General features: G+C 36.5%; 6 protein-coding genes and 2 long non-coding RNA genes across 10 annotated transcripts; 2 read left to right on the top strand and 6 right to left on the bottom strand.

Moving 5' to 3' along the window:
• Nucleotides 1-1022: 1022 nt before the first annotated feature.
• LOC129253786 (uncharacterized) lies at nt 1023-5430 on the bottom strand. Its single transcript, XR_010293877.1, has 3 exons — nt 5201-5430; nt 2273-2376; nt 1023-1697 (listed from the first exon to the last, which is right to left on the bottom strand). It is a non-coding gene; the product is annotated as an uncharacterized LOC129253786 (long non-coding RNA).
• Nucleotides 5431-8404: 2974 nt separating this feature from the next.
• Nucleotides 8405-12732, top strand: LOC135154410 (uncharacterized). Its single transcript, XR_010293805.1, has 2 exons — nt 8405-8481; nt 9971-12732. It is a non-coding gene; the product is annotated as an uncharacterized LOC135154410 (long non-coding RNA).
• Nucleotides 12733-26005: 13273 nt separating this feature from the next.
• LOC135154505 (uncharacterized) lies at nt 26006-26713 on the top strand. The gene has a single exon (XM_064100755.1). It carries the CDS (start codon nt 26006-26008, stop codon nt 26711-26713), a length of 708 nt encoding a protein of 235 aa, XP_063956825.1.
• Nucleotides 26714-31495: 4782 nt separating this feature from the next.
• On the bottom strand, nt 31496-39180 carry LOC129262948 (uncharacterized). The gene is made up of 6 exons (XM_054900915.2): nt 39011-39180; nt 35968-37238; nt 35300-35575; nt 34823-34924; nt 33026-33241; nt 31496-32573 (listed from the first exon to the last, which is right to left on the bottom strand). Exons 2-6 carry the CDS (start codon nt 37226-37228, stop codon nt 32302-32304), a joined length of 2127 nt encoding a protein of 708 aa, XP_054756890.2. The 5' UTR covers nt 37229-37238; nt 39011-39180; the 3' UTR covers nt 31496-32301.
• An 8504-nt stretch (nt 39181-47684) lies between these two features.
• On the bottom strand, nt 47685-56002 carry LOC129262947 (uncharacterized). The gene is made up of 6 exons (XM_054900914.2): nt 55903-56002; nt 53899-55132; nt 53265-53540; nt 52722-52823; nt 48910-49125; nt 47685-48381 (listed from the first exon to the last, which is right to left on the bottom strand). The coding sequence occupies exons 2-6, from the start codon at nt 55118-55120 to the stop codon at nt 48110-48112; spliced, it is 2088 nt and encodes a 695-aa protein (XP_054756889.2). The 5' UTR covers nt 55121-55132; nt 55903-56002; the 3' UTR covers nt 47685-48109.
• Nucleotides 56003-61118: 5116 nt separating this feature from the next.
• LOC129262950 (uncharacterized) lies at nt 61119-68984 on the bottom strand. The gene is made up of 6 exons (XM_054900917.2): nt 68861-68984; nt 66236-67469; nt 65601-65876; nt 65055-65156; nt 63713-63928; nt 61119-63059 (listed from the first exon to the last, which is right to left on the bottom strand). The coding sequence occupies exons 2-6, from the start codon at nt 67455-67457 to the stop codon at nt 62788-62790; spliced, it is 2088 nt and encodes a 695-aa protein (XP_054756892.2). The 5' UTR covers nt 67458-67469; nt 68861-68984; the 3' UTR covers nt 61119-62787.
• A 2797-nt stretch (nt 68985-71781) lies between these two features.
• Nucleotides 71782-78928, bottom strand: LOC129263364 (uncharacterized). Its single transcript, XM_054901275.2, has 6 exons — nt 78762-78928; nt 76870-78106; nt 76257-76532; nt 75720-75821; nt 74435-74650; nt 71782-73761 (listed from the first exon to the last, which is right to left on the bottom strand). The coding sequence occupies exons 2-6, from the start codon at nt 78083-78085 to the stop codon at nt 73490-73492; spliced, it is 2082 nt and encodes a 693-aa protein (XP_054757250.2). The 5' UTR covers nt 78086-78106; nt 78762-78928; the 3' UTR covers nt 71782-73489.
• Nucleotides 78929-81124: 2196 nt separating this feature from the next.
• LOC129262952 (uncharacterized) lies at nt 81125-94665 on the bottom strand. 3 transcript variants are annotated; one of them, XR_010293876.1, is made up of 7 exons: nt 94203-94479; nt 88756-90038; nt 87665-87937; nt 86389-86490; nt 84732-84938; nt 82444-83950; nt 82219-82309 (listed from the first exon to the last, which is right to left on the bottom strand). XR_010293876.1 is itself a non-coding variant. In XM_064100901.1 (6 exons), exons 2-6 carry the CDS (start codon nt 89861-89863, stop codon nt 83694-83696), a joined length of 1947 nt encoding a protein of 648 aa, XP_063956971.1. In that variant the 5' UTR covers nt 89864-90038; nt 94203-94665; the 3' UTR covers nt 81125-83693. The 3 variants fall into 3 exon arrangements, 1 of the variants encoding a protein (XP_063956971.1); XR_010293875.1 differs by having other exon boundaries at nt 82484-83950; XM_064100901.1 differs by having other exon boundaries at nt 81125-83950; nt 94203-94665.
• Nucleotides 94666-121896: the final 27231 nt, after the last annotated feature.

The raw sequence follows: 121896 nt of genomic DNA, 5'->3' as shown, positions 1-121896 counted from the left end.
TAAGACGTTTCTTGACTAACATTGTCTTTGAAATGATGCTTGAAAAGATGCGATATAGACTTCGAAAAAAGAAAGTTTTGCCATTTTTGTTAAAAAGAAATCTCTGTAAAGACGCGCAAGCGTATTTGAAGTCAATAAATTGTCGCAATATCACTCCTTCACCACACCTCCTAGCGGAATGGATTTCCATTGGTTGAGTGATATGAGAGAGCTATAAAAGCGCGTTTCTAATGGATATTGATTAAAAAATTGATGTGTCTTATGGGGTGTTGCAAGAAACTTGCGATTGAACGCAAATCGAACGCAACTCCCAAAATTGAGCGTAAGTCCTCCGATTAAACGCAAATCTGCAATTGAACGCAAGTTACGTTCAATCCTGTTGCAAGAAGAAGTTGCGTTTGATCAATTGAACGTAGATCAAGCGCAAGCTTTGCGATCGATTGCAAATCGAACGTAACTTATGTGAGATTTTGGAGGACGCGCAAAATTTGCGTTCGATTTACGTTCAATTGATTGTCCATAGGCTTGTGTACTAAAAATTCTGCAAAAATTTTTTTTTTTTGTATTTTGTTTTGAAAACTTGTGTAAATTATGCCATTTTCCATGGGTTTTTTTCAAGAAAAACTTGAAATAATGTTATTTTCAATCTTTATAGGCCTCTTCAGCAATTATGCCATTATTTTCACACAATTTCAGTACATTCTCTCCTAATATCATTTTAAAGTGTGTCAATTACCAAAAATATTCTGCTCTTGTTATCAGAGGTCATGGAATATTCAAATTGTGATTTCTGAAATAATTTGTATGAAGAAATGTTGAAGAAATAATAACTCTCCATAGGCACAAAAGCCACTCTTTATTAAAACACTTCATGCACTGGCAAATGCTTATAAATATATCTGAGGGTTTGAAGTAAATACAACTCAGAATTTATTTTGCAAGAGCACTAAATTGCTTAAATGCTTTCATTCATACATATCATAATGAATAACATGCCCAATTAAGTTATTTTAGTTCGATTTTCAAATAAAACATACATTTCAGGAGATTGCTACACTTCAAAATCTGAAGCTCTCTTTAATCATAAGATTGCATCGTAGATATATATCACACTTGCATACAGGGATGAGGTCGAGGCTGATTCTTCCGAGTCATGAGGCAGCTTGAGAGAACTTCCCATAGATTCTGTACAGTGACTCGGACCAAGGCCAGCAAAATGTTGCCTCGAGGTCAGCATTGACTACATCCCTGCTTGGACTTGAAAAGATCCATTGATCTGTGCACAAAAAAAGAACACTGCTCAAGACATTCATTATTGATGGACCTTTTATTTTTATTTTTCAATGTTTCTTGCTCCCGAGGAATTACTTCTGAGATTCAGTTATATAAAATAAAATTTCATATCATCTACATCAAGTGTTTCACCACAGAATGTCTTGTTTGAAATTGATGTATCATGCAGAAGACCACAGTCCTTAAGGTTGGCATGAAGAATCCATAGAAGTCCAGTCAGGAAAGCCACAAGCGTCTCTGCTTGAAGGAACAAATCTGGTTTCCAGAAGCAGTCTAATTTGAGATGAATTTGGAGAGCTTCATGGAGTGAAGATTTTAAACAAGCAACGCCCTCATTCTGAAGTCCACTCTAAATGATCTTACTACAGACAGGAGCAGCTCTGAATTCATTTCTGATAATCAACCTGTCCATAAAAAATAATAATATAGGAAATAATGCAAGCCCATAACTATACATACATGTAGCTTGGGTTAGTTCAAATTTTGTCCTTTCAGTGCAAAAACGCCCTTAGCAAAACATTTTTGTGCACCCCATTGGTGCAGAAATGCCCCTATGCCTGCTGGTAAGGGCGTTGTTTGCACCGACATGATGATATGATAGAGGGAAAGTGGCTTACTCCTGAGACCATAGTAATTGGCAATTTGCCATGATGTAATATAAAAAAGTGTGAACTGATTGTTTTTCCCCAAATAAATGAATCATGGAAATTAAAATATGCAATAAATTAAATCAATGAAAGCAAAATACACACTTTCATACAGTACACCTTGGATGAGCACAACAACCGCCCCCTCCCCCCCCCCCCCCCCCCCATCAATGGGATGTCTTCATTGCTGAGAAGTCCAGTCAAGATAGAGATTTGTGTTTGCCTTTTTTTCATTTTGCATTATCCTTTGGTCAATGTGTACAGATTTCACCCCCATCCGCATTACAATCATGGTGAATTATTAATAATAATACAGTTTACATGTAACCTACCATTCAAGAGTTGATAAAATGAATCAATCAGCTGGTTGCAAGAACACACATGGTAGCAGACACAGTTATGGTGGTTCGGTTTATTCCAGACTTCCTTGTCATAACTGTAGTAAGCAATTAAAAGCAAAAAGCAAAGAGATAAAACATGTTCATGAAATTAATATACAAGTTAAGCTCAGTTGCCAGTGTGTTAATCATTATAGTAGTCCCAGGGTGTTTTGATTAAAGTCACTTCTGTCCTGGGGAGGGGTACTATGGTTCCTCAGCTATGGGCGGCGCAATAAAAAAATTATGAATCATACCTTTGGCTTTTGCTTTAATTTACTAAAAAAAGCTTGTAATAGAATGCTAAACTTTGGTGTACATATTCCTTTCTAGAGCATTCCTAACAACTTTACTTTAAAAAATCTGGTATAAAAAATATTTTTTCTTAACTTCTTAAATGTATTTTTTTTTTTGTTATTTTCAAGACAAAGTTCATCAGTGACATTAAATTACTATTGTCAATAAAAAAAATTACCCAATTAACTTTTTACATGTAATCATGTTTTTGTCTGACATGTACTTAAACAAACACAATGTTGCAAAATTTCCTGACCCTGTACCTGGGAATTGCAAATTTGGTCTCAAAGGTTGCGCGAGACTTGAAAGTAAAACGCCAGTCAGTGGTGCGGTAATAAAATTTTGAGTGGCAGATTTATTCTGAAAAATGTGAAGGGGGACCATATGCCCCCCCCCCCGAGTATTGTGCTTGATGTAAAAGGATGTAAAAAAAAAATCATGATTATGCATTCAATATTAATAAAATGATAATGATGCACCATATGAGACACCCTTTTACTGTAAGCACCTGGAAAAGCATTGTAATCATCCATTAAACAATTTAAAGTGAAAAAAAATCTGTCATCTATATAGCACCTCATGTGCTTGCATAAAAATCAAGTTAAGACTAGAGACAGTTAAATAGTAGCCCGGGGGGGGGGGACTCACAAAATAATGCATATGGGGATGTGCCGCTGGAATGGGTCGCCTTTTTGGAAGAAATCCCTAAACATGGGGTATGATTTTATGCTGGAAAATCCCTAAACATGGCCCAATTTTTAGATACTGGCCTTAAACATGGGTCCATATTCTACTCTTGTCTTTGGTGCAAATACAAAATTACCTTACATTTTGGGCGATAACTTTTTTCTTTTTTTTTTGCTTGTCAAGTTTTCCAGGCGAAAATGTGCCCCCCCCCCCTTGTGGAAATCCTGGATCCGCCCCTGTAATGAATCCCTAATAATGGGTACCTTTTTAGCCGAAATGACCTGTAAATATGGGTACGGGTTTCAAACCTTCAGCCGCACACCTTTGTCCAAACCAAATCTAAGTACCTTCCCCCCGGCATAGTAGACCTACATATTGAATCTAAAAAATAGATTTATTTAGGCTTACATGTAGGCCCTATATCTTTTTATATTTATATGTGATGGATATTAAAAATGTGACTCATACGGCACATCATTACAAATCAACCACACAAATAGACTGTCCTTGCAAAGAACCTCTTGTGCAATCTGCCCGTAAGAAATTTTAAAAAGAGCCCCGGGCGGGCAACTCCCTGTTCAATGTTAAAACTTCCCAAAGAATGTGGCAGATGTGGCCAATAGGTTTAATAGCCCAATAACATCTTTAAAAATAATTAATAATATAGGCCTACATGTAGACCCCCTATACCTTTTTTTTTTTTTTTGGCCTGGCGAAAAATGTGGAGAACCCCCCCCCCCTCCAAAAAATTAAAAATAAAGGAATAAATAAATAAAATAATATTAAATAAATATAAACAATTCCTCCAAAGTCAAGAGCAAAATTTTCATTCTATCCCAGGCCAGGCAAAGGAAAGTCATAAAAAGGGAGGTTAGACAGACTCTTAAAAAAGAGAGACTAATGGAGAGGATCTAATTAATGGAAGTCTTTGATTTAAAGCCTAACGTTAGATTAAAAATCCTTTAAGTTAAAAACAAAAAATTGCTTTCTGTCGAGTGTTTCTCAAAAGTTGTGGCCATTCGTAGCCAGGCGGCTTCTAGAGAGTAAAAATCATTTACTAACGTAAGGTCACTCTCATGAAGCCAGGGCTTCCGTCATATACTTTTGTGTGTACCACCAAAAAACCTGAAACTTTCGCCCCCGAGATTTCTACTTTCTTTCTAAAAGATCTAGCCCTAAATCATGTACATGGGATAAAACTTCATTTCCGACATTTCTACGCTCTCGTTGTTATTTTTGAACAAGAATTCATCAAAAAAATGAGAGAAATATTGTGTAAAGACGGAAGAGACTTGCCTGATGTTTACGCCGCCATCTTGTTTCCTATTGTTCTTCGCCAACGTTACAGACGCGTGCGTCGGCGAAAGTTTCAGGTTTTTTGGTGGTACACACAAAAGTATATGACGGAAGCCCTGGCTTCATGAGAGTGACCTTACGTTAGTAAATGATTTTTACTCTCTAGAAGCCGCCTGGCTAGCCATTCGACTGCATTGAATCCATTTACTGGATGGTTATTAGCCGTTGAAACTTATATAACTTAAAAATCATTTCAAATATGAACAATAATAATCTTTTAAGGTCATTTTCGATGTTTCATACATAATTAGAGCCTACAAATTTACTTGCTTCAGGGTGATTTTTAACAGCACTGCACCGGGAATGTCCTGCCGTGTTGTTGGTACAACAGTGCATTACCGACACAAAAAGTCAAGTGTGGGACTGGGTTTAAACTGTGTGGTAAAAAAAAAATTGAAGGTGAAATTTCGACTGGCGATAAAGATACATTTTCACATTTTACAAAATAATTTTTTCCCTGGCATAGGTCTAAAACATATAAATTCTCTGAAAACATACATAATGGAGAAAGAAAGCAGTGAAAAATGAATATTTTCTACTTACTCTCTTCCACAATCACGATTATTGCAAGGATTATTTTGCTTCATCAGCTAGTCTTGTGCTGCAGACCCTGTTTACAGCTGCAAATCGTCTGCAAATCAGCTGCAACTTGCGTTCAATCGCAAGCCTTTTTCTTGCAACGCAAATTGGCGATTGATTGCTAGTTGCAGTCGATCGGGATCGGCTGCAAAGTTGCAGTCGATTTGCAATCAATTGCAACGTAACTTTCTTGCAACACCCCATTACAAAGATAAAATGAAGATAAAATTGTTCTCAGAATACCAATTTGGAGATATTTTAATGGTATTTTATCTCACTGATTTTAACGGATATAGAATATTTTATTTTATCTGAGATAAAATGGATCTCAGAATACCACCCCTGGTACTAATCTCTGATTAATCATACGGTGCTCGTGCGATAGCCAGACGATGAACCACACATCGTACAACTATTAGTAGAGTATCAGTCGGACATCGCACGGTGCCTGGGCGATTGTCGGCCGGTTTACTCTTCTTTTTTGGCATCTTGTATTGTGATGTGTAGTGTACAACCGCACTGAAAGTTGTACATGCAAAATCACGTGGCTTACAAAGGGCCCCGATGCATCTGTGATCACCACCCGATGTTCGGACGATGTCTGACCGATGTCAATTACATTGGCATGGCATCGATGCATGCCGGTATTGCATCGGTCGGTTAGTGACCAATGTCCGGACAGACATCGATCGATAATCGGCCGATGTCTGCTCTAAGAAACTTGAGCTCTGATGCTGGGGACACCGGTCGATTCGCGGCCGGACATAACAATAATGTGTCTAGGATGGGTGGGCTATTAAAAAGATCGGTAGAGACATCGGAAAATGATAACTCCCAGTTATCTTTCTCCGATCACTCCTCCAAGGTTACCATGAAAGAAATCTCTCGCTTATGGTAGTTCGTTGAATGCCGAATTAAACTTAAAAACATGTTAATAATAGTCATACTTGCTTGTGGAGCGCTTTTAGCACTTACTTTATCAGAAGTTTCTACTTAAGCGCATTACAGTAATGCAACAAATACCGTGTTTACACTTAATCGGCATTTGAATCGGCTCGCGGTTCTGAACCGCGAGCCGATTCAGCATCGGCTTTTTCATAGCGTGTAAACGCGAGCAACTTGAATCGGCTTTTTTACTACGTGTATAAAACGGAAAGCCTATTCTGCACCGGCAATTTGTGCGCATTTCAATTACTTTACCATTGTGACGTAATTGTAAGCGCACTGATCCAGCGTTGTCTTTATTATGACGTATATTGTTGGTATGCGTATCATTTCAGGTTTTTGCATCGGCTCGCGGTTCTGAACCGCGAGCTGTAACAACGTGTAAACGCAATCCAAATGCCGATTCTGCATCGGCATTTGGTTCAGAACCAAATGCCGATTAAGTGTAAACACGGTATAAGTGTAAACACGGTATAGTTACCATGCCTTTGGCACAGCAATTGTTACGCGCACTGCGTTTTAAGGAATAAATTCCTACAAGGTACTCATCCACCTCTCCTGGGCTGATTGCAGCACAATGTGGCTAAATTTCATGCTAAAGAAAAAATACGCAATGGCTTGGACTCGAACCCACGTCCATGGGCGGAAATCCAAGGGGGACGAGTCCCCCCTACCCAAAATAGTAGGGGGAAACGATATTAAATGTCCCCCTACTATATTTGGTCTTTTATGTTGGAAAAAATAAATCATTCAAAATCGAAATAAAACATGTATTTTGGTCGAAAAGACCTTACCCTTTTGGTGATAACGTTTTTTATTTTTTTTTCTTTTTTTTTTGCTTGTCACACTTTCCAGCCCCTGGTCCCCCGACATGTACCTTAAGGGAGATATTTCCGCCCTTGCCCACGTCCCTCAGAATAGCAGACGAGATTCATAACCACCAGATTAAAATAATAATTACTGTTTTTTCTGTTTGTTTGTTTTTTCATTCGTTTTTGCACCATTGACAAAGTGAGTCATGTGTCATGTAGACATTATTTTGCAAGCACTTATCCTTAAAAAATATAAGCAAGATGTGGTACCGACCGTTTTTTCCGTCCATCTGATATAAGCATCTTACCATTAAAGCTTGATTTTTTTTTTTTTTTTTTAATCTCCACTTTCGTGCGCTGAGTAAGATCGCAGTTTTTCAGAAACGTTATCCAGCACATCGTGCTCTCGCCCAACGCCATCGAATTTTTAGATAGCGAAACCGTCAACTTGATAGCTATGATTTGAGTTGGTGTTTTATAAAATTTGATAATTTTGTCGATGTATTTTATCCTGATGAATATTTGTGAAATGTGCTCGCCCCATCATACAATTTTGAATGTAATTGTATTGCAATAATGAATCATTTGCCTGTGAAGGTTGAGTACTCTAGGCCCATATTATGCCAAATTTTGTATCCCATCAATAGGTTCGTTTTACATCTGGTTATCGAGAACAGATACCACGGGAGGTGCCGTTGCCGAGTGGTCTAAGGCGCCCATATACAATACGCATGTGCGGGGTTTGATCCCCGGCCGCGGCATGTATGCCCGTGAGCAAGCCATTTAATTGGCAATGCTTTTTTATCTTGCATTCAATTAAATGAAAATCCTATATTAGGGCGATTCCATACGTATCGTACGGGACATTTCGATTTTATTTTTTACTCTCTAAACTGAATGCTTGAGCAATGATTTTTTTTGTCAATGATAAATATATAGTGGGTAGTTTTGTGAATAAACTGATAACCAACAAAAAATGTTGATTTTACCTGTAATTCGCAATTGAACAGGATATTTATTTCAGTTGCCATTTTTTTTTACATGACAACCCAGTAGTACTTTATTATTACTACAAAAAAGAATTGAAGTTCCTCGTTTGTTTGGACAGCAGGTTGAAAAATGTTGTGAAAATGGCTGATTTTTCTAGCATGGAATCGCCCTATACGCATTTTTGGTAACCAGGGGAGTGTTTCATCAACATTTTCATCCGACAAGTTGTCAGATCTGACATCTTTCTCTGATGTTGATTGGCTGAGAGGTACTGTTACTATGGTAACTGTCGGATAAAATGGGACTTGTCGGATAAAACGTCCGACAAGTCTTTTCATGAAACGCCCCCCAGGTGTGCACTTGTTGAAAATCAATGTTATGATAATATACCCGAACTAGGAACTCCATTTTGTTTTTTAAAACAGCTCCCGAACCAGAACCGGTACCGGAAATCGAACCAGAACCGGAAGAGCCACTACCCCCTACAGAACCAATCAGGTGATGACATGTTGCACTTTGAATTTAGAATTGCATACTTTTATTTGTTATGGTATGAATACTAATGTAATATTTCGCTAAAATAGTTTCGTTACAAAAAACATAATAATTCATGATAAATACTATGTATAGGAAGATTTTTATTTAGGCACTGTATATAACGGTAACAGGATGTTGTCAAAGATGATAACGATCTAATTTTGAGGCGTTTCCTATTGTAATCCTTTTCGAGAAAAAAAAACGTTGATTTTGATTTTGAAGCATTATTAAGAGGTGCGAAGAGGAATGACACAAATGCAAAACAAATAATGAGGAGGGGTAGAACAACAAAAAAGGGCAAAGTAGAAGTGGAAGGAAGGAAAGGAGGAGGAGGAGAAGAAGAAGAAGAGGAATCAAAATTGGAGTATGAATTCTACTATTAAAGCAAGCAAGAGTCAGTTATCAAAATCATTTCAATCTGCACTTGGGGAAACATACATTGTTTCCCAGAAAAAAAGAGAAGCCATAATTTAGTGTAATGTTTTGCCATCATAATCATAAATTTTCTTCATGAGATGTACATCATTGAAAAAATACTTCTCCTTTATCATTTGAAGCCCATCCCAACGTTCATAATGCACGCATAACTGAGATATGTCAATGGAAAATTGGGCTACCAAATTTTCATTTGCACGAGCAAATTATTATTTGTTTTCTGGCTTTTACAGCTATTTATTTGTCAAACTAAGTTCGTAACTTGAATATCAATTTTTTTCCTATTCCATATGAGACATTATGCGTAAAAATGTGAATGCCGTATGGTCGAGAAAAAGTTACTTGAAAAGACGCTTGATTTTTACCTATTCGACGGAACCTTAAAAAAAGAAGGATTTCGTTTTCCTAACAAAGCATATATGTATATGAGATTTTGTGATCCGATAGCAAGCTTTCCTTTTAGATTCAAGATTTATTAAAAACATGTGACCGCACAGCTTAAAAGCTGAATTGACAGATGTTTTACAATTTAAACAACATGAAATTAACAAATAATCAATATAACAAAGGAATCAAGAAATATACAGAAATTACAATATAAATTAAAAATATTACGGTATTCTTAAGGTAACAGTGGCAATGTATGATATTAAAAAATCTACGAGAAGATACATTTTACTAAAGGTTTGAAAGACCGTCTGAGAATGTTAAGCAGAACCTAAAAAGAAATTATAATGATGCCATATGTATTTAAAAAAACAATGAATAAAATAAATATTATTTTATTAATATTTTTCTATTATTCTAAGTATGGTGATATATCTCAAAATATAAGACTCGCTCGGTTAGATTTTAGCCAGATTTGACTGAAATAAATAATAACCAGCAAATTTTTAAACTTCTGCCCAGGTAAAAGGCTTGTGAATGATTAGTGCAATGGGACTCTAAATTTTGAGTGAGATAAATTTTACACTGTTCAATTTCATAAAAAATCTATAACGCTTTCAAATTTCAGAGTTCCACACAGGGTTTCCGACAAGATGATAGCTGAAGTTGCAAAATACAAGATTCCGTCCGACCGGTTTTCTGTGCTGGTAAATGCTCTGGGCTTCACAACAAAGGATTTTGGAAAAGCAGTGTCGGACAACATAAGCTCTCATGGAAGTAGAAAAGGGTATATAGGGACCAAAAACATTCTTACCCGATGGCGGAACAAAACAGAAGTTGCAAAACAGCGTCCGGAGTTAAGAGAGGCATTTACAAGATCAAACTTGCCGCACTTGATAAAGAGGTACCTTAAACTGGAACACGATTTCCTTGATTGAAACCTGGGCCTATGGATTTTCTAGACCATCCCTTAAAGACCGACGCAAACTACACAATCCGATCAGATTTAAATGTATATACATGCATAAATATGTATATATATATATATATATATATATTGGTATTGATATTGGTGGTGATTTTGTACCTGATTGCTAAGAAAGTATGAATGCTTGTAAGCAAGCAACCAGAGGACCGACGGCTTAAGGTCCTCTCCGAAGGACCTGGTACTGAGGATTAATGCCTTACCAAAGGGCACTAGCGCACCAAGTGGGACTCGAACCCGGGTCACCGGAATACGAATCCCCCGCTCTACCGACTGAGCTATCGTGTGTGTGTGAGGGTGTGTGTATATGTGTGAGGGTGAGTGTGTGTGTATATATATATATATATATATATATATATATATACATACATATGCATGTAAGTTCCGATTAGTTGTATTAATATTAAAATCGAATTATCCAGATTTTTTTTCTCCAGAATCGAGATTCTCTTTCGGAAGAGAAGCAAATCCAAAACCAAAACATATTGACACCATCATCGGCTGCGATTTGAAATCGATTTGAAGCTTAGATCGACCACAAGGTTTGCAGCAAAATAGAAACCTGATTCAAGTTTTTCGACTAGTTTACATACTTTTCATCGTGTTCATGTTAAATGAAAAATACGATTTGTTCAAAAATCTTGTAGTCGGATCGTGCAGTCTGCCCTGGGCTTTAGTATGTGCGCGAGTGTGCTTTTGCACGTGTGTGTGTGTATGTTGGCCTTTTTACAAAATCTTGGTATTTAATACTGAAAATCAACTTCTCCAAATAAAAGATATCGTTCACGCTATACCAACAAGTTACACCAACACGCTATACCATTTTTTTTTTTTTGTTCAATAAAGTTTAAAAAGATTGATTTCGTAGACTTTTGGATAAGTATGAATACACTCTAAAAATATTGGGTAAAAATGCTTCATAAGGGTAATTATGTGTCAAACCAACATTGGGCATTTTTATCTATCCTGTGTGATGAAAATTTTGCCCATTCTAAAGTAATTGCTGCTTACTTTTCAACCTTACTGGGCAATATGCTTCCCGCATTGGGTAAAATACTGCCCCAAATTGGTAGGACACAACTCGTGCTGGTTAAAATTTACCCAATATTTCTTTACAGTATATTGGAAGGCAGGAAACAGTCTTTGAGGTAATTAAACAACAACAATTTATTACCTATTTATTGTCAATCTGCAAGAATAAATTAACACTCATGGATGGTTACAGTGATTGTAATGTTACTGATGTAGAAATTTGTAAATTGTTTGGATATATTCAATAAATTGACCTACCATCTCTGTCTCTAATTTGATAAAAGACTAATTCCTGATTTGACCCAATCTACCTTGTACCTTGTAGTTCTATTCCCTGAAGTCCTCCACCAGGAAGGGTAACTCAGGGCTGACGAGAGTGGGAGTATTGTTACTCTGTTTTGTTTTGTTGCAGGTTTTACATAAAATCTGCATTTTTTCTTAAAGTATTAATTCGATAACTTTTTTTTTGTTTCTCTCTTCATATTATACGATGAAGGTTAATTTATATAGAAGTATTGGAATTACATGTTTGAATTTATTGCTATTTTGTGTTATTCCATGTAGGCACCAGCCAATGTGGAGAACCTCTCGACAGAATTTTCCATTCTTTTAGGTGATCCCCAGGCATTGGCTGGTGCTCAATATTACATTTCTTTTGTAATGTTTCTATTGCTGTCATGTTTTCTTGCATGGAAATAAAATGAATAAGTAAATAAATAAATATAACAAGCAGAACTCTTATAAGAAAACAAAGAGAATTCAGTTTTTAAAAGCTTAAAAACTTTTACATGGGGCAATATACAAAAGAACATTTGAAGAGATTTTGTTTTGTTGGGATAATTACTGCTCATTTTGTCGTACACAAACTGAATTATACTTTCATATATTGATGCATTGTATGAAAGTTAAACCTCTGTGGCAATTTTGTATTGATCATTTCTGTTTAATTGAATTAAGAACTATAAATTGGAAGGATATTTTCTTAGGACTACCTGGACATTCTAATAGTGTTAATTCTGTTTTTTTTTTTAATAAAATATGCCATTTTTAATTCTAGAGCTGGAGGCCGGGTACCTTCTTTCACCAAAATACATTTATTACGGGTTGCATAGAGGAAGAAAGTCGCTTGGCATCAAAGCCAAGCAAGATTAGTTTACTTACTAAAACAGAAATGGGATACATTGAAGGTGAATAGATATTTAAATGTGAACAGGTAGGATGTGTCTAGTGTGGTGTGAGTTTTATTTTTGGTGTGACTCTTCATGATTGATTTCGTACTATTTCTTTTCGATATCCCCTTCTCTTGTGTCAATCTGATTTGCAGATTTCATTCTTTCTGTACCTTATGTCAAAATTAAATGTCCATGAACATATTTGTATGTGTTTGTTAATATTTGTGTAAGTGGGTGGGTATTTTGGCTGCGTGTGTGTGTATGGGTGTATATGTCAATGTACGTGTTTTTTGTGGCAGCTGAAAATAAAATAGGGAACAATGATTATACTTATTTTTTTCTGCAAATCATTCAATATTGATTTCATGTATTATTAGGTTAACTATATAGAGGATCGGGGCTAAGCTCATTTTCTTTATTTACAAAATATATATTTTTAAGGTTTTTTCATTCCGTCCCTATAAAATTCAATTTTTTGTAAACATATTTGTATTTTCTTGTTGATGTAAAATGAAGATTTCTCAATTTTCTTGCATTTATCCTGAATTTATTTTAATAAAATCCTTAATAAAAACATGTTGAAAAAAAAAGTTGAGAAATGAGGGGTAGTGAAATGTTATAAATTTGTTGGATCTTGTTCCGTATTTTTCATGATAGATTGTTTCATAATTATTTGGAACATTTTCTTTTGACGATAGTTTTCAGTGATTCAGTTTTGAAACGACGAATCTTACCACAAGGTATTGTAGTGGGGCACACATACATGTGTCCCCATAATTCGGGCACTCATCTCCTTGGATATTTCAAGTGTGTGTATTTTAGTTTTGTCAGACGTGTATCAATCAGATATGATTATTTACGTCTGGGACCGATCTTTAATGTTACCATCCGAAAGACGTGACTAGGGCTCGAACCTCTGCATCAATTTGTAACTTCCCCACATAGCTTGGATTACAGGCGCACGCCACAACGCCCAATTTGAAGTCATGTAAGAAAAACAGAGAAGAAGAAAATAAAGGAGATATTACAGTTAAAGCAAAATAAAGAAAAAGGCCTACATCGCCAAGTGTGTGAATGACCATAATCTATACAGGGTTTCAAAAAGCACGTATACAAATTATATATTTTTCTATGTTTTTATAGTTATCATGTTATATTATGTGGAATGGTTGTCCACGTTGTTATATTGGGTTGCGTTGAAATGAAATAAATCTTCCACAGTGTTTGTAAGAAGGTGGTTATGAAGGTATGATGAAAGTGAATTCATGTTATTTACGAGATATTTTTTTATTCTTCCTTAATTTTATTTCATCCTTTTTTTAGGATAGGCAATAACCGGCATTTTCAATGCACTTTTCTACAATAATAGGTTATTCATATCATGGCTCTCAAAACTACAATGAATTCGTCACTTAACTATGTCAATTTTTTTTTTTTAAGTATTTAGTAACGATTTATGATATTTTGAACTATGTTTATGCTCATCAATTGTTCATATAGAGATGTATATTTGATATTTTTCAGATAGATACGTTTTGTGAAATATTATGCATGTATATATATATATATATATATATATATATATATGTATATACATTGAAATAAATTAGATAAATGTAAATAATAAACAGTAAAAGGAATTAAATGAGAGAATTATAGATTAGTATATAGCTTCACTCGAGGTCCCTCAGAGCTGTCATTCACTCTGAATCAAAAGTTGAAAAAAGTAGAATATATATATATATATATATATATATAAAATAGAAATAATCTGCTTCGGTATATGGAATAAAATAATCATAAATGGTTTGGTAAATGTCGTAGAAATAAAATCGTAGATTTTAAAAGGAGCATAGCTATCAAAAATGAAAGATAAAGTCACACTCTTCGTCAGTGCCCATGATGTGACAAAAAAAGAGAATTAAAAAAAAAATCCGAATTCAAAATCCGAATCTGACGAAGAGTGTGACTTTACCTTTCATTTTTTAGAGCTATGCTCCTTTTAAAATCTACGATTTTATTTCTACGGCATTTACCAAACCATTTATGATTATTACATATATATATATATATATATATATATATGTATATATAATCAATGATTCAGGCGATAGGTCAAAACGCAAAAGACTTTGCACTACGACGCAACATTTAATATATGGATGTCTGGCCTAAGATTTTTAGTCAAAAACTTAATTTCAAGGTTCAAGGTTTATTCATATCAACATTTCACATTTTCAACAAAATCAACAACTCATACAGACAATAATATTATAATCGCTAGAGGGTATTCATTTGTTTCGCAATCTACTATGGTCAACAAGGAAATTCGTGATCACTCTCGCAAAAAGTGCTCACTAGCTTACAAGTTCACAATTATACAATTATACAACACAAATTATCATTGATAGGCATCAATAAATATCGTAAAATATGAAATGTATACCTAATATAACAATGTAAAAAAAGGACTATAATGTATTCTGTAATTTCAAGGTTCAAGGTTTATACATATCAACATTTCACATTTTCAACAAAATCAACAACTCAATACAAACAATAATATTATACAATACAAATTATCATTGATAGGCATAAATAAATATCGTAAAATATGAAATGTATACCTAATATAACAATAGAAAAAAAAGAAATATAATGTATTCTGTAATTTCAAGGTTCAAAGTTTATTCATATCAACATTCCACATTTTCAACAAAATCAACAACTCAATACAAACAGTAATATTATACAATACAAATTATCATTGATAGGCATAAATGAATATCGTAGAATATGAAATGTATACCTGATATAACAATAGAAAAAAAGGACTATAATGTATTCTTGTAATTGGTTGTTAAATAATGACAAAGAAAGAAAGACAATGAGAGATGTGGATATGAGAAGCCAAAAGTAAAAGCAGAGCTTGTTGGTTAAAGGCCCCATAGTGGAGCGGTTATGTGACAAAAAATGGCCAAGATGCTCGGATCTGGCAGAAAGTGTGAAATTTGGCATACAGGGGTATTTTTGGGCGCTGATTTCAAAAATTGCCGGCCCCAAGCGATTTGACCATCGGGTCGGCCGCCATTTTGAAATCCAAGATGGCCGCCATGATAAATCATTAAATGTCAATTTCTTGAGTTTTACATGGCATGTGACACTGAAATTTGGCATATAGGGGTATTTGAGGCACTGATTTTAAATATTGCCGCCCATCAGCAATTTGACCATTTGGTCGGCGGCAAAATGGCCGCCATCTTGAAATCCAAGATGGCCGCCATGATATATTATTGCAATCATTTTCTCGAGTTTTATATGAACTGCAGTATTGAAATTTTGCGTATAGGCTTAATTTGGGGTGCTGATTTTAAATATTGCCGGCCCCAAATGATTTGACCATCGGGTCGGCCGCCATTTTGAAATCCAAGATGGCCGCCATTTTGAAATCATTAATGTAATTTTCATGAGTTTTTACATGACGTTTGACACTGAAATTTGGTATGTTGGGGTATATTTAGGCACTGATTTCAAATATAGCCGGCCCCCAGCAATTTGACCACTTGGTCAGTGGCTAAATGGCCGCCATTTTGAAATCCAAGATGGCCGCCATGAAAAATCATTGAAATGTCATTTTCTTCAGTTTTACATGATATGTGACACTGAAATTTGGCATATAGGCTTAATTCGGGGTGCTGAATTCAAATATTGCCGGCCTCAAGCGATTTGACCATCGGGTCAGCCGCCATTTGCAATATCGATAACAATGATAACAGTAATAAGAATGATGACAACAATGATCATAATAATCATAATAATAATCATTATGATAATTATAAGAAGAATGATGATAACAATGATATCGATAATAACTTTCTCTGAATTGCAAGATTCATTTTCCATAATTCGTCAAATGATCTGACTTGAAATAAAGTCATTATTTATTGGACCAGTAACACCAGTTTGATGAAAAACAATTTAACTGGTATTACTACTTTGCTTCAACTGGAATGCAATTGTTTGAACTAGTCTCCAGTTGATTTTTACTGGTCCAGTTAAAAATCAACTGGTCCAGTAAACATATATTGGAAACCAGTAAAAATCTACTGGAAACCATTTATTGGACCAGAAACACCAGTTTGATGAAAAACAAGTGATGAATTTGATCCTGTCAGGTGTAGTCTTCATAAATGCCGATTTATTTTTAAAATGAGCAGGTCGAGGTACCCTTTTCTAGTCAGATATGGAATGTCAGACATATATCCTATCCACTGGACAGGTAGTAAACATTCAATTCTCGAATTTCATCCTTTTTTTTTTTTAGAGCGTCTCTTTAACACACGAGTCTTTGGGAAATATTTTAGGCCCGTGATACCTCAGTTGCAAAATGGCAGCTATCTTGAGATCCAAGATGGCTGCCATAAAAAAAATCATAAAAAAAATCAAGTATCAAAATTATAACGTAGGTATTATTTTGAAATTTGGCATCTTGGGGTATTGAAATTTTCCCCCAGTAATCTGTCCAATAGATATGCTGCAAAATGGCCACCATCTTGAAATCTAGAGAGGATCGACTGTCATGAAAATTCATTAAAATAATTTTCTTGAGTTTTAAATAATTTGAGGCACTGCATTTTAGACATACAGGCAGGTTTTGGCCTGCTGGTTTAGAGTATTGCTGCCCCAGTGATTGATCCACCGGGTCAGCTGAAAATGACCGCCACTTTGACATTTAAGATGGCTACTACGAAATATCTTTCAAAAATGTTTTCCTGAATTCTACATTACCTGTGACACTGTAAATTGGTATTATGAAGCAAAAACTTGTATTGTATGTTAATTTCAAATATGGATAGATAATGAACATATAACACATAACACACTTTATCTGCCATTTTGAATTCCCATATGACCCATCATGACACAAAGGACATGATTACCTAGCTTAGTTCTAAATATTGATTATTGTGGGGGAAAATAAGTACAATATGATAGCAAGAATCAAAATTCATGTATGGTATAACTGATGGTAAACCATTCATTATTGCTATCAATCATTTATATGCTAGGCGGTTGACAGTGAATCTTACAGATCTCCAGGAATTACTTTGGAACGATTTAATTGATAACCATCGTGTGTTCGACAATCTGACAATGGGAGCATGTTCGCCTCACAATTTGGGAGATCAAGCTCCGACAGCATCAGACCAAAATATGTTAAAAGAGGGGAGTTGCTTCTACCCTGTTTGGCGGTCAACGAATTAAAGGGGAAGTTCACCCTGACAAAAAGTTTATTGAAACAATAACAGAATAAATAATGAAAAAAATATTGAAGGTTTGAGGAAATTCCATCTAATATTTAAAAAGCTATGGGAATTTCATTTTGTGTATTTGTGACGCCAGATGAAAGCAGTTCCCCCATGTTTCTTAAAGTACAAAAATCAATGAAATGTAGCCTCTTAAAAAAATGAAAATGTTTTTTATTGAACCCTCAGTATATCAACAAACAAATGATTCACACCCGCTCCTGAAAGAAAAAAATTACCCATGATGAACCATTTATGCATTTTATATCACACAACATAATGGGGCAGCTGCTCGTACAGTATATGACTTCACAAATCAAAAACTTAAAATTCTAATATCTTAGATTGATTTACCAATATCTTTTTTATATCATATTTTCTTGTGTTTTTACAACAAACTTTTCTCCGGGATGAACTTCCCTTTTTAAGGGATAGAGCAACGTCCGACGTGGCGCTGCTAAGTTGCTGCCGGGCTCACGATTTACAGGGTATGGGCAAAATACATTTTCGGAGCATTTCTGTTACTGAATTCTATTTAGAACAATAAAATATGTATTATTATCATCCATCATTAATATTAATTCATCATCATCATCATCATACCACTATATAACCATCAGTACTTCAAGTCTGGAGCAGTTATCTTCATGTCGATTTGTAATAAAATATCACAATTATTGGAGCAATATTCTGAAACCAGCAGGCCAAAAACCTGCCTGTATGTCTAAAATGCAGTGCCTCAAATTATTTAAACCAAGAAAATGATTTTAATGAATTTTCATGACAGTCGATCCTCTCTAGATTTCAAGATGGTGGCCATTTTGCAGCATATCTATTGGACAGATTACTGGGGGCAATTTCAATATCCCTAGATGCCAAATTTTAAAATAATACATTACGTGATACTAGATAAAGTGATTTTTTTAATGATCTTTTTTAATGGCAGCCATCTTGGATTTCAAGATGGCTGACATTTTGCTTCTGACTCAGGGGATCAGATCGCTGAGGGCCAGCAATATTTGAAATAAGCACCCCGCACTCCGTCGATATGTCAAAGTGCGATACTGCAGATCATATAAAACTCAAAGAAATAATTTACAGCCTCTCAACCGAAAATGATTATTCCGGATGGTTATTATTCAACCAAAGCCACTTCAAATGTGGAACTGCAGAAGAAGCTAGCTGGTTTTTGTATTCACGGTGCTTCATACTTACGTAACATCTATATCAGCAACGGGGTGCCAAAGTATTATAATCCTTGCAACGGACAAAGATGTGGTTGTGTTGGATTTGTTTTCAGTGCCAATACAATGGGTTTTACTCACCATTATAATGTTGTACATCATTCAAACTTGGTAACCATATTAGAATTCAAAATAGCATCTACTTAATGTTTTTTTTCATTGATCAAGGATGCAAAGATCAAGTTTTTCTCCAAATTCAAAGTGTTAAAGGCCATACGTAAGACTTGAGCAAATTATCTTTCATGGCGGCCATCTTGTATTTCAAAATGGCAACCAAACAGGGGTCTGACAATAATCAGTGCCTAAATATATGCCTATATGACAACTTTCAGGGCCAGAGTTCATGTAAAACTCAAGACAATTATCATTGCTTTTAATTCATGGCGGTCATTTTGCCGAAACCCGGTGTGCCACGTACTTCTGTATGCCAAAGTTTGGTGTCATATATAATGTAAAATCCAAGAAAATTATTTTGATATGGTTTTTCATGGCAGCCATCTTGCCGCTGAACTGATGGTCAGAGCACTTGTGGCTGGCAATATTTGAAATCGGCACCCCAAAATAAGTACTCTATTTGCCAAAGTTCAGAGCACATGTAAAATTGAAGAAAATGATTTTTAGTGATTTTCATGGCGGCCATCTTAGATTTCAAGGTGGCGGCTGACCTGGTGGTAAGACTATTTGAAATAAGTGCCCTAAACTACACCTACACTGTATATGCTAAATTTCAATACCATAGCTCATACAAAACTAAAGAAAATTATTGCAATGGTATTTCATGGCGGCCATCTTGGATTTTATGATGGCGGCCGTTTTGCCGCTGACCTGGAGGTCAAATTGCTGAGGGCCGGCAATATTTGAAATCAGTGCCTCAAAATACCCCTATTTGCCAAATTTCAGTGTCACATATCATGTAAAACTCAAGAAAATGACATTTAATGATTTTTCATGGCGGCCATCTTGGATTTCAAAATGGCGGCCATTTAGCCACCGACCAAATGGTCAAATTGCTGGGGGGAGGCAATATTTAAAATCAGTGCCTAAAAATATCCCAACATACCGAATTTCAGTGTCACACGTCATGTAAAACTCAAGAAAGTGACATTAATGATTTCTCAGGGCGGCCATCTTGGATTTCAAAATGGCGGCCGACCCGATGGTCAAAATACTTGGGGCCGGCAATATTTGAAATCAGCACCCCTAATTAAGCCTATATGCAAAATTTTAATACCGCAGTTCATATAAAACTCGAGAAAATGATTGCAATGATATATCAAGGCGGCCATCTTGGATTTCAAGATGGCGGCCATTTTGCCGCCGACCAAATGGTCAAATTGCTGATGGGCGGCAATATTTGAAATCAGTGCCTCAAAATACCCCTATATGCAAAATTTCAGTGTCACATGCCATGTAAAACTCAAGAAATTGACATTTAATGATTTATCATGGCGGCCATCTTGGATTTCAAAATGGCGGCCGACCCGATGGTCAAATCGCTTGGGGCCGGCAATTTTTTAAATCAGCGCCCAAAAATACCCCTGTATGCCAAATTTCACACTTTCTGCCAGATTCGAGCATCTTTTTCACATATCTACTGGACTACCAAAGAATATGCAGTGAGAGTCCCATAAAAATATCAATACCACAAGAAAAATAGAGGAATAAATAAAAGAGCAAACAAAAAAGTTAAAAAAACGGGGGATACACAAATACATAAATAATGAGTAAAAATAATAAGTGAAAAAGCAACAAATTGAATTAGAGCCTGTAGTAGCATGGAAATAATTATTGCTAAGAGAGGCAAAAAAGGATATATATATATATATACAGTATATTGAGGGTGAATGTAATAGTTCATTATGGAGGGCATTCCAGTATTGTGGACCTGTAAAAGTGATATTCGTTTTGGCAAACGAAGTTCTTACACGAGGAAGATTAAAAATATTATTTTGCCGAGTAGGATATCCATGGACACTGCTATTTTTTTTAAAGGGAGGCAATAACAGAAGGTATATCATTGGCATTTAACTAATACATAAAGATTTCTAAGTTATAGATATAAATATAAAACATACGAAGGAGTTTATTTTTTAAAAATAATGGATATGTATGAGATAGGTAACCAACATTGTTAATATTTCTAATTGCTAGTTTATGGAGTAATAAAATCCTATCAAGCAGGAAGTTCACGACTAATATGTGTGTGAGGGTGTTTGAAGTGTGTGTGGAAAGTCGATTCAATTAAAAATATTATGCACAGACTCATCAAAAAACGAACAAAATAAGCAAACGTTTCATGACCCTTAGATAACACGATAGATATGTCCTGTCCAAACAGAATTTCCATTGGCTCGTTCATTTTTTCTCCCACATGTTAAAGAGAATTCCAATAGATTGGGCTATTTCAACGCCTAAGAAGACTGGGGGGGGGCTGATTCAGCCCCCCTTATGATCTCGGCCGTCGATTGCGCGATCGCGACGAAAATTGGCACGCGCGTTACCCATGGCATTATCTGCAAAACATTAATATCAAATTGCGAAAAATCTCATTGCTCATTAATTATGCTAATTTATGCGTAAAATCATACGTTTGCTCTAATTAATAAAATAATGCCCTTAAAATGCTATTTTTGTTTCACGTACTCTAGATAGACATCTGATCATATTTATTTTTCAAAAATTTCAACATCACATTTATTTTCGTATGTATTCTATTGTTTTCTAAATTTCTTATGTATTTCTTTTTTTCGACTTTTTGTTTTTATTGTTTTTTCAATTGAAATTGTCGGGGACTTTATTTTGACCATAACAAAAATAAAATTTATTGATTTTAAGCAGTAAAAGGAAAATAATGATACATTTATGAATTTTGGCTAAAAACACTATTTGCATTGGATTTGTACACAAATTTACGTTTTTGAGTAATTTTGGGTCTGCATGCACTTACGAAATGTTGCGTAATTTTGAACCGCGTACCCGGGTTCACAATTTTGGTCTCAAAAGTTGAGCGAGACGTGAAAGTAAAAAGTCAGCGAGCGACGTGGTCACAAAATTCAAGCGGCGGATTTATCGCGAAAAATGTCGAGGGGGGGGGGGCTGAATCAGCCCCCTCCCCCAGTCTTCTTAGGGTTAAAAATACTAAACTGTAAGTTGTATGAACCGAAGTCATATCCCCCGTTATGTTCTTTAATTGTTTCGAATAGTACAATTACAGGTGATTTTTTGAATCAGCTTGGAAAAGAGTTTACTTTGAGTTCCATCTATTTACCGAAAGGGTGAATACCTGGGTCCCGTCTTACAAAGAGTTGCGATTGATCAGATCAACAACAACTATTGATGGCTAGCAACGTCAATATCGAACATTCAAATTTGTTCAAAATATTTTCTAGTTATGAAGTATATTCACACATTTTTTTTTTCTTCAAACATTGCCTGTTTATTTTTTAAGTTGAACAAAATAAGCAAACGTTTCATGACCCTTAGATTACACGATAGATATGTCTTGTCCAAACAGAATTTCCATTGGCTCGTTCATTTTTTCTCCCACATGTTAAAGAGAATTCCAATATATTGGGCTATTTCAACGCCTACGAAGACTGGGGGGGGGGGCTGATTCAGCCCCCCTTATGATCTCGGCCGTCGATTGCGCGATCGCGACGAAAATTGGCACGCGCGTTACCCATGGCATTATCTGCAAAACATTAATATCAAATTGCGAAAAATCTCATTGCTCATTAATTATGCTAATTTATGCGTAAAATCATACGTTTGCTCTAATTAATAAAATAATGCCCTTAAAATGCTATTTTTGTTTCACATACTCTAGATAGACATCTGATCATATTTATTTTTCAAAAATTTCAACATCACATTTATTTTCTTATGTATTCTATTGTTTTCTAAATTTCTTATGTATTTCTTTTTTTCGACTTTTTGTTTTTATTGTTTTTTCAATTGAAATTGTCGGGGACTTTATTTTGACCATAACAAAAATAAAATTTATTGATTTTAAGCAGTAAAAGGAAAAATAATGATACATTTATGAATTTTGGCTAAAAACACTATTTGCATTGGATTTGTACACAAATTTACGTTTTTGAGTAATTTTGGGTTTGCATGCACTTACGAAATGTTGCGTAATTTTGAACCGCGTACCCGGGTTCACAATTTTGGTCTCAAAAGTTGAGCGAGACGTGAAAGTAAAAAGTCAGCGAGCGACGTGGTCACAAAATTCAAGCGGCGGATTTATCGCGAAAAATGTCGAGGGGGGGGGGGCTGAATCAGCCCCCTCCCCCAGTCTTCTTAGGGTTAAAAATACTAAACTGTAAGTTGTATGAACCGAAGTCATATCCCCCGTTATGTTCTTTAATTGTTTCGAATAGTACAATTACAGGTGATTTTTTGAATCAGCTGGGAAAAGAGTTTACTTTGAGTTCCATCTATTTACCGAAAGGGTGAATACCTGGGTCCCGTCTTACAAAGAGTTGCGATTGATCAGATCAACAACAACTATTGATGGCTAGCAACGTCAATATCGAAAATGCAAATTTGTTCAAAATATTTTCTAGTTATGAAGTATATTCACACATACCCCGTTTGCTTGGAGATTCAGTAAGATTATTTTTGTTTACTAAGGAGATTGTGCAAATTTCCTGAAAAAAAGATTGTGGTGTTGATGGATTTCCATACAGTTCAGGGGCCTATTTCATAAAGGTACAGCGTCAGCGTCAAGTCCCAAAACAGCGTCAAATTTTCACCTGCAGCGTCAAATTAAATATTTGACGCTGCAGCGCATTTCATAAAAAGTTGACGCTCCAGTAGGAGCGTCAACTTTTTACTGGAGCGACAAGTATGGTTACTGGAGCGTCAAATAGGGTTAAATATTTGACGCTGGTCATGGGGGAGCGTCAAGTTGACACTGTAAAGGGTTTTTCATTGTTAAGAATGGTGTACGTTGTGCTCAGGCATGCCCAAATGGCTCTTACAAGAGAACGGATATCTAGAGCAATGTCTATGATAATGCTAATAAAAAAATATTAATGTAATGCTTTCTAGTAGAAATGCTGTTTCTTTTTTTTGTTCTACCTACCCCCCCTCCGAAACAGCAAATTTTTCAGTCTTTCCCAGGGCAGGCAAAGGGAAAAAAAGGGAGGTTATAGACATTTAAAAAAAAAAAAAAATTGAGAGGATTTTTTTTCTTGTGAGAAAAAATAGAGGAAGGTAGATCTATTATGTGGAAGTGTTTAATTCAAGGCCTAAATTAAAAAAGCCCTAGGCCATAAAAAAGGTTACACTTCGTAATTCCGAAACACGTAAATTGCCTATACCTCGATGTTCGTTAATCTGAAAACGTAAAAGGGTTCGTTAATCCGAACATTTGTGGCGTTATTCCGAAGGTTCGACAATCCGATAACGAAATAAGGTTTGATGTTCCGAAGGTTCGTTAATCCAAGAACGAAATAAGGTTCGTTGTTCCGAAGGTTCGTTAATCCGAAAACGAAATAAGGTTCGTTAGTCCGAAAACGAAATAACGTTCGTTAACCGTTTCGTTTTCGGATTAACGAACTTTCGGAATTACGAACCTCACTTCGTTTTCGGACTAACGAACCTTCGGAATAATGAAGCTTCGGAATTACGAATGTATGCGATAAAAAATGATTGCTTTTCTTTCCGTTTCTGACTTTCTCCAAAAAAAAAAGTTGTGGCCATGGCATTGTTGAATCCATTTACTAAATGGTTATTCACCGTTGAAACCGATAACTTAAAAATAATTTCCATTTTTAACTAAAATAATCTTTTAAGGTCATTTTCGATGTTTCATGCATAATTAGAGTCTACAAATTTACTTGCTTCAGGGTGATCATACAGCACTGCACGGTGCACCAGCAGTGGGCCGCCGCCTGCCTTGTTGTTGATACAACCTTGCATTACCGACACAAATAGTCAAGTGTGGGACTGGGATTAAACTTGTACGGTAGAAAATTTGTTGAAGGTGAAATTTCGACCGGCAATAATAATAAATTTTCCCCCTTTTTAAAATATTTTTTTCCCTGGCATAGGGCTAAATGAAATCAATTCTCTGAAAACTTACACAATGGAGAAACAATGCTATGCCATCCTGTGACAAATAGATATTTTCTTCTTACTCTCTTCTAGAATTGCAAACTATCGCCATAGAGCCATCACTCTGCTTCAACTGCTAGTCTTATGCTGCAGACCCTGTTTGCAGATGCTAAATAATTATTTCGCTCCCGAAAAAATTAATAAGCAAAAAAATAATAATATTCTCTTTCAATTTTTCTTCTTCTAATTTTGCTTCTCAAAGGTGGGGGGGGGCACGGGCCGGCTGTGCCCCCCCCCCCCCTGGATCCGCCAGTGCTTTCTACCAAAACTTATGACTTGAATTGAAAACTGAGCTCACTCTGCCATGTGCTCGTAAAGTGTCTACAAAAAATCTTTTTTTCCAGTTTAAGTCTTCATACTTCACACTTCATATGTTGTGCAGCTAATAGATGCCATCATTGTGACATCTGTGTTGATATAAGCTACTATCAGAATGTAGAAACTTTATGTGTATTTTTGTTGGATTTCTCATGGGTCTTGCAAGGAACTTCTTACTACAGTCCCACACCTTGGACTTTTTGTGATACCTGGAGCTAGAAATGTTCGTGAAAGTGAAAGTGGATCAACGTGTAGAAATGTCCTTGTGTAGCTATTAGTTAACATTCCATTCCTGTAGACATAGTCTTCGCTTCAAAACAGAGTACTACCCTATCAATGCTCTTGCTGTTCAAATAAACCTGTCCTTTCACTTGGGTCTTTTCCTCCGCTGCAGCCTTCACTCGCATTAATTTTCAACAATCTGTTTTTTTGTTGTTGATTATTTCCCACTTTTCATCTCATTATAAACCCATATTTTTTAATATGCCAACAAAAAGGGAATCTGACGACATTGCCCAGCTTGTCATCGACAAGCTCGAGAAAAGCAGTCAATTAAAAAAGTTTGTACAAGATGCGGTTACGGAGGCAATGTCTGCAATCATCACCCGGCTAGAGATGCAGGAGGGCCAGATCATGGAGCTTGAGGGGAGGATAAAGGCCCAGGAGTCAGAGATACAGCTACATAAGGAGGCGGAAAAGAAATCTGTGGAAAAGGTGGCAGTCTTAGAGCAAAGAATTGATGACCTGGAGCAAAAATCCAGGTCACGCAACATCAGGATCCAAGGAGTTCCAGAGGTGAAAGATGAAGATCCAGAGGAGGCTGTCATTGACATTGGCAGGAGGATGGGGGTCAACGTGACTTCATCCGACTTTGTCCGATGTCATCGACTGGGTCCTCTAGTAGACAAGGGAGCAAGAAGAAGTTCTCCTCGTCAACTGCTAGTGGAGTTTTCCAGCCTCCGCACCCGAGCTCGTATTATGGGAGCCAGATCAAAGTTGAAGGGTTCAAAAATCTTTGTTAATGATGATCTGACTCCCACAAGACAGAAGCTTCTTTTCAATGTTCGTCACTCACCGAAAGTTGAGCGGTCTTGGAGCAACGATGGAAAAATTTTCGCTGGACTTAAGAACACCGGAGGCGGACTTACGAAAAAACTCATCACATGTGATGATGATATTTTGAAGCTTTGAATTGTAATTAATGTCTATTGTAGAATATCATGCTGACCTATTTTCCCACTTTGAAAAAAAAAGGGTTATTTCCTTGCAAGCCAAATCCCATGACTACCCAAAGTTACTTCTTTTTTTTTCCATTCAACTTTCCTTTTAATTTTCATTTGTGTTTTTTTTCTTTCATTGTTATTTCTATTGCAATCTCTAATCATCTTTTTCTTTTTTTCATTTGCATTTGTAATTTATATAATATGTTCATCTTATTTGATATACATTATTGTATGTTTTTCTCTTATATAGTATGTGTGTATCTTGACAATCTTCCTTTTCATGCTGACATGTTCTTTATGGCGCAAACAGTTAGATTTCACTTGAAATTGTATACTCAACATCCAAATGATTAGTATAGAAGAAGCCATTTGTAGCTCCTTAGAAAATAATTCAAGAATACTAGAGCTTAGTGATACTGATGATTTAGGACATGCTTCTGCAATTAACTGTCAATACTATTCAGAAAATCAGTTTATTAATAGTTTTCGAGACAATCTTGAAATTGCTACTGTCTTGCATTTAAATATGAGAAGTATGCCTAGGAACTTTGATGCATTTAGTACACTAATTGAAAAATTTGAAGATAGTAAAGCAGTGATTGGAGTCACTGAGACCTGGTTCTCGAGTGAGAATGACTTAAATCTTTATCATATTCCTGGTCATAATCTTGTGTCTAATCATAGATATGCTAAAAAAGGAGGTGGAGTTGCTTTATATATTCCAGATTCAGTGGACTTTCAATTAAGGGATGAGCTAAATATGATGGCTGAGCATATGGAATCAATATTCGCAGAGTGCTTCATTCCAGGAAAAAGAAATGTTTTATTTGGAGTTGTGTATAGACCCCCTCAGAGTAACTTAGAGAGTTTTGTGAACGAAATGCATAATATTCTTTCAAACCCACTTTTCGTAAACAAAACAATGTTCATAATGGGTGATTATAACATAAACCTCCTTCAGTGTGATGAAAACTATCATTATGATGCGTTTCTTAATATGATGCTGTCCTTTTCCTTAATGCCATTAATTATTAAACCAACAAGGGTAACTGAAACTTCATCTACGCTCATAGATAACATTTTCTGTAATAAACAACCTTTTCCATCCTCAGGGATTATTGTATCAGATATTTCAGATCATTTCCCAATCTTCGCTCGTCTAAGCTTGGGTAAAGTCTGTAAACAAGAATCCAAATCAATTCGGAAAAACACTTCCGCTAATATTGCAAAGCTGCGGGCAGCCTTGATAGAAACGGACTGGAGTGAAGTTCTTAAAGAAAATGATGTGAACATATCGTTTAAAAGGTTCTTACAAAAATTCATGTCTCTGTATAATAAAAATGTACCAGTTGTAAAGCAAAGTAGAAGAAATCGTAAAAATGTTCCTATTATGCCATGGGTTAGTGCTTCTTTGTTGAGATCCATTAACAAGAAAAACAAGCTGTATTATTCGTATAAAGTGCGTGGTACCGAATCTTCACGTAAACGTTATGTAAATTATAAAAATACGCTTACTTCAGTCCTTCGTACTGCAAAGAAATCATATTATCGCACTCAATTTCAGGCAACAAGAAACGATATCAAGGGAACTTGGAAAGTGATTAAGAAAGTATTCAAGTCAAAGGAAAAGATATCTCATGTAAAGAGTATTGAAATTAACGGTCATGTGGTGGAAGAAAGGAATATTATAGCAGACAACTTTAACGATTACTTTTGCAGCATTGGGCCAAAACTTTCACGGGTAGTGCCACTTTCTCAGCAGACTTACAGAGATTTTATGAAAGAGCAAAATAGTAAAAGTTTATTTTTCTTACCAGTAGTTCGGGAAGAACTGCTTACCATTGTGAAATCTCTTAAAAACGGGAAAAGTCCTGGTTATGATGGGGTTTCTAACAACTTAATTAAAGAAATTATCTTAGGAATTATTCAACCCCTACTTCATGTCTTTAATCTATCAATGTCATGTGGGAAAGTTCCTACTGACATGAAAATTGCGAAGGTCGTACCCATTTTTAAGAAAGGAGACCCTCAATGTCTGAATAATTACAGACCTATTTCTCTATTGACTGCATTCTCAAAGATTCTTGAGAAAGTGATCTATGTTAGAACTTTGAAATTTTTCAACAAGAGTAATATTTTTTCTAAATTTCAGTTTGGCTTTCGCGAGAAACATACCACCACCCATGCCTTGCTACATTTTATTGATAAAGTATCACAATCCATAGACAAAAAGATGCATACAATTGGTATATTTCTTGATTATTCGAAAGCTTTTGACACAGTAGATCATGATATTTTGACTGGCAAGTTATCACATTATGGTATCAGGGGTACATCATTGGACTGGTTCAAGAGTTACTTAGCTGACAGGAAACAATTTGTCTCAATAAAGGATGCCGAGTCAGGTTTACAGAATGTCACTTGTGGTGTTCCCCAGGGATCCCTCCTTGGTCCGTTATTATTTATTGTGTATATTAATGATTTTCACTATTCCTCTGATATTTTATCGTTCATTTTATTTGCAGATGATTCAAGTTTGTATCATTCCCACAGAAATCCTGAGACCCTTTTAAAAACAGTTAATAGTGAACTGAGGAAAGTCACTTTGTGGATTCAAGCAAATAAATTATCTCTAAATATGCAGAAAACAAATTATATGCTCTTTAGCAACACGATAAGAGAAGTTCCAGGTGATGTTATATTTAATGATGTGTTAATAGATAGAGTAAAGACGACCAAATTTCTGGGGTTGCATATAGATGAAAAACTGATTTGGAAAACCCATATAAATCATCTATGTAAGACATTATCAAAAAATAGTGGTGTAATATACAAATTAAAATCCTTTTTCTCTACTGATATTCTTTGTATGATGTATTCAACACTAATTCTCCCGTATCTCAATTACGGTGTTCTTGCATGGGGTAATTCTCTTAAAACCAATCTAGAAAGGGTGTACTTGATTCAGAAAAGAGTTTTAAGAATTGTTTGTAATGTTAACTATCGCTCGCATACTACCCCACTTTTTTATGAGCAGAGAATTCTAAAATTACAAGATATCTATGATTTTCAACTTGGTACTCTAATGTATGCATACAATGCAGGCATCATGCCACCAGCTCTGGTCACAATGTTCATGAAAAATAGTGACATACATAACTATTATACACGAAATGCTTCTGCATTCCACTTACCCAAGTTACATACAAGTTCTGCTTTTAGGACAGTTGTAAATACAGGACCCAGGTTCTGGAACTCTCTCAATTCAAATATAAAAAAATCGGTAAGCATTTATACTTTTCAGCGTGTACTTAAAGGTTATCTTCTTAATTGTTATTTGTGAATTGCTCTAGGTTAAGATATGCTTTTATATACTATGTTATTTTTAATTTTGAAGCCTAAAAAACTGTATATAAGACTGGAGAATGTTATGATATATCAATATATATTTATCTTGTATCTTGTCTAACTGGATTATTCTGCAGAGGGTCAGCCCATGTTTTTTTCCTTTTGTATTATTTTCTTGTGTTTCTTTTACCTTTGTCATGTTTAGTTTTTTTACTTTACTATTATTATTTATACATACGATTGTCCTCTTTTTTCATGCCATGTTATCCATACTTATTTCCTCTTCCATCATATATCACTTAATTATATCATATTGTTGTTAGTTTATTAGACTTCATAACTGTACATTCAAACAATGTATTCTATTAGTGTGTGTTTTTTGTCATTGATTAGTTTTAGTTTGTCTTTTTTGTTTTATTGTTGCATTTTTTTTTTCTTTTGTATTTTTAAAGATATTACATGTCAACACTGAATACTATTCAGTCATGTACTTGAAGCAAAGGAGACCCTAGCCTTACAAGCCTTGCTTTTTCAGGGGTTCTCCTTGTCTTTCTCTCAATACGTTTAGTTATTTGCTATGTTTCTTTTTTTCTACTGTAACAATGATTTATGGTTAATTGATTTTTTTCATTTGTAGAATGTGAAATCATACTTGTAAGATAAAATGTATGTGCAGAAAGAAAGACGAATAAATATCTTATCTTATCTTATCTATCTTAAAACAAAAAACTGGAGAGAAAGGGGATTTCCCCCTAATCAGCCTCGTACATGACTATTCAAATAAATAGCTGGAAAGTCAAGCTGACTTTCCAGCGAATGTGCTTTTATGAAATGCAAAGTTGCTAGCATAGCAAGTTGCTAGCATAGCAAGTAAAAGCTGCTATTCTACCAGAGTTGCTATGATAGCAACTTGCTATGATAGCAACTCTTTATGAAATGGGCCCCTGATGATTGGATCAATCGTAACTCTTTGTCAGACGGCGCCCTGGTGAAATTCAAGCATTTAATAGCTTGTCCTCTCTAATCACACATTGGCCATTGCACATAACTCAGTTGGTATTAGTGAACGTAAAGCATGGATATGCACAATAATATCGTACAATTTAATTAGTAGATCTTACGCAGTGACGTCATCGGAACACAATCTTCGAGACTAAAAGCATTGCCTTGCAAAGTTGCAGTGGCGTAATGAGCCACGAACATGGGGAGGGGGGCTATTAAAATATGGAGTATCATGACAAAAATTGCGAGCCAGCAAGCAAACAAAATCGATATTTTTATTTAAAAAAATCAATTTTGTGATCGATTTTGACATAATATTCGGAAAATATTATTATATTATTAAATATTATTATATTTTACCCTTCTCTATTTCTTTTTCTTTCCCTTTCCCTTTTTTCTTGGTCTTGATAAAGCCCCATCTTTACCCAATTCCGTTTACGCGTATTCCTTTATCGCCAAAGGGATGCCGCCATGAGATTGTGATGCCATTATGAAATGGAAGGGTATATTGCCATTCATAATGGTGTCTGCGTGTACCCCATATTCACCAGGTCACATGCGCTCCCCTCCGCCCTCTTGGATCCGCCAGCGCCTTCTTTCCCGTAACATAGGGAAGCCGAAACTCTATTTTTTAAGGCTTTGAATAAGACCTCAAATCGTGCACTTTATACTTTTTCAGAGTCTTGCCTCAATTTATGTGTTTGAACAAAAATCGTTCAAGGCGAGACTGTAACCTTCGTCAATGGTTTGACTGCAGTGATCGCACCACACCAATCGCTGCGTCGGAAATTACGCTATAGAAAACGGAAGTGTCACGTCAGTTGCCATGGTGTCATGGCGGGCTGGTTCTAAACAGAGTCGCAGCTGACGGTCGTCTGTACACTTTGGCTCGTCTGAAAAATAGGTTGCAAGTGATCAAATTCTGATAGCAGCCCTTTTCTCCAATGAGAAACACACGCTTTCATTCGGGGGAATTCATTTGTTTAGAACCTGGTCGCCATGACACCATGGTAGCTGACGTCATCGCTTCGATAGTCTATATCTTTACATTTCGTGTCTATGAATATTCGTGAGGCGTAGTCTGACAAAATAAAACCTATTATAACAGTATTTCCATGTCTGTTTGGGCTCGCCAGGTTATTACTAAAATAAGACGCGATTCGCCATGCTCTTATCAGGTGACCCTTCACGGCAAATACCACGTGACTAATCAAGATTCTCCAGTGCAGCTGCAAGCGAAAGGACATCGGGGTATGGAACCTTAAGATCATCTTTCATACACTGATAGAAAGTTGGGGGCGCTGTAGACAGTTGTTTCTTAAGCTGTAGCAACTGGACTCCATTGAACGCTTTCAGTGCCTTGTTTCGTGTCGTGACGTTGTTTTCTGCTAGCCAATCCTGGACCCTCTTAGCGTCCCATCCGGGTACTTGAGAAACTAATTGAGGCGGCTTCAGTTCCTGGTCTGGCGGTGGAAGACCTGTCAACGAAGAGGAAACGCAGAAAAAAAATAGGTAGTAAAATGTGCGTTGCAATAATTCAAGTTCACATTGGCTAAATATTTTATTTTCGAGCCGTGAAAATTAGGTGCGCGTTTCAAGAAAGGAATTGTCAGGTTTATATCCGACATATGTAGCAGTAACAGTGCTACACAGAGGACGAAAATCAAGGAAAGTTGTTCTATCAGCATGATCAGATAGCATATCGTAGAGAATTGTTGATTAACCATTCACCTGAAATATAAACGTATGGAGAACTTTGCTTTTCATGTTCGCACTCATTCGCTCTCTCTTTTCTTCTCTCTGTATATCCTCTGTCTCCCCCAATTTGTTTTACACACGCATTTCCCCTTCTTCCTTGTGTGTGTGTGTTTGTGTGTGTCAGTCTATTTCTGATAGCAAATAGGTTTATGAAACGAAGCATGATAAATACCTGGCGTAACAGCTATTGTATTCTGAACGATATCTCTCTGCGCTGTGAACTCCTTTTCTATAATGCTAGGTAGTATCTTTGAGACGAGCTCGGGTTTTTGCACGATGTAGTATATCTTCCCTGCAGTAATACCCCCTAGCCAGCCAGAAGCTTTGAAGTCGTCCGCCACTTTCACCGGAATGATCTTTTTCTTGCATTCATATGCGTAGGACGCTTCTGAAAATGGATAAACAGGTATAATACTTAGGTTCCATGACGACTGCACCGGCGACGATCGTGATTTCAAGTCCGGTGTTGGCCTTGGTGTTGGTGCTGGTGTTGGAATTTTGATTCCTTCCCCTATTTCCAAAACTTATTCAGAGTTTGTAATACTGATCCAGATCACATTATTGACATCTCAACACATCTCAACAACTGGTGAGTGACATTTCGGGACCATCTGCATTTTATGTTTGGTAACACCAACAACAAAAGGTCAACACTAAACTTGAAATCACCCGTTTGCTCAGCTCTAAATTCCACACACTAATCGAATGACCAACTTCAACACGGAGTTTAACACTATACCCTAAACATAATCCTAAACCGAACATAAAAACATTTGCAACCCCTACCCTACATCTTAAATGAAATTAAACACTTAGCAACTGTCGCAGGCGATAATATATATATATATATATTAAAGGGGAATGAAACCTTTGGAACAAATAGGCTTGTGTCGAAACAGAAAAATCAAAGAATAAGAACATAGAAAGTTTGAGAAAAATCGGACAAATAATGAGAAAGTTATGAGCATTTGAATATTGCAATCACTAATGCTATTGAGATCATCCCGTCGGCAATGCGACAAGGATGTGTGATGTCCAATGTGAACAACTTTCCCTTTGATGGACTTTAAAATACCCCCAAAATGTCTCGTTTTGCTTTTTTCGTAAGGTGATACAAACTCTTTATCCATGAGGTATTTTTTTTAATCTGTATTATACATGCCCTCTTATAGAAAGAACACATGATTTACTGATAGATGTGATAAAAAAGGCAGTTTAAGTGAATACTAAAGTAATGGTGAGAGTTGTTCACAAGTGACATCACACATCTTTGTCGCATTGCCAATGTGAGGATCTCCATAGCATTCGTGATCGCAATATTGAAATGCTCATAACTTTCTCATTATTTGTTCGATTTTTCTCAAAGTTTCGTTGATCTGTTTCTTGGATTTTTTCTGTTTTCACACAAGCTATCTTGTTCCAAAGGTTTCATTCTCCTTAAACGTATTGATGTTGTCTTTTTCAAGTTCGCCAGGACGAATTTACATTAAGAAATGAAAGGAATGTTAGATTTAGCTGTGGAAGTAACAAGAAAAATTGGGTTCAGAATATTAATCCAAACTGTCGTTACACGGGCAGAGACGACAATAGCCGCCAATATCTAATAATAGCGACTGACATGTCAACTATTCATTACAGCGATAACGATTCCCAAATTCGCCAGGTTAGTGGATAGGCACTAATTGTTCGTCCATCGCATGTGTGTAACTGACCATCACTCCTGACCAGTGACTTTCCTTACCGTGAACGCAACATGCTACGGAAAATAGTGTGAAATATTGATGAGTTTATGTCGACAACATCAGTATGTCCGTTTGTAATACTATTTTCCGACTTTGTACACGTCCTGTCCCTAAATGTGGATGACGTGCAAATCGAAAACTCCCAAGTCAGGAGGAAAGTGTGCAACGCATGCAACAACAAAATTTAAACTTGTACTTGATCTAAGTAAGGGAAGTATCTCAGTTACCTGTTCTGCAGTCTTGGCTGTCTTGGTAGCCACGTGTAATGCAGGCTATCACCATGTCCGCATTCTCAACCGCTTCGGACATGGCACCGATTTTATCACCCACTGGAACAAGGAACAGAAGAGAAACGACATCAAATGAGAATGAATCCTATTAGAATAGTCGAATTCTTCTAAAAGGGAAAAATCAAGATCAATGAAAGTTTTAAGACGATACCCCCCAAAGTAAGAAAGTTATGGGCATTTTAATATTGAGATCACTAATGGAATACAGACAGGGAGAATAATAACTTTGATAAAAAAAGAGAAGAAAAAGAAGAAAAAACGATTAAGAAGTAAGAGAAAACACAGAGAAGAAACGGAAAAGGAATTTATACGTGAAAATAACTTGTTCTAATGAAAACAAAAGGGGGCAGGGGTGAATTCTTCGGTAGGTTAAAAACAAGCATTCAATTTCATATTTCCTTAATGTAGACTTACTCATATGGTCCTCATCCATCCATACGGTGTACCCTCTATTTCGAAGCTCCTTCTTGAACTCTCTCATCACAGGTTTGGACGGGTGTTCCCATTTGTAGCTGAGCATGATGTGTCCAGTTGATTTTGCAGTGTCCACTGGCGCCATCTGCGGTGACTCGTCAGCTGTTTTCCTGTTCTTTAGGCTTTCGGGAAGTCTGGATTCGTAAATTTCGAAGAGAGCTCCCATGCAGGCTGTACGGAGATTTTCGTGCTCACTTTGGGAATTCTCAGTCACATCTGATAATAGGATATGGATTTTATATATCAATGATATGGCGCCTTCTATATTCAGAAGTGTGGGCCTATTATTATTGCATCAGCCTTGGCCCTCACTTATTTTCAAGCGATTTGTGCATTTAAGAAAGTATTACGGCCGTGCTTCCCATTGACCTCAACTGACAATAACGCCATGCCCAAGATTCAAGCCCATAACTACTGGTTTAAAAACGAGAGTCGGAACCATGGATGTAGTATGTAACGCTTATAAGCATTGTATTAGGCGCTGTAAAAATGTTGCGTATTATTATTAGTAGTAGTAGTATTATTATTACTGTTGTTAGATACGAAAGTGAGCCCATGAGACGCATTTCCCCAATGATAATGAAATCGAGATGAAGAGTCTTACTTACTGTAAATAATAGATTGTTCTTTGCGGAGTTTCTCTTTATTTTCCTTCAGAAATGCAAGTCTCCAGATTGTGTTGGCTGCAGATGTCTTCTCCTCCTTCGAACACTTTGGTTCGAGTAGTTTCCCAAGAATTGGAATTCCCCCTTTGGCTACAATGAGCTGCTTGTTGTTGTCGTTAATAGCCAGTTCCTCTACAGACTGGAGGAGCTCGACTGCCTTCAGACTTATCACAGTTGAAGAACGCTTCTTCGAGGTCCGCCGTGTGACCTTCGTCTTGTGTTTTGGATCCGACAGGCACTTCTCCAAGAGAGACAGTAGCGATACGATGCATTCATAATTCGTGGACAGCTTGTCTGCTTCTTCTTTCTTCACTAGCCTTGCTAAAGTCATAAACGCAACTGTCTGCGTCAGACTGTCCGTTGATTCGCAAACCTTCTGAATACCAGGAACCGCGCGGTGATGCCTAGGTGCCAATGCGGGTAGTCTCCTACATGCGTTTTCCAAAATGTTCATTGCGTCGAAGACCATATCTTCAACCCACTTGTTCATCGCACACCCCTTCTCACCTAGGTGTAAAAGCCAGTCGACAATGACGGAGAGACATCCATCTTCCTCAAGTTGCAAGCAGAAGAAGTCAGACTTGTCGGTGAAATTCCAGGTCGAGCCTAGGAGGTCCATGTAAAAGGTAAAAATCTCTTTGATTTCGGATGGAAGTTCTTCACTCGGTTGCGCATTTTCAATCTCCTGTATCTTTGTTCCCTTTGTCCAGGTATAGGTAAACATTTTGCAATGGTCTGTGTCAACGCCGATTGCGTTTGCCGTTGCTGTGAGGCTATTGTTAGAGTCACGAGAAAATAAGTTGATATCCCTCATATGTTTGTTGCATAAGGTACAGTTAAATTCGTTGCACTCCCGAATGTATCGGATACTCTCTTTAACAGGAATGAGACACTGTTCGATCTTGTCGCGTATCTTGTGGTCCTGTCGTTTCAACTTTACATCTGCAAAATCAACAAGCAGAGCATCTGATATGTCATCCATAGGTCTCGAAGAGCCATCGGAAATTCCTCCAAGTGTACCTACGGCAGTTTGAACAGTTTCACTTTCTGCAGGATTGGTTGAATCAGCCGATTGTGGTTTTCCAGGAGACCCATCTGTTTTGTTGTTGCTTTCTGTAGCTGCTCCTGCAGAATCTGGGACTGGTTCAACTTTTTCAAATTTATCGGCTGGCCGACTCTTCCTTGAACTTGCCGCAGACCCCATGTCTTACACACTGTAAGATAATTAAACAAAAAGTTTCTTTGTTAATAGTGGCCAGTGAGGATCATGATGCTTTCTGAATTGGTACAATAGTAGGAAAATAATTATAATAATAATTTGATAATAAATAATTATTAAAAACAACAAAAAACAACAATAGGCCTAATGATAATAATAACGATAATAATTATAACAATCATGGGCTTCTATGTATTGCGATACTAATCTATGACAGAGCTTTTTTTCGCAGCCTGTTAGGCGGCTGGGTAGATAGTGGCAAAGTGTGCATTGACGCCTTGCCTAAGGACGCTAGAACGAGTTGGGGTTCGAACACGCGACCCTCAAATTGCAAAGCAATATTCAGAACTATTTTACCAACACGCTTCCAGTACGACGGTTTATATTTATATATAAACTCATCAAAAAAGTTTGGAAATCTGACTTTGATCGATAATCCCTCCTCGGTCTTAGTAAATATCGGCGTGTAATTAAAATTAATGAATAGATCTCTAATTTTCTTTAAAATGATACCCTACATGATATGATTATGGTTCACATGGAGGTGCAGTGCCTTGGAATGTGGGGCAAGGTCAAAATTCAAAAGTTGCAAAATGACACAATATTAAAAGTCACTGTTCTTTTTTCCGTGGTGATTATGATCAAGTTTCTCAGCGATTTATTTTGATTTTGATCGATAACCCCTCCTCGGTTTTACTAAATATCAATGTTTAATTAATATCAATTAATAGATCATTTTATTTTCTTAAAAATGATACCCTACATGATATGATTATGGTTCACATTGTGGTGCAGTGCATTGAAATGTGAGACCAGGTCAAAATTCAAAAGTTGCAAAATGACACAATATTGAAAATCGGGTTCTTTTTTCCATGGTGATGAGTGAGTTTCTCAGCGATTTCTTTTAAATGTTTTCATGTACCTTAACATCAGCATTAACGTACAATCAAACACACCTCTGTACAAGCAAACACAAGAAATAAACAAACATGTATTGTTATTTCAAACCACGACTCAAACCATGTTACATGTATCTCACAGAACCATCACTACATAAACCACAACAAAACATAAAAAATGAAGAAGCAGGGGTTTGATTTGAATGGATTTCATCTCTATTGACACAGACAAAAGAATCATGTTCTGTATTGACCCTTCATGACTATTTCTGCTCGTTTTCCAACACTTTTGAATCCTGCTTTTTTCGTAATGCCGTGATCATAACAAACATGGTATAATTTTAAAGGGAAATAACCGATCCTTTGATTGATGTCAAAAATGAATTGTGTAAAATTGGGAGTCGGGAGAAATTAATGGCCAAACTCAGATTTCCAAACCTAATTTTTTGCTCCTTTTGCCGCTTTTCAATTCAGACCTCATCCAACACTTTAGAATCCTGCTCTTTTTGTGCTTGCATGATCATAACAAGCATGGTATTATTTTAAAGAAAATTAAATGATCTTTTGAATAATGTCAAATACGCATAGTGTAAAATTGGGAGTTGGGGAAATTAATGGCCAAACTCAGATTTCCAAACTTTTTAAAGGGGTTTATATATATATATATATATATATATTAGGTTATATATATATACATATATATATATATATATATATATACATATATATGAGCTTTTAGTCATCACACACTCGAGATGCATCAGTCCATCGCATACGCATGGCACAGCATGTCTGTGTCAATGCCACATAATCACTAATACAACTACTATGAAAAACGAATTCATATAATGTGTCATATTGTATTTACCTTTCCACACGATAATTTATCGTTGCTTCGACATATTCACCTCTGCAAATGGAATATCATATTGTTAGGTTAATACAGTTATAATATATAAATATTTCTCGATGTCACACGAAGAAATGGTTATAAAGAAAATACTGTAGTATGATCGTGTTTCTATTATGTGGAGAATTGTATCTATTTTACGAAGCACCGTCGTCTGTTCACTCTGACGATGGGAGTCCGTGTTTGTGACGGTTGCTCGGCAACGGGAGACGCAATTATATTAACTAGCGCCTAATCAGTTCGTATGAATGAAACGTGTGGCCAATGGCTATGACCTTGAACGTCACTACCACACAGGCTCTGCCATTCATTATTTAGTTTATACGTATGATGGTAATAATGCTGGTATTTGTTAAGCACTATCCGTGCGATAACCTTATCTATTAAGCTGGGGAAAACAGAGGGGGAATCAGGGAGTCTGGTTTGTGCATATTTGTAATTTTGCGTAAATAATTATAGCATTGGTTATCGCATTGGTGCAATATATCCATTTCTTTCACACAATATTTAAATAAATATTGTGCATATTCATAATTTGGCGTAAATAATTATAGCATTGGTTATCGCATTGGTGCAATATATCAATTTCTCTCACACAATATTTAAATAAATATTGTGCATATTCATAATTTGGCGTAAATAATTATAGCATTGGTTATCGCATTGGTGCAATATATCCATTTCTTTCACACAATATTTAAATAAAAGGGTTGCCAAAGCTGTTGTACATGTATAACTTTACACATTTGTATACTTTCTCCCATACGTGTACTGTATCAAAGCAATAGCTTTGATCCAGCTGAGGCATGGCGGCTTGTCATTGTTCAAAACCCGCCTTCACCCGACAAAAGAAATTATAATTGGTATAGTGTCGAAAATCTGTCTATCTGCCGGTCAATTGGATCGGGGTCGCCCTAGCCACTAACCCGTCTCTGTGGTCTAGTGGTTAAGGCACCGGCGTTCAAAGCTGGGGGCCCGGGTTCGATTCCCGGCAGAGACATTTTTCGGCATCACCAATTTTTCCAAAGGGTAGATAGCTCTGGGGAACCTTGATTTAAGCTACGCCTACCATTGTTCTCTTCATCCATTTCTTTCACACTATATATATATATATATATATATATATATATATATATATATATTAAAGTCTTACCAACAAACTGCACTCCAACACGACCGATGTCATGGCATTGAAAGTAACGTAATCATGGAAAGACCACAGCGTCCAACACTGTGTTTACAGTGTGGAATACAATACAATGTGAAATCACCTTTACACTGACCATCGTTTCCAACACTGTGAATCGGTTTGTTTCCAAATCTTCAAATTGCCAACTTGTCTACTGTCATTTGGTCTACGATCAGTTCATCCACTATCCACATTGTCTACTTTCTTTTAGTCTAATCCCATTTCGTCTAATTACCGGTTGGTCCAAAACCAATAGCCATTTAGTCCATATACCATTTGGTCTAATTGGACTAGGTGTTAAATAATTGTGCAAAAAGAATGAATGAAATGGATATTAGACCAACTGGTTATAAAACGAAATGGTCATAAACAAAATGGTGATTAGACGAAGCGATGATTGGACCGATTGTTAATGGACCAAATGGTTGTTAGACGAAATATTGATGGACGGAATGGCATTAGACTAAATGAAAGTAGACCATGTGGTGAGTGGATGAGTTGGCAGTAGACCAATTGGCAATTTACCTGTGAATCACATCATTATTCACATAGTCGACAGTGTTAACACGCTGTGAACGGTCACACTGTCGAGCAGTCCATAGTGTGAAAATATCTTCACTCTGTTGAATTTGAGCATCTTAACAGTGTGAATAATATTTTTCACACAATCCTCTCTATGTAAATAATGTGTACTTTCCAGCAGTTGGTGGGACAGGAATCGATTTCGCTGTGACAATGGTATTGAGGAAAAGATTAAACATTGTCATGTTAAACAGAGCCCGCTGGGAAAACAGTTAAGTTGTCAGAGCTAACAGTTTTGAGAACTTAAGTATGACGTTATTATTATTATTATCATTAGTAGTAGTAGTAGTCGTAGTCGTAGTAGTCGTGGTAGTCGTAGTAGTTGTCGTCGTCGTCGTCGTCGTAGTAGTAGTAGTAGTATATAGAACATTTTTCTACGATTGATTTCGTTGAATACAATGTACAATCATTTATGAAATCAAACAAACAATCAATTGCTAACCTTTGTGTTACGGGACCCAGACCGACAGAAGCTATAAGTTTATTTCTAATAACATACCGTTGGTCAGTATGGAGAAGGTTTCGTTGGAATGGCTGAGTATGACACAGACATTTTTTTTTAACGGCAGACTGTTTTATTCATTTATTTCTTTTTTTAATCTATTTTTAGTTTTTGTGTTTTTTCGATGAATCCATTTACTAGTGTCACCATTTCAAAATCCTTAGTAGTAACATGAGGAATATGGCCTACAGGAAGCAGAAATATTGGAATACTTTATTCTAGGATTATACTAATTTGGTGATAAACGCTAGTAGTAGAAGTAGACGGCGAAGCAAAGGTTTTGGTAGATTACTTCAACGTCAACCTCTTTCTACCACCATATTTACTTATCATAGTAGCAGCGTTACTATTATTATCATTTGTGGTAGTCAGTGGCGTAACTACGGGGGGGCATGGGGGGGCACGTGCCCCCCCCCCCCCCCAATCGGCTGACCAAAAAAAAAAAAAAAAAAAACGGGGAAAAGGAGAAAAAGAGGGAGAAAGAAAGAGAAACGTAGTGGGAAAAAAGACATTATTGTTCATTATAATGTTTCATTATAATATTTCATAATAATATGTTATGTTATATTACATAAGAAACATTTTTCATAACTTAATGAAACATAATTTGCTCAGGGCCTATGTTTTCATTGCTCCTGAAGCTCGCATTGTCTGTTTACCGAGATATATAACCCTGATAAAAACTAAAACCTCCCGTTTTCAAGTCAATATATACCAAACTGCCAAATATATTTCCTCGCACTTCGAGTTATTGTTTTATGTACAATAGTATGCTTCTTTTTCATGACTAAAGTGATTGCCCCATTTTAAGGTCTTAATATAAAACATTTCCTGTCCGTGCTTACGTTAGCAGTAGCGGATTGGTGAAATATGTCTGCTCTCAATGAATTCCTAGAATCAGTCCTTAAAATGTTCCTTTTTCTGATCTGAATATCAAAAATTTTCACCTCGCGCTTCGCGCTCGCACCGTTTGGTTAGTGAACTACGTATGGTCTTCGTGAATTCCTACAAACAAGCCTTAAAATGCCCCTCTTCAGGTCTGAATTTCCTAAATTTTCAGCTCGCGCTTCGCGCTCGCAAGATTTGATTAGTGAGATGGGTATGTTAATCATGATTACAAGTGCTTTATGTGCATATGTTTAGATATAATTCTAACAAAATCAGCAAGCGCTTATTGGCACTCGCATTAGATGACTATGGTGAGATGTGTATACTCTTAACGGATTCCTAAAATATAGTCCTTAAAATCTTCCTGTTTGGGGTCAATATTTACAAAAATTTCAGCTCGCGCTTCACGCTCGCATTATTTAGCGAGACAGGTACGTATCATGATTACAAAAGAATTTTATAATGTCCTTTTTTAGGTCTGAATATCCGTTTAATGGCACTGTCCTTAAAATGTCTCTATTAGGTCAGTATACCTGGCAACTGGGCGCGCTGCGCTCACTAAGTGACTCAAAATTTTTGCTCGTGCCCCCCAATGCCGTGACCCACGGTACGCCACTGGTGGTAGTAGTTGTAGTTCTACGAGTAAAAGTAGCAGTAGTAGTAGTAGTAGCAGTTCTACTAGTAAAAGAAGTAGTAGTAAGAGTAGAAGTAGTAGTAGCAGCAGCAGTTCTCCTAGTAAAAGTAGTAGTAGTAGTAGTAGTAGTAGTAGTAGCAGCAGCAGCAGCAGTAGTATAGGTAGTAGTAGTAGTCGTAGTAGCAGTTCTACTAGTAAAAGTAGTAGTATTAAGAGTAGTAGTAGTAGCAGTCCTCCAAGTAAAAGTAGTAGCAGTAGTAGTAGTAGTAGTAGTAGTAGTAGTAGTAGTAGTAGTAGTAGTAATAGTAGTAGTTCTACTAGTAGAAGCAGTAGTAGTAGTAGTAGTAGTAGTATTGGTAGTAGTAGTAGTAGAAGTAGTAGTAGTAGTAGTAGTAGTAGTATTAGTAGTAGTAGTTGATTTTGTTGTCATACTAGCAGAACGTAGTATTAAAAAAAATATTGCTGTTATTGTATTGCTGGTAGTAGAACTAGTATCTTTTATGTTTTGTTATTGTTGTTATTTTTTGTATTGCTATATTTTATATTTTCTCTTCAAAGTAGAAGCTGTAGAAGAGAAAAAAGGGGAAGATAAAGAAATACATTTCATGTTGTCATCTCATGAACAACAAAAAGAGCTTATGGTGTCTGTAAAGATTTGAAAGGGTTGTCGCTTTTTGCTATTGCCCGAGGATGTTTTTTTTCAATGAAGAGGCATAAAGTTTGCATGATTTGAGTGGTCCTTCGGAAATAAATGACCATTTCAATCAAAACAACTAGTTTTTTGGCACTACTTTATTTCAGTTCCTTTCATACATAACACAAAGTAATACAAATCAGATACAAAAAAGCAGTATAAAATAGAGCATATGGAAATGGAAATGAGGAGTCCACTAAAATCAATGCTTGTAAAGCTTGGATCTCCCTCGAAAAAGTAAAAATAAATCACTGGATACTTGATATTATGCATGCGTATAAAGAATATACACTTCATTTATATATATACAGTATATATATATATACATATATCATTGTTTATCATTGTTCGAAACCCACCTTCACCCGACAAAGGAAATTATAATTGGTATAGTGTCGAAAATCTGTCTACCTGACGGTCAATCGGATCGGGGTCGCCCTAGCCACTAACCCGTCTCTGTGGTCTAGTGGTTAAGGCACCGGCGTTCAAAGCTGGGGGCCCGGGTTCGATTCCCGGCAGAGACATTTTTTCGGCATCACCAATTTTTCCAAAGGGTAGATAGCTCTGGGGAACCTTGATTTAAGCTACGCCTACCACTGTTCTCTTCATCCATTTCTTTACAATATTTAAATAAAAGAGTTGCCAAAGCTGTTGTACATGTATAACTTTACACATACATATATATACATATATATATATATATATATATATATCTTCATTCATATATATATATGTATATGTATAAGTGTATATACATGTATATATATTTATATCTATATAATTATGTATGATATATGTATATATATATTGGATAGAGGTTGTACAGAGTTCGTAATGCAATATGTTTGAAAAGATGTTGGGTGTCTTAAAACAGGGATGGTCCAAGAGGCAGACAGTTTCTTATCTTTCAAGATGTTTTTCTACGTCAACTGAGAATTCAACCTAACCTTATTCTTTCAAGTAAACTGAAATATACACTAGACCATTTGAATATTAAAATTCGCTTAATATACAATGATCACGACAAAACTATATGAGAAAATCAGCCTCGTGTGAAGACTCCCCTCAGAATCCCAACGTTATTTCTCATGGAGCAGCGTATTGAAAATAAATTATGATAATAATAATTGCTATTAAAGGATATTAGGGGCTGAAGATATGCCACAATATTATTTGAACAGATTTAAAAAATCAGACATATGAAACACTGAAAAATTGATCAAAATCGGACAACGAATAACAGATTTATGACATTTTTAAAATTTGAATTATTTTGGAGAAACACTTCTCTGCATGTAATCATGAATGTTCAAAGAGCAAATTGACAATGACATTTCCCCACTTGTTCTGTTGTATCATTAAAATATATTTAGAAAGTCAAAAGGGGCCTAAGCTTTCGATCCTAGCAGAATCTTCGTCGGAGGCAAAATGACAAACATATAAAGTGGAACAACCATAATATAGACCACAGACATGCAACAGCAGCACTAGAAACAAGAAGGCTTAGAGAGTAGTGATGACCAATCAGGTTAGAGAAGGGGATGGAAGAAAAGGAGTAGGCAGACACAAAGGGAAGTTAGTGTAAGTAAGGCCAGTGAAATACCTTAAGCTAAGAGGAATTAAGATAATGAGGCAGGCAACATCAAACAGGATCTGGAACAAAACAGTGATAGAGGGTATGAGGAAGAGATAAATAACAAGATAATTAGTGAGAGGTGGGTCAAACAGGTTACAAAGAAAGGCATAATAAACTGGTGCATAAGAGTGGGGATAAAGCGAAGGAATGGGGAACAACTGATAATGTGCAAAAGACATATAATATAAAATATATTTATTCAGATTGTGTCCTCTAAGAATAACAAAATGGATTGACAAATGATTTTATCAATTGGATATTCATTGTTACATCTTATTTGATTATAAGTGAGACGTACCATACACACATGTATAAAAGTATAAATTAATTATGATTTCATGTCATAAAATAAGAAAAATGAAAGTGGGACATTCCATTATCAGCCCACCTGATGAATATTCATGACAATGTTCGTATAATTGTTTTCATAAATTATTGCTCAACTTAGAAAAATAAGGACATTTTCAGCATTTTGTTTTGTGTCTTTTTTTCTAAATACTTCCACATTTTAAAAAGTTTATATGCAGCAGTTTTACTTTTACTTTTATTCTGGATAATCTGCTTCACGGTAAATGGTATCTGGATTGTGGGTCCAAGGTACAAGGAAGACTTTGAAGGTATGACAGCAGTCCCATCAACTAAGCAGTCAGTAGGCAGGTCCGCCAAAAGTGGTTTTTTTCATCCAAGTGATATTTATGACCAGTGGCAGACCGTGACCCAGAGGAGACAAAGCATTGGAGGGGCACAGCATTGTTCGCAAACAATACAGTGCCCCTACAATGCTTTGTCTTCTCCGGGTCACGGTCCGCCACTGTTCATGACTACAGAAGTTTTGCATATTGAATGAGCTTGATGCGGACCAAAACACCTCTTTTTATTCGGTCATTGCTGTTTTAATTGTACATCGAATTTCATGATTTTGGTATCATTGTAAAGAAGAAGAATTATTCTTTAAGGTCATATGTTTGAATTTATTCAAAGATTATGTAATGTAGGTGAAACTTTTGATCTAAATTGTGCTAAAAAATAATTATTTTCACCTGACAAAATGTGTTATTTTTACACTTTATTATTGATTGAGCCCAAATGATTTTTAAATCATGATAAAGCTGAATAGGTATGCTTTAAATGGTATAGGTTTCAAAATAAGAATTAGGTTAATCGGGTCAAGATCACACTTTTCATTGGCCAAGTACATAAAGCAGCTTGAAAACAAGAATAATGCACTCTGATTGGTCAAAGAGACCACACACTGGCAAATTCCAACGGTTTCAGTACCTGGGTTCACGGGAAGGTCACACTCCCCATGTGGTAATCTCCTCAAATTACCCGCGCCTGTTGTTTTGTGAACCTTATCCAGCCAATCAGAACTCTGGATCATGCTACTCCAAAATTTCAGTAATCTCGTCTCTTGATGGGAAAAGTGTGATCTTGACCCGATTAAAAAGTTCAGTTTTATGGTGATATGAATATCGTTGAGGCTCAAAATAAAAAGTTTTGCACACTTTGTAAAAGAAAACCGACGAAGAAAAATCAGTTTTATGGCACATTTTCATGCCAGAAATTCACCTATTTATCAAAATATTGAATACAAAATAAATGATCAATATGAAAGAGTAACATTTTAAATCTATCTGATGGTGCAATGATGTTTAATTTGACTTGAGGTTAAAACAGGTTAATTATAGGAAAAAAAAACATGAATCACAAGATTTTGCAAAGAGGAGGATTCAGCCACGAGATGATTTGGATGAATCTGGCCTTTTTGCTCATAAGCATAAGGACATGCGGTCTGAATGTAAGGCGATGAGATCACCTCTCCGAAATGGTGACGTCACAGGCAGAAAAAGTTCAACCTCGTTTAAGATTGTTAGCCCAGACCTTCACATCTGATGAACACTAGTAAAGAGTTATATATTTACCATCCCAAAAAACAATGTGGCGATGCTCAAAAATTATTTACATTGATGTACCATCCGCCTTAAATATGTGATCACTATCATGACAAACTAAGGAGAAGAGCATAGAGGATGAGTAGCAAAGGTCCCACTATATAACATTGTGGAACTCCCCTGACAAAAGGAAATGATTAGAAAGTTGTTGACTCTGTTCACAGCAGGTATTTAAGTAAGGTACTGTTCACTACAAGATGCTTCCTAAACGCTATTTATACCCGTGAGAGAAAGAAAGTAGGATGTACGTGAAGGCAGTTGTGTTTTTGTGTGTCATAGAGACAGAGGGGTCTGTGTGTCGCTGTTTTGAAAATTTGTACAAATCAGGTTATATTCCAGTGATTAACCTTTGATGCAAGCATTGCCAAAATCAGCTGTTAGCTTTAACACACAGATCAATTGTCACTGCAAGCGCGCAAACCACTACACATATTACAAATACCATGGAATCTAATATAACAACTATAAACTTAACATATAATTTACAAAATGACTAGTCAAGGTTTTCAAGTGCAGCTGCAAGAGAAGGACTTCAAGGTGATGAACATTAGACTGTCTTGACTGATTAAGTTTTTGGCAATGTGACAAGTAGCTTCTTGAGTTGTAGTAACAGGTCCGTTGAAAATATAACGTGATATGGCAGTGACGCAAATACTGTGTGACTAATACAGGCTTTCAAGTGCAGCTGCGAGAGAAAGATCTTCAATGCAAGGAACATTAGTGTTTCCTGAGTTGCCGGTATGGGCATGTTGATGGTACCGTCGGGGATATCACGTGATTGACTGTTAATACGCAAACACCACGTGACTATTCAAGGGTTTCAAGAGCAGCTGCAAGAGAAGGAACTTCAAGGTAAGGAACATTATATTTCCCATTGTGGTCAGGTGTTTCTTGAGTTTTAAGTCCATGTCGTAAACTGGGCTCGCTGATGGTACCGATGGTGATATCACGTGATCGGCAGTTACGCAAACACCACGTGACTATTCAAGGTTTTTAAGTGCAGCTGCGAGGGAAAGAACGTCAAGGTATGGAACCTTCAGATCATCTTTCATGGACTGATAGAACGCCTGTGGTACGGTGGTAAGCTGTTTCTTGAGCTGCAGCAACTGAGTTCCGTTGATTGATTTAAGCGCTTTGTTACGTGATGTGACGTTGTTCACCGCCAGCCAATCCTGGACCCTCTTGGAATCCCATCCGGGTACTTGGGATTCTGTTGTAGGTGACTTCGGTTCCTGTTCCGGCAGTTGTGACCCTATAAAGAAAAGGGAATGCAATCGAAATTAGAATAGCTTTATTCGACTTTGCACCTATGAAAATGTCGCAATTGGAGAACAGGTAACGTTAAAACTCAGCAATTTTCAAAACGTTTGCAGTGGGAAATCGTTAGCATTATGTATATACATTAAGACAGAGGTGGAAGAAATTATTGATAGACTATTGTATGAAAAAAATGCAATGAATTTTATTTCTATGTCTATATCTGTGTTTGTACTCTCCCGTGACGTACGTAATACATGTGTTTAGTTCATCCTGGTTAAATGTCCATAAGCGTACGCTGTGAAACAAGTGGGTAAGGGGGGGGGGACTATTGCATTTCTCAATAAAGAATTTGTAAAAACGCGACCATTTTTAAATGGTCGAGATTTCATGTAGAAACTCGACCTGGTCTTTGATTTCAAATTTAAAAAATTATGTATTTCCCCTCGCGTACATCTCGTTCCACATGGGCTTTTGTTAGGAAGGGGTGGGGAATAGGGTGCATAGATTCAGAATCACATACCTGTCGTTGTAGCATTCACCTTCTGGATTGTTTCTTTCTGCACAGCGAATTCTTTTTCTATGATACTAGGAAGTACTTCGGAGACGAGCTCTGCTTTTTGCACGATGTAGTATATCTTACCGGCCGTAATACCCCCTAGCCAGCCAGAAGCTTTGAAGTCGGCCTTAACTTTCACTGGAATTATCTTCTTCTTGCATTCGTATGCATAAGACGCTTCTGAAATTATTAAATGAGAGTCTTTGAAATAAGTAGGAACTTTCAATACGTATACGTTAATGATGCATTTGGAAAGGGGACAACAGTGACTTACACATCAGTAGCAGACATCCCTTTTTCATTTTGGAATACTTCCACAGACTCAGTGGCGTAATCAACCACAAAGAATTGAGAAGGCCAGATATAGCATATTGGGTAAACATCTTTAAAATTTCAGCACTTTTATTACAAAAATACAATTTTGGGATAGATTTTGACATGATATCCAGAAAATAATCTAATATTTCACCCTACTCTCTTTACTTTTTTTTCCTTTTATCATTTTTGGGGGGTCTAGGTCGTGCAAAATATTGGGGGGTGAAGCATCCCTAACCCCCCCCCCTCATTTCTACGCCACAGCATAGACTATACAATGCTAGTATAGTATAGAGTGTCATCTTACTTTGCCGTTTAAATTCCGAGAATATGTGGTCTGTTTGTTTCTGGACAAAAGGGTGGCTCTTTTTAATAACCTGCCATGCACAGTTGATGATGTTGATTGCAATAATGATAAAGATGAAGATGATGATGATAATGGTGATGATGATGGTGATGATGATGGTGATGATAGTGATGATGATGATGGTGATGATGATGATGATAAGGATGGTGATGATGGTGATGATGGTGATGATGATGATGATGGTGATGGTGGTGATGATGATGATGGTGATGGTGGTGATGATGATGATGGTGATGATGATGATGATGATGATGATGATGATGATAAGGGTGACAATGATGGTGATGATGATGGTGATGATGATGGTGATGATGATAAGGGTGACAATGATGGTGATGATGATGGTGATGATGATGGTGATGATGATGATGATGATGATGTATTGTTGTAATAAACATGCTCCTATCAAGGAATGTCGGGTTAAGGACAGACACTGTCCATGGATGAATTCAAACATTATTAAACCCATTTATAGACGGAATTTTTAAAAGAAAAATATGATACCTTAAAACTTCTATATTTACTTACAGAATATCGCTTTATTCGAATCTCAGTTACTAAGGAAATACGTAAAAGTAAGAAAACATATTTGATTCACTGTCTAACAGATATAGCAACGATAGTAGAAAATTTTGGAAAGAATTAAACAAAATTACAGGTAGAGACAAAACAGATTCTATCCTACCATCAAATTTGGATAGTGATAAATTTAATGATTTTTCCGTGAACGTTGGAAAACAAATTTTCAGAAACTTTTAATCATCACACTTTATCATGGAATCATCCAACCAGTATCCACTCTTTTACCTTCAAACCAATTACGCCTGATAGCACATATAAAAATATTTCTCTTTTGTCTGATCTGAGTAGTCTTGATATTTTAGACTTTGATACTAAATTACTTCGTAGTTCAGTTCCTTTTATTTATGAATCTTTAACCAATTTGTTCAACGCAAGTTTGATGTCTGGAACATTACCTGATGATTGGAAAATCTAAAGAACTACTACACCGGTTTATAAGGGTGTAGATGACACCAATGACATTTCTAATTATAGACCAATTTGTGTTGTATGTCATATTGCTATACTAGTGGAAATGGAAGTTCAATCCCAATTTTTATCTTATTTACAGACGAACGATCTTATTAATATTGACCAATATGCCTTCTTGCCAAATCACTCAACCAAAATACTTGCTTAGATAGAATTATTGATGATTGGTACGAATCTTTTAATGAAGGAGAAAATGTTGGTGCATGTTTCCTTGATATTTCTAAATGTTTTGATTGTATTGAACATAAACTATTACTTTTTAAACTGAATAATTATGGCATTTCTGACACTGAACTCCTTTGGTTTCAAAGTTTTCTTTCAGACAGAAAACAAGCAGTTTTTTTCTCAAGGTAAACAATCTAAAACAAAAGATATATCCATAGGAATTCCTCAAGGTATTTTTTTAGGTCCTTCCCTTTTTCTAATTTTTATGAATGATATTACAGATTGTTTAAAGAATAGTATATGTAATATTTACGCTGATGATGTTGTAATATATGTGTCTGATAAAGATATTAATGTTATTACATCCAAGCTTCAAGCAGATTTGAATTCTACTAATGAATGGTATTACTGTAACAGATTAAGGATTAATGCGAAAAAAGTAATGTCATGATTTTGGCCAATAATTCAAGGAATAATAATGATCTTAAATTGAAGGTGTATATTAATAATGATATCATTGAACAAGTACAAAGCACAAAATACCTAGGCATCATGTTAGATAGTAAACTATGCTGGGATGCTCATATCAAATATTTAATTAAATCTTTAAGTTACAACATGTACAAGATATTTACACTAATGAAAATTAGTAATTTTTTACGCAAGGAAGTTTTCAATAAAATATATAAATGCACCATACAACCAACCTTTGATTATTCTTGTTCCGTATGGGGAAACTGTTCTTTACATCATAGAAATACACTTTTACGTTTACAGAAAAGGGCTGCACGCATAGTTACAGGGAATTTTGATTACAATGTACATGGCCTTAGTATAATTAATTCACTTAAATGGCAAACTCTTGATATCAGATCTTATTACTTTTTAGCTTGTATAATGTATAGCTGTATTCATGGAAAGGCCCCAGTCCGAATGTGCAATGAAGTGGAAATGGTTTTTGAAAGACACTCTTTTGGTACTAGACTTGCCAATACGTTGAACGTCGTTTTACCAAAGCCTACTCTCGAATGTTTTAAGAGTTGTTTTAAATATGCTGGCGGCTTGGTTTGGAATAGCCTTCCATCTGATATTCAGAATGCTAAATCTCTTGAAGTTTTTAAGCGTAGTATAAATGCCATTATTTTAAATCTACCGTTTAATGACATAATATGTATTGTTCAATAATTGACCGACCGTCTTTTATTTCTTTCTCCCTCCTTTTCTCCCTATCTTTCTCTTACCTTCCTTCCTCTCTCTCTCTCTCTCTCGTCTTTCTTCCTTCTTTTATCCCGTTTTCCTTCTAGGTCAGACCGTTTATTACTTTTATATTGTGAGCCATTGTAGTCGTTACCTCTTTTTAAAATAATTTTGTGCATAGTATATATTTTGTGTGTGTCAGGACCATGATGTAAAACAGCCTCGGCTGACCTTTTTCTTTATCCTGAATAAATATATTACAATAAAAATGAAAATAAAAAAATGATGGAGATGATGATGATAATGATGATGGTGATGATGATGGTGATGATAGTGATGATGATGATGATGATGATGATGATGAAGTTGATGATATTAGGATGGTGATGGTGGTGGTGGTATGATGATGGTGTTGCTGGTGGGGGTGGTGATGATGATGGTGATGATGATGACGATGATGATGGTGGTAATGATGATGACGATGATGATGATGATGATGATGGTGGTGGTGGTAATGATGATGGTGGTGGTAATAATGATGATGATGAAGATGATGAAATGATGGTGCTCACGATGATGATCATGGTGGCGGTGGTGATAATAATGATGATGTATGCAGTGATGACCGATGTTGATTGCGATGATGATGATGAGCAGATGGAAAAGAGAAAGTTTTCACCTGTTCTGCAGTCTTGACTATCTTGGTAACCACTTGTAATACAGGCAATTATCATATCAGCATTCTCTACAGCTTCTGCCATCGCCCCAATTTTATCACCCACTAAAACAACAAAAAAATAACATAAATGTATGTGAAATTTGGATGTATTGAAGAGAAATTGATTTTCGAAGAGACAATCACAAGTAGGAAAATGAAATGTAAAAGAATAGAAAGAGAAGGAGGAAAAAAGAAGATGATGATAAAGAAGAGAAAGAAGAAAGGGGAAATGGGGATGGTGAATTAAGAAATGAGTGGATGGCAATAAAGGCCTGGGATGACATAATTCCTGACACGTACATCTAAAAAGTTGTTCTTATTTTACCACAGTTAATGTAAGGACATCATAATGGATTTTAAGATTGATCTGGGGCCCATAACATAAAGCTTAGCAATTATGTTATAAAATGTTTTACGGTTGATTTCATTGACTTGAATGTAATGTTAATTGTGAAAATCAGGCTTGCAATTGCTAATCTTTGTGTTAAGGATCCATGGACTTACTCATATGGTCCTCATCCATCCATACAGCGTATCCTCTCTTTCGAAGCTCCTTCTTGAACTCTCTCATCACAGGTTTGGACGGGTGTTCCCATTTGTAACTGAGCATGATGTGTCCAGTTGACTTTGCAGTGTCGGATGACGCCCTCTGCGGTGACCCATCGTCGGTTTTCTTGCTCTTCAGGTTTTCAGGAAGTCTGGATTCGTAGATCTCGAAGAGAGCTCCCATGCAGGCAGTACGGAGTTTTTCGTGCTCACTCTGGGAATACTCGGTCAGATCTAGTAAAGTGATTAAATTCGTATTGTTTTAGCCATAAACAATAAGGAAACTAGCGCTTTGTGCATAGGTTTCCAATTTTGTTACTGAACTATCTTTGAGTTGACACTCTTGCCTTCGAATTAATCTAAATAAACGAGATACACCAAATTGGTTAGTTACTACTCATAGTGCTCCATTTTCCTGGTTTACTAAATTTAGATGCAAGGTCTAATTGCCGATGGATCGCTAGGCCAGCTACTTATGTTGTTTGAGTTTACTTGTTCATTCTACGTATATGCAAAACGTCTTTGCCGATTATTTTATCATAATAGGTTTCAACGTTAGTGTGACAATGCATAATATTTGAAAGGTACTCACTGTATATGATACCCTGGAATTTGCGAAATTTTTCTTTATTTTCCTTGAGGAATGCCAGTCTCCAGATGGTATTCGCGGCAGAGGTCTTCTCTTCGGTGGTACATTTTGGTTTGAGCAATTTCGCAAGGAGTGGGATCCCACCTTCTGTAACAATGAGCTTTTTGTTGTTATCATTAATGGCTAGATCTTCTACGGATTTCACGAGCTCTTCTGCATCTAGACTTACTACGGTGACAATGTCCTTCTTAGATGTTTGTCTTTTAATTGAGGACTTGTGGTCTCGATTTGAGAGGCATTTCCTCAGAAGAGACAATAGAAAAAAAATGCATTTGGTATTGGTGGATAGCTTGTCGGCTTCTTCTTTCTTCACTAGCTTCGCCAACGTCATGAACGCGATTGTCTGGGTGAGGCTTCCTGTTGACTCGCTAAACCTCTGAAGAGCAGGTACGACTCGGTGGTGCCTTGGAGCCAAAGCCCGCACTCTCATGCATGAATTGTCAATTACGTTCATTGCATCGAAGACTAGATCATTAACCCATTTATTTCTGGACTTTGAACCCTCGATCAGATGTAAAAACCAGTCCGATATCAACGCCAGGCACCCGTCCTCTTCCATTTGCAGACAGAAGTACTCGGAATTATCGGTGAAGTTCCAACTGGAAACTAACAGTTCAATATAAAACGTAAATATTGTTTTCTTTTGAGGCGTCAATTCTTCAGCATCAGCACCAGCATTCTCAATCTGCTGTAACAATTCCCCCTTTGACCATCTATAGCTAAACATTTTGCAGTAGTCCGTGTAAATGGCCAACCCGTCCGCGGCAGCGTTGCGGTCAATGTTCTTGTTCCCTGAAACTTTGCTGATACCCCTCATGTGCCCGTTGCACGAGACACATGGGAAATTGTCACATTCCTGGATGTGCTGGATACCTTCTTTTACAGGGATAAGACATTGTTTGATCTCCTCACTGAACTCCTCGATTCGTTTTGCCTTTGCAGCTGCAGAGTCCACAAGCATAACGTCTGAAATATCGGCCAGGGTGTCAGCGGGAACTGGGTTGGATGGCTCAGTTATTAATTCCGGTTCCACTGGACCACTGTCCGCTTCATTGTGGCCTCCTACTTCTCGGGTAGCGTTTGAGTTTTCGACAGATGGAGGTTCTGCAATCTTTTGCACTGGTGGAATCCTTCTAGCACTTGCAGAAGAACCCATCTTTAGCATACGTTACGAAACCTATAAAATCGTAAAGAAAAAAAAGGATGCAAGTCATCATTATTCATTCAGGTATAGGCCCTAAAAAGAATGTCGGGTGAGTTATTCGCTGAATGTTGTTTTCTTAACCCCACCCCCTTTGCCCTTTTTTTTCCAAATGCCATCCTCTTGCCTAGAAATATCTTAAAGGGTAAGTCCATCCCAACAAAAAGTTGGATTGGATAAAAAAAAATATTAAAAACAGATGGCAAGATCTCGAATCTCGTCATGTTTACATCTTCTAGAAGAGATGATCAGATGGCAAGATCTTGGATCCTAGATCTTGCCATCTTATCATCTCTCCCACAGGATGTAGACGTGACGAGATCCGAGATCTTGCCATCTGAGCATCTCTTCTATAAGATTTAGACATGACGAGATGCACGATCTTGTCATCTGATTATCTCTCACACGGGATGTAGACATGACGAGATCTAAGATGTTGTCATCTGATCATCTCTCCCACCATGCCAACGGGATGTAGACATGGTGAGATCCGAGATCTCGTCATATATTTTTTTCCTAAGAGATGTAGACATGACGAGATGATTATTTATATCAACATCTGGGTGGCTTTTTTAAGCTTCCATAGCTTTGGCCTACTAGAAATCTCGATAACCAATGATGTTGTTTACCAATTACCGTAAATCCAATGAGTACTGCAAAATTGAAATAAAAGCAACAACGTGACAGAAGTCCAGACAAAATATATTATCATTAAAAATAGAAGAAAAGGTGTATTGAATACATACGGTCTTATATATTATATGGAAGGGCTTCATACTAGCAGCAAAATATATTGCATTCCTCGCTGTTTAGAACCATTCCCTTATGTACAGTATATTGGCTGCATTGATGACGAGCCTTTGCAAATTGGCGATATCTCTCTTCACGAAACGCATTCGTCTATGCACTGACAATAGGAACGGTGGTGTATATTTATCACTTGGCAACAAAATGCGGTATGACGTTGGCCAGCGCCTTTCGGTTTCTGGACATACTGGATAAATCTCGCCGTTTGCATCAAAGAAGTTCATTACTACGTGTTTACATGTATCATGTCGGTTAAGTTTAATGCATAGGTATAGTATTATCAACAAAATTTCAGTGACAAAAGCAGTTTCTATCCTCTTGAATGGTTATCAACAGTTTGTAAATCTATTTTAATTCATAAAGTGGTAAATCACCATCACAACCGAAGCAATTTTCATCCTTTATTATTCATCATTTTGTTTGTGTTGTTGTTTTTCGGGTTTTAGGGGTAGTTTATACGTTAGTTGCATTTTTACACAATGAAATCCATTACCTTTGCCGGGTACATGTCGTCGTATTTGTTAAGTGAACCCCGACAAAAAGTGAATATAATTCAAGTGTTCCAATTCTGATATGTTATACTTTTTTCTTCTTGAGTGGTCCACACTTTACAAGCTTTGCTTTTTAGTGGGCCACTCCATTTTTCCAACATATCTTGCATATTGTTATTATCAAATTGGAAATATTTACTTCTGTATCAGGTGTATAATCTTTATATTTGGTTTATTTGAATATTTATGTCATTTATATTTTCTGATGTTATGTTTTATTTATTGTAATTATTGCATTATAAATTTGTTGGAAAAATTAATAAATAAATGAATGAAATGAATGATTATTTTAGATATTTAATTGTGAGTCGGGTAATGAATATTACATTCATAAAGTTTGTTCTCTGGGCTTGCCGAGCATTGTAGTGTTGTTGTCTACATTCAACACTCTGCATAATAAATGAGTGCATTCGTTGTCATGGTTGTGGGGCTCACTAACTTTTGAGCACAACTGTTTTTTAGCCAACCCAAATTTTAAACATTCAATGTTTTGTGAGAAAATGTCCGATTCAGGCAATGAATTCATAGAAATGTATATTCAGTGGCTTGAAACCCACTTAAATATGCCTTATGCCTGCAGAGATAAATCACCCAATGCGTCTTTTTTTCTTGTCTATACTTTTGTTTTATTTGAATACTTTATTCATTAATTCTAGAATTTTACTGATTTTGTTCTTAATAAACGTTGTAGTAGACGGTAGATACGGTGCTTCAAAGTCAACCCCTTTCTACTCCCATTATTACTAATAGCAGTAGTAGCGTCATTACTTGTGTTAGTTGTAGTAGTAGAAGTAGCAGCAGCAGCAACAGTAGCAGTAGTAAGAGTAGCAGTAGTAGTAGTAGTACTAATAGAAGTAGTAGTAGTAGTAGTAGTAGTAGTAGTAGTAGTAGTAGTAGTAGTAGTAATAGTAGTGGAAGTAGTAGTAGTAGTAGTAGTAGTAGTAGTAGTAGTAGTAGTAGTAGTAGTAGTAAGTAGTAGTAGAAGTAGTAATAGTAGTAGTAGTGGTAGTAATACAAGTAGTATTGAGCACAACTGTTTTTTAGCCAACCCAAATTTTAAACATTCAATGTTTTGTGAGAAAATGTCCGATTCAGGCAATGAATTCATAGAAATGTATATTCAGTGGCTTGAAACCCACTTAAATATGCCTTATGCCTGCAGAGATAAATCACCCAATGCGTCTTTTTTTCTTGTCTATACTTTTGTTTTATTTGAATACTTTATTCATTAATTCTAGAATTTTACTGATTTTGTTCTTAATAAACGTTGTAGTAGACGGTAGATACGGTGCTTCAAAGTCAACCCCTTTCTACTCCCATTATTACTAATAGCAGTAGTAGCGTCATTACTTGTGTTAGTTGTAGTAGTAGAAGTAGCAGCAGCAGCAGCAGTAGCAGTAGTAAGAGTAGCAGTAGTAGTAGTAGTACTAATAGAAGTAGTAGTAGTAGTATTAGTAGTAGTAGTAGTAGTAGTAGTAGTAGTAGTAATAGTAGTGGAAGTAGTAGTAGTAGTAGTAGTAGTAGTAGTAGTAGTAGTAGTAGTAGTAGTAAGTAGTAGTAGAAGTAGTAATAGTAGTAGTAGTGGTAGTAATACAAGTAGTATTCGTAGTAGTTGTAGTAGTCATTGCGGTTTTTTGTACTAGTAGAACGTCGTATTACTGGTGTAGTAGAACTAGTATTTTATGTTGTTGTTTTTGTTATAATTTGCCTTTGGTACTCTTTATATCGGTCTGTTCAAAGTAGGAGCTGTAGAAGAAAAAAGGGAAGATAAAGAAACACATCTGATGTTGTCATCTCATGAACAACAAATGAAGCTTATGGTGTCTGTAAAAGTTTGAAAGGGGTGTCGTTTTGCTATTGCCCGAGGATGTTGTTTATTTCATTGAAGAGGCATATGGTTTGAGTGTTCTTCAGAAATTAATGGCCATTTCAATCAGAACAACTAGTCTTTTGGCACTACTTTATTTCAGCGCCTATATACATAGTACGAAGTAATATAAGACAGGTACAAATTAACTGGTTGACAATTGAAACGAAAAGCAGTATAAAAATAGAGCACATTTTATGTAAATGGAAATGATGCGTCCAACCTTGCAAAGCCTGGATCTCCTTCGAAGAAGTAAAAATATATAATTGGGAACTTAATAGTATGTATGAGTATACATGTATAAATAATTGTTTGGTTGGATTGCTTAACTAAGCTAGTCGTACAGACTGTTTCACCCTAAGGCTCATCAGCGACTCAGCTCCTACACAGTCGAGCACTATTAGATATTGCCGTATATCACTATATACTTACCTACCTGAGTATATATGTATACATATATATGAGTGTGTGTGTTAAAACCTATATCCAATTGAAAAAATATTTATGCAAATATATATGAATATATATATATACATATATTATATATATTATATATGAATATATATATTCATATATGTTTAGATATATTTACAGATATATATATATATATATATATATATATATATATATGTATATACATGTATATATATATATATACATATATATATATAATTTAAGGGGGCCCTCAGCACAACGAGTAGTGCAGGTATATATATATATATATATATATATATATATATATATATATATATATATATATATATATAGTCAAATGATCTGCTCGGAGATTATAAGTAGGTTCAAACAAAGAAAAGAATAAAAACTCCGTGGACAGTAATTTTTTAACGAATTTTCGCCCATAGGGCTTTGTCAAGTTATGACAAATTTATCACATTGCGTCAAAATAATGCATCATAAAGATGCGCGTATTCAAAACAGTGAGCAAAAGCGCACAAAGGATGACGAAGAGGATACGTCATAAAGGGGAAACGAAAGAAGACAGTAGGAGAGGTAGATAGAGAGAAAATGAGAAAGTGACGATAAGAGAGAGCACGTGAGAGAAAGAAAGAATGAGAGAGCGAATGAGAAGGAGGGAGATAGGGGAAAAAGAAAAAAAGAGAAGGAAAAAGAAAAGGAAAGAAAGACCAGGAAAAGAAGGAAAAAGAAAAATAAAAAGAAAGTAAAAGAAAAAGAAGAAAAGAAATATCTACGTCAGACGAAATGAGTAGAAAGAAACATTGAGTCCATTGGATTGGAGACATCCAAGGCGATGGATAATCTTCTCTTCCAAAAGCTTTCTTTCCTCATCCAAAAATATATATGCAAATATAATATATATATATATATATATATATATATATATATATATATATATATATATATATATATATATATATATATATATATCATATATGCATATATATTTTTTCAATTGGATATAGGTTTTAACGAGTTCGAAATGCATCTAAAGTTAGATTATGTTTGAGAAGATATGGGGTGTCTTAGAACAGGGAGGGTGTGCGAGGTCGAGGGTCCATGAAGCATACTTTCTCACATTGTACATTATTCTTGAAGATGATTGTCCGCGTCAATTGAAGACTTCCTCCTTATTGTATTCTTCAAAGTGAACTGAAATATACCATAGACCGTTTGGCTAAGTTGTGGATAATTACGATACTATGAAGAAAAAATATGGTGGGAAGACCCGCTCTAAATCTCAACGTTATTTCTCAAAGACCAGCAGCGATGATAATGGTTACATATAATAATTAATAACAAATAAACATTGCTATAAGGTTCAGTCTATCCCCAAGTTTCGGTAGCTCTTCAAAACAGGACGGAAAACAGACAAAAGGTGTTTGATTTGTACATGCATTTTTTTCCCGTCGTGTTTTCGGGTGACTTGTGACCCTTTCTTGAGGTGACCGACATACACCTGGGCCCCGTCTTACAAGGATTTACGATTGATCCAATCAACCACAACTATGACAAGCCAGCAACGTCAACATCTAAAGGCGACCACACACCTTACGATTGGTCTGCGACTCATTTTTGGAATAAAACGTAGTAAAATTTGATGCTAATATTGAGACTTGGAATATCTTAGTGTGTAATGTTCAAAATCATCATACGAATACCTATGTTTAGATATGTGACTATGCTATCATCCTTCTTAGAATAAAATCTAATTTAATATCTAGTCGTAATGATGTCATAGCAAGCGTACGATTGGCTAAGATTTTAAACTAATTTGGCCTTTACTCTAATATAAAGGCTTGCAATCTTTAAAAATGGTTATATAAGTATTCTTTCAATTACTTTTAACCTCAAACAAAATAATATATTCCTTTCAAATTTTCAGAAAATTAGCAAAATGCAATTTGTTCCAAAATCGGATCGCGAACAGTCGTCAGGTGTGCGATGGCCTTAAAATACATGTTCGGTCAACATATTTTCTTGATACAATGTATATTCATGCATTCACTGTTTTCTAAACAATTTAGTATGCTCCTCTTTGTTTTCAAATGACATTGTGCAAATGTCCTAAATAAAACATGATGACATTGATGGACCTTTATATACTTGAAGTTATGATCCGATCAATCGTTACTCTCTGTAAGACGGGACAAAGATTTTCATTTGTTTATTTTAAAGATAAGAAAGGGTTGCCAGTCTATCGTAATGACCGTTGCAAGTTAAGGTCTGCTTTATGAAACATACACCAGGATGCCCAGTTGGATTGAGAGTCATTTTCGAGAATGATTTATTGTGCATGAGGCGAGATAAGTTGAAGCGTTATTGAAAGTGTCAGCGTTTCGTTAGCTGCGATGAATCTTTTGTTTTTCGTTAAGTTCACGAACTGTTACAGTGGTCGCTGTGAGATATGATAACTGTACGTGCCAGGCTTGATTTCAGTCTAGATACTTTCACATTTTATAAAGTTTATATGCAGCAGTTTTACTTTTACTTTTTAACGTGGATGATCTGCTTCACGGGAAAATGTATCCATTGTGGATCCAAGGTACATTGGAGACTTTGAAGGTATGACAGCAGTCCCATAAACTACAAAGGCAGTGAGATCACTTTCTCCTAAATGGTGACGTCACAGAGAGAAAAAGTTCAACCTCGTTTAAGATTGTTAGCCCCGTCTTACAAAGAGTTACGATTGATCCAATCCATCGTAACTCATTGGAAATCCATCAGTGTCATATTTTTTCAACAGGAAATTTGCACAATGTCTTTTGTAAACAAAGAAAAGCAAAGCGGATTTTCAAGAAAACAATAGATACATGAATACACATCATAGTTAGAAAATATTTTGCACATACATGCATAAAAGATGTTGATGTCGCTGGCTTTCCATAGTAGCGATTGATTGAATCAATCGTAACTCTTTGTAAGACGGGACCCTGATGAACACTAGTATAGAGTTATATATTTACCATCCCTAAGGCAATGTTGCAATGCTCGAAAATAACAGTAATGTAACATCCGTCTTATATATGTGATCACTATCATGACACACTAAGGAGACCAGCGTAGAGAATGAGTAGCAATGGTCCCATTATAGAACACTGTGGAACTCCCCTGACAAGTTCAGTAGGGACTGAAGTAAGGTATTGTTTATTTCAAAATGCTTCCTTAACACTATTTATACCCGTGAGAGAGAGAGTAGGATGCACGTGAAGGCAGTTGTGTTTTTGTGTGTTATAGAGACAGAGGGGTCTGTGTGTCGCTGTTTTGAAAATTTGTACCAATCACAATCAGGCTATATTCCACTGATTAACTTTTGATGCCAGCATTGCCCAAATCAGCTGTAGCTTCAACACACATTGGATTGTTACTACAAGCGTGCCAACCACTACAAATAATCAAAATACCATCATATGGAATCTAACGTAACTATAAACATAATATAATATTTACAACATATTCGATCAAATAGTCAAGGTTTTCAAGTGCAGCTGCAAGAGAAGGACTTCAAGGTGATGAACATTAGATTGTCTTGACTGATTAAGGTTTTGGCATTGTGGCAAGTTCCTTCTTGAGTTGTAGTAACAGGTCCGTTGAAAATATAGCGTGATGTGCCTGACGCAAATACTGAGTGACTACTTAAGGCTTTCAAGGGCAGCTGCGAGAGAAAGAACTTCAATGCAAGGAACATTAGTGTTTCTTGAGTTGCCGGAACTTGGCACGTTGGTGGTACCGTCGGGGATATCACGTGATCGGCAATTACGCAAACACCACGTGACTATTCAAGGTTTTCAAGAGCAGCGTCTAGAGAAAGAACTTCAAGGTAAGGAACATTGGATTTCCCATTGTGGTCAGGTGTTTCTTGAGTTGTAAGTCCATGCCGTAACTTGGCACGCTGATGGTACCTTTGGTGATATCACATTACCACGTGACTATGCAAGGTTTTCAAGTGCAGCTGCGAGGGAAAGAACGTCAAGGTATGGAACCTTCAGATCATCTTTCATGGACTGGTAGAACGCCTGTGGTACTGTAGTAAGCTGTTTCTTGAGCTGCAGCAACTGAGTTCCGTTGATGGATTTAAGCGCTTTGTTACGTGATGTGACGTTGTTCGCCGCCAGCCAATCCTGGACCCTCTTGGAATCCCATCCGGGTACTTGGGATTCTGTTGGAGGTGACTTCGGTTCCTGTTCCGGCAGTTGTGACCCTATCAAGAAAAGGGAATGCAATCAAAATTAGAATAGCTATATCCGACTTTGCGCCTATGAAAAATCGCAATTGGAAAACAGGTAACGCTAAAACTCGGCATTTTTTAAAACGTTTGCAGTGGGAAATCGTTAGCATTGTGTACATACAATGATACAGATGTGGAAGATATTATTGATAGACAGTTAACTATTGATAGATTTTATTTCTATGTTTATTTCTGTGTTTGTAATCTCCCGTGACATACATAATACATGTGTTTAGTTCATCCTGGTTGAATGTCCATAAGCGTACGCTGTGGAACAGGTGAGTGAGGGGGGAGGACTATTGCATTTCTCACCAACGAACTTGTTAAAACCCGACCATTTCAAAACTTGACCTGAGCTCCGTAACACAAAGATTAGCGATCAATCGCAAAATGGACTTCACCAATCAAGATCAATGTTTCATGCGCACTTTAGTTAAAATACTGACCAGGAACCAATCAGAAGCGTTCTTGCATATTTTCTATTCATCGCTAAGCGTTGTGTTAACGGGCCCAGATCGTTAAATTCAATTTGAACATTTTACATTTCCCCTCGGTACAGCTCGTTCCACATTGATTTTTGTTAGGAAGGGGTGGGGAATAGGGTGCGTAGATTTAGAATTACATACCTGTCGTTGTAGCATTCACCTTCTGGATTGTTTCTTTCTGCACAGCGAATTCTTTTTCTATGATGCTAGGAAGTACTTTGGCGACGAGCTCTTCTTTTTGCACGATGTAGTATATCTTCCCGGCCGTAATACCCCCTAGCCAGCCAGAAGCTTTGAAGTCGGCCTTAACTTTCACTGGAATGATCTTCTTCTTGCATTCGTATGCATAAGACGCTTCTGAAATTATTAAATGAGAGTCTTTGAAATAAGTAGGAACTTTCAATACGTATACGTTAATGATGCATTTGGATAGGGGTCAAGAGTGACCTTTACACTTCAATAGCAGGCATTCCTTTTTTTCATTTTAGAATACTTCCACAGACTCAGTGGCGTTATCAACCCCATAAGAATTGAGGAGGCCAGATATGGCATATCGGGCAAAAATCTTTGAAATTTCATCAGTTTTATTACAAAAATACAATTTTGGGATAGATTTTGACGTGATATCCAGAAAATAATGCAATATTTCACCCTACTCTCTTTACTTTCTTTTCTTTCCTTTTATCATTTTGGGGGGTCTAGGTCGTGAAGAAATTGGGGAGGGGGAAGCGTCCCCAAGCCCCCCCCCCCCCTAATTTGCACGCCACCGCATAGACTATACAATTCTAGTATAGTATAGACTCAGTGTTATCTTATTTTGCTGTTTAAATTCCTAGAATATGTGGTCTATTTTTTACTGGACAAAAGGGTGGCTCTCTTTAAAAACCTGCCATGGAGAGTTGATGATGTAGATTGCGATAATGATGAAGATGATTATGGTGACGATGGTGATGATGGTGATAATGATGATGACGATGATGATGATGATGGTGATGATGATGATGATGGTGATTATGATGATGATGATGATGGTGATGATGATGGTGATGATGGTGATTATAATGATGATGATGATGATGATGATAATAATATAGGTATATTAACCCAGGGAACCCACTTCAGTTCTGAAAACTGATAATGATGATGATGAAGGTGATAAGGATGGTGATGGTGGTGGTATGATGATGGTTTTGCTGCATGGTGGTGGTGATGATGATGATAGTTATGGTCTTGGTGATAGTGATGATGATGACTGCAGTGATGATGTGATGTCGACTGAGATGATGATGATGATGATGATGATGACGATGATAATGATGATGGTGGTAATGATGAGGATGACGATGATGATGAAGTAATGAAATGATGGTGCTGAAGATGATGATGATCATGGTGGTGGTGGTAATGATAATGATGATGATTGCAGTAATGACTGATGTTGATTGCGATGATGATGAGAAGTTGGAAAGGAGAAAATTCTCACCTGTTCTGCAGTCTTGACTATCTTGGTAACCACTTGTAATGCAGGCAATTATCATGTCAGCATTCTCTACAGCTTCTGCCATCGCCCCAATTTTATCACCCACTGAAACAAACAAAAATTGAACATAAATGTTTGTGAAATTTGGAAGTATTGAAGAGAAATGGATTTTGGAAGAGACAACCACGAGTAGAGAATGAAATGTAGAAGAATAGAAAGAGAAGGAGGGGAAAGAAGGTAATGATGATAAAGAAGAGAAAGAAGGAAGGGGATATGGGGATGGCGAATTTAGTAATGAATGGATGGCAATAAAAGCCTGGGGTGGCATAATTCATTACACGTACATCTAAAAGTTGTTCTTATTTTACCACAGTTAATGTAAGGACATCGTAATGGATTTTAAGATTGATCTGGGGCCCGTAACATAAAGCATAGCAATCATGGTATAATTTTTTGTTCACGGTTGATCTGATTGACCTGAATGTAATGTTAATTGTGAAAATCATGCATACAATTGCTAACTTTTGTGTTGAGGGTCCCTGGACTTACTCATATGGTCCTCATCCATCCATACAACGTATCCTCTCTTTCGAAGCTCCTTCTTGAACTCACGCATCACAGGTTTGGACGGGTGTTCCCATTTGTAGCTGAGCATGATGTGTCCAGTTGACTTTGCATTGTCGGGTGGCGCTCTCTGCGGTGACCCCTCGTCGGTTTTTTTGCTCTTCAGGTTTTCGGGAAGTCTGGATTCGTAGATCTCGAAGAGAGCTCCCATGCAAGCAGTACGGAGTTTTTCGTGCTCACTCTGGGAATACTCGGTCAGATCTAGCAAAGTGATTAAAATCGTAATTTTTTAGCAATAAACAATTGGGAAACTAGCGCTTTGTGCATTAGTTTCCAATTTTGTAACTGATCTATATTTTAATTGACACTCTTACCTTCAAATTAATCTAAATAAACGGGATACACCAAATAGGTTCGTTATTACTCATGGTGTTTTATTTTTCCTGGTTTATTCAATTCAGATGCAAGGTCTAATTGCCGATGGATCGCTAGGCCAGCTACTTATGTTGTTTGATTTTGCTTGTTCATTCTACGTATATGGAAGGCGTCTTTGCTGATTATTTTATCATAATGGGTTTCCATGTTATTGTGCCAATTCATAATATTTGAAAGGTACTCACTGTATATGATACCCTGGTCTTTGCGAAGTTTCTCTTTATTTTCCTTGAGGAATGCCAGTCTCCAGATGGTATTCGCAGCAGAGGTCTTCTCTTCGATGGAACAATTTGGTTTAAGCAATTGCCCGAGGAGTGGGATCCCACCTTTTGTAACGATGAGCTTTTTGTTGTTATCATTTATGGCTAGATCTTCAACGGATTGCACGAGCTCTTCTGCATTTAGACTTATTACGGTGACAAAGTTCTTCTTAGATGTTTGTCTTCTAGTTGAGGCCTTGTGGTCTGGATTTGAGAGGCATTTCTTCAGGAGAGACAGTAGCGATACAATGCATTTGGTATTGGTGGATAGCTTGTCGGCTTCTTCTTTCTTGACTAGCTTAGCCAACGTCATGTACGCGATCGTCTGGGTCAAGCTTTCTGTTGACTCGCCGAACTTCTGAAGAGCAGGTACGACTCGGTGGTGCCTTGGAGCCAACGCCCGCACTCTCATGCATGAATTATCAATTACGTTCATTGCATCGAAGACTACATCATCAACCCATTTATTCGTGGAGTTCGAACCCTCGACCAGATGTAAAAACCAGTCCGATATCAACGCCAGGCATCCGTCCTCTTCCATTTGTAGACAGAAGTACTCGGACTTATCGGTGAAGTTCCAACTGGAACCTAAGAGTTCAATATAAAACGTAAATATCGTTTTCTTTTGGGGCGTCAATTCTTCAGTGGGATCAGCATCCTCGATCTGCTGTAACAATTCCCCCTTTGACCATCTATAGCTAAACATTTTGCAGTAGTCCGTGTCAATGGCCAACCCGTCCGCGGCAGCATTGCGGTCAATGTTCTTGTTCCGAGAAACTTTGTTGATACCCCTCATGTGCTCGTTGCACGAGTCGCATGGGAAATCGTCACATTCCTTGATGTGCTGGATACCTTCTTTTACAGGTATAAGACATTGCTTGATCTCCTCACTAAACTCCTCTATTCGTTTTGCCTTTGCAGCTGCAGAGTCAACAAGCAGAACGTCTGAAATATCGGCCAGGTTGTCAGCGGGAGCTGCCGGGTTGGATGGCTCAGTTATTCCTTCCGGTGCCTCTGGACCACTGTCCGCTTCATTGTGGCCTCCTACTTCTCGGCTAGCTTTTGAGTTTTCGACAGATGGAGGTTCTGCGATCTGTTGCACTGGTGGAATCCTTCTAGCACTTGCAGAAGAACCCATCTTTAGCATAGGTCACGAAACCTATAAAATCGTAAGAAAAAAAAGGATGCAAGTCATCATTATTCGTTCAGGTAGGCCCTAAAAAGAATGTCGGGTTAGTTATTCGCTGAATGTCGTTTTCTTAACCCCACCCCATTGGCCCTTTTTTTTTCAAAATGCCCTCCTCTTGCCTTGAAATATCTTAAAGGGCAAATCCATCCCAACAAAAAGTTTGATTGGATAAAAAAAAACAGATGGCAAGATCTCGAATCTCGTTATGCTTACATCTTCTAGAAGATATGATCAGACGGCAAGATCTTTGATCCGAGATCTTGCCATCTGATCATCTCTCCCACAGGATGTAGACATGACGAGATCCGAGATCTCGCCATCTTATCATCTGTACTATAAGATGTAGACATGACGAGATGCAAGATCTTGTCATCTGATCATCTGTTCTATAATAATAATAATAATAATGGTTTTATTAGGAATCAAAACATTCTTGGCAGCCAATGGCTGAATTGTAAATGTTTGTACAGAGTAAAAAGATTCACACACAAATTTAACAGAACAGTATACAAAATATATATGTAAAATATGATTAATCAATAAACCCAAGAAAGGGCGGACTCCATCCAACCTTGCAAAGATAACTAGAAAAAGAAAAGGGAAACGTTTGATTTGGACGGTATGTAGTTAAGCAGCCTGAAAAAAACATATTAAACTGACGGAAAGAGAAACAAAGAAAAACAAAAACGTATCTACGGGCACAGTTGAGTGGGAATGTTGGTAATTGAATGAAATGGTTTTTTTTTTTTAAGCAGTATAAAGATACAAACGGCGCTTTGCAAAGTTGAATGGAGCATTAAGCAATGACGTAAGCATGAGACTTGGTTCGAAACTTTAAACTAAACTTGAAACGTAATCAAAAAGTCCCCACAGGATGATCCAAATGGTTGGAGAAAAGAGAAACAAGCATAACATTGGATATCCCAACGGTGCCCACTCCATTCTTTCAAAACAACCTGCAGGAGCAGCCCTGGGCTAAAAGAAGAGGAAGGAAAGATATGAAGAATAGAAGAACAGAGTAGGTGCAATACCCCCAAAATAAATTTTACATATAACCAGTACAACATATTAAAGATATAAGATGTAGACATGACGAGATGCAAGATCTTGTCATCTGATCATCTCTCCCACGGGATGTAGACATGACGAGACCCGAGATCTCGTCGTCTCATTCTATTTTCCTAACTTTAAAGCTTCCATAGCTTCGGCCTGCTGGAAATCTCGATAACCAATGTTTCTGTTTATCAATTACCGTATAGCCAATGAGTACTGCAAAATTGAAATAAAAGCAACATCGTGACAGAAGTCTAGACATAATATATTATCATTAAGAATAGAAGAAAAGGTGTATAAATACATACGATTATATATATCCTATATGGAACGGCTTTATACTAGCAGCACAATATATTATATTCCTCGCTGTTTAGAACCATTCCCTTACATATAGTAATTGGCTGCATTGATGATGAGCCTGTGCAAACTGGCGAAATCTCTCTTCACGAAACGCATTCGTCTATGCACTGACAATCGGAACGCTGGTGTATATTTATCACTTGGCAACGAAATGCGGTATGACGTTGGCCAGCGCCTTTCGGTTTCTAGACATACTGGATAAATCTCGCGATGCCGTTTGCGTTGATGAAGTTCATTATTGCGTGTTCACATGTATCATGCCGGTTAAGGTTAATGCATAGGTATAGTGTTATCAACAAAATTTCAGCGACAAAAGCAGTTTTATCCTCTTGAATGGTTATCAACATTTTGTAAATCTATTTTAATTCATAAAGAGGTAAATCGTTATCATTACCATAATGATCACCCTATTACAACCATAGCAATTTTCATCGTTTATTATCAATCATTTTGTTTTAGTTGTTGTAGTTGTTTTGGGGTTTTAGGGGTAGTTTATACGTTAGTTGCATTTTTACCCAATGAAATCCATTACCGTTGCCGGGTACATGTTGTCGTATTTGTTAGTGAACCCCGACAAAAAGTGAATAGATTTCAAGTGTTCCAATTCTGCTATGTTTTAGATATTTAATTGTGAGTCAGGTAATAAATATTACATTCCATAAAGTTTGTTTCTCTGGGCTTGCCGAACATTGTGTGTTGTTGTCTACATTCAACACTCTGCATAATAAGCGAGTGCATTTCGTTGTCATGGTTGTGGGGTTCACTAACTTTTGAGCACAACTGTATTTTAGCCAAACCAAATTTTAAAAATTCAATGTTTTGTGAGAAAATGTCCAATTCAGGCAATGAATTAAAATCCACTTAAACATGCGTTATGACTGCAGAGACAAATCACCCCATGCGTTGTTTTTTTCTTGTCTATACTTTTCTTTTATTCGAATGCTTTATTCTAGGATTTTACGGATTTTGTTCTTAATAAACGTTGTTGTAGACGGTAGATACGATGCTTCAAAGTCAACCCCTTTCTACTCCCATTATTACTAATAGCAGTAGCAGCGTCATTACTTTTGTTAGTTGTAGTAGTAGAAGTAGCGGCAGCAGCAACAGTAGCAGTAGTAAGAGTAGCAATAGTAGTAGTAGTAGTAGTAGTAGTTGTTGTTGTTGTTTTTGTTGTGGTAATGGTTCGACTAGTAATAGTAGTAGAAGTATGGTAGCAGTAGTAGTAGTAGTAGTAGTAGTAGTAGTGGTGCTAGTAGTAGCAGCAGCAGCAGTAGTACTACTAGTAGTAGTAGTAGTAGTAGTAGTAGTGGAAGTAGTAGTGGTAGTAGAAGTAGAAGTAGTAGTAGTAGTAGTGGTAGTAAAAAAAATAGTATTCATAGTAGTAGTAGTAGTAGTAGTAGTAGTAGTAGTAGTAGTAGTAGTCATTGTTGTTTTTGTACTAGTAAAACGTCGCATTACTGGTGTAGTAGAACTAGTATTTTATGTTTCTGTTTTTGTTATAATTTGCCATTGGTATTCTAATATATCGCTCTGTTCAAAGTAGGAGCTGTAGAAGAAAAAAAAGAGGACAAAGAAACACATCTGATGTTGTCATCTCATGAACAACAAATGGACCTTATGATGTCTGCAAAAGTTTGAAAGGGGTGTCGTTTTGCTATTGCCCGAGGGTGTTGTTTATTTCATTGAAGAGGCATATGGTTTGAGTGTTCTTCAGAAATTAATGACCATTTCAATCAAAACAACCAGTTTGTTAGCAATACTTTATTTCAGCTCCTTTATACATAGTACAAAGTAATATGAGACAGGTACAAATTAACTGATCGACATTTTAAACGAAAAGCAGTATAAAAATAGAGCATATTTTATGTAAATGGAAATGATGAGTCCAACCTTGCAAAGCCTGGATCTCCTTCGAAGAAGTAAAAATAAATAATTGGGAACTTAAATAGTATGTATGAGTATATATGTATATATATATATATATGTGTGTGTGTGTGTGTGTGTAAAAACCTATATCCAATTGAAAAAATATGTATGCAAATATATATAAATATGTATATAAATTTGGAATAAAACGTATTAGAATTTGATGCTAATATTGAGACTTGGAATATCTTACTGTGTAATGTTCAAAATCATCATACGAATACCTATGTTTAAATATGTGACTATGCTATCATCATTCTAGAATACAATCAATTTTAATATCTAGTCGTAATTACGTCATAGCAGTCGTACGATTGGCTACGATTTAAAACTAATTTGGCCTTTACTCCAATATAAAGGCTTGCAATCTTTAAAAATGGTTATATTAGTATTCTTTCAAATACTTTTAACCTCAAATAAAATGATATATTCCTTTCACATTTTCAGAAAATTAGCAAAATTTGATTTGTTCAAAAATCGGATCGCGAACAGTCGTAAGGTGTGCGATGGCCTTAAAATACATGTTCGGTCAACATATTTTCTTGATATATGTATATTCATGCATTCACTGTTTTCTTGACAATTCAGTATGCTCATTTTTGTTTTCAAATGACATTGTGCAAATGTCCTAAAGAAAACATGATGACATTGATGGACTTTTATATACTTGAAGTTATGATCCGATCCATTGTAACTCTCTGAAGACGGGACAAAGATTTGTATTTGTTTTATTTTTAAAATAAGAAAGAGTCACCAGTCGATCGTAATGTCACTTGTAACTTAAGGACTGCTTATGAAACATACACCAGGATGCCCAGTTGGATTGAGAGCCATTTTAGAGAACTGCAAATTGATCTATTGTGCATTAGGCGAGACAAGCTGAAGCATTATTGAAAGTGTCAGCGTTTCTTTAGCTGCGCTATTTTTTTAATTTTTTTTTCGTTAAGTTCACTAGCTGTTACAGTGGTCGCTGCGAGACATGATAACTGTAATTACTAAGTGCCAGGCTTGATTTCAGTCTAAATACTTTCATTTTATAAAGTTCATATGCAGCGGTTTTACTTTTACTTTTTAACGCGGATGATCTGCTTCACGGAAGGTACATTGAAGACTTTGAAGGTATGATAGCACTCACATTAACTACAAAGGCAGTGAGATCACTTTCTCCTAAATGGTGACGTCACAGAGAGAAAAAGTTCAACCTCGTTTAAGATTGTTAGCCCAGATTCACATCAGGGCCTCGTCTAACAAGGAGTTACGATTGATCCAATCCATCGTAACTCTTTGGAAATCCATCAGTGTCATAATGTTTTTTCTACAGGAAATTTGCACAATGTCTTTTGTAAACAAAGGAAAGCACCGCAGATTTTCAAAAAAACAATAGATGCATGAATATACATCATAGTTAGAAAATATTTTGAACAAACATGCATAGCAGATGTTGATGTTGTTGGCTTTCAATAGTTGCGATTGATTGGATCAATCGTAACTCATTGTAAGACGGGGCCCTGATGAACACTAGTATAGAGTTATATATTCACCATCCCTATAAAGGCAATGTCGCAATGCTCGAAAATAACAGTAATGTAACATCCGTCTTATATATGTGATCACTATCATGACACACTAAGGAGACCAGCGTAGAGAATGAGTAGCAATGTTCCCATGATAGAACATTGTGGAAATCCCGTGACAAGAGAAAATCATCGGACAGTTGATGATTTTGTTCAAGGTAGGGACTGAAGTAAGATACCGTTTATTTCAAGATGCTTCCTAAACACTATATCTACCCGTAACAGAGAGAGAGAGTAGGATGTACGTGAAAGCAGTTGTGTTTTTGTGTGTTATAGAGACAGAGGGGTCTGTGTGTCGCTGTTTTGAAAATTTGTACCAATCAGGTTATTAACTTTTGCTGCCAGCATTGCCAAATTCAGCTGTAGCTTCACCACATAGTTGGATTGTCACTGCAAGCGCGCAAACCACTACACATGATTAAAATACCATCATATGGAATATTTTGTAACAACTATAAACATAATATAATATTTACAACATATTATATCAACAAGTCAAGGTTTTCAAGTCCAGCTGCCAGAGAAAGGACATCAAGGTGATGAACATTAGATTGTCTTGACTGATTAAGGTTTTGGTATTGAGGAGCGTTGTGGCCCAGTGGATTATTCTCCGAACTTTGAAACAGAAGGTCGTGGGTTCAAATCCCAGTCATGGCGTAGTTTCCTTCAGCAAGAAATTTATCCACATTGTGCTGCACTCAGGAATTTATTCCTTGAAATGCCACAGCGCTGTAAAAGGCTGCGGGGATAAAGCCAGGGTAATAATATCCAAGTCCTTTGGAAGTGCATAGATACGTTATTTATAATGTGTTATGCGCTATACAAGAACTGACTATTATTATTATTATTGTGGCAAGTTGCTTCTTGAATTGTTGTAACAGGTCCATTAAAAATATAGCGTGATGGCAATGACGCAAATACTGAGTGACTCATAAAAGCTTTCAAGGGCAGCTGCGAGAGACAGAACGAACATCAAGGCAAGGAACATTAGTGTTTCCTGAGTTGCCGGTACTGGGCACGCTGATGGTACCGTTGGTGATATCACGTGATCGGCAGTTACGCAACACCACGTGACTATTCAAGGTTTTCAAGTGCAGCTGCGAGGGAAAGAACGTCAAGGTATGGAACCTTCAGATCATCTTTCATGGACTGGTAGAACGCCTGTGGTACGGTGGTAAGCTGTTTCTTGAGCTGAAGCAACTGAGTTCCGTTGATGGATTTAAGCGCTTTGTTGCGTGATGTGATGTTGTTCGCCGCCAGCCAATCCTGGACCCTCTTTGAATCCCACCCGGGTACTTGGGATTCTGTTGGAGGTGACTTCGGTTCCTGTTCCGGCAGTTGTGACCCTATCAAGAAAAAGGAATGCACTCAAAATTAGAATAGCTGTATCCGACTTTGCACCTATGAAAGTATTGGAGAACAGGTAAAGAGAAAACTAGGCATTTTTCAAAATATCTGCAATGGGAAATCGCTAGTATTACGTAAATACAATGATACAGAGGTAGAAGAAATTATTGATAAACAGTTAACTATTGTATGAATAAAATGCAATAGATTTTATTTCTATATGTTATGTATGTGTGTGTGTGTTTTTGGCACTCTCCCATCACATACATAATACATGTGTTTAATTCATCCCGGTTCAATGTCCATAAGCATACGCTGTGGAACAAGTTGGTAAAGGGGGAGGGGCTATTGCATTTCTCATCAACGTACTTGTTGAAACCCGACCATTTCAAAACTTGACCTGAGCTCCGTAACACAAAGATTAGCGATCAATCGCAAAATGCACTGACCAATCAAGATCAATGTTACACGCGCACTTTAGTTTAAAATACTGACCAGGAACCAATCAGAAGCGTTCTTGCATATTTTCTATTCATCTCCAAGCGTTGTGTTACGGGGCCCAGATCGTTAATTTCAAATTGAACATTTTACATTTTCCCTCGCGTACAGCTCGTTCCTCATTGGTTTTTTGTTAGGAAAGGCTGGGAAATAGGCTGATTCAGATTCACATACCTATCGTTGTAGCATCCACCTTCTGGATTGTTTCTTTCTGCACAGCGAATTCTTTCTCTATGATGCTAGGAAGTACTTCTGAGACGAGCTCTGCTTTTTGAACGATGTAGTATATCTTCCCGGCCGTAATACCCCCTAGCCAGCCAGAAGCTTTGAAGTCGGGCCTAACTTTTACTGGAATGATCTTCTTCTTGCATTCGTATGCATAAGACGCTTCTGAAATTATTAAATGAGAGACTTTGAAATAAGTAGGAACTTTCAATACGTATACGTTAATGATGCATTTGGAAAGGGGTCAACAGTGACTGTACACGTCAGTAGCAGGCATCCTTTTTTTTTCATTTTGGAATATTTCCACATACTCAGTAGCGTAATGAACCCCCCCCCCCCCCCCCCCGCGCAAAAACAAAATTGATGGGGGTCAGATATGGCATTTCATGGGCAAAATTCATAAAAATATCAGAACTTCAAGTACAAAAAATCAAATTTTGGAATAGATTTTGACATAATATCCAGAAAAAATATATCTCACCCAACCTCTCTTTACTTTTCTTTCCTGTTATCATTTTTGTCTAGGTCGTCGGTGAAAAAAAAAATAATGGGGGAAGCACCCCGAAGGGCCCCCTCCCCCATCTGTACGCCACTGCACTAACAATACAGAGCTGGTATAGTATAGGGTGTTATCTTACTTTGCTGTTGAAGTTCCTATTATATGTGATCTGTGTTTGTTTCTGGACCAAATTGTTGTTCTTTTTAATTACCTGCCATGCGTTGTTGATGAGGTCGATTGCAATAATGATGAAGATGATGATGGTGATGATGATAATGATGGTGATGATGAAGTTGATGACGGTGGTGATGATGTTGATGACGATGATGAAGATGATGATGATGAAGATGATTAGGGTGATGATGATGATGATGGTGATAAGGATGGTGATGGTGTTGGTATGATGATGTTGTTGCTGGTGGTGGTGATGATGATGATGATGATGATCATGGTGATGGTGACAATGATGAAAATGAAGATGATGTGATGTCGACTGAGATGATGATGATGATAATGATGATGATGATGGTGATGATGATAAAATGATGGTGCTGACGATGATAATGGTCATGGTCATGATGATGATGATAGTGATGATGATGACGGTGATAATGATAATGATGGTGGTAATGATGATGATGATGGTCATGATGATGATGATGGTGATTGCAGTGATGACTGATGTTGATCGCGATGATGATGATGATGATGAGTGGGAAAGGAAAAAATTATCACCTGTTCTGCAGTCTTGACTGTCCTGGTAACCACTTGTAATACAGGCAATTATCATATCAGCATTCTCTACAGCTTCTGCCATCGCTCCAATTTTATCACCCACTGAAACAACAACAAAAATGTAACATAAATTATGTGAAATTTGAAAGTATTGAAGAGAAATTGATTTTTGAAGAGACAACCACAGGTAGGAAAATGAAATGTAGAATAATAGAAAGAGAAGGAGGAGAAAGAAGATGATGATGATAAAGAAGAGAAAGAAGGAAGGGGATATGGGTATAGCGAATTTAGTTATGAATAGATGGCAATAAAGGCCGGGGTGACATAATTCCTGACACGTACATCTAAAAAGTTGTTCTTATTTTACATTATGACTTCATAATGGATTTCATGATTGATCTGGGGCCCATAACATAAAGTTCAGCAATTATGGTATAAAATGTTGTTACGGTTGATTTCATTGACCTGAATGTAATGTTAATTGTGAAAATCAGGCGTATAATTGCTAATCTTTGTGTCAAGGGTCCCTGGACTTACTCATATGGTCCTCATCCATCCATACAGCGTATCCTCTCTTTCGAAGCTCATTCTTGAACTCTCTCATCACAGGTTTGGACGGGTGTTCCCATTTGTAACTGAGCATGATGTGTCCAGTTGACTTTGCAGTGTCGGGTGGCGCCCTCTGCGGTGACCCATCGTCGGTTTTCTTGCTCTTCAGGTTTTCGGGAAGTCTGGATTCGTAGATCTCGAAGAGAGCTCCCATGCAGGCAGTACGGAGTTTTTCGTGCTCACTCTGGGAATACTCGGTCAGATCTAGTAAAGTGATTAAATTCGTATTTTTTTAGCCATAAACTATAAGGAAACTAGCGCTTTGTGCATAGGTTTCCAATTTCTTTTAGTATTCCCTTGCCTTCGAATTAATATAAATAAACGGGATACACCATATAGGTTAGTTATTACTCATGGTGTTCCATTTTCCTGGTTTATCCAATTTAGATGCAAAGTCTAATTGCCGATGGATCACTAGTCCAGCTACTTGTTTGATTTTAATTGTTCATTATACGTATATACAAGGCGTCTTTGCCGATTATTTTATCATAATAGTTTTCAATGTTAGTGTGCCAATCCATAATATTTTAAAGGTACTCACTGTATATGATACCCTGGAATTTGCGAAGTTTTTCTTTATTTTCTTTGAGGAATGCCAGTCTCCAGATGGTATTCGCGGCAGAGGTCTTCTCTTCGTTGGTACATTTTGGTTTGAGCAATTTCCCGAGGAGGTGGATCCCACCTCTTGTAACAATGAGCTTTTTGTTGTTATCATTAATGGCTAGCTCTTCTACGGATTTCACGAGTTCTTCTGCATTTAGACTTATTACGGTGACAAAGTTCTTCTTAGATGTTTGTCTTTTAATTGAGGACTTGTGGTCTCGATTTGAGAGGCATTTCCTAAGAAGAGACAATAGAAAAAAAATGCATTTGGTATTGGTGGATAGCTTGTCGGCTTCTTCTTTCTTGACTAGCTTAGCCAACGTCATGAACGCGATTGTCTGGGTGAGGCTTCCTCTTGACTCGCTAAACCTCTGAAGAGCAGGTACGACTCGGTGGTGGCTTGGAGCCAACGCCCGCACTCTCATGCATGAATTGTAAATTACGTTCATTGCATCGAAGACTAGATTATTTACCCATTTATTTCTGGACTTTGAACCCTCGATCAGATGTAAAAACCAGTCCGATATCAACGCAAGGCACCCGTCCTCTTCCATTTGCAGACAGAAGTAATCGGATTCATCGGTGAAGTTCCAACTGGAAGCTAACAGTTCAATATAAAACGTAAATATTGTTTTCTTTTGGGGCGTCAATTCTTCAGCATCAGCATCAGCATCCTCAATCTGCTGTAACAATTCCCCCTTTGACCATCTATAGCTAAAAATTTTGCAGTAATCCGTGTCAATGGCCAACCCGTCCGCGGCAGCGTTGCGGTCAAGGTTCTTGTTCCCAGAAACTTTGTTGATACCCCTCATGTGCCCGTTGCACGAGTCACATGGGAAATTGTCACATTCCTGGATGTGCTGGATACCTTCTTTTACAGGGATAAGACATTGTTTGATCTCCTCACTAAATTCCTCGATTCGTTTTGCCTTTGCAGCTGCAGAGTCAACATGCAGAACGTTTGAAATGTCGGACAGGGTGTCAGCGGGAGCTGCCGGGTTGGATGGCTCAGTTATTAATTCCGGTGCCACTGGACCACTGTCCGCTTCATCGCGGCCTCCTACTTCTCGGCTAGCGTTTGAGTTTTCGACAGATGGAGGTTCTGCGATCTTTTGCACTGTTGGAATCCTTCTAGCACTTGCAGAAGAACCCATCTTTAGCGTACGTCACGAAACCTATAAAATCGTAGGAAAAAAAAAGATGAACAGAAAGTTATCATTATTCATTAAGGTAGGCCCTAAAAAGTTGTTTTTTTTTACCCCACCCCCTTGACCTTTTTTCGAAATGCCCTCCTCTTGCCTTGAGATACCTTAAAGGCAAGTCCATCCCAAAAAAGTTGGATTGGTTAAAGAGATTAAAAGGAGATGGCAAGATCTCGGATCTCGGCATGTCTTTTAGAAGAAATGATCAGATGGCAAGATCTTGGATCCGAGATCTTGCCATCTGATCATTCCTCCAACATGAAATAGACATGAAGAGATCCGAGATCTTGTCATCTGAGCATCTCTTCTATAGGATGTAGACATGAAGAGATGCAAGATCTTGTCATCTGATCATCTCTACCATGCCAACGGGATGTAGTCATGGCGATCGAGATCCGAGATCTCGTCATCTTATTCTTTTTCCTAAGAGACGTAGACATGACGAGATGATTATACGAACATCTGGGTGGCACTTTTAAGCTTCCATAGCTTCGGCCTACTGGAAATCTGGATGACCAATGATGTTGTTATCAATTACCGTAAATTCAATCAGTACAACAACGTGACAGAAGTCTACACAAAATACATTATCATTAAAGATAGAAGAAAATGTGTATTAAATACATACCATTACATATCTTATATGGAATGGCTTCATTCTAGCAGCAAAATATATTGCATTCCTCGCTGTTTAGACCCATTCCCTTATCATGCTTATGTACAGTATATTGGTTGCATTGATGATGAGCGTTTACAAATTGGCGAACTCTCTCTTCACGAAACGCATTCGTCTATGCACTGACAATAGGAACGCTGGTGTATATTTATCACTTGGCAACGAAATGCGGTACGACGTTGGCCAGCGCCTTTCGGTTTCTGGACACACTGGATAAATCTCGCGATGCCGTTTGCGTTAATGAAGTTCATTACTACGCGTTTACATATATCATGTCGGTTAACGTTAATGCATAGGTATAGTATTATCAACAAAATTTCAGCGACAAAAGCAGTTGTATCCTCTTGAATGGTTATCAACATTTTGTAAATCTATTTTAATTTATAAAGAGATAGATCGTTCTCACTACCATAATGATACATCACAACCATAGTCGTTTTCATCGTTTTTTATAAATTCTTTTTTTTTTGTTATTGTTTTCATGGTTTTGGGGGTTTGGGTGTAGTTTATACGTTATAATTGCATTTTTACCCAATGAAATCCATTATCGGTGCCGGGTACATGTCGTCGCATTTTAGTGAACCCCACCAGTATTAAAGTAAATATATTTCAAGTGTTCTGCCGTATTTTAAAACACAAAATGCACGTGAATAATTCACGTGCATTTTGTGTTGGGGTTTACTCATACTTTGGAGCACAACTGCAATTTTAGCAAATCCCTGGATGCAAACGTTCAAAGTTTTCGTGAGAAAAGGTCCGATTCAGGCATAGAATATATCACAAATTTGTATTCAACGGCTTACAAAGCACTAAAATTTGCGTTATGACTGCATAGATGAATCATTCCATGCGTGAATTATTTGTGCAGCGCAGCAGCGGTGAATGTATAAAAATTGACCCATCCACCCTATTTCCAGATTTTGGGCTCATGAGGGTAACATGTGCGATGTCGGGTATTTACTAGAACGTCGAAAATAGTCTGCAAATGCAGACTCATTTTTGACACTTTAACTAATCATACACTGTCTAGAGTCAAGACTAGACGCCAAATTCTCTGTCTGTGTCGAATAAGAGCCAGCCACAGTGCTTTGTCTAGTCTCACTAATTCAGACTATGCACTGTTAAAATAACCCTGATTTTACAGAAAAAAAAGATTTAGCAGAAAGCTATAATAGAATCATTCTGAAAATTCATAAAACAGGGATTTTTCTGCAATTTAACAGAACAAGTCTTTTTAAAAAGGAGAAAGGGTGTGTACTTTAAGGAAATGTGTAAGGTTCCATACACCAAATACCAATTTCCTGTAATCTTGTAAGATTACAGGTGTTCTCGAGACTCTGCAGGAACTTTTTTTATTTTAAGGATAAATTTTCTAACAGTGTGCAATATGCATTATGCGAATTGCAAAACCGAGGGTCTGTTTCTGCACACTACGTCGACCCCAACGAAAATTGTATTCCAGTAAAAAAGAGTAAGACCAAAGGGACACAGCGCTGAAATTTTCAACATAGTCGGGTGTAAAATAAAAAAGTTATTACAATTTCAAATTTCGTTTATCTTCACAAAACATACATATGTACAATAATTATGGAAAGAGGAGAGTAGATGGAGTCACTCACCATATTACATTGATTTTGTATTTCATTTTTTATTATTATTCAATAGCTCGTTTTACACAGATTCGATAATAACACGATTTTTCATCACTTCACCGTAGGTTTAATACATCAATTGCCATCCACATGTCATGATGAGGAGAAAATCAAGTTATTTCATACTTCTATTTTCATATGTATGATGAAGTTAAAAAATAAACAAATGGTGAGTGAATAACGCCATTGTGAATAACGTCATTGCCTCCCTCATTTGCATACCGATGTATTAATAACCGCTTTGTAAGGTTAACCAAAGCTTCTGTCAGCTTGTCGTAACGTGTCTGTTTCACATGCGTTTTTTATGACATTTTTAGAGTGGGGCTTTTTTGTCTCGTTTTATTACAGTCATTTTAGGGAGAGGCGGGGGTCAAATAAAGTGCATGTAAACTGAATAGTCGCACCTCTCCTTCTTTCTTTCTCTCTCTCTCTCCTTGTATCTCTTTCCTTCTCTATCACTCTCTCCCTCGTTTTAACCTCACATTTTCCCCGGCATTTTGTTTAAGCCCGTCACTCTAACAACTACTGTTTAAACTTTTTCAACGAATTGTTTAAAAAGTTTAAACAATTACAAAAAGTTTAAACAGCTTGGTAGAGTGACAGGCTAAAACAACGTGCTATTTGTTTTACAGTGTAAAACTGCTAACAAGGAATAAAACATAATTTTGTTGCAAATAAGAACTTTATTAAAATATATTTCAGTGAGATCCACAAACAGATCGTAAATTGGAATGCTCTTGGATATCTTCATTCAGCTTAATGACACATATACAAACTCAAGTATCGAAATTGGAACATTTTGGTATTACCATCAAGAACAAATTAATGTCAATTATGAAGCTCATGATAACAATGTCCATCAAACACAAAAATACATAGGTCAAAAATCAAATTTTTCAACAAAATAAAGATCTGGAGATACGAAATGAAACATAACGAATTATTCTTAAGCTAAACTAATGCTTTATATGTCTTTAAATAAACTTATTGGATTTCATGTAAAGCAGAGAACCCCGTGCTTTCATGAAAAACTGTAGACAAATCTTAATAATCATCGTAGACCACTTATACGATTGATTGCATTGACTACAATGTACAATTTATCGTCAAAACTTCAAATTTAAGTTTTAACATATACCAGGGAGAGTTAACAGAATAACAGTATAACAGAAAGTTCTTTCTGACGAAAAGTTTGTTGTAAAAATAGCAGAAACTTAATAAGTATTAAATATAATAGGAAATTTTCCCACATTGTGCTGCACTCAACCAGGTGATTGGTAGATGGGTAACGACAGGAACTTATTTCTTGAAACGAATGAGCGCGTAAAAGTTGCTCTAAAAGCAAGGGTTATTATACTGAATTGATGTAAATCTATAGGGTAAAGTAAGACGTAAGTATAAGTAAGAAAATTAATGTTAAGCGCTATATAAGCAAGAATAATGCTTATTCAGTTATTGGTGAAGGTTTGAGGAAAATCCATCAAAGATTAAGAAAATAATTAGAATTTGAGCTTTCTTTTGTGATGACTATTTTTTTTGGAGCGGGCTTGAACTGATTTGTCTATCGAGTTACTGAAGGTACAACAAAGTTTATTTTCAATTTTATGAGTTAATGATATTTCTTTTATTTTATACCATACATTATGTGGGAACACTGCTCACATATGATATCACAAATCAAAAATTAAAACTCCAATAACTTGTTAATTCTTCGATGGATTTGCCTCAAACCTTCACCACTATTTTTATTTTTTATGTTATTTTTTCTGCTATTTTGACAATAACATTTTGTCAGTGTGAATGTACATCTTAAAACAAATCAGCCAAATTGACTAGACCATTAGTCAGCTGGGTGCAACTGATATGTATTGTGACATTTCTGACATATGTTCTAGTCAGAAATAACTATGTTCTAGTAAAATACGACTAGAAATAGTCAAGTGTGACTAGAATAACAGTTGCACCCAGCTGACCATATTAACTAGTCATGTTTTACTGATTTGTTTTTTAGAGTGTAGCAACCGAGTGTATTGTAATAAAACCTTTGAGTGTTGAACTAACACCGTAGATTCAGCACCAGAGTAATGACAGATGTGGTCCTCTCTGTATGAATTAATTGACACCGCAGTATTTGCCATGTAGCTTTTCTGCTGACACCCCCCTCGCGTAGCCACCACGAACTTTACATATACATGCAGGTTGTGTTTCTCGTCTCATCTATACAATACTTTAAATGTTTAAGGAAACCACATCTGTTGGAAAGAACACAGTTTCCCATATGGTGTTCCACAGTGTGTTCACACTGTGGAACATATTGAGAGAATTTCATCACTGTGGTTCACATATTAGTTGACCATGTGAACAAGCTGTGAACAGTAGCACTTTTGAGGTGTCTACAGTGTGAAAGTATCGTCACACTGTTGAATTTGGGTATGTTAACACTGTGAATAATATTTTCACGTAGTCCAGTATGTAAACACAGTGTGACACCGTGTTCGTTCCAACAGGTACACTATAAGCGATTTTCAATAAGCGGTTGTCCGGTCATCCAGCGATCCGAATTCTAAATAAAGTCGATGCATTTTCGGCCTATGCTGCTAAAATAAATCTTCATAACCAGGTCCCCATAAAATACCTAAAGCCGTTGGTCATATTTTGTTGATTAACCAAAATTATTCGAGATTTGCTAGCACTGAGTTCAAATAGCCATCCCTATCTACCCGCTAAAATGGAATGTTTTCGAAACTCTGGCCAGAAAGAGAAACACTAGTCCAGGCACTTAACACTTTTTTCTCGACTATCTTCATAATCATTGAAACATGACGTCTGCATATTCTAAAATTATTGCTTGATAGTAAATTTTGTAAATACACATATCTATCGCCATAAACTCAATTGCCCAGTATGCTCTGAACTCGGGTTTAAAGTAAGCTCTTTAAGTGCGACACTGACAGAACTTTAACAGCAGAGATTCGAATAATCAACACATTTGGCACTCATTTCATCCACAGCTGTCTGGGAATAATAGCACAAATTATCTCCTTTACCATTAAATCACGAAAAAATGGCCTAATAAAAAATTAGAAACAAACAATGCCAACATCATTTTTATATTTTTCAATTCCAATAATTTTTTGCTCAATCTTAGACCATGGCATTGGTTAAACCAAACTTGAGATTACGGTCCCTTTGATTCACAATACATGAAGTTTAGATCACAAGGTTATTCCTTTCACAGCTTCTCCAGTGCTGCGGCCAGGGAGAGCACCTCCATATAGGGGACCTTCAGATCTTCTTTCATTGATTGGTAGAATGTATCTGGAGCCGTTGCGAGCTGCTTCTTTAACTGCAGCAATTGCAACCCTGTAAGGTTCTGCAAACTCTCGTTTGTTGAGCTGACGCCGTTGGATGTGAGCCACTGGCGGACTTTCGGCGGATCCCAGCTATCGACTTCCGGTTCCGTTTCAACTTGGCCGCTGATTCGTGCACCTGAGAAAGGTCGAATATTGTCATCGAAGGAAAGTGGTTAGGAATAGTATTTCATAATAATGTAAGCCTACAAAGTGATTTTCTGGTTAAAGTAAGCCCAGATATGAAAGTTTGGCATATGTTTCTTTAGTTTGGTTCACTTGGTTTTTTTTTTTTAAATCCATAACAAATGGGTAAATTATATGAGCCGTTATACCTACTGTCTGCTTTGTCAAGATCAAGTATTTAAAAAAGTACTGATAAAACTAAATCCAATAAATCTGTTAAAATTTGTTTAGACATCTTTGATTTGTTTATCCATATTTATGACCAAATACTGTTAACAATTGACGTTGAAGTGCAAAGGACCACAAAATTGAATATTCATTAAAAAATGCATAATCATGCGTAATCATGGTGAGTGAAAGTTCAGAATATATAAAGAGGTTCTTTAACTTGAACTCGGTATCTGGGAAAACGGACGCATCAACGGTTTGCGAGGAAGGTAGCAATTACCATTATGACAGTGTTGTTAATGAAAATTTTGGTTATGATGACGATAATGATGGTGATATATGTTCAATTTATTATGAGGACTGACGATATCTAGTTTACTGTGCAAACAGTTCACTCGAGTTTAGGGGGTCTGAATGCGCAGCCTACAGTGACTTTGAAACAGAAATTTGTATGTGCTAGTCTTGTGTGAAGACCCACTTGGGGATCAAAGTTTCAATCATCATCTGTGCCTGCAGACTAAGCGATATCCCTAAACAGAATTACGAAGGAGCTAGTGCACCCTCACCTGCTTGGGCATCTGGATTCTTCTGCAGCTCCTCCTCAATCTCTAGCTCAATGATCCTTGGAAGCTGTTCGGGCACCTCGTCTACAGCACGGACAGGGTAGTAGATCTTTCCGGCAGTTATACCTCCCAGCCAGCCTCTCGCCTTGAATAGTTCGTTCACCTTGACAGGGACAATGCGCTTGTTGCAGTCATAGGCGTACGTAGCTTCTATGGATTCAAAGCAAGGGAAAATAAGAAGTATTGGGGAAAGTATTGAGAAGCTGAGAAACAAACATTTCATCGTGAACAAAGCTATCTTAACCGGTCCCGCCAAAGCCACCATCAGCCAAAGAGTAGACAACAGATTGCCGGCAGTGTACGCGAACAACAAGTCACCGCCCTGTGCATACTGAAAGCCAGGAATAACCCCAAATCAGACAAGAAGCAGACAACCAGCGCTATTACATATAGAAGCCAATGGCCCTCTAGATAGATGGCCGGGCCGATGCCCCAAAGTATGTACGTTCTTCATATTCCTAACCTGGAATAAAATTCGGTCTTAGCACAGTAAACATCAGGGCCCCGTCTTACAAAGAGTTACGATTGATCAAATCAATCGTAACTCTATGGAAATCCATCAGTGTCAAAAAAAATTTCTACAGGAAATTTGCACAATGTCCTTTGTAAACAAAGAGAAGCGCAGTGAATTTTCATGAAAACAACGAATGCATGAATATACATCATAGTTAGGAAATATTTTGAGCAAACATGCATAATAGATGTTGACGTTGCTGGCCGTCCATAGTTCTGATTGATCGGATCAATCACAACTCTTTGTAAGACGGGGCCCAGATCTCATTCTTTCAGAATGCCGCTCAATGCCTTCAAAAGATTGCACAAAGGCACTTTTATTCACGAAGTTGTCAATTCCTAAACGATTTTTATTCTACTTCTTTTAAAGGGAGAGTGAACTTTGTGTGGTCTCACATTGACTGTATATTATAGTCTTAAAAAATATCTACTAATACTACAGAGGATGAATTTACCTTCATGTATAATTGTATTTGTATAGAGAAACTAAAATGTTTTGAGAGGAAAAGTAATATTTTTACTACTTGGTGACATAATTATTGCGGTATAAATGAATTGATTATCTAATTAGCTTGTTATCCTTCACGTGGGTCTACATTACAAGACTACACAAGCATTATGGGTCAGGAAACTGACCAGTTATGAGTAGTTGAGGACTCAAGATGGCGCTATTGGTTCGTATCTGCTTTAAGTCTGAACTCTAATGAGAAAATTATTATTTTACTCCTTATAGCCCTAATAATTCAGGGATAAAAATTATTTCATATGTTTCATTGAAAGTAGGTTCAAACACTGGCAGACCAGGGGGGGGGGGGCAGCCAGCCAGTGCCCCCCCCCCCCCCCCCCCATGAGAGGCACAATTAATTATTCTTAATGTAAAAATGTTAAAAAATGTAAAAACGTTAAACAGAAGTGTGCCCCCCCCCCTTCTCTTTTGAAAGTGAAAACTCTTTTTTTTGCTTGTCAAATTTTTCCTAGGGAAAATGTACCCCCCCCCCCCTCCCCCCCTCTTCGGAAAATCCTGGATCCGTCGCTGGGTTCTCAAAGATTTGCAATCAGCAGCATGAAAATGACCGTCGATACGAACCTGTTCTGCAGTTTTTGCTTTCTTGGTAGCCCTCGGTGATGCAAGCAAGGATTAGGTAGGAGTTCTCAACGGCATTTGCCATCTTCTCAATTATATCTCCACCTGAAGTATTGTAAGAAATATATATACACACTTTTAATTATCTTATATTAAAATCAGACAAAATCTCAAACAGTAAGAATACTTTGAAAAATCCATTGCAATATGAATGGCCATGGTCGGTAATAGCTTGGTCACATTTGCTCTACGGCGGCCGTACGGCGAGTCGAAAACAGCCGTTTTAACATTTTTTGTACCAGCTACATATAGGTGGTTTGAATAAAAATGAATAAAACGGCTGTTATCTACTCGCCGTACGGCCGCCGTAGATCAAATGTGACCAAGGTATAAGGAGTAGAAATTGCCGATATCAAAGATATCTAATTTTTACGCCTTTTTATTAGTATTGATGTTCTCTAGCGTGATTGTGTCTTTGTGGTTTGTTGGGATTATATAATCGATCTACCCTTTACGGCAGGCATTAAATATATTGAATAATGTCATCACGTGACATGTTCAGCCTTCGCATTGGATGAATAACCATCATCATTTGTTTTTCAATTGGTACACCTGGAATTTCAAAATAATATGAGAATTTATTAAAGGCAAATGTTAAGTTTCTGTCACAGAATTCTGTCCATCATGGTTTGAAATATTAATTCCACCATTATGCACTCCTTTTTTTCATTTTTCACCCTTCCACATGGTTCTTTTTTTCAAACAGCATAATTACACTGTATAAACATTTACAATTTTTCAGACAAACAGTAAATAAACGTGGTATATACATAATTCCTAATACATAGACATAATTATAGTCAAGTTATGCACTCTGGTTTGCAATTATATCATTATTTTGCATAAGTGGATTTGATCTCTGTTGGTTTTGTTTTTCATCTGTCAAGCTTAGCACTAAGCACAATGTATACAGTGCACAGAAGAATACGACCACATGATCCCCATATTACATGAAGCCCCGGCTGCACGCGAAATAGTTAAGTCTTCTCTTGGTCTACTTAACACAAGATAAGCTATTAATCGATAATTTGAATTATCCATTCTGATTGGTTACTAATCAGTCTACTGAGCAAAATGCGCAACCAAGGATGATCTTGATAGGCCATTTTATTAAGCGTTCCTCGCTAACTTTTGTGTTATGGGGTCCAGGACAGCGGCTACACTTTTGGAAAGAATACTTGTTTAAGGTTCAAGATTCTAGGGGTGGGGGTATACTTACTCATTTTATCTTCATCCATCCATACATTATAACCCTTGCTTTTCAGCTGGTTCTTGATCTCGCTCATGACAGACTTTGAAGGCTGTTCCCATCTGTAGCTTATCATGATATGCTGCGATGGTTTTTCAGTCGTCGTAGAGGGCGTCTGTGAGGCTGTACTTGTCTTTGGTGTGGTCACCTCTTCGGGAAGTTTGGAGCTGTAGATTTCGAATAGCGCTCCCTTGCAAGCTCGATTGAGGGCAGGGTCGGGTCCACATGACAGGGCTATTAGTTCTAAAATGATAGAATAAACGTAAAAAACAGTATACTCCCGTCTGACCTTATAATTCCGCTTATGCCAATAATCAGGGAATCAATGTCATATGCCGAACAGAAGTGGGGTATTTATGTGAGTGTGTGTTTGGGTTTTTTGTTGTTTATTTTCAAGGCATCGCAGGTGTTTACAAATGAATCAACTGATGACGCAGGTCGTCTACTCTATGTAATCTCCAGTATTAAATTTCCGAGTTTTATCATCAATCTAATTAAACCAACTTTCATACTGTAACAAAATACGTCTCATAGTTTCACGTGAAAAGTGATCCAGGAAAAGAAATCTTTTCAGGCTTATGGTTTGCTCAAGTTGAACAGTTTATGATGAGAAAATACAATTGCATGCCGTTCTTTCTCAAAGATGCATATCTGATTGCGATTTTAAGATACTCCATTCTTCTTTAACCGTAATCATAAGAAGGCATGGTAATAACAATGATTGACTATCAATTTTAGTTTGCAGATGGCGATACCTAAGGCTATAGTTTAATAAAGTCTTAAATACCATCAGAATCTTCATCTAACCCCAAAATAATTCGTTAACTAGATAGCAACCATGATACATTCATGCATAAAGCATCATTCTTCGGATTCTTCATCATCAATTTTTTCTTCTCTCCTTGGTCTTTGACGTCTTCTTTTTTCTCTACACGTCGATAAGTGCTTATTAAAATAAAATATTATTGAGGCTTTGCAGAATTCATTGGTGTATTTTCTCGTGAGATTAATTCGTCAGACCCAAAACCAGGTTTGTATTGATTCTGTATGTTCAACCTTACCTTTGAGTACGTCGTGCTCTTCTCGTAGTTTATCCTTGTTCTCCTGCCTAAATGCAAGCTGCCAGATACCTTCTGCTGCATGTCTTTTCTCTTGAGATGTACAATCCATTTCCAGCATCCTAGATAGGATTGCGATGCCATCCGTCTCGGCGATAAGGCGTTTGTTCTCGTCATTGATGGCAAGTTGTTCGATACCCTGAACGAGCTCGATGGAAGACAGAGAAAAGCCTCTTCTGAAGGCGTCTGTACCAGTTTCCCGGGTGATCCGGATCTTGTGCTCGACGTTCTCCAGAGACTTCTTGAGAAGGGTCAGCAGGTTGTCCACGCAGGCAGCATTGGTGGTGAGCTTATCGGCTTCCTCTTTGTCCACCATGTAGGAGAGAGTCATGAAAGCACACGCTTGGACGATCAGGTCTTCTGAAGTGGACAGCCTCTCCAACGCTGGGACGATCCGTCGGTAGCTCCTTCGAATGTCGTCGATCCTCCTACAGCAGTTGTGCAGGATGTTTAGCACGTTGAAGACTATCTCTGTGGCCCATTTGTTCAAGGCGGTGCTCTGAAAGGACAGCATCCAGTCAACCAGTACTGCCAGTCCACCTTCTTCCTCGAGCTTCAGGCAAATTGCATCCGACTCGTCGGTGTAGTTCCAGGAGATTCCTGCCAGAGCCCGGTAGAAGTCAAATGACCGCTGCGCCTCCTTGACCAATGTGTCAGTGTCTGAAGCATTGATGAACATCTGCAACAGATTCTTCTTTTTCCAGCACGATACAAACATACGGGAGAAGTTCGTTCGGTCCGCCATCAGGTCACCGAGCCTGCCCTGATCAAGAGCAGAGTTGCCAGACGTCTCTTTGACCAAGACCATGCCACTCAGACAGGTACTACTGAGGATGTCCGAAGAGCTCTCAACGTGGTTGACAGCATTGACGATCACGTTGAAGTGTTCCTGGAGATTATCAGGAACCCCTTCCATGATGTCCTGCGTCGTTGAAGGTGTCGATTCTCCAGATCGGGGATTAATCCTATCCCGCAACCTCTGTATCCACCCAAACGGCATCCTGATTGTGTTTCGTAGAGCACTAAAGCCAATGATTACCAAGTTTCCCATCTACAATCATGCTCTAGCGGCAGTATAAAGTCATACTCTCGTCCTGTCCCAGTAACAGACGAAACGTCTTTATCTGCGGTTGGTTGGCGTTGCTGGATGGTACGTAACTTCCCAGCATTGAACACAATGACATGGAGAGAGTTCGTCCGCAATATATAATATAACCTCAAGGATTCTGTGAAATAAATAAATCATAGATGGCGAAATTATTTTGGAAACGTATTGCAACATACCAATAATTTCGAAATCGTTTCTTTAGCTTAGTCATATATACACTTTCACTTCCTGTTAATGTGACCGTGAACTTCTGGTATAGCTTCCCCAACTTATTCAAGACAAGTAAAACAAGTGGGTTGGGTTTCATTTGTTTAATGCTTTAATTTGAAGGTAGCGCCTATGTCAACGTGTTCTCCAAAATGTCCATAAAATCCTTATAGTTTCCAACAAGATAATCTAATATCAATTACTCCGATTGAGGAAAGTTTGCAAGAAAGCCCCCAAATGATTTTGTTTTTAACAATTATTTCATTTTTAAGAGACATGTATTAGGTCAAATCAGCAAGGAATAAATGATGATCAATTGGAAGTCATGATAGTCAAAATACAATATATCAACAAAACTAACCTAAAGATGAATGGAGACTTCATAGAATAAGAACTCATGACTTTTTATCATTTATAGCCTAATTGACTCTTTATGTTATTTTCTCCCGGTTTATCTAACTATTGTTTAATCTATTTCGATTTCGTCCAACAAACAAAGGCAAGGTCGTGCAAGAGCTCATTTGTATAAACAGATGACATAACTAGAAATCATACAAGAAGGAGAGGTGATGGAGTGCACATTGAAAGACAAAAAAACACTGAAAAAATCATAAAATTTACCAGCGATACAAAGAGGTTATGAAATTTCAACATTTTGATTGATTTCTCAAAATATGTGAATCCAGTGAAAAGCTATGAATGTCAAACGAAAGCACTATTTATGTTGCATTTTATTTACATGTATATAAGAAAAATCTTATTGTTGCTCTGACATGATAAATATGATGCAGATTGAATCACGGTGAGGTAATTGCAAACCGTCTTGATTTGTGCATAGCAACTTTATCGTCACTTTTGTGACTCTAAACTAATTTTTTAATTGTTGTAACGTTATTATTTTTTAAGTTGGATCTTGATATAATGTACATATTTATGCTTGCTTGATTGTACTCAAATGATTTTGCTTTAAAAAGGAAATGTGTTTCTATTCCAAGAGCATGAAGAGGGTTTTAAAAGGTCTTTCCAGGGTTCAACCACGATTTATTTTCCTGACGGGGTTAGACTACGATAAATTTAATTATATGCCACCGGCTCCCCCCCCCCCCCCCTCAAAAAAAGTGATAATACTAATAACCATAAATATAATAATAATAATAATAGCCAATTGTTTATAAAGCGCTTTTCCCAGAATGGCTCAAAGCGCGTTACAGCATATTATTAACCCGGTCATTGGATTCATTTAAATCCCGCACGAAAAGTGCACAATTTCCACTCCCTGGGGAGCATTCCTTGCATTCATCGCAGCCTCATTGTGGCGCTGGCAAATTCAAACATGCAATATCTTTCGCATATATAAATAGATTGTTATTTCATATCAAGATAAATAAAAAAATGAAATAAATAATATTAAGAGATAAAAATATTGAAAAGAATAAAAATTATAATTGATATAACAATAATGATAATCAATGGAAATTTGTATTAAGGTATTACGGGAAAATTATTGATATCTAGTAGATGATAAGGAGGTGAAACAAAACAATAGCAAGAAAGGGAATCAGCAAACGATTTAAAAAATAAAAGGATAAAAGTTAATAAGAAAGGAAGAGAGAATGAAAGAAAGAAACAAACAAACAAACAAAAAAGAAACAAAAGAAATAAAAAAGAAAGAAAGAAAGAAAGAGAGAAAGAAAGAAAGAAAGAAAGAAAATGAGGGAAAGAGAGAGAGAAAGAAAGAAAGAAAGAAAGAGAAAGAAAGAAAAAAAAAAAAAAAAAAAAAAAAAAAAAGAAAGAAAAAAAAAAAAAAAATGATAAAACGGAAACAAGGAAGTAAGTACAATGGTAGGATCGAACAAAAGGAAAATACACAATTAGGTCCAACAAATAACAAAAATTTTAAAAAAGGGAATGCACAATAAAAGTGTTTAACGTAAGTAAGAGATCTTAAGTAAAAGAAGAGAGTGGTAAACCGTTCAGAAGGGAAGAATATAACGTGTATATATTCTATGTACAGTACATATTTTTATTCTTCCTGCAAACAGATACTTGCACGAATCTATGTTTACAAAAATGTAGAAATTTGTGAAACAAAAGAAAGTAAGTGTTAATTTGAATTGAAAAAAATAATTGCATTGACGAAAGGAGGACTCATACATGTAACTTTAATTTCAAACAAATGTTTGAGGGGTTGTTGAATGTATATGCACCCGCTTAGCTCACCATTCTAACCCCGAAAATCAAACAACATGTAAAAGCCTATGTAAATGACCATCATTAATTTCTCTCCTTCAGGAAGTAATATAAGACTTAACACGAGCTTAACTTCCCTTTCGAAATTGAAACTGCAGTCTTCGTTACCAGCGGAATGATGGGGGCTTGGGGCTCTCAGCCCCCCCCCCCCCCCCCAAAAAAAAAGGTCCATGACAAAGGGAAAAGGGTTGAAATGTTATAGTTATCAGTTGAACATCATTTCTAAATCTATCATAGAATTCATATTGTCAGGTTTTAAAAAGGGCTTGAAGTTTTCTCGTTTGCGAATTTTGATAAATTTGTAACCAGTGCCAAATTGCGCTCCCTTGAGAGTTTTGGCTTCCTACACCCCCCTCCCCCTCCGAAATGAAAATACACATGTGTTATTTTAGATTTTAAAAATCATTGCATTTTTTTTTTTCAACATCATAGTTATAATGGAAGCTCCTTTGCCCGAAATCGAATTGAACATCCGATTGCCGGTTGGCGCCCTCTTCGCTCATTCCTAGATATTCCCGAAAAAATGCACCCTATCTACAGGTGACTCGAAAGCGGGGGCGGGGCCTCACTTGTTTTCAAAAAACGTGTACAAAACATTTAAAAATGCCATCTGATGTGATTTCTACATGGCTAGCCGGCAATTCCCCCACCACCCCCCCCCCCCCCCTTCAAAATTGTCCCGCGGCTCGATCCTAGACTGTCGCTAAAATGAGTGGCCTTTTACAGCCAGTCTAAAGACCAATCAATCAAACCAAACGAAAGTGATGACATCTGTTAATTGAGAACACGGTATAAGGGGGCTATGTAAAATCGAACAAATAATAATGCCATTAAAATATATTTAACACAGCATGCTTTAGCCATATTGCATAGCATCACTCATAGTCTTAAATTGGTTAAAGTGCTTTCTGATTCCGTTGCCCAAAATGCAATATTTTGGTCAAATATTTTTATAAAACTATACCTAATAAAATTATAGATTGTCAGGAAGCCTCAGGCTAAAGTTGTTATATTAATATTTTTGTTGTTCTTGTTCATGGCGTTTGCATTTTTATTTCTATTTATATTGTCACTGCTTTCTATTTTAACCAAAATTTTGAAATGATGATGATGATAAAGGTAAGCTGGTTAGGAAGAAAAATATGATATGCCCATATGATTACCCGTATATACTCAGATAAAGACCATATTCATGATATTTCCATCATTTTAATTCTAGTTTACAATTTGCTTCGTTTTTTCCAAATGTCATTCTAAAATATTATATAAAGGTTAGTTTACTTTTTATACTCACATAGCAAGCTTTCGTCCTAATTCTAAAATCAAGATTTTAGAAAGTGCAAGGCTACTTTAGAATAGGCCCTATACGTGTATACATTTTATTAACCGGGTTACTATATTAGTACAATATGTTATGAAGGGCTTTGAAAAAAAAATCTTACTCATCCGAGTCAACATCTAGAGAGAGGCGGATACACGAAAAAAAAAACAGAAAGAGCATCGGAAAGGGATGGGCTTCAAGATGTCCTTATACCACCAAAAATAGACATACAAATGAAAAATTAAGAGGTAACACCTTTTAGTAATAAACTATAAATAATAATCATAATAAAGAATAGGCATAATACTTTTCTAGTGCGATTTATCCAAAATACCCCCCCCCCCCCAAAAAAAAAAAAAAAAAAAAAAAAAACTGTATACATTTGTATAACCGCTATTACAAGTATTACAACATACGCTTTGTCACTGGAATTATGTTTGTTTCTTAGATATGGAAATAAAATAAAATGACATAATGTTAAAAGTTTAATATTGGTATACTCACATAGCTTCCCGATCTTTTTTTATTTTGGTCCGTCGCTGAACTAATAATTTCCTCCTTTCTCTGTCAGGAGAATCGGAGAGCCTCACTTCTTTATTAATGATATTTCTTCCATTCGGTGTCAAAATCCGTAGAATCTCTTCTGTCGTATCTGTGTATATAACTTCATTTCGTCAATAGAAACAATAGCCGTCGAAACTATACACACTAGTAGACCGTGATGAATGACACTTTCGACAGCAGCTATTACAAGCAATGACCGACTAGTGAATCGCATTGTAACGTCACAGTCACTTGTGCGTAACCGAATCCAAACCGAGCGATGAAAGCCGATGATATATCATTGGTAATAACATGGACATGTATGGTAATAACATGACAGTTTTGATCGGTACGGGGTTGGTTCCTGTGTGTGACCGTCCCATTGCATCTATTGGGTCTATTGCGTTCTATACGGATCCGGATTGACGGTGTAAACTTCTTGATTATCGTTTATTAATCATCTTATCATACCAGGTCTCTTTCCTGTCATGCGGATAGGGCAGAGAGCAGGAAGGAAAGGGTCGCGTTTTTATCAAAATAATTTCAGAAACGAGGGGAAGCCTGCATGATCAAGGAAATAAAATACAAGAGTAGTGTTTCTTGGAGTGCGGCAAGGCTTAAAAAGGAAAAAAAAAAGGGAATAGATTTAAAGGATGACATGAAAGTTCTTTCATGTTTATAGAATACACTCTACACAAATGTTGGGTACAGGTGCTCCATGAGGGTAATTATGTGTCCAACCAACATTGGGCATTTCTTTTGGGCATTTTTATCTATCCAGTGTGATGAACATTTTTCCCATTCTAAAGTAACTGCTGCTTATTTTGTTATCCTTCCTGGACAATATGCTTCAGGATTGGGTAAAATACTGCCCCAAATTGGTTGGACTCATAATTACCCTCGTGGTGGTAAAAATTTCGCCAAATATTTGTTACAGTGTACATGCGCATCCAGTTTCGCAAAGTTAGAAAGAAAAAAATGCTCCATATCCCATACCCTTTATTGTAGAGTTGTTGAAGTGAGGCGTGGAATAAAGTTGTATAAACGGGTGCCCCTTCTCTTCCCTTCCCTTCGCCCCCCCCCCCCTCTCTCTCCCTCACCCCCCCCCCCCCTTCGAATTATCTCTCTCTCTCTCGCCCTATTTCTGTTTCTTTCTTTCTTTTTCGTTTCTTTATTGTCCGTCTTCTCTTCTCCCTCTCTCTCTTTCTTCTGGATCTTTTCGACCATGATGCTTTCGATTGATACAATAATGCTATATTATTGGGTTTTTTTTTTCTTTCACTTCATAAGACAAACAGAAATCAAATGAAGAAATGTTTCCGTTATCATGCTGGGGTACTTTTCGGCCTGTATAAAATGCCCTTGAATTACCTAAAGGATGAAAGATTTTTGTTTTTGTTTTGTTGTGCTTTTAGATGATTTTTATCATTATGGTTCACCAATGCGAAACTTAACCAGAATCTCCCTCAAACATTCCCTCAAAGAAAAAAAAGCGCAGTATATAAATAATAATAATAATAATAATAATAATAATGGTACAGGAATTGGGGCTGTAGCTTTTCACCGCTTCTTTCTTCAGAAAACAAGTATTCCAAAAATGTGAAAATGATCATCAAAATGTAACTTCATGCATTTTCAGTCCCAACCTACCCCCAACTTAAACGCTTTCAAAATTGTTCCGCGGCCCTTGAGGTAGGCATATACCCAGTGTATATACCTGCAGAGTATGTTTATTACGATTTCCTAATCCCAAAGTCATTTGTGTATGGCCTGACAGGGGTTCGAACCCATGATTTTCCATTCATGAGGCTGCTTTGTCATCCATAAGCCGAGCCACCGGGATTCCTGACATTGTGCCATTATTAAAGGGATGGTCAAGGCTGGAGATATTTCTATCTCAATAAATAGAGTAAAAATCACAAAGCAAAATGCAAAAAAAATCATCAAATTCGGATAACAGATAACAAAGTTATTGAATTTTAAAGATTTGCATTATTCCGGTGAAACAGTTTTAGGCATGTCTTTATGAATATTCATAAGGTGGGCTGATGATGTCATATCCCTACTTGTTCTTTTGTATATTATTATATGAATTTAGGTTTATTCAAAAAATTTCTACCAAGAACTAAACTAATTGTTACCTTATTTAGATGCTCGTCTGGCAATATCTGATATCGATATTGTTTCTAAATATAACCCTTGAATTATTTGATTTTAATCTTTATTTCCATTTCCATAAAAGAGTTTTTTTAAAAAGAATGTATAATCTCCTTTACATGAGTATTAGGCAAGAATGTGATAAATAAGGAATTTTCTAAAGGGAGATGAACTACAATTTAAGTAATCAGTAAACGAATTAACATTTGAGTTTTATAATCACGAACAGGGTCGGTGCAAAATTGGGACAAAGAGCCCCCCCCCCCCCTCACCAACTTGATTTTATATTTCTGAAGAGGGATAAAAGAAAAGGGAAATGGGAAAACTGGGAAAAAAAGAAAGAGTGGGCCGTCTAATTATGTGTTGTCTCTATAATTCTATCGATAAAAAGCATGGCGTCACATATACGCCCCCCCCCCCCCATCGTTATATCCTGGCCCCTCAATGGGTGATTTCAAGTCTGGTGTTGGCCTTGGTGTTGGTGTTGGTGTTGAAATTTGGATTGCTTCCCCTAGCTCCAAAACTTATTCAGACTTTGTAAAACTGATCTAGATCACATTGACATCTCAACAACCAGTGAGTGACTTTTCGGGACCATCTTCATTTTATGTTTCGTGTTATACACTGCAAAAACTCTGGTGTTGATTTAACACCAGCCCGGAATCCATATATGTCCACACCAGAGAAGTGTTAAACAACACCAGTTTCGTTTTGGTCTAAAACCGGATAGGTGTTTATATAACACCAATTAGTATTAAAACAGCATCGATTTGATTCCAAACTGGTGTTGTTTCAATACTTCTCTGGTGTGGACATATATAGATTCCGGGCTGGTGTTAAATCAACCCGGGGTTTTTGCAGTGTAATCGTGTGAAAAAATTGACCTTACATCAACACCAAAATTTCAACACTGAACTTGAGATTAGCCAGTATCGTGCAATAAGAATTGCATTTTCCTGACTTGACACTACCTAACAATCTTAATGTCAAGAATTTCGACAAGGAAAAATCTCCGCAGTGGGTTTTTTTTTTTGGTTTTTTTTTCTGTTTTTGTTTTTGTTTAATACCTTGCGAATTTAGTACTTAATATAAACAACAATTCGTTATCTAGCCATTATGAACCAGTGATAGTTAAGTTTGGTATTTGGTCTTTATAAACCCGGAAATAAAATGGGTTTAAGGCGGATAACGGGTGAGCAACATCAAAGAGGTCAGAGCGGTAGTCTTGTATACCAGACGTGATAGTTAGGTTTGGTCTTTATTTCCGCATCAGGCCCGAGCGGAGCGGCGCCTGGGGTTCTCGATAGCGGGGCAAGACAATCTAAATTGAGGCGAGGTACAGTGGTCGGGTGGGCTAAGGCGCCAACTACACCAGCAAAGTCCGGGGTTCAATTTCCGACACAGCCCTTAATTGACCAAGGTATTTTTATCTACATTGCTCTTATACCTTGCATCAAATAAAATAAAACTGTTTGATGCAATATTGATTGATACCAATGTGTGCACGTGTAAAAAATAAAATAGAATAAAAGTGACGTCATAATAATCATATCTTCTCAATTGTATTATGACGTATTATATTATAGTTACAACACCTGGGTCCCATTTCATAAAAAAAGGCTTGCTCATAATAATAAATGCACAATTTCTATAACAAGTTTACTATCAGCCAATCATATTAAAGGATTTCGGTAGCTTACAACTTATTGTAAATTCGAGTTTTATGAAACGGACCCCAGACCTCTCATTTTTATACTCTTCTCCCTTCTTTCTTTCCTGTTCCCTATCTCCCCCCCCCCCCTCGTTCTGTCTTCTTGTTTTCTTGTACTTAAGAAGCATATGGGATGGTTAGCCCCTTCCCCTTTGGCCTCGACCCAGTGGTGATGGAGGAGGGGGGGGGGGCACGATGAGCATATAGGTGCAATGTTTGTTTTTTTTGATTTATTTGATATATCATTCTGATTTGTTTTTGTAGAAATTAGTTGAACTGATATTGTGAGCGCTTTGGACCATGTTGAAAAAGCACGCTATAAATATTGAGTACTATTGTTATAATTATTATTATTTGAAGATTATATTTTTCATTAATTGAAACCAGCCTGGCGTCATAGGATACCTTTCCCTTTCAGCAGGGATTAGTCATAATAAACAATACCACATCAATCAATTAACAAAGAGATGTATTTAATAATGCATGTTGTTTCGTTGTCGTTGATGTCTTTGATATGACAGTATAGAGTCCATGACTTTGGCTCCAATGGAAAATCTGCACGTTAACAAACATAAAATCGGATCGCCGAAACTAAAATAATGAACACTAATCCTTATCTTTACATAATTCTCAACCCAAAACGGTATTACAATCCCAACTCTAACCCTATGCCCTCTGAGATATTAAGAACGGAGAAAATGTCGCAGGAGCAAATGTCGTGTCACCACAAAAATGGAAGAAGATTTAAGGCAAGATTATTCCACATGTACAATCGAGTTTTCGCACAACTCTATCGTAGCAGTGGTAAGAAATGGAACAGCGCCACCTAGTGGGGAAGTTCAATACTCACTTGCGTTCCAGATTTATTTTTTTTTTTTTTACTACACTATGATAGCAGGTTTGTTTTTCTACGCAATATCGCCACCTATAGTAATTGTGGAACGTAGATTACCTGGGAAGGGAGATTATTCGGTGATATTTGAGTAGCATCATTTATTAAAACTTTCGGGGGTCTGTTTAGTGTTTAGATGTTATTATTTTATTATTTTATTAATTTGCTTGTTGTTTTCGATCTAATGATGATTCATTTTGCTCATTTTCGTGTCTTTCTGTCTCCTTTTACTTGTTTAGTTTCTTAAAAGAGATTTTTTTTTCTGGTCCCTTCTTTGACTTTCTACTCGTTTTCTTTCAAATCCATTCGATTTTTAGTTAATTTATGTTAATCTTAGCCAATTAACTGATTTCATTGGTGATAGTATGGAACGCCCATACAAAGATTGTGTTAAACGTTATTGTTGTTGAATATTATTATTATTGTTGTTGGTGTTGTTATTATTATTATTATTATTAATATTATTATTGTAAATATTATCATTATTAGTATTATCAATATTATTATTATCATTATTATTGTTGTTGTTGCTTTAATTTGAAAAATAATAGATATGGCAAATGTTCCTATTTTTTCTGTGACCATATCTATTCAATGCAACATCATTAACACATTCATAAATTCCATACATTTATGTTAAGCCCAAAAAATGTTCAATAACAGTTGTGAAAGGTCAACCCATGTAGATCTAACCCCTGGTTGGCAAAAAGGAAAATGTGGATTTGTTAGATAATATACACGAAATACTGTTTAGGATTTTTCAATTGTTGTGTAGAATTTTTCCATTAAATCATGCGCTCTTGTCGAAATGAAGCAATAATTTTTGTACGCAGAAAAAATCGCGTATGTTTCTTTTACGGTAAAACAATGAGTAATGTTTTACAAAAATCATTGTTTAATGTGTACATAACCTGTTAAACGATTTGTATATCTTTCCGGGAAAGCCCATATGGTTTTTACAGTTATGTTCCAATATAATAATGTGTGCTCACAATGTTAGTACAAGCTGCGCGGCCAATTAATCATTAATGTATAGAGTACGACAATTTGAGATTTTTTTTCAAATATTTCATGGTATAATTTTGGAAAAAATGAAGTAATTAAGAAAATTTTGAATAATTGAAATCAAGCCCTCTAAACTAGTCAATGGCGATATATAACTGTATATGATGATACATTACTGGAGGTTCTAGCATGTGTTATCGCAATAGGCCAATTAATAGTCAAATCAGTGAGATCATCTATCATGTCTGTAGGCATATGTCTTCACAAGCTTAATCTTATATATATTTTTTTTTTCATTTTTAAAGATTAAATTATATTAAGGTTTCATGCTTCAAGATGATTCTTACCCCCCCCCCCCCTTTTCTTTCCCACCCAGATGTTTTTTACCTGAATTTTCACAACATTCCATCAAAGTGTCAGCCACATTATATAATTTAGATGGTGAGGTTTACATCCTTAAAATCAGCATGGGCACTGTGTTAGCTCACCGACCGTTGTGTGTGTATGTGTTTTGTTATGCGATGCTTTTTGCACCCCCCCCCCCCGGCCGCGAAATTATTTTTCCCACCGAGTTCTGGACCAACATATGAATATTCATGACTTGCGTCTTCGGATTGAGAGTACGCATGCGCGTGGACTTGGCCTCGACCAGTGCCGATCGTAAGCATTCACGTTGCTCAGAATGAATTGGCATCGTCAAATTACCGGTACCCTTACATAGTGACATAGGCCTTATAGGCTTAGATCTATATATATATATATATATATATATATATCCAATCCTTAAACACTTAATAAACTAGCTGCCATTAATGGCAAGACATGTGCTAGGCCTAGGGTAGGGCTAGCTTAGGCTAGCGCATTAACTTTACCTCAAATCTGGACCTGTCTAATGCCTAATACTAATAGGAATAGCCGACTAATGCCATGCTAACTTCGAACTTGTTAATTCCGAACTTTACGTTTGATTAGGTTTGGACCAATATTAGCTTATTTACCATGGTTTAATATGTCTAGTCCGTATACAGAACCAGTCCTAGATCTAAAATAAATATCTTAGTTCTAGTCTAGTCTCTAGATCTAGACTCTGATCTACGCGCTATCAGCATGGAACCACTAGTGTACCAAAGGGGGGGGGGCAGACTGCCCCCCTGACGAGTCACAACTGATCCAGGGGACGTGCCCCCCCCCCTTGAGAAGCCAAATTTGTAATGTCAAAATGCAACGAAAAAAGACGTATGTCCCCTCTTTTGAACGTGAAGATTTTTTTTTTTCTTGTCAAATTTTTTTCAGCTACGAAATCCTTAATTTTGGGTGAAGACGGGGATCAAGATCACTGACGTTAATTTGTGCCTGACGTTAGAATACGTTCCATGCACGCACTGGTGTACCTAGGATATTCCAAAAGGGGGGCAAATTTTTTAGAGGATATTTCGTCCGCGAAAAAATGTGACAAGCCCCCCCCCCCCCCCCCAAAAAAAAGGGTCTTCACCCCAAATTATGGATTTCTTAGCTGAAAAAGAAATTGACAAGCAAAAAAAAAAAAAAGATCTTCACGTTAAAAAAAGGGGACATACGTCTTTTTCATTGCATTTTTACATTACAAATTATTAATTTGGCTTCTCAAAGGGGGTACGTCCCCTGAATCAGTTGTGACTCGTCAGAGGGACAGTCTCCCCCCCCCCCTTTGTACACTAGTGGTTCCATGCTGATACAGCGTAGATCAGAGTCTAGATATAGAGACTAGACTAGAACTAAGATATTTTTTTTTAGATCTAGGACTGGTTTTGTATACGGACTAGACATATTAAACCATGGCAAATAAGCTAATATTTGTCTAAACCTAATTAAACGTGAAGTTCGGAATTAACCAGTTCGAAGTTAACCATGGCATTAGTCGGCTATTCAGTGTTGTAGTCAAGGCTAAAACCTCCAAGGCCAAGGCTTTAATACCCAAGGCCAAGGCTTCAATACCTAAGGCAAAGGCATGGAAACCCAAGGCCAAGGCCTGAAAACCTCAAGGCCAAGGCATTTCAAACTTACGATATACAGAACAATGAACTAACAATACTTAGGCGGCAGACATCACACATGGTAAAATGTATGTGAGCGAGGGGACTGAGCGAGAAAAAAATTAACCTTTGTACAATTAAAACAAAAATAATTTCATGATAGAGACATATTAAAATAATGATATAGTTACCTGTGTACACATAATCCATAATTTTTCTATAGGCGATTTACATTGCAATAATTATTATTACCACGGTCATCTGATCCTGGCATTCTCAACGTATGTTTTTCTCCACTCCCTTGTACAGGGGCAGCAGAAGATTATTATGGGGGGGGGGGTCAACGCCAAAAAGGCACCCATTTATCAAAATGAGTTTTTTTGTGCAAACAGATACATGTATTTTCAAAATGAGATTATGAACTGCGTGAAGTAATTGTGTGTTTTATAGAAATTAAGTTGAGCAAAGGCTTTCTAATATGATTTTTAATTATAAGATAGATATTTTGCTTTAGGTTTTACTTCTCAGCGAGAAAGCATAGCGAGCAAGCGGTTTTGAAAAAAAAATCAATTCTGATGTTGTAAAACTTGATTTATGGTCAATTATGGGGCTAATCATTGTTGAAATTTCCTTGCGCGAATCACCAGCTCAAACTTCTTGACATGTCGTGTACTAAGACATGGAAATTATTTTATTCTGAGCTGGTTTTGTAATCATGAAAAAGATGTGTATCTAACTAAAAAATAACTTTGCCCTCGCTAATTCTTTTTATATACTGACCAGTAAAGGAAGCAAAGTTAATTACTGCATTTTAAATAAGATACATAACTCACCAATAAAAAATAATGCGAGCGCAAAGCGCGAGCTCAAAAATTTGTAATATTCCAACCTGAAAACTGGACATTCTAAGCATTTTTTTGTGAACGGGAAGAGAACGAGTACAATAATTGATGCGAGTGCAGGAAGCGAGCCAAATATTTGTGATATTTCAACCATAAAGCAACATTCTATACATTTTTGTAACCATTAGCAGTACTGTAATAAACAATAATTGATGCAAGCGCGATTCAAAATCTGTGATTTTCGAACCTAAAATGTATTATGTTTTATTATTAAAGAAGGTATTTCTTTTTTAAAAAGGGCATATTTCATTTGGGAAAAAAAATCCTACAGGGATTTTTTTTTTTGGGGGGGGGGGGGGGCAAGAGAGCACAAAGCGCAAGCTAAAATTTTCAAATGCTTAAACTGAAAATGAGTCATTTTTAGGACTCTTGTCAGTTTTCATATTTTTTTCTGCTTACAACCACTTTTATTAAACAGTTAATTAATCATTAATTATTAATACTTATTGATAATATTAATGATTATTAATTATTAAATTATTTTTTGTTAATTATTATTTCTTGAAACCATATTGACACAAAAACAAATACGTTGTTTATTTCCTTGAAACTTTAGAGAAATGAGATTCAATGTTGAACGATATATGATTAAAAAGAAGTAAACATTTTCTCCTCTTTGTTTTGTCAATCTGAACCAAAACAAACATAAAATTTAGAAGAGCGATAGAGAGAAGAAGAAGTCCCACCACCAAGAATAAACTTAGACAAGGGGGGGAAGGAAAAGATGGAGTAAATGTGATATTATTTTTTAAACAATCTATTGCAAAATTAGCTTTTCTTATAGAAAGAGGGGGACAAATTTTGTTCACTCGCTCGCTTCAATCGCTTTCTTATTTTTTTGACAGAAATTTTGCTCTATATATGCCATGCTTGGCCCTTCAAAGTTTCTGGCTCATCATGCCATTGACATAACCCATTTGGATATGACAACATTGGAGACTGTGTTCAAGTTTACCAAATCTTTTCAGAATATCATTAAGACTTAAAACATTCTTGTTGGCCAAAGAAAATAATACAAGGAAAATCCTAATGGAATAGAAATCAACCTTGTTATCGTTCTTTAGAGTTAGCTATATGTTTAAAGTATGAAATTGTTGTCAAAATTGCAGTCAGATGTAAAAATCATTCTTTTCATCAAAGCACTATTATCTTGATCATGACCATTATTATTTACTGTCATTATCATCATATGATTACAACACATTAATACATAATGCTATTTTTCAAAACTGATGTATTCTTTGTTTGAATTTCTTGATAATGGTGACAATTACAATTGATGACACTGCTAGTACACTTACTACTGCTGCTGCTACTGTTACTGGTAATTGGTAGTATTGGCCATTAGTGTTATTAAATATAAAAAAAACAATTGAAACATTTATAATTACTTATTTAAAACAAATGAAAGTACAAAATACAAAATGCCTTGAAAAAGCCTTGAAAATGCCTTGAAAATGCCTTAAAATTTCAAGGCTCAAAATCCTCAAGGCCAAGGCCCTCTCAAGGCCAAGGCTTTGAAAAAGTAGCTAGGCATCAAGGCGCCTTAAGGCCAAGGCCGAGCATCAAGGCACTACAACACTGATTAGTACTAGGCATTAATTAGACAGGTCCAGATTTGAGGTAAAGTTAATGCGCTAGCCTAAGCTAGCCCTACCCTAGCACATGTCTTGCCATTAATGGCAGCTAGTTTATTAAGTGTTTAAGGATTGGATATACAGTGCGTCCCAGAAAAAACGAAACCGAGATTAAGCGATGATTTATCATAACTAAATCACAAATACAATAGACAAATGACCTACCAATGTAAAGCTTAGAATCTCCTCTTTCATCTGATATTACTTAGATTATTCCTCATTCACGCATGAGTGAGCAAAAACAATTTGAAGAAAGGATACAAAAAACTCATTTGGTGGGGGGTATCTGAATTTCAAAAAGAAAACCACATGCCTAGAAAGTTCAATATCTGCTCTTTTATTTGATACCTTAATCATAAAAAATGGTCAAGAAGTAAACAAGTTATGTTCTCTCGAAACAATTATTGTATTTCCATAATTTCATTAAATAAACGTGTTTTCACCGGTTTCCCACAGAAGCTATCCCATGGTTAACAAAAGACTTAATGCATGGCTGATCGTCAAAAAAAGCGGAATGTCAAGTGAGTTTGAACGCTAGCCTGCAGAACCTCTTCATTTTCTGAAATTATTGAAATTCAAGCCTTATTTCAAATAACCAGAACTTTGTTATTTCTCGACCATTTTCTGTAATTGAGGTATCAAATTAAAAAGCAGATATTGAACTTTTTAAAAATGTGTTTTTCTTTTTGAAACCCAGATACAGCCCACCAAATGACTTTTTGCTATCCCCTCTTCAAATTGTTTTTGCTCACTCATAAGTGGATGAGAAAGAATCTAAGTAATTTATGATGAAAGAGGAGATTCTAAGCTTTACAATGGTAGGTCATTTGTCTATTGTATTTGTGATTAATTTATGATTAATCATCGATAAATCTCGGTTTCGTTTTTTGTGGGACGCACTGTATATATATATATATATATATAGATCTAAGCCTATAAGGCCTATGTCATCTATGTAAGGGTACCGGTAATTTGACGATGCCAATTCATTCTGAGCAACGTGAATGCTTACGATCGGCACTGGTCCACGCGCATGCGTACTCTCAATCCGAAGACGCAAGTCATGAATATTCATATGTTGGTCCAGAACTCGGTGGAAAAAATAATTTCGCCCCCCGGCCTCCCTCCCTCTCTTTGTCTTTAAAAAAATCATACGAATGAGCATAATCATGCTTGCAAAAACATTTTACGGTACACAACTGAAATAAAGTAACTAGAAATTTCTATGGATAAAATGGTCACTCAGGCGCACCTATCTTTATTTCATTATTGTACTCTTTTCTGGTTGCTTTCGACTGGGTAATATCTGACCAAAATAGATTACTGAAATGTATACATAACTTTAAGACCATCTGTCTCTCGTTCGACGTATTTTGAATAATTATGTTAAGAGTGTGGTTATAACATTCCTTTTGTCAGTGAGATTGTCAGAAGTTGATGGCGTCTGTCAGGGCTCTATGATTGAATCTTTTATATTCTATTTTTGTATTGCTACAGACACACCAATGAAACCGACTCCAAAACGGATCGTTGATATGGCATTTGTAATAACGTAGTAGGTTTGGTCGGTCTGGAGACGGTTCCGGTGTTGTGACTGCGCCGCGCATTAGCTTCTGTTAGCTTAGTAATCATCAGCCAAGTAACGGAATGTTTATTGCTTTGGCCTCATATCTGCTTGTTCCAAATCCGCTTAACTGCAACTAATCTTCATAAAACTTTTTTTTACAGTTAGTGTCCCTCGTCAAGCACTCTCTCCTAATTCCACAGAAATTATTTTCCAGCCCTTAAGAGGATAACAAGCCGATTTTCCTTTAATCCTGAACATCAAATATTCATGAAGTCTGTACTGCGCTATTCGAATTGAATTCCCCCTTTTGTGCCGCTTTGTTTTTTAGAGGGAGCATGTGGCGGTATTTTTACGGTGTTCACAACAGCGCTATCGATCGCCAGCCTTCACGCAGCTATTCCCGATCGATAGGTTTTGTCAGCGATCGATAGCCACCACATGTCCCGCAAGACCACATGTCACACAGAAGGGGGACCTCTGGAACAAAAAAAAGTAAGAAAGACGGAGAGAGAAAAGGAGAGACATGTAAAAATGATAATAAGAGTAAAGGGCGAATGAAAGGTCAACATCTGCTAAGCCCCCCCCCCCCCTCTCGTTCTATTCTTTCCATCTCAATTTTAATAAATTCGCAAAAAAATAATGAAAACGTCATGGTCTGGTGAAAGAATGTAAATTTGATTGGGAGCAAACTTAGGAAAGAAAAGTGCAGTGTGTTATAGAACAATCTCATTTTAGGGTATTCTTTCAAGACATGCTACAGAAATCAAGATTTTGTCAATTGACTTGGGCGTTGTGTTTTTCAAAATGGAAAAAAGAAGACTCACTGGAGGAATGAAAATAAGAGGGATTAAAAGGGGAAGAGGGAAAATTATCTGTAAAATATAATGTCCAAATGCTGCATTTAAAACGATAGCAAAAGAGAAATAATGAATGTATATATCTGATAATTGGCTTGCTTCATACTGGGAACCTCAAATGAAATTCAACTTTGTTAAGAACTATCTGACTATAGGATAGTTGTGAAGGCCTATATAGAGGTAATACTGAACATGTCATACCTTATTGTATTTCATGAAGTTGATAAACATGATAAACGTGGCGTATCCTATGTTTGCGATATACGCTCTAAACATTCCGAGCTTAGTGCTATTTCGCAAAATTGTTTTTGTTGTTGTTAGTGTTGCTACCAATCATGGCTACGCCCGCTGCTCTTGCATTTTGCTTTCCGTATTCATTCTATTGGTGAATACCCAGGTTACGTTATTTCCACACAAAAAAATCGTAAAACACTGAGGCTGAGGGGTAACGGAACCGGGAGGGGGGCTCTGGAGACTCCCCCGTCTACTTCATGACATTACGCTGAAAACTTTTGCATTTATTCGACACATAAAAGGCTAGACGGTGGTTGCGTTGTGTGTTACGAGCAGAATCGAACTTAAGTGTTAATTTACCGTTTTAAAAGGGCACATCGCCATCATCATGACCATGTGGTAATAAAATGCATGTTAATTGGTGTGCTTTACAGTGACTTTTTGGTATCCTTTCTTCAAATTGTTTTTTGCTCACTCACGCGTGAATGAGGAATGGTCTACGTTATTTCAGATGAAAGAAGAGACTCTAAGCTTTGAAATGATAGGCCATTTGTCTATTGTATATGTGATTAAGTTATGATAATTAATCGGTAAACCTCGATTTCGTTTTTAGTGGGACGCACTGTATAATATCCAACCCCAACATGCCCACTGTGCAATGGTAAGAATCTGCACTCTGAAAAAAAGATTGAGTGAAATTAACCAACAAATAAAACGGAGAAATGTTATCGTGATCATGGGGTCGGTTGTGGTACGTCATATGTTTTTCACAATCAGGGCCTAATTCGGTAAACATATGCATGTTCATGGGTAAAATTTTGAAGAACATTCTAAATTCGTTTGGGTAAAGTTACACATTTGGGTCTATTCATCCCCCAAATATGCATGTTTCCTATTAGAATGAGTAAATATTTATTTATTTATTTATTTAGGTTGTTGTTGTTGTTTTTTTTTTTTCGTCTATTTATCTATAAATCTCAAAGAAAGGGAATGAATCTAAATTGTTATTTTTGAAACATAAATTTAAGCCAATTTGATTGAAATAATAAAGACATATTATCTTATTTTGGTCCTATAAGAACAACATTTATGGCATGCTTGCAACTAAACATTATTTCATTTGTAGGCATATTACATTTCTCCTCCCTTCCGAAAAGCCAAACAGATTAGTAAACATGGAATTCATTCCATTTGTTTAATTCCTAATCATCAAATTCAAATAATACTATCAACTTTACTGTTGCAACTGACCAAGCTTATCTTGAACGTCCTATCGAATTTTTCCCGTCCCAACATACAGGGCGAAGCGAAATTGCGTGGAAAAAATCACGGCAGGCAATCGAGTTTTTTTTCGGCTCAATACCGATCGAAATCAACCCTTCATATCGTTTTCGATCAAATTGATCATCGATATCTTGATATAGTGTGTTTTGCATACAGTCACCTGTTCATCAAATTGATCGTTTTATGTTAGGGTGTCAGATTTTATCTGATATCGATATTTTTAAGTCAATCTCGTTCTTGCCTGCTAGTATGTATACCTTGCTTGCATGGGGAAAATCGTTTAAACGCCTGTAAAGGAATGTTGGCATATTTTGTACACTCTAAAATGTTGTTTGAAATCAGAAGTAACGCCCTTTAAGCCCGCGACTTTTTGGAAATATGATTTTTAACTATAATGTTTAAACTTTTGTAACGTTTGGTTGTTATACAGGGCATGTCCTTAAAACAATAATTGCTCAAAATGTTAATAACACAAGTTTAAACAACATGGGTTGTTTCACTGGGTGTTGTGGCGTGCGCCTGTAATCCAAGCTATGTGGGGAAGTTACAAATTGATTCAGAGGTTCGAGGTTCGAGCCCTGGTCACGTCTTTCGGATGGTGACGTTTAAGGTCGGTCCCAGACGTAAATAATCATATCTGATTGATACACGTCTGACAAAACTCAAATACACACACGCACACACACATTTTGTAATAATATAGAGTGACGAGCTCACACAGCGTTGCATCATATCGAAAGAGTTATTCAAAATATTATCAACCGTGAGTTAAAGATGTAAAATGTTTGGAGTAATGTTTAGATATTCGATATTTATCTATTTTGTTCTTCTTGGACTTCTGTATATAAATATCAAGCATTCTCAATTTAATATGCTACATGAATGAAATGCCTGCAATGGAAATGTGGAGGCAGGGCCGTACGCAGATTTTTTTTTTCGGGGCGGTGGCAAGACGCATATTTTTTTTCGAAGAAACTCGAAAGCGCGGGAGAAAAGCGATTACTTTTTCTAAAGTTAACTTGAAGGGTGTCAAGCACGCTTTTGGCGGCTTTTGTGAAAATTCTAATTTAGAAATGTAATTGTGAAAAAAAACTTATTAGCAGAATGCTTGTAGTTATAGTTTCCCTTTTTTATACCTAACAGTTTTTAAAAACATGTTTTATTGCCTACGTCTTATCTTTCTCTCTTTCCCTCTCTCTCTTCGTTTTCTTCTCAGTCCGTATATCTTATGCATGAATTTTCATTTTACCTTTTCAAATTACTTTTTATATGTATTTCTTTGAAAAGAAAAAAAACTCATTAAAGAACCTCGCGGATGAGCATAAAATGCGAATAAATAAATTAAAAGAGAGCGACGTCAAATGAATTCCGAAATTTTCGAAGGTTGCAAGAGACGTAAACGATATTTTCTAGCGTGCACAAAGGGAGTGACAAGAAGGCCAAAATTAAACGGAGAAAGTTGTGAGAGAATTTAACAATAGGACCACGTGTTTGCAATGTATACCAATTAAAGCATGCGCGAGCGAGCGTATTATCTTTTTGAAAAATGATGGGAGGTATGGAGCGCTTATTGGGGTTGCGATGCATAAGATATTGTTGCTCGGAATTGAATAGCTATGATATTATTGTTTTGGGGCAGTTTGAACTTGCTCGCATTATAAGGGCTTGTGCGCATGATTTAACTGCTAATAACTGCCGATAGTTTATGCACGGGAAAGAGTAGTCTACCCTGCCGAGACTTGATTCCTTTAATTTATGGAATATTGCTAGAAGGTTGATTCATAGAGGCTATTTTCTTAAAGGGGAATCCAGCCTTGGCCATAAAATGTTGTGATGGGAAGGAGAAAAATAAATTAAACAGAATGGTGAAAGTTTGAAAGAAATCCGACAAGCAATAAGAGAGTTATAGCTGCTTTAAAATTGAGATCACTAATACTATGTAGATTTCAAATTGGCAACTGGGTAAGTAAATTATGACAAGGGCAAGGACAACTTTCCCATATGCCATGTACTTTATTATCAGGGATTTGTGGTTTTCTCCTAAGTACCCATTCCCCTGGGGCAGTAATCTAAATATAACCCAGGTAGTATATTGTTTTATGTCCTCATGAAAGAAAAATATGATTTGAAATAAACTTTTGGGAAAAATGACATTTTAGCCATAATATGTATTGGAGTACATGGAAGAGTAGTCCTTGCCTTACATCACTATGACATCCCATATGCGGCCAATTTGAAGTCTCCATGGGTATAGTGATTACCAATATTTACAACTTTAAAAAATTCATAAATTTCTTATTGTTTGTCCAATATTATTCAAACTTTCACCTATCAACTTGTCTGATTTTTCTTTTCCTTATAAAAACAAGTTTTTATTTGGGTTGGATTCCCCTTTAAAATGATTGAGATTTCTCTTGAGATTATTCAGATTGTTATGGAATATTTCCTAATTTGCATGTTATTTTTATCGAATGATCAGGCGATTATGTCATTTAAGAATGGCCAAAAATCTTAATGGGGACTGAATAACATTAACATTTCAAGGCCTACTTTGAGATGAAAAAATATATATACATAGGCCTTTGTATTTATAGCGATTAGTCATTTTGCAAAGAAAGGCTGCCTGAAATTACGCATTTTTGTAAAACCAAGGAGATTTCACCTCTATCTCCTTGGTAAAACGTAATTATTTTACTTAAGCAACACATTATTTAACATGCGTTGCATAATTTATGAATAATGTGAGAACTTCGCTTTTACATTTCCTTCAGGCTTCATTGCAGTTCTAATTTGCATTTAGATATTTACTTTTAGAGCTTATAAAGTGACCTATGTTTTGTATAGTGTACATTTTCTCAATCAGAGATGAAATAAATTGAATATATAAACATAATTACATAGGTGAAAGAAATTAAAGCATAAGGAGGTTCGAGGTTCGAATTCTAGTCACGCCTTTCGGATGGTTGGTCCATACGTAAACAATAATATCTGATTGATACATGTCAGTAAATACTCAATCAAGCACACACACACACACACACATAACATGTGTGTGTGGTGTGGGTGCGTGATTGATGTATGTGTTTTGAAAAATAAAGATGTAAGAAACGTATGAAGATTTTGAGACGATAAGAAACAGGCCTCTGTATATTTCGCGTAAGCATAAACATGTCTTTATTCCTAGACTATAAACGATTGCAATAATCGACATCAGGATAAAGAGGATATTGTACCGGAAATGCCATAGAAACATACGCCCTCATTTTTTTTACCTGTGTGCGGTCTCTAATTGGCGATGATCGTTCCTAACATTTGACAATCAAAAGGATTATTGTTAACGATTTCACTGAGGTCGTTGCGGCAATTTTGAGAGATTTTATCATTTTGTTGGTAAAAGAAATGAAAGAATTTGAAGCAATAAGCGATTTATGAAAGTATTACATTGACTTGAGGTAATTTGACCGAGAGTATAAAAATGTCATCTCTTTTTATGCTATGTATTGCAATCAAGACAAACTGGCGCAGATCAATGGGGCACAGGGGAGTGGACGCCCCCCCCCCCCAAAAAAAAATGAACGTGAGGCCCCCCCCCCCTCCCCCTTCTTTTTTTATTCAGTTGTATGTGGAGGAGGGATGATGTGTTGTTGTTAGGGGTCTGGTTTGTAGCAATGTAATGGGGGGTTGGGAAGAGGGGGGGGAGCGTTTATTATTTTCAAAGGAAACTCCAAGGAAAGGAAGAATCTTTTTGTGCTTCTTGGTGAGGTGATGTGGCTACTTTATAAGCAGTTACAGGGGGAGGCAAAAAGAAAAAAAAATTATATTGATTTTTTTTTTATCAGAGTTTACCTTAAGGTTGTCTTGCTCTACCCCCACACCCACCCCCCCCCCCCCGATTCCCATCAAAATGGCATGCCGCCACTCTGAAAACATATCAGTCAAATTGACTAGATCAGTAGTCAGCTGAGTGCAACTGATATGTCTAGTCACATTCTGACGTATATTCTAGTAAGAAATAACTCTGTTCTAGTAGAATACGACTGAATACGACTAGAAAATGGTCAAATATGACTAGAATAACAGTTGCACCCAGATGACTAGATTAACTAGTTATTTTGACTGATTTGTTTTGATATTGTGCATGCCCTTTTAAAATGATGTCTTTGTTCCGCCCTGGCCGCAATTAAAGGTATTGTTTAACTTTGTGAGCAGCCGATTAAAAAAATTATCAAACCAAGATGAAACATGTGTACAAGTGCATGTATTAGAACTAATAAACCCTGAAAACAACCATTATTGAGAATGAAAAGCTAAAACTACAAGGCAAACCCCGATTTTGTAAATAGGCGTCTTATAGACGCCTAAATAGTACACATAAGTGTATGGGATGAAATTAAGATGGTGTTTTCGGTCACTTTATATTTCAATTTTTGAAGCACTAAATAATTATTTTCGAACGCAATTTTTTCTGGGCTTCATTTTTGTAACATATCACAGAGACAGGTGACAAGTGTGACCTTCTAGCTCAGATTTTTTTAAAAGTCAAGCCAATGTTAACCAATCACTTTAATTTAAACTGTACTGAGTAAATTGAAGAAAATGAGAGCTTCTTGAATTAGACCCGTTTGATGAAAATATCAAATAATTTGAAATAAATTAAATTAACAGATTTATATCAGGTAATTGTAGTGATTAAATGACGCTGATTATGATTATGATAATGATGAGGATATTAACAATAATGGCATTAATCAACAGGATGACCTTTATGAGAATGATAGCGACAACTACAATGATAGCAATAATGGTAATATTGTAAAAATAGTTATGACTTTAATCGGTTATCAATTCAAAATGAAATAGCATTAATGATAATGATGCTTTGAACATTACCAATAATGGAAATACTGATAAAGATGACGTTTATGATGATGATGATGATGACGAATGACGACGATGATGATGATTATGATAATGATGATTACGATGATGATGATGATGATGATGATGAAAATGATAACATGATAATATTGATATTAATAGCAATAGAAGTGTTTACCAGTATGTCATGATAGTGCTCAAAACAAGAGGCGAATCGTATGAAACCATGAACGATAATAATGTTGATAAAACGATAATATGACAATAAGGGGCACATAATTCAATCTACTTTTAAAACTATATCCAAGATTCCAATAAAAGGCCCTTCTTTCAAAACAAGTCAGTCTTCATCCCTTATCATCCCTTATATTTGAATACCGTCATATTTTGCGCACGACACTTTTGTTCAAATTCCATTTCCTTAAAGAGAGATGAAAGGAAAGTACGCAAGTCCCTGTGCGACGCGCGACAAGGACTGCACCTGTTCGCCATGATACTGTCATTTACATGCAATTTACATACGAATGCCAATCATTTTTGGGGAAAGTTAAGGAACGCGCGTTAAGTGGGGTTGCTGAACTTCGTCGGCTAATCTTGCCGCTTTCTACCTTTTGTTTTTATTTTAAGGGATAATTCGGTGTTAAAGGGGAATCCCATCTTGCCGTTAACTTGGCTTTTTCAAAATAACTTTTAAGAATCACAGTAGCATGCATAAGCGCCTATTGATGAAAGTTTAACGAAACTTTATCAAAACATAATGGACATGATGGAGCTGTATAATATGTTATTTTGAAATTTATTTATATTGTGACGTCATATACTTTGCTGCTTCCCTCCAGGTCAGCTAACTGCCTAAGGGTACCAGACGGGGGGATGGGGTGGGGGGCAGGGATAGAGTGCGATCCCCCATTAACCTTCGATTAACTTGTTTAATTGATTTCATAGAAAAAATAGGGGACATTTTTTATATAATGGTGACCTTTAACATCTTTGCCTGTTTTGAAATAGTAAGCAGAGGAATGGATCTCGTGTTGTAAATAAATTGTCATTCTAATTGAATCATAAATATATACATTTATAACTTGCGCATCATACAGGCATTTGAATGCGTTTCAATTAATAATAGGCCCTACAATAATTTTTCGTGTAAGCTTGTTATGATGTTACGAAGTGTTCATAAATTATGATATACAGTGTCAAGGTAGACCCTATTCGAATTTGATATGTAAAATTTGCTACAGGCCTTAATGTAAGTAATATTTACTCCTATTTCACCATTTCAAATTAACTCTGATTTCAAATCTCTGTATCATTTGATTTAGATGAATGATGCTATGTCTGATTTATAAACCATGTTAATTCCTCCGATGTTATATTGTTTGTAGTATGTTCATTATTATGTGAAATAAGTAAAATAAAGTCAAGTCAAATCAAATCAAAAGTTCATAAATCAATAAAGTATGTTTTTCTTTGATCGGATCTACTTTCGCCATATTTCATACCGTATCTACTCTATTATTTGCCATCATAATCTTTATTAGCATCGTGTGTATTATTTTCTTGATATGGATATGATTTATCGTTACACGTCTTTCATCTACAACAAATTTTGTTAACATTAAGAAAAAGTGCATAAAATATAGACTTTATAAAAAAAAATAATGAGAATCATTCTTATGTAATTAAGATATGGACAACACAGTCACTATTGAAATGATAGGAGAGCTGATGATGCAACACACATCTTTGTCATCTTTTCTATCGTTTTATATGAAATATTGATTCCCTCCAGTGGCGTACATATGGGGAAGGGGGTAGGGGTGTAACTCCCCCCCCCCCCCTTCCCCCCCCCCCCCCCCCATTTTTCCAGACCAAGAAAATTACAGAGAAAAGGGAGGAGTGAAGGGTGATGTACATTATTTTCTGAAAATTTTGACAAAATCTATCAGAAAATTGGGTTATTTCTATTAGAAATGTCGAAATTTTAGCTCGCTAGGTGCGCTCTTCTCCCCCCCCCCCCCCTCTCTTTCCCTCTCTCTCCCTCGCTATCTCCCCCCATCCCTCTCTCTCTCTCTGTTATACATCGATTTGGTATAGAGATAGACTCTAGCTTTAAGAACCCATTTTCCTGTTTATAAGTTTATAGGTATAATTATATATGTTTTCAAGTTGGGGTTACTAACACTTACCAATGTACCCCCTTAAATTCGGGCGTTATATAGAACGGACCATAATGAAAGGGCTATATGTGTATAGTGGGGGAGGGGGCGGGTCGATTGGGGAAAAAACGAGTACTTAGTCGCTTAGAAGCCCGTTCCTTTGCTTTATAAGGAGCAGGACTGGAGCAGAGGAATTCCACGGGAAACCTCGCCGATCAATGCGCCCTCCGTGCCGGTGCATGCATTAGCACATACCGCCACACTCGTTCCCATGCTCTCAAAAGGCCGCGCTTTGCCAACAAACTCCGGAACGCCGTCTACTCGCTCCTTACCGTGGCCAGCAAAAAAAAAATCGCAAGAGCAAAATAAGGGGAAAAAAATCTCAGAGAACGCGCTCGGGAGATATAGAGGGAGAATGATAGAAAATAAATACCATCCCTGAGGAAAGATCTCCTTATTCTTTCTTTTAATCTCCCCCTTCTCTCCTTTTCCTTTTCCCCCTTCCTTTTCTCTTTCAAGTTGGAGTGTGCGGAATTAGAAAATCAATATCATCGATCGTAAAAATGGCCCCTTTCCTCGAGTGAAGTTAAAATATTCCGCTCCCCTTTTTTTCTTCATTTTCCCTTTACCGTCATCTCCCTGTATGTTCACGAGGAGAAAGCAAGAATTTGTACCCGCGGTGTTACTAGCAGGGGGCAAATGCGTTAATATCAAGCGCTTTTCTCTCTCACACCCAACTCTTTCTTCTCCATATTTGTTATTTTGAACGACTCATTTTACCTTTGCATCCATACGTTAATACACTCGGTTAACGCGTTAATAACATAACAAAAAGAATCTCTGCACTTTTATCCACGCGGGTGTATTAATACGAGGCATTCACGTAAAAAAAGACAAGCCCGGTAACGTCTTATCCTTTTAATGAGAGTTAATGCAATTTAACGCAATGTCCATGCATAAACGTTAAAAGGGCATTAAGAAGTCGTCGCGCTTCGATTGCGGAGTTATATTTTATGTTTATTGATGAAGCAGAAAGCAGAAGTTGAATCAATATGTTGTGGTTGATTTGGCAGAGTCTGTGCAATGACCGTATGATCGACTCCTTAATAGGGCCTTACAGATTAGGGCTATGAATAATAATTTCAGAAAAAACGGAAGTTTAAGTAACAAGCAAAACATAATCTTCTATTTGTGTTTTGTTTTGTTGTAGTCTTGGTAAGGAAGTGAACGTTTAATCAACTCGAGCTCAAAGAGCTCTGACTTTTCATCTCGTAAAGTTCACCCTTGCAAAAGGTTTATTGACAAAATCGCAAAAAAAGGGAAATAATAGTGAAGGTTTGAGGAAAATCCATCAAAGACTTTTTTTAAAGTTATTATATAGAAATTTTGATTTGTGGAGTCATTATTTTTTGTTACTATTATGATTATTATATTATCATTATAATTATTTCATTAGTAGTAGTAGTATTTAGTAGAAGTAGTAGTAGTAGTATCATTATTATCATTATTATTGTTGTTGTTGTTGTTATCATTATTATTGTTGTTGTTGTTGTAACTTTCCCTCTATCCTTCTAATCATTCATTTCTGGGCATATTTTCTTTTTTTCTGGAGGGGGGGGGGGGGTATCAGGCCATTCCTGAAAATATTAGGGGGGGGCTATAAGCAGAAATCAGTTTACAACCTAACGAATTGCCTATGCCGAGTATTGAGATATGCCTCGTGCAAATACAATGGTTAATAATGCACATACAAGCCCATATCTCTTTTTTTTTTTCAATCAAGATATGGGGAAAATCTAACGGACCGTGGATCTTACTCTCCCCCGGAGCGCCGGGGTAAGAGGATCATCGCTGATGGTATCAAATAGCCGAATTATTACCACACACTTATCTCCATTGTTGTGGATTGGGAGAGCTTCGATCAATATTTTGCTCAAGTATTTGAGTACTTGGCGTTTTCATTTCATTTTATGCCCATTCATTGACTGCTTTTCGAATACGTTTTAATGGAATTAGAAGACTCAACGGAAAGTTGGAAAGTGTGAAATTGTAAATTATCCGTAATGTAATACGAGAGTCTTGTATCTTATTAACCATTAACGATGATAAATGAGATAGTTACTCGTTTTGATGCATGTGAATACTAATTCAAAACGCTATGCTGTTTAGAAGATATAATTTCTTCTTATTTATAGAGAAAAAACAGATTATGACTATTTTCCTTCAATATGTATTTTAAGTTGATGTATTTGCATTTAAGTAGATGACCTACTCATTATTAATTTTTAGTACATGTATGTGCATATATCTGGGTGGATGTGGTTGTGTGTATATATATGTGTGTTTGTAATGGTTTTCCATCCTATTTATAGCATCTTAACCTTATTATATTTTTTTTTTCTCTCTCTCCTTTTGTATCTTGTAGATTAGTATATCCTATGTTTTATGTTAATAATCATAAGTATTCCAGGGCCCTACTCACAAGCTTTGCTTTTAAAGGGGTCCTAAAACCAATTCGGCTATGCTATAATCTAATTGATGTATGTTTTTGTACTCATTTACGTTGTATGTATATCTATTTTGATTATAATGTGATGTTTTTGGTTTTGAATAAATAACTTGAACTTGAACTTGAACAGGAGAGGACATTCATTTTCAACGAACTGAGAAGGGAATAATTTGGTGTTTCAATGTAATAAAGGCAAAGTGTTTTTCAATAAATGTTTTTTTTTATATATAAATTCATAAAATTCTTTTAGAAGCAATCGCGTGTGCGTTATGGCTGATGTCGTTTATTTTGTTACGAGAAAGTATGAAATTATATATTTGTGTGTTTTGATTTATTGTGTGCGTAGCCGTTCTTTATACTTTTCTTTATTCTACTTATCTTTGAGCTACTTTGTTTGTAAATTATAGACCTATTTCACAAAGGACTAATTTTTACCTATAATCCTTCAATGATGATGATGATGAAGATGATGTTTATCATTCTTAATTGAATCAATTATGAAACGATTTAATGAAATGAAATTTTGAAAATATGCGTTTCCCCATTCTCTCTTCTCCATCCTTATCACACACACACCCGGCACACCCGACCGGCGCTCGAACGCTCTTGCTCACCCTCATCTACATTCTCCTCTCTCTCTCTCTCTCTCTCTCTCTCTATATATATATATATATATATATATATATATATATAAATGTGTGAAGTTATACATGTACTACAGCTTTGGCAACTCTTTTATTTAAATATTGTGTGAAAGAAATGGATGAAGAGAACAATGGTAGGCGTAGCTTAAATCAAGGTTCCCCAGAGCTATCTACCCTTTTTGGAAAAATTGGTGATGCCGAAAAAATGTCTCTGCCGGGAATCGAACCCGGGCCCCCAGCTTTGAACGCCGGTGCCGGTGCCAAAAAGGGTAGATAGCTCTGGGGAACCTTGATTTAAGCTACGCCTACCATTGTTCTCTTCATCCATTTCTTTCACACTATATATATATATATATATATATATATATATATATATATATATGTATTATGTACATACATACATACATAATTATGACTGTTTTTCTTTCTTTTGCTCAATCCCCTTTCTCTCTCACCATGCTCACATACACATACTCTCTATTTCTCTCCCACACCCCTCCCTCTCTCTTTCTCCCTCACCCCCCCCCCCACACACACTCTCTCACTCTCACCTTTCTTTTCCAAGGTAAACCGTGGTATATTTTGTCTGAGGTAAACAAGGCCCAATAGGCAAAACACATGAGAAATAGCCACGTGGCATGGCTATTTGGTATTGATCTGATATGAATTATTAGTCGCCATATAGCTTCACCAATATAACTCAAATGGTGTTCAGTGACGATCATCTACCTTCTCATGCAGTATACCAATATATTCTTTTATTTTCAAGGTTTTACCCAATAATTGGATAAAGAGAGGACATTATTTTATTGGGTAAAATCTAACCAAGTTCTCGGTCAAATTTAGGCCCATGTTTTGTGAATGTTTACCTTGATTATTTTATTTATACCATATATTTACCCCCCCCCCCCTAAAGAAAATGCACGATATTTCGGTAGCCAAATTGTGCACTATTTGTAAACTTTATATGACATATATATATTAGGTTTTAAGTGCAGTTCTTTCTAATTTGTTCTTATTTCTTTATAGACCACTGTTTTGCAAAAAAATACCAGTAATTTCTTGGTCAATATTCATAAGGCAAACGGGCATCGCAATATAGAATAACGCTTTATTTATATTAATTATTTTCATAAGGACATATTTTAATTAAACGATTTGTGGCGTTCTGGTCTTCTTGTTATTTCCTACAAGGGGTAACTTCTTGATAAGCGAAGACGATTTTATTCATTCATTTCTTTTATCCTTTTAACTTTTTTAAGATTGATAATTCTGATGTATTCAAACTTAAATTGGAACGAAATCGAAATAATATTCTGTTGAACCAAAGCCTAAGTCTTTGTTTTATTTTATTTTAGTAGGTCTTTAAGGGAGAATGAGACAGAGAAGGAGAAAGATGAAGCACGAGCAAAAAACCGAGATCAAGGAGAATGAGAAGAGAAGATGGGGAGAATAAAGAGAAGAAAGAGAATGGAAGAAGATAAAGAAGAAGGAGAAAAAGGTAAAGAAGAAGAAGAAGGAGGAGGAGAAGAAGAAGAAGAAAAAGAAGAAGGTAAAGAAGAAGACGCAGATGAAGAAAAAGAAGAAGAAGTTAAAGAAGGAGAAGGAGGAGAAGAAGAAGAAAAAAAGAAGAAGAAGGGGGAAGAAACATTGAAGAAAAAAAAAAGAATTGCATATTACCGTCATAATAAAGACATACATGTAGTCACAATATTTTTATCCGCTCAATTTCAACATGTTATCAAATCAAAAGAATCTTTAACCAAATAAAAAGCAAAAATTAAGAAAAAAATAGAATAAGGTAGATATTAAGGTGAGTCAAAATCATTTCTTTTTTCACATCATCCGTAATTATTGTTTAAGTTTAGCGCGTGCTGGGCATGCGCTCAGAATTAAAGATTTAGCCGGGAGAAAACAATGGGAGACGAAACGGCCACGCGAGTGCACGCGACGTAAATTAGCTGCTGAGTTCACGCATTGAAAGAAAAGATGGAAAAAAGACGGGGAAGTGTAAATGGTGCGCCGTTCGCTGCCAAGTCGCCACGCGGCTTAACAAGGCGCGATATGGAACAAACGCATGGGTCCGAGTTGAAATAGCCTTGCCCGTTTTGTTAACAAGCGAAGCCAGTATGAGCACTACATAAAGTAGTTATTGTATTTTATACTTTGGAATCTATTGTGTGTTTGTTTCTTTTTTTTTTCATTGAGATTTTTTTCTTCAGATAGATAGGGGGTATTGACGGGTGCTCCTCCCCTCTACTGCGCTTCTCTCTCTCTCTCTCTCTCTCTCTCTCTTTCCCATTCTTTCCTTCTATTTTTCTCTTTCTATATAGAAACAGACAGATATATTTATTCATACATACACACATACGCACACATATATATATATATGTATACATAATCACAATAGTTTAGTAAATGCCGTAGAAATAAAATCGTAAATTTTTAAAGGAGCATAGCTCTCAAAAATAAAAGGTAAAGTCATACTCTATAGATATATTTATTTATTTATTATATATATATATATATATATATATATATATATATATAATGAAATTATAACACCCAGATATCTTTATTCATTACAACTTGTATTACACTATATGGGTCAAACAAACGGGGTTTTTATGCGATTTCTAGTTCCAAATAACAAAATTGTGCACTTCTTTATTTTCAACAACATCCTTATCAATGTGATCAACGATTTGTTTACATAATCGTTAGTTTCGGTCATGTTCACTCATTTGGTTTACGTAGCAGACGATGCAGCCTGCTAGTTTATACTATATGTACGCAGACCCTACTTGCAAATCAAAATCGATTCCGGACTCGATACTACTAAATATTTGCCCTCTCAAACTGTAGCTATATTATAAAGATCAGTAGACAAAACTGTATAGTACAAGACCACTGTTATATTTTCAACATTAGATGTGTTAGTTAATTTTGTTTTGATTGTATTAATTGTTCCAAATGAAAAGGGTCTAGGAACGGAAACTATCATACGTTAGTCGCGTGACGTTGTACACAGAAGTATGCCATGTTCTGCCTGCTCGATCTCAAAGTTTGGGAGAAAAATGAGATGTAACCATTATACCAGTCATTAAGTACTATACATCAACATGTAGGTAATCTATTTAGCATTGAGATGACAATCAATTTCGACCATTTTTACCTTTACGGATATTTCAGTGGAAAAACAAAGAT

Source organism: Lytechinus pictus, chromosome 6, assembly GCF_037042905.1.
Source record: "Lytechinus pictus isolate F3 Inbred chromosome 6, Lp3.0, whole genome shotgun sequence".
NCBI classification, from domain to species: Eukaryota; Metazoa; Echinodermata; class Echinoidea; order Temnopleuroida; family Toxopneustidae; genus Lytechinus; species Lytechinus pictus.
Note: the sequence above shows the minus strand (reverse complement) of the source record. Positions and strands in the feature narration are given on the sequence as shown.

What these genes read in the sequence shown, in the direction of transcription:
- LOC135154505 (XM_064100755.1), top strand. Translation starts at nt 26,006, where the DNA reads ATGCCAACAAAAAGGGAATCTGACGACATTGCCCAGCTTGTCATCGAC.
- LOC129262948 (XM_054900915.2), bottom strand. Translation starts at nt 37,228, where the DNA reads ATGGGGTCTGCGGCAAGTTCAAGGAAGAGTCGGCCAGCCGATAAATTT. An exon ending in CAGCCAAGACTGCAGAACAG is followed by an intron (nt 33,242 to 34,822) that starts GTAACTGAGATA and finishes ATCCATTTTCAG; the next exon opens with AAGCGTCCTACGCATATGAA. An exon ending in TACAATAGCTGTTACGCCAG is followed by an intron (nt 32,574 to 33,025) that starts GTATTTATCATG and finishes CTTCGTTGACAG; the next exon opens with GTCTTCCACCGCCAGACCAG.
- LOC129262947 (XM_054900914.2), bottom strand. Translation starts at nt 55,120, where the DNA reads ATGCTAAAGATGGGTTCTTCTGCAAGTGCTAGAAGGATTCCACCAGTG. An exon ending in GATGGATGAGGACCATATGA is followed by an intron (nt 52,824 to 53,264) that starts GTAAGTCCATGG and finishes TTGTTGTTTTAG; the next exon opens with TGGGTGATAAAATTGGGGCG. An exon ending in GGTGAATGCTACAACGACAG is followed by an intron (nt 48,382 to 48,909) that starts GTATGTGATTCT and finishes TTTTCTTTATAG; the next exon opens with GGTCACAACTGCCGGAACAG.
- LOC129262950 (XM_054900917.2), bottom strand. Translation starts at nt 67,457, where the DNA reads ATGCTAAAGATGGGTTCTTCTGCAAGTGCTAGAAGGATTCCACCAGTG. An exon ending in AGACCAGGGTATCATATACA is followed by an intron (nt 65,877 to 66,235) that starts GTGAGTACCTTT and finishes TCACTTTGCTAG; the next exon opens with ATCTGACCGAGTATTCCCAG. An exon ending in TAGTCAAGACTGCAGAACAG is followed by an intron (nt 63,929 to 65,054) that starts GTGAGAATTTTC and finishes TAATAATTTCAG; the next exon opens with AAGCGTCTTATGCATACGAA.
- LOC129263364 (XM_054901275.2), bottom strand. Translation starts at nt 78,085, where the DNA reads ATGGGTTCTTCTGCAAGTGCTAGAAGGATTCCAACAGTGCAAAAGATC. An exon ending in GATGGATGAGGACCATATGA is followed by an intron (nt 75,822 to 76,256) that starts GTAAGTCCAGGG and finishes TTGTTGTTTCAG; the next exon opens with TGGGTGATAAAATTGGAGCG. An exon ending in GGTGGATGCTACAACGATAG is followed by an intron (nt 73,762 to 74,434) that starts GTATGTGAATCT and finishes TTTTCTTGATAG; the next exon opens with GGTCACAACTGCCGGAACAG.
- LOC129262952 (XM_064100901.1), bottom strand. Translation starts at nt 89,863, where the DNA reads ATGGGAAACTTGGTAATCATTGGCTTTAGTGCTCTACGAAACACAATC. An exon ending in AGAGCACGACGTACTCAAAG is followed by an intron (nt 87,938 to 88,755) that starts GTAAGGTTGAAC and finishes CTATCATTTTAG; the next exon opens with AACTAATAGCCCTGTCATGT. An exon ending in GAATCCAGATGCCCAAGCAG is followed by an intron (nt 83,951 to 84,731) that starts GTGAGGGTGCAC and finishes GACCTTTCTCAG; the next exon opens with GTGCACGAATCAGCGGCCAA.